At 30.6% G+C, this 115,407-nt stretch overlaps 2 protein-coding genes across 2 annotated transcripts; one reads left to right on the forward strand and one right to left on the reverse strand.

Annotated features, from left to right (window-relative positions):
* Nucleotides 1-11,223: 11,223 nt before the first annotated feature.
* LOC131841776 (corticotropin-releasing factor-binding protein) lies at nt 11,224-33,293 on the forward strand. The gene is made up of 7 exons (XM_059190101.1): nt 11,224-11,380; nt 21,845-21,950; nt 22,968-23,128; nt 28,592-28,787; nt 29,261-29,439; nt 31,161-31,269; nt 33,121-33,293. Exons 1-7 carry the CDS (start codon nt 11,312-11,314, stop codon nt 33,270-33,272), a joined length of 972 nt encoding a protein of 323 aa, XP_059046084.1. The 5' UTR covers nt 11,224-11,311; the 3' UTR covers nt 33,273-33,293.
* A 9,418-nt stretch (nt 33,294-42,711) lies between these two features.
* LOC131841795 (acetylcholinesterase-like) lies at nt 42,712-104,893 on the reverse strand. The gene is made up of 5 exons (XM_059190122.1): nt 104,711-104,893; nt 61,812-63,123; nt 55,396-55,538; nt 53,793-53,945; nt 42,712-42,879 (listed from the first exon to the last, which is right to left on the reverse strand). Exons 2-5 carry the CDS (start codon nt 63,019-63,021, stop codon nt 42,712-42,714), a joined length of 1,674 nt encoding a protein of 557 aa, XP_059046105.1. The 5' UTR covers nt 63,022-63,123; nt 104,711-104,893.
* Nucleotides 104,894-115,407: the final 10,514 nt, after the last annotated feature.

The following is a 115,407-nucleotide window of genomic DNA, read 5'->3' on the forward strand; positions in this document are numbered from 1 at the left end:
AACTCATTATGTCACTGCTTTCCCGCCAGCATAATATTACCGGAATATATGTATATATATAGGCAATCATCTTTACTGACATGCACTTTTTGTAGTGAAAAAAGCATTATTTTGTAATGTTACAATTTCATTAAAAAAATATTCATAGGATTTCTCTATACGATGTTTCTATTTAATTAAATATATATAAAGTTAGAACTATTTTTACGATCGTAAATATCTCATTAACTACAACAATAAAGTTGTAAGTAAGCCGCAAGTACTACTCCTCATATTGGTTATCACTATACCTGATTAATGTCCTGCAGAGTATTTTATGATGTTATGTCATTCTATACCTATGGTACAGTCAGAACTAATCACGGTATATTTATAAGTTTCAACATAAACAAAAGGCAAGAATTTAGTCAAACCGTGAATTTATTTAATAAGTAAAAGAAAATCCCGTGACTACGCGACGGACCGCGTTGTTTCCCGTTTCTTTAGGTATTTCAAATGAAAATAAATTTCCAAAACATATTACGACCGTAGGTTCACCCGTTAGGCGTATTTACTTGGTTGCTTGAGTTGTATTCAAATAATAGAATAGAATAGAATAGACGAGATCAGTTATTCAAATAAACTTAATTTAAGCACTTTTGAATAGTCATAACAATTTGTTTTTTATCTACCACTCGTTCGGAAAGCTGTCTCATCACAAGAAGTATATATAGCAGGAAACTTGTGTGTTGCTCTTTTAAATAATTATAAGTTTACATTCTTAAGTCGGAACATGTGAATACAAACTACCAACAAGCACTAATTTTTTGGGTCAAATATATCATGCAATAAGATTAAATCAGTCGTAGTGATAAGAGCAGACCAGTCCCTACAAGCAGCACTCGTTCACGAGTATGACGGATGAGCCAGCCATCACTGCGCTCGACCATATTTTAGGGAGCCCATTGACTCGGCCCACCACGCCGCCACATGTCTGGACATTTTAGTGAGCATGACTACTCATTCCACACGACCACGTCACAGCTACAAAAATTACTATATGGTAGTTACAGTATTCGCACTTTACATAAGGATGCATGCGGCAATCAATACAAAAGCCGCTACGCTATCATATATCAAGAAAGTAGTATGAAAAATAAATTACAACGTTGTCCGCGAATAAACTTATTCTTGCTATATATTGCTATCATCTATAAATTCATCTTATAATAGGCTTTTTTAATTTTTAATATATTATTAACTAAGAATAATACTTAATCATTTAATGTAACATAACTTAACTGAATGTACAATTACTTCTTTATTTATTTATGCTGAATATAAGAGCTGATGTCACGTCATTACCATTACTGCCTGATAATTTTATCAGGAAATTTTTAAATTATCAATATATTTTATTTTGCTAAATTTAATTATATTTATCATGTCGATGTGTTATTTCCCCATATTATGAAATTATAGAGAAATATTAGTTCTCAAAACGCAATAGCTTGGAATGTGAATATGTCAATGAAAACGCAGGTAAATATAAATTCTAAACAAAATTGGTTGATCACCATTAAAATGACCAATGTTCATCGCCATCCTAGCTAATTCGTATGTGTTAAATATCGTGAAAATCTTTTACATTTCAATATATTAACAATAATTTCTATTGTATTCTATAATGATTTTAAAGTAATTATATAACCTTTAGTACACGTTTATTTACAAGTTCTCTGATATATTTTGGAAGGAAATGAATTGTTAAAGTAAATACAAGTGTCCTCTAAAAATGTAGGCCAACGGAATAATTCGCCAAGGCACATCTGCTAACGTCAAGATAAGTCGGATGTTTTTCTCAGCTACACATTGCACACACAGTTCATACATTCATCTGCATGTATGTATATGATCAGGATATTATAAGAGTTAACTGGGAGGCAAATCTTGAGATTTGTACTTCAGTCCATGAAAAGGAGAACTTAAAAAATTGGTGCATTTATTTAATAATATATAAACTAGTTACCAATATGGGATAAACAAATGTTGTTATTTTTAATGTAAATGGAATAAACAAGTCTAAAACTGATAATCGTCACCTATATACATGAACAGCTCATGATGATATGGTACGACTACTCTGTCGTTTTCAATTAAACGGAATGTTGTAAATGAATATGTAGCAATATGCCTACGGACGTTTTATATAATGATAGAATAACACGTGGACCAACTACGTAGTACAATACGTAGTATTATATCTAAACTACAAAAATAATTATAGTTCTATACTGAACTTCTGTATAGTTTTACTGGAGAGAATAATGTAGTCAAATAAGTATAATATATAGGCAAAACAAGTAAATATTATTTGTACAATAGTATACAAGTATATGCTTATAAGGTTTCTAAAACTTAAGTCTTTATTAATTCGCTTTATATTTTATGTGTTTGTACTTATATTTTACTTTAAATACATGAGTAAATCTAAATGGATTTTCATAATCTTTTTTTTCGGTACACAGTGCTTAGTCTTCTTGCACTTGGTCTTATCACAAAACTTAAATGAATAGAAAATATAATAATATTAAGATTATTTCAAATGTAATGGAATATATTATATATATATATATTATTATATTTTATACAAAACTTATAGTATTTATTTATTGTCACTAAATAACAAATAATTCTTATTCCGACGGTGTCATACACTGTAATTCTCTGGACGCCACTCTGTTGAATATTGGTTCCTGCCCTTATTCGAGTGCCATATTCAATTTCGTTTTGTTTATATGAGTTCAGAATAGTTATTTATAAGTTTCGTGTTTCTGAAGGTGTAAAATAACAAAAAGATTTTGCTTGAATTTCGAAACGAAGACTGGAATTTAGGAAGGTTGTAAATTTACCTATGAGGTTAACAATACAAGTACGATTCTGACGACGTTGAAAATTGAGCACATTTGTTCTATTATAGCATTACATTAATCGAGCTTGATTAACTTGTATAGCCTTCATTAGAGTGTATTCCGTATAAATAGACGAATAAGTTACACGACTTACAAGCATATAATATAATAATATATTTATTCATTTTTACAACATATCATTAATTTATAGGCCGTAACTTTTGTACTAGGGAATCCCTGTAAATCATTAGAAATATCTTGTTATCATCTCTATACGTTTGTATTGACAATTCATAAATGATAATAAAATTAAAGATCATCATTATTAGTACGATATCTTTTCACTCGATGTAGCACTTCCAAGACCTGCTATAAAACTTGATTTCCAGCTTCAGTATCTTAAACAGGATTGATAGCGGGGAGCATTTCTATTAAAGTCGTGAAATATATTTAGTATATGTACCCGTTTGAGTAGCAAAAACGATTATATACAATACAGTTCATATTTTATTTAATTATTAACTTATATTACATTTAAGTTTTATTATAAAATGTCATAAAAGAAATCAGGTGCAAAATAACAACAATATAAATATGCCTACTGCTGGAAACTATTTTATAGACCTTTCTTATTGTCTATATTTTTATAGTGTTATATTGTTTTACATAGGACCTAAGTCATTAAAATATTCTACGACCATACCGGTGCCGTTTTCTTTTGCTCGTCGTCTTGGTCTCAATCCTTTACACCAATAATAATTTTAGAAAAGAGACAAATAATTTTATCGGCAAATAAAGTTAAATAATTTATTACTATTTATTCTCTTGTGAATTAGATATTGCAAATTGCAATGAGTATTGAAATTGATTATTGGATATGAAAATGAAAAATGATTTCATTAGAGGTTAAAAGATATTTTATAGAGACTCATATTAATTTTGCGTAGGTTTTGCTTATAAATATTAAAAATGTTGACGTAGTAATAGTGATATGCAGAAATGTTCATTTTATTGCACAACTTTATTAAATATTTTATTCGCGTTGACATTCTTGGTAACATAGCGATTTATAAAATGACATTAAAAATATACGACAGTATTATTATAATACATAAAATTTTGTATTCAATCATTAAAATAATAGATTTTATATAAAGTTTCCTGTGGACATAAATTTCAAGATCGTGCTGAATACATTTTATTGTCAGTTTGAATCATTTGTAATAAATTCAGGAAGTTTAAAATTAAATATTCAGTGGAATACTTAAATAATTTATTTTAGTTAATTATTTATATATTACTAGCTGTTCCCGCGACTTCGTACGCGTGGAATATAACTTTATTTTTCTAAAATTAATGTACCCAAAGTTATTCCTTATTACATCAGCTACCTGCCAAAAAAAGTGCAGTCAAAATCGGTCCAGCCATTTCAGAGATTAGCTGGAACAAAAAGACAGAAAGACACAGACAAAAATCGTATAAAATGTTATTTTGGTCTATATACAGTATTTATATTCATATGCACGTAGTAAAAAACGGTTATTTCAATATTACAAGCAGACACTCCAATTTTATTTATATGTATAGATTTAAAAGGTCCACTTCAATACTAAATGCCGAAGCACAGGAATATTTTGTTTGTACGTAATATTTTTGGATATTTATATTACCTATCTTCTTATGCTCTATATTCTGATTAAATCTTTTGACGAATATTTTTAATAATATAAATTTACACTTAGACGTATAAACTTATACTTTTAGCTATAAATATTCGAAACATCGTTTATCCCTAGAGACTTCAGACTGTCTTGTAACTTGTACCGATAGATAGGATGTTATATGCTGACGTACGAATCCCTCGCCTCAAATATAATTTTCCAATATGTATATGTGACAACATGTGTCACGTAATAATGTCTACACATTGTTGTAAATTGGTGGCTATTTTACTTTTTTGTCTATAAAGTAAAAAAGCTACCAATATCCAAATGGGTGCAAAAGCAAAAATAAGGAGGGAGGGATTATCAGTAATGGAAATTAGTGTACTCATTACTAGCAAGATCAACACATTGTAACAAGAAAGTTAGGTCGACTTCCACGCTGTTCTTCCGAGTAACAAATACCATAAAGGTTGATTCTTCATCTCACTGGTGCCCCAAGAGTGTATAGTCGTCTTGTTATCACAGGCGAGTGCACCATTCAATCATCAATTCATCCATACAAAAAATGCCAAAATCAAGTTTATCAATATTGTCAAATCTTTGTACAACAAACGATGAAAATTCGAAAACAACGAAGAGAGTACAGAGTTTAATACAGAAACAAAATCTATATTTAATTGATAAATTAACGGATCACAAGTTTTGGATCCTAAAAGCTTTTTGTTGATCTTGTTTGATTAGCGTACAAACTTTCCGTACTAGACATGCTTAAAGCACCGCAACCCGAGTATAGTGTATGTATTAACAAAATTATCGATTCCTACACTTGTTATTATACGTATATACATATTTAATATTCTGAATAGTTACATATGAGTAGCATAGTTATATAGGTAGATAAAATATGCTTTACATGCAATGTACACCAAAGAAAAGACACAAATAGAGACACATGTCTAAATAATATAAGGTGACCTTATTGCTGAAAGCAATCTTTTCTAGGCAAACTTAGAGGTCGGAAGAAAATTATAGAAGAGAAAAAAAAATCATATAGCAATGAAGTAAAACAATAAATTCAATGTATGTAAATAATCAGCTATCCCTATATTTGAACTCTAGATACATATACCTAAACAACATATGTATTATATTACTTATTAAAATTAATTATTATGTTTAGTATGTAGATACAATATTCACTTAGTTATCTATGCTTGTGGTCGTGTCATGAAATACGAAAGAAATTATATTTTAAAATAGATATAATATACCTTTCATTAATATAATACGTAAAATCGCACGAATAATCGAGCAACACGCAAACATCAACTGTTCTCCTATACTAAATGTCGTACTAATTCTGGTAAGCGCATACCACTTAATCGAATATCTAACAGCTATAATTGTGACTTTAGTGTTTATCATCATCATCATCATCATCATCAGCCCATTGCAGTCCACTGCTGGACATAGGCCTCTCCCAAGGCACGCCACTGGGCACGATCTTCAGCCCTTCTCTTCCATTTTTTACCCGCAACCCTACGTATGTCGTCGCTCCACCTAGCTGCGGGGCGTCCTACACTACGTTTGCCAATTCGCGGTCTCCACTCTAGAACACGCCTACTCCAGCGAGCATCGGTTCTACGACAGATATGACCAGCCCACTGCCACTTCAACTTGCAAATACGAAGAGCTATGTCGGTGACCCTAGTTCTCTGGCGAATTACTTCGTTACGGATTTGATCCCTCAGAGAAACTCCAAGCATAGCCCTTTCCATAGCTCGTTGAGCGACTTTAAGTTGGTGGACCAGTCGTATCGTCAGTGTCCACGTTTCGGCACCGTATGTCATAACGGGTAGGACGCACTGGTTATAAACCTTGGTCTTAAGGCTTTGTGGTAGCGACGACGAGAAGACTTGACGAAGTTTCCCAAAAGCCGCCCAGCCTAGCTGTATTCGCCTCTTGGCCTCCCTCTCAAAGTTGTTTTTACCTAGTTGGAGCGTTTGCCCTAGATAAATATACTCCTGAACAACTTCGAGAGGAACTCCATTAATGGCAACCGGTTCCGGACGAATGCGATCATTGAACATGATCTTGGTTTTGTCCAAATTCATCCGAAGACCGATGCGTTGAGACGACTCAGCCAGGCCATTCAGCATCTGCTGTAAGTCCTGCAGCGATTCAGCTATGATGACTATGTCGTCAGCAAATCGTAAGTGAGAGATGTTCTCGCCGTTAACATTAATGCCGTAATTTTTCCAGTCCAGCATTCTAAACATATCCTCCAACGCAGTTGTAAACAACTTCGGGGATATAACATCCCCCTGTCTTACACCACGTTTCAGGTGGATATGCTTAGTCTGCTGGTTTTGTACTTGGACGGTCATTGTTGCAGCGTTATAGAGACATCTCAGCACTTCGATGTATCGCCAGTCGACTTGGCATCGCTGCAGAGACTCCAGAACAGACCAGGTCTCGATAGAGTCAAAGGCCTTCTCATAGTCAACAAAGGCTAGACACAGAGGTTGATTATACTCTTCGGTTTTCTGTATAATCTGCCTAACTGTGTGAATGTGATCTATGGTGCCATAACCACTTCGAAACCCGGCCTGTTCCGGGGGTTGAAACTCGTCAAGCCTTCGCGCAAGTCGATTCGTGATGACTCTTGAAAACAGCTTGTATATATGGCTTAGCAATGAGATGGGCCGATAGTTCTTGAGTAGGGTTTTGTCTCCCTTTTTGAAGAACAAAATAACAGTGGCCCTACTCCATGCCTGTGGAGTTCTCCCAGTGAAGAGAACCGAGTTGAAGAGTTCCTGAAGTACTGCAAGTACAGGAGTACCTCCAGCCTTCAGGAGCTCAGTGGTTATTCCATCTTCACCTGGGGCTTTTCCATTTTTGAGCTGTTTAAGAGCCATCACGATCTCGTCACGACTAATATCGGGCATCTCCTCAGTGTAATGGCGAGTCAGAGGAGCCCTGGGATCTCCTGCAAGTGATTCAGGCCGACATACGTGTGAGGCGTACAGTTCGCCGAAGAAGTCCTCGACTTCCGAGAGAATCTCTGGCTTAGAAGCGGTAACAGTACCTGTCGATGTGGTTACCTTTGACAAGTGGCGTCTTTCTACTTGTTGGACGAACACTTTTGATCCCCGATTCTGCTCAATAGCTTTTTCAATGAAAAGTGTATTCGAGGATCGGAGATCGCGTCGTACCAACTTCGAAATTTTCTTATTTAGTGCCCGGTGCTCTGGCGAAGTAAGCGATAACGACTTATCGCGTCGGTCTTGAATAAGCTGCAGAGTCTCTCTCGAAAGTCCAGTCCTTTTGCATGTACGCCTCTTCTCGCAATATTTCGTGCCTTCATCCTTGAGGACATCTATTATAGTGTCGAGTTTTTGGTCAATAGCGTCTGTGGTTTCCAAAACAGCAAACCGATTTTCCAGTTGTAATTGGAATGCTTCAGAACCAACGATGGTTTGGAGCATATTCGGCCGGAGTGTCGACTTCATCAGACGTAGTCTTTCCAGCTTCAAATTGATATTCAGAGAGCCTCGTACTAATCTGTGATCGCTTCCGGTTTTAAACCTACTGATCACAGAGACATCTCTGAATATGCGCTTCTTGTCCGTCATAATGAAGTCTATCTCATTTTTTGTCATAGAATCGGGGCTCTGCCAAGTCCACTTTCGTTGAGACTGTTTCTTGAAGAAAGTATTCATCAAGTACAACCCCTCTTTCTCCAGAAAGTTGACGAGCATTTGCCCCCTATGATTTCTGCTACCAAAACCATGTGGTCCTACAGCTAACGATTCGCTGGTTCGAATTCCCACTTTAGCATTAAAATCCCCCATGACAACATTGTAGAATGCCTTTGAGGTGTTATGTAGGGCCTTAGATATGTCTTCATACATACTCTCTACTTCCTCGTCCGAGTGTGCCGATGTCGGTGCGTAAACTTGCACAACTTTAAGGCTATACCTCTCAGTTAGCTTTAATACAAGATACGCAACCCTATTCGACACACTGGAGATTTCTACAACATTGCCTACTAGGGTCTTATGGACCAAGAACCCGACACCGCCTTGGGAAGGTTGTTCTCCCTCTCTAAAATACATAAGATGGCCGGATTCCAGAGTCATGGTGTCCTCCCCCTCTCTTCGGACTTCGCAAAGACCTAGGATATGCCATCTTATGTATTTCAGTTCTTCTTCCAGTTGCGCAAGGTGTTCGTTCAGTCGCAGTGTGCGTCCATTATACGTAGCCAGGGTCAGTGGGTGTTGGCGGCCTACCGTAGCCCGGGGATTCTTAGCACCCCTTGCTCTGCCGTTACCATGACCGCCGCCTTGGCCAGGAATAGCAGAGCGGCCGGGAACTAGGGGCCATGGTTGTGTTGGACTTGTCATGGGAGGAATATGCCCATAATCGCCACGCTGGGCATGCGGGTTGGCGATCGCAGTACACAGTTTCTCGAACCGATGACGCTGCTGCCCATCATCAGTCTATGGAATTTGAAAACTGTGTGTGGATAGAATGGTTATACCGCCATTTATCGGTCGTCAGAGCCTCGTCCGTTGTTTAGCAGGATGTACCGCGAGCAGGTGAGGTTGACTTAGAGCACTGGGTTGGTGTTTGGGCTCCCTTACATCCCTTCCTTAAATTTTATATTGGATTTATATTTGTATAGGAAGCGAGCGGAATTTCACTAATATGCATTTATTATGGTTATTTTTGACAGTCAGTAAGACAAATGATATAAAAGACAAACAATATTAGTCTATTCTCAATTTGATCACAGGCTTTAAATAATAAACAAAAGAGTATATAGATATATGTATTTCATACATATACTATATACTCTTTTTGTGTGTGTGTAATGTATTTTTATAGATTTAATATATTTTTAGTATATAATTAAATTTATATGATTATAATAAGTTTTGCTTTGTATAAACTGCTAAGTTTAATAACCTCATGCCCAATATATGATATTAGGAGACTAATACATTTTTACCGACGGCTTAATTTCTCTTTACGAACAAATTCTATTACTGTTCATGTATGTCGGGGGTTTTTAACCCCTGATACTACATATAATTATTTAGGAATTTCTATTGGGGTAACTGAGTAACTACTAATTTAAATATAGGTGACAGGCGGATTTATTATCTCAAGACTTAGTATAGCTTTGCCCATCAATTTGACCGTTATTGTCTTACTCTTGATAAATTTATTGTGAAAAATATAGTCCTATAATTGTTATATTTATTAAAAAATACCAAAACTTTTTCATTGTATGTACATATATCTTTTATTTAAGTATTATAAGTAAGTTCATTGATCCCTTATACTACATATCGAAGCATATCGTGACTTACGCAGCAACAGTTGTTTTAGAAACCAATTTACGCAAAACGAAATATTTGATATTTTAGTGGTCCTTTTATTATACGAACATTAGTGACATTACGGACATGGACATTTAATAGAGAGAAGAGAACAGAATTAATTTGGTAACAGAGTACAATATTATTTTAGAATGACATTCGAGTACTTACTTAATATTAATGTTTCTGCATTTGCATGTTCAAAAATGTTATGATATAGATAGATATATTATGTACCTACATCACTACAGATATTATAGAAGTAACTAAATATTGATATTCTACCTAAAATATATCTACTTAAAGTCGCATAGTATTTATATCATAATCGTTACGTTACGTTAGTCACAATTTTCTTAATATTAAAATTAATAACAACGTTATGTACTTTACTGTACTTCTCTCTGTAAACTATGTAACAATTATTTCAATATGATAATAATGGATGTACTATTAATGACAATTTAGTACCTACTCAATTTCATGTATCTTTATTAATTAAATTTATATTACATATGATGTTGTGCTGTATAAAGGTATAGCAATATATACAACTGTGTTTTCATAAAATATAATGGGTATCATCTATTGGTTAATGTTACAAGAATTATCTTTACAAAAATGACAAATTTAACAATAGCATAGCACATTAGTTGCAGCACGTTTCTCAACCTTACACCATAATTTCCTTAATGGCAAGCAAATCGCCCACCACTTAGCTGCGAATAGCCATTAGCGGATATAAATACGATCGTATTTTATCCCCTATTAGAGATCAATATAAGTCGAACTACTTCTGTATACAATAGTACCATGATTGTTTTCGTATAAGAAATCTCACCGCTGACGGTATAAATATTTACTGAGCAAATAAAATAGATGCTGATAACACTGCGCTCGTGCTACAAATACTTGATAACATTTTACTCTCGAAATTGTTGTGGCACTGTGTTTTACGAGCGTTAAAATATACATTAATTTTATGTAGAGAATGCCATTTATATCAATTTTGGCTTCTGTAAAAAGAGATATAAATGTCACATCGAAATATTTTTTTATTTTCAATGGTGACCATAGCGGTTAAATGAAGTAGTACAACTTGAGAATTTCCCATGGGTTATGTGACTAATGGAATGATAATGAACTGGTTCCGAAAGTGTCAGAAGTGCGTAGGAATAAAGTAGGCGAGTGAGCGCAGTTGAGGGTGCGCAGTAACATTTTGTGGCCCTATAAAGGGATGGGCATTGGTACTCGCCCCATTCACAAGTTCCCAGACGTCAACTTCGCAGCTCCGGTCAAGTAATTGTACCAAACTTTAGTTTCGATTTTGTGAAGTGTATTTGAACTTTTTACGTTATATCTAATCATTATGAGAGCTTTTCTCTACGTAGTTCTGGTGGTTATATCTTGCGACGGCATCTGTAGCTTGCTATTGCCGGTAAGTATAGAAACTATAAACTTTGATCATATTACTTTGTACATTACAATATTTCCACGTCAAAAGTTTGTACTAGAAGCAGAGATTGTAATATTTCGATATGTGGTTTTTAAATTGGAAATTTTATTATGATATAATTTATAATAATAAAGTTTTTTATTTACGTACATAGCCAAGTTAACCAACATTAAACAAGTTTATATTATGTGTACATAATGTTCAGTACGGTTGAACGACAATGTAATATGAAAGTATAAAGATATTTACACTATTCATTTAGCTCTGTTTGGTTATTCCAAATGACTGTACTTTAGATAAGATATAATTTTAGACTATATAATATTATATTTAGATGAAGCGAAACGATCACAGCTCATAGTAAATAGATAAATGTAAACTTTATACAATAAATAATTTCCATGTAAAGTTAACACTTAAAATTTTGAGTCGTTACGTCGAGTCATTTATAAAATTTATATGTGCAGAATAACTACAAGCATATTGTTGATTTATAAAAAAAACTATGCAATGTAAAATTAAATAATTATTAGTACCTACACTATATATTAACTTGGATTTTTTCCACAAAAGAACTATGTAAATAGACATAAAAAATCGACTGAAATTTAACAATAAAAAGATATCGCAGTCAAATTGACAACGTTCGTTTTTTAAATTCAAACAGGTATGCTTAATATAAGTTTATAATTGAATTTCCTTGCAAAGCTTAAAGACCCTGCACTTTACTCTTTGTTCTTCTAGTCGCCTCATTCTTTTTACTCTGGCTGAACTGGTGACATATTGTTTCTGGACCCGATAGACACAGAATTAACAATTTTTCATAACAATTCATAAACATAAGATCATACCTCCTCAGTACCGTCCTATTTGACCAACTTCAAAATAATCTATTGTTTTTATTCTTTTCTGTCTTTATTTATATTTTCGCCAATTTTTTGGTTGGGTTGGATTACTGGATCTTTAATTGATATTAATTGTTTATTTTCAATGACAGAACTGCTGAATAAGAATACAATAAAAAAAACTAGTTAAAATTACAATTTATATATTTCTTAAATATTCTAGCCTAACTCAAAATCCAATATATGTATGTAATAATTTGATAGGAGTATAACATAATTATGAATATTTATCCAATAGTAATCTAAAATAATTGTAGTATAAATAAATAAAAAAAAAACACTTATCGGCCATTCTCTCTTCTAACTCTACATGAAACAAATTTAACAAGATTAATAAAAATCAAAGTTTAAGGGCTATAGAACCAACAAGAAAATGTAATAGGCAATTTCAGAGCAATTTTGATGCTTTGATGTCAATTTATAGCGAATTTATTAGTTTCAATTGTTGAATAAACTAGTTTGAGTACTTATTGCTTTAAAACTACAAGTAATAACATAGACTATTTTATTAGTGGGAATGGCAATTTAACACACTTACTAACTTAACTTATTAAGAGAAACAATTGTTGCAAAATAGGACTACATTAATTCATAATTTTAAAATATTATATCATGTGTATATTAAACATTAATATAATAATGTTCCCTTCAAATTACATTTTAGAGTTATTGTGTACCAAAAAGATCGTGCTGGTTGTCTAAAAATATTATGTTAATGTTGGTTTATTGTATTATTGTTCGTAAATATATATAAATATATAGATAGTAGTAGTATAAGTTATTTATTGACCATCGTCTTTATATAAAGACATAAAAGTTAAACTAAAATGTCACTTGTATACTACAACGGAGAAATGTAATCCATTTCGCATAACATTTCTTATATTACCTATGTATTTTTTGTACCCAATTCCTACATATTTTTTGTCAGAAGACTATATTTCAACAGTATTTTAATTTTCTATTATTTAAAGTATTTCCAATTCCAATTTAATTTAAGAAATTTTCGTTGTTGTCTATTTCTTATGGGAAATATAATTGATAATAATATAATTTTATTTTTAATAACCCTGCAGATTTTGTAAAAAAGGGAACCTACCAAACATCGTTTTATAATTAAAATAATCTCTTAAAAACCTTCAAAATTGTGAAAGATATCGGGTAACATACAGAAAGAATTTCAGTTCAGGATATTCTCAATTCTCCTTTTGAGCAGGTTAAATATATCTACGCTTTATAAATAGGTAATTGTAACAAAAATTTGCTTTTAGTAAACTGTGTAAACAAGATGTCAATAAGTATTATGAATTTCTTGCACGTTTTTATAGTGTCTAATACAATTCTTAGTAGTTGTTCACGTCCTAATTTAATGGACGTTGGGTCAAAAAACGGCGGAATTAATCGTTCTTTTTGCAGTGTTAATTTTCTATGTTGTGTTAATATATAATATAGTAAGCTGCATGCATATTAGTGTCTATACCAATATATTTATAAAGTAATGATTATACAATGTACCAGAGAATAAGAGAATTAATTCACCAATTAGGAATATTTTTTTTTGATCTATTTTTATGTTTCGCTGAGACATACGCACGGTATTGGGTACTAAATAGGTGTATAATATCTTAGTCCTCAGAAATGATGATAGAGATATCTGTAAAAATATACCTTTTTTCCATGTTAGTCTTATTTGTCATTCCAGTCTTATAAGCGATATGACAATAATTTTTTTATGGTACTAAAATATTGTTATTGATAGTTTCGTGCAAGCAGATATATTACGTATACTGTGAAGAACCATTACGGAAGACTGGAATTTATAGCAAAATTTAGCAAACCACTAAGCAATTAAGCTGTTTATTGTTACAAATTTTTCCCAAAATCATATTCGAAAATTTACTTCTACAGTGACTAGAAGGCATGTTTATAGTAAAAATCTTGACTGTGCCAATATATTTTATTGTTTAGATGTAATTTCTTTTTCTAAATAACTATACATCTCAAAATATGAGTACAAAAATAGAGTTATCTGTGGTAATCTTATAATGGAGTTGAAAAGTGGTCACACGTATGTGAAGATAAAATAATAATATCTTCCCTATGATCTCAGCTTCTTAACTTTCATGTGGAGTTGTTACTTATGGAATTGTACGCAGTCACTGGGTAGGATAGGTACTTTTACTTCGGTAAAAGCTTTTATTTATTATTTTATGAGGAGAATGGCAGGGCGACAAATCCTTGAAAATATTTCGGTACTATATTATCTACTTTAAGAATATGCCTAATTAATCTTATAATTTAACTTTAACGTATATGTGACAGCTTTAAATATGGTATAAACAGATTTATAGTATGCTTGTCTAATTCTAACGCCATCAACCTTTTCATTGGGTCTGGTAAGCATATATCTATTAACAATGGAAGACAAATCGAAGTTTTGTATGATCAAAGCTTTTCCGAAGATAGCTTTTCCGATCTATATTCCTGATCAATTCACTCATAAGTATACCATAGTATGGAAGAGAACTCTGGCTTCTGAAACACAGGTATTTTCTTTACCTACTTCAGGGACATCATAAACTATTTCTAAAAGTACGTGATCTAAATAAAATATATTATTATAGAAGCTACTATACTAATATATATACTAATACTAGCCTAACCTCGGAATCATTTCGATGCGATAATTGCAATGACGCTAATAGAATTTCCTATTACGGTTTCATGTCTAATGATTGTGGATCATTCTTTAAAATTAATAGCTTATCCATTTCCGATCATCTTTGTACGTACGTACGTAGTATACCCATTTCCACTTTTGACGTCTGACTTCTGTTTCCTGTTTGATCCAGTAAGTTCTTTTCTGGGCGCCGAGTGATAGGCATTATTGTGCCGCTCAAATCTCGTAAGGATATTCCATTCTGTTCTATTTCGGGAAATAAAATTGCGTTTTAAGTAATTCTTAACTTAATCATCAATGTATGAACATGGCTTTTTTATTGAACTTCAAGTAGTCGAAACCTGAATAATAAAGCTTCAAATAGTCTACAGGGATATCCGTTTCTATATAAATACCTACTATAAATTTAGAAGAGTTACTATTACTAATTTGAGTTTATATTACTAATTTCTTATTTGTAAATAATTACATTTAAGTAAATATCATCATGACGCGTGTCATAGACAATTGTGCGTCATATTCTGGTGCTGACAGTCATAATTAATTTAATGTGTTTATATAAAATTTATTAGGACGTTAAGCACACGTGACATGTCTCTAGTATTGTAGTGATGATTTATCGCATACATTAAATTTTGTCTATAACATGTTACTCATTGCTATAATACCTCATAAACCTAAAAGTGTTTCTTATAGACATGTCGACGACATATCGATAGAAATAGATATATATTTATATTCGTAATGTTACCGTTTTCATTATTTACGTCTCTCACTGTCCTGCCAGTCATTAACTCTCAAGAACATTTTTGAGATAGGTATCTGTAATAATAACTGTGTAATAAATATCCATAAAAAATAGAACGTTGAATTACTTAATATTATAATGTTCTTGACTTACATGTTGATTTACTTTTATACTTCAAGCTGTCGAGCTCTTCAAACTTGACATTCAATAACAAATTGAAAATAAATTAAAGTCTATATTTAGATCATAGGTATTACTATACATATAACATCATATTTATATCTTTAGTACTTTACAAGTAATATTTTTTTGTAGAAACTTAACTAAACGTATACAATATATACATTGCATTGTATACGAAATATAGTACGTGATATTTTGTATAGTCTAGAACATTTTATTGCATAATATAAGATCTGAAAATATTATAGTTAATTGTTAATAATTGTTATCTATTATTTATACCCCTTTGTGATAAGTGGCCTACCCCAAAAAAAGTATTATTTTTTTATAATTCGGCTTTAAAAATACATACAACTCTAAATTTTCACCTTCCATCATCAACTCCAATTTTTAATAGCGATATTGGTAGTTTGTAGTATAAAAACAACCTATAATTAACTATTGTATAATCAATATAACCATGGCCAGAACAAACAGTACAGTTCGATAATGTTTTGAAAGAAAAGTCATTCATCAGATCGAAAAACGAAAATATATTTTGCGTAAGGAAACTTCTGTGACGTGATTTTATTTTCGTTCTTGTGAAACTTTATAGATTATCTAGTTATATTTCATAGAATTAAATTTTGATAGATGAGATTTAATTTGACTCATGTTACATTATATCATTAACTAGGTAGTTTAAACTATATAAAATATATCGCTATAGTATATACTCTTTGAAAATCAAGGAAACAATTTATTTCCTTTGAAAATAAATTCAATTTCCATTATCCAAACCACTTACTTCAAAACGATTAACGAAATAAACTCTCGTTTGTGAGTCCAGTCAATCGCTTAAATCACTTAAATATTTTCTATCAAAAGAACAGAGCCAATTTTGTTAGACGAGGGTAAGAGAATGCCAAAACTGATGTTTTTCGAAGTGTGAAAAATGTGGTATTCTCATATTATCGAGTTATCTGAGCTTAAAATAGGGTTTATGTAGCAGTAAACTTTTGTTTAATAGCTCGAACATAAAATGTTAACATTCTGATCAGCCGTTACATTATGAATGAATATTAGTGCGTGCAAATATTTACTACATTTGCTACTATATTGTCATTGATCCGAAAAAAGGTGACGGTGTAACGCTTCAGTGCTCAAAAGCCGCGTGTATCATGGCGTGTAAACATAGCTTTGACCTGGGTTGGGTTAGGTATTCGGTCGACATCACTCTATCGTTACTCTGCAATTCATAATGATTGGGAATTTATTCATTTTCAGTTAAATATTACCAACTGGATGTTTCTGTATTTATTTGTAATTTTTGTTTTATGAAACTTTGTACGATATTCATTATTGTATACCTTATTTGAAAATTTTCATAATTAATGAAATAATTTATTTTTACTGAAAGTTTTCATCATAATTAGTAAGCAGCATAAGTTATAAAATTTATGGAATGTGATTGTATGTATGTATGTGAATGTATGTTTTCTATTTTTACAACTATTTTCAAATCTTATATCTTTTTAAACAGTTAGTAAAAAAATGCCTGCGCTAGTCTTGTACCTATAGAAGTATATATTTTTATACTGAATACATTATATTACATATTGTGGCCTAGTTCTTTATTACTTGATCATTTAAGATCATACTTTCACTGTGAAAAAGCCTGTAGGCTATCAACCTCCTTACATAAACTAGCCATATAACACAGACACATTTTAATAAAAAGTATATTGTCAAAATGTCAAATTAATTCGCTTGCAAATTACTGATTTAAATAAGTTGTTAAATTAATTATTATTTGTTATTTTTAATTCTGATATTATATACACCGTCATATATTCAATCTTTTATTAATATCACTCCTTCTGTATATCAACACGCCAACCATAACCACACTGGTGACCCCGACGTGATTGGTAGTGGCTAAATCCTTGAAAATAAATATTTTGTCACTTCTGTGACGTGAAGCAGCAACAGGTTTAATTTTATCTGCAAATGTACGTAAACGTGCTAGAAAATCTGTTACATCGGTCGATCCTTCTGAAGAACGATCGAAAAATTCACCAGGCAGTCTTATCGGCTCTCCATAAATAAGATCTGCCGGAGAAGCTTGTAAGTCTTCCTTAAAAGAACTTCGAATACCTAATAGTACCCACGGAAGTGATTCCGTCCAAGAACTATTTGCATGGCACATGATTGAAGTTTTAAGTTGCCTGTGAAATCGTTCAACAAGACCATTACAAGCTGGATGATAGGCTGTAGTTCGTTTGTGTTGAAACCCGGTCATCTTAGACAAATGTTCGAACATTGCCGACTCAAATTGACGACCACGGTCTGTAACAATTTCTTCAGGACAACCAAATCTAGAAATCCAGCCAGAAAGTAACGCCTTAACGACAGATTCTGCTGTAATATCCATTATAGGTATTGCTTCCGGCCATCTTGTAAATCGGTCAACAGCAGTGAGACAGTACCGATAACCTTGAGATGAAGGCATAGGACCAATAATGTCAATGTGCACTATTTTAAATCGTGCTCGAGGTAAGTCGTAAGTGCCTAATGAAGTGGATACGTGACGACTTACTTTAGCACGTTGGCAAGCTATACATGACTTAGCCCACAATCTGCAGTCCTTTCTGATGCCAGGCCAAACAAAGCGCTGAGCTATTAATTTAGCTGACGCGTTAGGACCAGGATGGCTCAGAGAATGCAGACTGTTAAAGATTCTCTTCGAAATGTCTTGGGTACGAACGGCCTAGGAGTTGCTGTACTGATGTCACAATACAAGGAAACGCAACTTCCAGGTAATTCTCGTTTTTCAAGACGCAAAGAATTTGGATTAACTAAAAAATGAAATAATTCGGAATCAGTATCCTGTGCTTGTGCTATAGCCACTAAACTGCTTGGTGATTGTAGCTCTTCAACACGAGATAATGTATCAGCTACCACATTATTCTTGCCGGATATGTGACGGATATCAGTGGTAAACTGAGAAATATAATCTAAATGCCTATACTGCCTAGGCGAGCAGTTAACTTTCCGTTCATGAAAAGCAAAACTGATCGGTTTATGGTCAGTATAAATTATAAAATGTCTAGCTTCGAGCATATGACGAAAGTATTTTATTGCTTCATAAAGGGTAAAGAAGTCACTGTGTCTATCGATAGGCTTAAACCCGCTTTTATTCTCAGTGACCAACACGAGTCTACCAATCAGGATTGCAATATTACCACAAATCGTACTACTCGTTTTGGACGTCGTGTACATTTTCCAGACTTTTATCGCCCTTAGCCAGGTCTCAAGGGGGGAGTAATGTAGGCTATCAACCTCCTTACATAAACTAGCCATATAACACAGACACATTTTAATAAAAAGTATATTGTCAAAATGTCAAATTAATTCGCTTGCAAATTACTGATTTAAATAAGTTGTTAAATTAATTATTATTTGTTATTTTTAATTCTGATATTATATACACCGTCATATATTCAATCTTTTATTAATATCACTCCTTCTGTATATCAACACGCCAACCATAACCACAAGCCTATAAAAACTCCCCATTAATGTATAAGATGGCGGTGCGATAGCCCAGTGCACAATGAATTTTATTCTGCTCGGCAAAGTCCTGACTAATCCAGCGTTACTTTCACTATAATAATTACATTCAACTCACAATTAATGCCCTTAACTAATTGTTTTTATATACATAAATGTAATTATTATTCAATAATTTTATTAATTCAGTGTCAATATATACAGACATATCTATGTATATGTCTATAAAATAATAACTACTCACGGTATTTTTTTGTCATTGACAGTAGTATTTTCTTAATCATGTTATTAAGTTAAATGTATAAATACATATCCTTTATTTATTAGTTAGCTAATATTGATGTTCGATATATAAGGATAATTAAACTAATAATGATATGTAAATTATATTTTGGATAAGCCTACAGCCACGAATTTACCAATTTACAGAAATATATATCTATGTCATAGTATTATAGATACAACGAAACTTACATGAGAAACTTTGCCATAGAAACATCACTAATAAATTCAATAATACGGGTGTATTAGTTTATAATTTATTATCTTTATTTTATCGACTTTGTTTTATACTATGTAATAGTAATAATGATGATTAGTAGAAAATGTTTTTTCATATTACTAGATAAACAATGAAATTGACATAATGCTTCGCTAGTTCTATTTCCTGATTTTAACTGGTGTTAACTACTGCTCCAAATTTAACCACAAACTGAACGTTTCCAAATTTATGCTAAACGTCACAGCTGTTGAGGTTTGCAATTAGTGTCATCAAGATGTTAGACGGTTCAATAAATAAATAATATATTATGTTAATTTCTGACTAGATGGGTATAAACAATAATTGTAATGATGTTGTTCGTAAACTTACAACTCATTGCACCATTTATACTAAAAATTATAAATTAAAAAATCAAAAATAAAGCGACATTGTTTTTAATGTTTAATTCCACATTTAAACTACTTCTCGGACAAACCTCTAATTTTGTAATGTATGAGCTTTATGAATTCAATAACAATGTTGTACCTCATGCAAATTTTAAGTAAAATTACTGTCATGTTATTTCATCGCCAAAAATTGGTGGAAAAAACTATGATTTAAAAACAAACTAACTTTTTGAATTATTTACTATGTATTTGTCATACAAATGAAAAAATAAACTTTGTTTACTTCTTAACTGTTGTAGCTGAAAAATTCTGGGTTTATGTAAATTCATCAACCATTTTTAGTCTTCATTTTACATTATGATGTCTCTTTTTCTAGAAATAGATTGAAGATTGCAGCAGGTGAGCGGTACGAGGAGCCGCATAAACAGAGTCGCTATTATTAAAAAGAAAATATTGTATATATTTTACAGTAACACTTAGTTTTAAACTTAGAGGAAATTTATATTAAGCCCTTGTACAAGCATGAATAATAATAGTAGACAATAAAATTACAAGAATAATTACCCTTACTTAGTGTAGCACTGTCTCTTGACTTTAAAGCTAATTTTAAGGTAGCCCTTTTTAAGCCCTATCATTTAAAGTTACCTAAAGTAATGTGGGTATTACTTGAATTACTTCAAAATAATGGTTTCGGCAGTCTAGCATTCTAGCACACCGCTTTACTTCCGATGGTCGCAGGTATGATTCCTCGCTCAGTACAAACATTTGTATTCGTGAGTATGATAGTTTATATCGTTCTGGATAAAATATATATTAGTTGTTTACTATCCATAACCTAAGCTCTATTCACCGTGGGACTAGTGACGCTGTGTTAATTGTCTAGGGTTATTTATTTACTTTAAACTAAGGCCTTAGTTAGAATCTGACTTACTACAAAACTTTTGGATGAATTCTCAACTGAAAAAATAAGATTTTTCAATTTATATATTAATCAACTGACTATTATTTGTTACTTATTTTGTAATATTTTTCATTGCACCTAAATTTGTTTGATTTTCACGTACAGAAAGAGTGAATGTGGGTGTAGAAGTACATTTAAAGTTACTCAGTAGTAAATGTTTTTCTCGGATTATGGGACATTAGCCGGACGGCTACATTCGTAAATTTAGATCCCACACAAAGGATATAAGGGTGTAATAAGCCCATTTTCTATGTTACAAATTCAATTTGGTACATAGCTTATATTTTAAGGTTCGCTTGTTTGTTGCTCAACTAAACGATATTCGCTCATGTCAACAAATTAATGAATACTAAATGTATAGCAATATATTGAAAAGTAAAGTTAATTAAAATAATTCTAAATTCCTTTTCAATAAATTACTAATTTATTTGACTGCTATTGCGCCTCTTAGTGAAATACAGTCAAATATACGATTACTATGAAATATTTTTGTTGACACAATATCTTTAACAGATTGTTTTGTTTGCAGGGCAAAGAACATGGTCCTTTGAGAAATTCTGCGGCTCAACTCTCTTGGTTTTCCAGAGTTCGGCGTCTGCCTCGGCCATCTCATCGTGTTATAGACCCTAACGAAGGTAGAATCTCTGTATGCTTTATACGACTACAATAAAATTCATTCAGTTAAAAACATGATTTGAACTTTGTATATTTGATTGACTCTTAGTGGTAACATGGATATAAGTCTATTATGTTGTCAAGAGGATTAAAAAAAAACTTTGCATAGTTTCAATGTATGCTAGATACTAATGTCATATCAATATCATTTCATCATACCTTTCATCAACATCGTGATTTCAGTTAGTAGAGATGGATTGAATTAGAGAAAATTTATTACAATCTATCGAGTGGCACCTACACATTAAAAGCAATGGATTGAAAAAAACTTTATAAAGTCATTCGATGAACATTGAAATCGTCAAATAACAAATTTATTCGGTATTAGTTTGAATATCAGAATTATCTGGGTGCACAGTCGTTTATATGCTGACATACAAGAATTATACTGTAATAAGGACTAGCGACACCGTGGGCGCTATATTACAATCAGCTTGAAATTACTCATATTATACTCGTCATTATATATATTCGGTACTTGAAGCCTTACCTTTAGTCAACACAGAAGTAGGTATACCCCAGAGACTGATAACTATAAAAGATTTTGGCTGATTTTATGTTATCTATATTATCCATTTCTGCTGTAAAAATATCAAGTACATTATCTGTATGGTACTGGTGATATTTTTATTATATAAAAGGGTAATACAACTAGTTTAATTTCAAAAGAAATAAACTTATGCATTGAAAGGATCTTTATTACATTTGTAGTATAATTATCCTTGCCTTTATAAGCATTAGTTACCATTTTCTACTAGTTAGACCATCAGCTTGTTTACCACTCTCAACGCTTTTAAGGAAATGAAATCTAACTTGAGATCTCAGTTTTCAAACGATTGGCAAGCACAGGCGATAGCGTAATTTTCATAAAAGTCCTTTTTATAGAACAAAATACACTGCCCTCATTTATATTTCAGAGAACTAATGCTTGATGTTATAAGTTAATAACGTAAACTAAACTTATATAATTTTTACAGATTGTTTTCTCGTGACGTCAGAGGAAGGAAAATTGTATTTTAAGTCACCATCGGATGAACCAAATGTCTGCGGTATATACATGATAGCCGAACCTGATACTAGAATCCAGGTCACTTTCAACTATCTAGACGTACCCTGTGACAATGGAGGCCTGGTCGCGGTAAATAATTATTCCTTTCTGTTATTGTTTATGTTTTTTCCGCCCAATATTATAAACGTAGAAGTTCGTGAGGATGTATGAATAATTGGATAGATATCTGAGACAGAATTTTTACACAAAAATCTTTGTATGGATTCTAATGAAATTTGGTATATACATATATTAAACCCTAGATGACACAAATAATATCTATTTTTTTAACCGCTCGGTTGGCGGTAAAAAACTTCAACGAGATCGTAAATATAATATTGAATGACTTTTATTCAATTCAGAATACATGAAATACAAAAATTCATTCAACCAAAGATTGGAAAATGGGACTTATATTTTTGTAGTTTCAAAAATAATAAATATATTTGGTTTTAATTACAATGATAATTCTTTCAAACATATCTGTGTGCCGTTAACTGTACCTATTTCAATTTTAGTCGAATTGACTCCATTTAAACTTATATACAAAGAACATTCAAATAATAAAATTATGTATATTAATTACCACTTAAAATATATTTTACATGAATATTTTTACCAACTTTAATTAATTATAATTTTTTAATTAATTAATTACCAAGTATTTAATAAAGCCGGTCTTAATATTATTATGACCGGGTTCATTACCCGTCTGTTATTACTTATAGTAGACCTCAAGGTATGACTATAAGTAATGACAGATCGGTCAGGTGAGCAAGCATCTGCATATTAAGCATATTCTTTTACATACTGAAACTATCACAACATAGGTAAGTAAAATCCTTTCTCAGTTTTAGACCGGCAGCAAAAAGTAATTTGTTTTGCCACTGCTACATTTACGAACACAATCTGTCAACCTTACTACGCGGTTTGTTCGCAATTCTCGCATTTCGACTAGGTACATTTACTATAATTGTATTTTTACGTGCCTTTCTCTAGCTACCACGTGTTTCATATGTACTTGTACTTGTGTACAATGTGAGTTGTATTTGTTCAGTTTTCTTATCTTAAAATAAAGTAACGTTAAAAATAATTTTATAATATACTTTATGTATTTACACTAGACATTACATATTTCCTTAAATCTCAGATCTCTTGGCTGTCTCTGTTCTTGCTGTATATATGCTGAACATTATGTCTCATAAGACGCCGACTATGTTTACGGACGTACCTAAACAAAGAATGACTGTATATTCGACAGTTTTATTAAATACAACTTTGTTGAATTTTATGATTTACTTCTTCATAGAGAAGTCTTTTGTAACTATAATACATCTAATATGCACAACAATACAATCTGTCTATTGTCCTTTTGTTATAGTATTAGGAAAACGAAAATTATCTAAAAGGGGCTTTTATTTTTTTATTATGTCAAAGAAGCTTTTATGTTAAATAACTTATATGAATACATTGATAAATGTGAATGTAGTGCTAGAGTACAATTTCAACTGAATCTTGACCGTTCTAATGTATATACTTAGGTAGATACATAAAAATAATTCACTTAGTTTATAGATTACATTTGATAAGATACATAAATTGCAACATTTTAAATTTTCATCGTTATCAGCTACTGTAGCATATTGTGAATTACAAATTAATTGTTGTTCCTGATTTCTGCCATTATTATTAATACATTATATTATTATGTGCTGCTTTTAACTATAATTGTACCCCTATATATTTATTGCAATTATGAGTATGTATGTACATATATTGTATATTTATCTATCATGCAAATCCCGACAGACGTTATTAGATGAAAAATAAAAATTCTATTAATCTTTATTAAATTACACTGATTGTGGTGACAAGAAATAACTGTCCGCACTTCATACTGATTGTGGTGTCGTTAATCGATTAATACGTAATTTGTCTAGACGTATCGATATTAATTGATTTCATTTAATCAACCTAATAGTTTAAGTTTATAGTTGATGATTCAGTTCATGTTCCAATCTAGGCTAATTATTCCTTATTTGAATTTATAAAAATATTAGATACTCTTAATTGTCCGAGTGCTTTTGTCACTCAAATCAAAATAAGAATGAGGATTCCAAATACTATTAGTGTTATGTCTATTTATTAATTACTAGCGACCCGCCCCGTATGCAATGTTGATACTAAATATACCTAATTACCTAAATTTATCAGTGTTACTGTATAATATTATGCACGTAATATACATATAAACCTTCCTATTGAATTACTCTATCTATTAAAAAACCGCTTCAGAACCCGTTGTGAAGTTTAAAAGATTTAAGCATACATAGGGACAGACAGCGTCAGCGACTTTATTTTATACTATGTAAAGATTAGTACAATATTGTTGTATACACACATCCAACAAATATTTGCTGCATGTTGGTTTTATAACTATACAATCTAGTTACATAAAATAATGCTACTTACATAGAAATAAACGAGTACTAAAATGCTATTCCAAAAAATACGCACCGACGATTCCTATTAGACTGAAAGCCAAATTAGTAAAAAGGGTGAACTCGGGTCAGTCTATTATCACACGCATTCGGCTATTGTCACATAGTCTACTAAAAAGTTAGCTGAGTTTCGATATTTATGTGACATATCATTGATATATTACTTTTATATGATTTAATATAAAATATAACCAAATGGAGCCAGAAATCTAACCTTGTTTCAACAAAAATGCGTTTGGGATAGGTCTTGCGAAATATATTTTACTGAAAATACTGTAATACATAAATTAATTGTCCCTTCCTAAAATCAGTACATAGTATATAAAAGTATATAAAATTTTATACTTTGTAAAATATCTAATATCAAATGAATATATCGTCGAGTTACTGAGACAGATAAATATGGAGAAATTATAATAATTTAATACAATAACAAACGCAAAGAAGTATATGAACTAATCTTAGGATTCCAAAGGAGGACGTGAGACTCGGGAGTTGTACCATAGTAATACAACAATATCGGTAACGCTGTAAACGTGATAACAAATAGTGTATTATTAAAAGATAAATTATTATTATTAGTGGAATGTATACCCACATGTACCCAAATAGGAGTACTACTAATGTGTATACCAAGCCGAAATAAATTGATAATAATTACGAAGCTGTCCAGCTTCCCCAAGAAAATAAGGAAAATTTTGTATTAGTACTAGTAACAGTTGTTTGGACTTTTAGTATTAAATCGCATGACCGCACTGTTTATATGTAAATAATTTTAGTAATTTGACTATGCTTCTAAGCACAATTTATTTAATTGCACGCTTTTAAATTAATTTAAGCTGAAATGAAATATAAAAATAATGTAAATGTTTGTATTCATTTGTTTCTAGTTCTAAGTAGGGGTATAGGTCTGTATTTTTAAAATGTATGCAATAATAAGAAAAAATCCTTATTAGTTAGCAATCTTTGCAACGTAGTGACTCAATATATAAAGTCTCGAAAACCAAATAAAACAAGTGAAATAACACTATCGTTTTAAATATTTTTAATAAGCAAATTTTGATATCTTTCGAATAAATATTATGTTCATTCATTGACAATGCCGTATCAATTATGAAAAATTATGTTATTGGGTAATCTAATGGAGAGAACAATATTTTATAATTTAACTAGCTACTCACTCCGGCTTCACATGGGTGTACATGTATAATATATATAAGCCTTCCTCAAGAATCACTCTATCTAATAAAAAAATCCGCCTCTAAATCCGTTGCGTAGTTTTAAAGATTTAAGCGTACATAGGGACGGACAGACAGCGACAGTGACTTTGTTCTATACAATGTAGTGATTTAGACAAATTGACAAGAGGACTAGTAGCCGATAATGTATACAGATCCATGAGAAAAAAGTAGGTCGAGAGCTAGTTAATCGTGGCTCTCCTCATTGAACGGAGCAAATTGGCAATATTCTCAAAAGGCCAATTTACGAGTACTCGACACCAATGAGCGTACATGGAGAGTTGTATACTGAATTGAGAAGAAAAAAATAAGTAACATATTTAGAAAAAGTTGTTTACGTTTATTTATATTACTGCTTGTAGAAGTATTCGTAAATGGTTCTATGCAATATCTGAATTCTCGTAATTAATCTGGGACAAAAGTTATACCAATGTAAAGTTATTTTACTTACTTTTTTAATACTGTGTACAATTTACACAGTCTCAACAGTTGATTGTTAATTTTACTAATGCTGCATACATTTAGTATTTTTACTGTAGGTAGGTACATTTTTAAGTATACCCTTTTTTCGTATACATATCTATTACCTACTAACTAGATATATGATAATATGTTTAAAAATAAGATACAGAGGTATTAGCAACATATATAATAGTTACTGCTATTATCTATTACAATGAACCAGAGATTAGCTTCCAAAATTACTTGCTATTATTGGTTTGTTCCTAATATTATATTGAATATGTTTCCATTTATGTTCGCTTTGTAAGTAATAATGCTATCTGGCTATACAGGGGCGTGTTTAAATAGAATGAGAGCTTGATATTTGTCACAAGATGAGCTTGTGGTTATATCTAAATTAACATATGTACATATTTTGGCTATATTCAAATTCTGCTGAATATTAATGCACTATTTCTTTTGTTGAAAACAATTCCTATTAACTTAGATAGCATTTCAGATTGCAGTATAAAGTTGTAATCTAAAACTAACATTTAATTGTATCGTTAGAGTATGGACATAAAGGAAGAAAAATGGAAATTATATGAAAATACTTAATACAAAGACAACATCCAGATCATTACGCCCAGAACGTGTATGAAAAATCGAATCAGAAGATAAAGATGTCTATGTAACCAATACTATCATAATGTTTTTAGACTAATATATTGGCTTCTCTGTTATGTGGTACCATTGTGCGTACTTGTCGCCACTCCTAAGAAATATGGTAAAATTAATCTAAGTATAATAACGGCCACGTTCCTGCTTTATTTTTATTTAGGAATATAATACCAGGTACAGTCTGCAACAATAGTTGATGAGCGTATTCTGTTTTCTGACTTCCCTATACAATACTATATAAGTTATTGGCTTAGGAAATTAAATAGTGCCAATTTAATCTTAAGATAATATGCTATATACGTAACTATGCACCAGATTAAAACAAATTGTTAACAATGAACTAGGTTTAATGTTGTGCCTCCAGAAAATCGTGATTAATCATCCCTGGTAGAGCAACTATAGGTTATATAACCTTTTATGTTTCAATAGCACATTTTGCATTAGTTGACTAGTTGTTAATTGCATTAGTGACGACGAAATTAATATTCCATTATCGATCAATAGAAAAGTTTTGGCTCTAAATAGTTTCAAGTGCTTTTATGTGATGAAGTTTTCAAAAATCTTGATATGGTTATATTTTTTATGCTGACCTTACTTCTAGGTTTGAAACTTGTACTAATATCGTACAAATTTAATTAATTAGATGAATATCGAGTATCCGCAAAAAAAAAATGAAACTTTTCTTTTCATAGTGGGTGGATGGATGGGAACTAAATGGCCAGGTGTGGCCAGCGGACGCTTGGGATGACGATAGAGTTGTGGAATCATGTGACACTCGACCCCAGAGAAAACTAATCTCCCGTCAAAACGCAGCACTCGTACAGTATCGGGTACCAGCTCAAGGGAAAGGTTTTGCTGTCACCATACGGCACTTGCGAAACCCTAGACGTAAGAATATCACTATTTTATGTACTTAATTGGAATGATAAATTAGCTGACGGCCCACCTGATGGTAAGTGGCAACCATCAACTACATATATACATGAGCAGCACTACAGATACCACGTATACAGATGATAACTGCGATACCATATGCAGACTAAGATTTCATTGTCTAATCTGTATCCTAAAACTAAAACACAGTGTACAAACCAAACTGCTTAGTGGCTGGAATAGGTGAGACAGAGGTGGAGGGATTGAGATGTAGGTGACACGAAGTCTACCTGTGTTATTTTATTATATTATATTATAGTTGATCTTTAATATGTAAGGTAATGGTATATAATGTGTTAAGACACATTGAAATAGGTAATTCAATGTGTCTAAATATTATTGGATGTATTGATAGTTCGTTCTAATTCATAATTAAATTTTGCATTACATATCTCAATTAAAATAATAGCCACTGCATTTATTTTCAGCATGCAACGTTATGTTATTCGGCGCTGAAGGCGTGTATACGCTACGTAACCATGGTGAAACAGGGAACTGTTCGATAATTGCGGTATCACCTGCCACAGTAAAGATATTGGATCTTAATGTGGGCCAAGCACTGAAGAGAGGCAGCCTTCTGGATATTGAAACTGGAACTATACATCATGTAAGACAAATTTCTTGTTTTATTTGAAAGTAACTATTATTTTTCGTTAAGTATTTTTCAGTTCTCGTTACCTATATAAGGAACGTCTGAATGATATTTAGTCGTTCTATATTCAGAATCTTGAACATTCTATCAACTACATAATTTTAAATTTATCTTGGTTAAATTAATTGATTATCTTAACAAAATTGTTATTATTTATACTAATATTCTATACTAATGTTTTAATATTTTATACTAATGTTCTTATCCAGTAGCAGCAGATCTATTATATAAAGTAGTAACTTAAAACTTTAACTAACTTTTTGCTTTTTATGTGATACTATGAAGATGTCTACCAAAAATAAAGTCAGTAATTTAATTATCCAACATTAAATATTATTATTTACCTTCTCACTTCTCATAGGTACCTACATAAAAATATGTTGTATACCATATATACCGTATATTAACGATATAAAATTCAGTAATAAAATAATTGTACTTACGTTATTGACAATTTAAGAAATAAAATATGTATAATTTGATAATTTCCTCAAGTTACAAGCATCGGAGTCGTAGTTCATTTTGAATAAAACAAAATGTTAATTAGGTAATATGCATTCATTGAATTCTAAAGACAAAAAATATCATAGATATAATCAATATTGACTGGAATAAGAAAATGTAATGAAAAATCTAATATCGTGTCATATAAAAAAACAATATATTATCCAATATTGAATGATTATATGAATGAATGTATTGAATATAAATTATAACATTCGTAAAAATATCTTAAATAATAAGATTTTATTTTTAGAACTTTATTATATTGGCTTAACTTAGCTTCGCTTCAAATTCTTCCGGAAACAGTCAACATTTCACATTGATGGGTATACGATTATCAGAATCTTTCATTAGATCGTCGTAAATCTAGTTATAAATCGAATTACTTAACGAGGCCACGATTATTTTTACACACACTTACCCAAATTAGAATTATTTCACTGTAATTCTACACTAGACACAATTTATAAATGCTACACTGACTTTCTTGTTAAATAAGTAGATATAAAAATAAACACACCATTATTAGGTAAAATTAAAACAGAGAAAATTTTCAGCAATGATTTTTCTTATCTCTTAAAATATACCTCTAAATCCTTTTTTATAGTTTGAATATCGTAAATAATTTTGCTACCTGCTTATCGTAGTAAAATATAAAAAATACAACGTACATCATTGTATTTTTAGTTTATGAATAACACTATGTTTATTTAATATATTGATAACTGAACTAAAATAGCAGTAGATGCAATTTCATTTCTTTATTTTGTTACTAGCTGTACTCGCGACTTCGTCCTTGTGGAATTTAACTTTATTTTTTTTTATTTTTTTTTTTCTAAAATAAAGGTAGCCTAAGTTACTTCTTATTACATCAGCTACCTCCCAAAAAAAAGTTCCCGTTACAATCGGTCCAGCCATTTTAGAGATTAGGCGGTACAAACAAACAGACTGACCAAAATAGTAAGAATGTTATTTTATTTATTACAATATTACAAATATTGTGATAACCGTTTTTTTATACATGCATATGAATATAAATATAATAAATAACATACACCAAACACAGACACTCTAATTTTATTTATATGTATTGTTAACCTTTAAGACACCGAGATGAGAAACAACTCAATCACGACCAAAATGAATAATATGCCATTTATTTGTTTGTACAGTGTACAAAGCGGGGTTTGCCCGATTACGTGGAAATCGGTGGAGCTAGCGGTCTGGACCACACCAAAATGGAGGTGCTCGACAGTGTTTGCGGACTCGACTCTAATGAAGGTACCTAATACTCGTTCGATGTTTCATTACGAATGCTTGATTTCTTTTTCGATTATTATTCTTTGCTATCACTGTTTATCTGTATTTCTTTTCTTGAATATACAATAATGTCTAACTTCCATTTCTTATTAATAGCGTGTTAAACCTTAAAGTAGTAGTAGTAAACCTTAACCTAGTAAACCCCTACTAGGTCTACTGGCTAAGTTTATTATCGATAAAACCGTCAGTGGAGGTGGAGTTCTCTATTGATAAGCTCAACTATCTATTTTGATTAGGTAGAGAAGGAGAAAGAACTAATTCGCATGGTAATTTGAAGTATATGAAAAGTGTAGTATATAAAAATATAATAATTGGATTTAATTTTAGAAATGAACTACGTACATAGTCATAATTGCATTTCTCTGTAATTCAACTTCAATCACTTAAAGATATCATCGTGATCCAATCTCTGAAATTGATTAAATGATCCTCCTCATAAATCTACTATCAATGTCAATCTGTTTGTCTATTTAAAAACTTTATTTTATATTAAATAGAATTATTGTGACTTCTATTCCTGCGTACACCTGGTTCTAATTATATAATTAAAAAGCTATGTATCAAATAGATACATAGTATTGGATTTATATTGAATTACTGTATATAATTTATAGAAATCAAAACCGTAGATAACAACCGCAGTCAAATATTTCGTTGCAAAATAAACAGATCAAACTTTTACTTTTAACTTATTTACGACACACACAAGAATCTAAGGTTGTTTCTCGTTAGTTAAGCAAACAACCCTGCTCAAAGTGAAACAAGCTAAATATTAATAACCTTTACTCATACACGTACCAGGAGAGTTCTGTTGAAGTATAATTTGAACTAGCTCTAAGTCATTTTTTGTTTTAATTCTATAAAGCATGCTTTAATATTCATTTATAAGAGTGAAATGTGTTCAATTAAATAATCGATTAAAATGCAATGTCTGTCAAAAACACTAACCAGACTATTTTAATTTGGTGGTGATTTAATGTATAGCAAAGATTCGCAATATCTTCTAATAATATTTGTGATATAATGTGGCTATATATTAAACAAGTATACCAAAAATTACCCTTCACTTTTTTAATTTATCCTTCAAAATAAGTTAACTAATATTTGTTGGAAAATTAAGATCCACGGCGATTTTCACATAAAAGATTCTACCTAAATCTCTAACAAACTGTTGATGAAACAATCCCAAACCAGTTAACGTTGTTTAAATCCCTTATTGCTAAGTAATATAATAATAATGAACTCCGTAATACGGCGGTAATGGATGTTTCTTTGTGTAGAGAATTTGAGAATTTAGATAACATTTTTTTTTCTGTACAGTGTAAGTTAATTTAAATCAAAGTCAACAAGTAGTCGTTCCTTTCCAAGGTACTCTTATTCTCGCCTCCTTCATTTATTTAGTTTACTTATGTAAATGTTCTTAAATATTTTAAGCACATTCAAGATAATATTTATTTTGTTTAACCGCAATTTTATATGTTGTTTTTGCGTTGTTCTTTTAATTTATTACAGAATCAAGTTATTTACCAGAAACTACATATATATTGTATATATTACTGTAAATAGAATATTATGCACCTTTTAAGGAATAGTGTAGTTCTACACTATTTGATTTATAGTATAATTTCAACTTCAGGAAGTTAGATATTATGACTTAATGGAATGAACTTAACTTGTTTTGACGGTTGTCTCACAGTTTTCCTAATAGGCTTGATAGGAACGTTAGGAAACATTAGGTTCAATTCATCTAATTTGACTGTATTATTAATAATTAGAGTATTAATTAAGACATTTAATTTTAAATATGTACAGGTCGTCGTCCTGCATATGTGGCTTGTGAAGATACTGTTGTGAGACTGGTTTCTAAAGGAAAATTCTACAACTCCGTAACCTTGGCTTTTGCACCCCTTCCTCTTGAAGAATTAGAACACGCTGACTTAATTTGTGGAATGAACGACTTGTAAATTTATAATCGAAACTACTACTGCGGCACAATTGTTGTAACTTATTTTTAGTTACTTAAGTTTTATTATTTCTTTTATTAATATATATATATGTATACTCATCGTTTATTATTAATTTGCTGTATACTTTTAAAACTACTATAAGTAATATATTGCATAATACATTATTATGTTCATATTTTCACAAATACAAAAAGTAATAATCGTGGCTCACTGTAAGGCTGTCAGAGAGCCGGGTAAATATTAGTAATTTAAGTACTTTTTATGCAAGCCAAAGCAATCGTATAATATTTATGCAAATGTTACACATCTTTCTAGGCTTTGTTACGATTACATACATTTTCATTATAATGTAAAGGTACGAATAAGCGTAATGTTCCGTAATTGGGTATTCCGCATTTATCTTATTTTATTCATGTTAACTAACTGACTTTGTACCTACTCTCCGTTTTTTGTCAATAATATATTTTAATATGAGTGTGCTGTGTCATGTTTATAACTATTCGCGCGAAGAAGATATGATTCTCTAACATATTATATAGATATATAGAGATAGAGGTATTAAGTAATAAACATTCCATTTTAGATATTTAATTTTCAGTAGGCAATTCTAAAATGTGACTATAATATCAAATAGATTGATATTTTTAGGTGTGTTAAATATAATTTATCCATAAATGATACTGAATACCGTATAGTTAAGATTAATGTATTTAGGTAACTAGATTTTGGAATTGTTAATAACTTTATCTAGTCATTATGCAAAGTTAGATTAAACTCAATACCAACACCTTAATGCCCCAAATACTTGTCAATAAATGAACATTATCTGTTTGATTGTTTTATTTCATTTATATAAGTACTCATCCCTGAAACGATGATTTATTAAAAAAAATACTACATAAAGTGCCTAGTTCTGGAAGAATAGTTTAATATCTACCGTCTTATTACTAACTCTACTTATAAAAACAGTTTATTATAAGGGGTCAAAGCTATTCGATAGAATAACTTACAGATCTACGAGTAAAACTAAACAGAAACGGAAAATTTTTACTCGTGTAGTGCACATATTGAAAAAAATAGATTTCAAAGTTGAAAAGTAAATACATTTCTCACGACTAATGCATCCTATATATCACGTGTTCAATATGAGAACGTCTGGATTATAATATTTTATTAAATTAAAGTATTTATAACAAAATAGCTGATACTACTTAACACGCCATCTGTATATGAGGTTGAATATTACTTTCGTCCAAGCAAGCGAGTCAATGTACCCCTTTAAAAAGTGCTGAGAAAACAGAATTACTTATTTGCATACATCCATATTTCACTACTGAAATGGTTACCTTTTCGTCTATTCATTGAAACACAGATAGCAGTACTTGCATTTTTTGTAAGCAGGTATTGTATTACATAGTCTCACCTAATTAGTGGCGAAGTATCGAATTTATTAAAAATTTATTACTTTTATGCTTGTATCAAATGGAATTCACAAACAATATATATCTTTTTTCTATTTTATAATTAATAGTACCTAATTGATTCATAGTATAATCAAAAGTAGACTTTAGAGATTAAAATCAACATACATTTTTAGTATGAACTCAGAGATGGTGATGGTGTCATACAACACGGTGATGGACAACATGGTGACATATTTGTCATATGGTTCGTAGAATATTAAATAATAGAAATCCTGACCAATCGAGTGGAACATGCTCTTTTATGCATTTTGGCAGTAAGTTGTAAATAATGAAACAACTTATTGTTTGTGTATTACTATATAGAGTGTTGCCATTCTTGCTCAATATTGCTCATTCTTGCTCTTTGTATCCTATAATTTCACATTTTAATTTAACTGTCAGAATTAAATTATTGATCTATGTCGAGTCCTATAAATCCTTGGAACACAACAGAAGTGACTTTTCATAAAGACTCTATGTTAATTTATTAAAACTACTTCGCAAACAGCAAATAAAAGTCCAGTTTTAATTAAACTTTATTGAGTAATTTCCTGATAAGATAAGATAATAATTAAATATGTAAAGCAAAACATTATAACTATTGTCTAACATATTCAGATAAAAATATTGATTGTTCTCACTACAGTGAAATAAATCTTCGTGCAACTGTACAAACGAATTTACACAATGTCAAAATCCTAATAAACATCTAATTAACTGACATAATACATTCAAATTCTATGAGTTAATGATTAATATATTTTTCTAGTTATTTGAAAATTATGCGTACACATATTTTTTATAATAAAAGAGTTATGCGAGAATTAAACTTAGGGAAAATGAAGAATCGCCTACCACAAAGCTTTACAACAGCACGCAGTGAGTTAGGTACGTTCTATTCACACTGGCCCTATATCACATTATATTGTATACTAATCAATGACTCTTTTTATCATATACGGCCTTCTCTGTAATTCATACATACACATTGTCCTTCAACTTATTAGAATATATTCATATGGTACAAGTATGAACAATACGTATCTAACAATTTAAAACATTGTTATACAGATATTGTCAACGTCATTCGCATTTCAGTTGTATTTAGTACAAAATCAATAAGTGTACACTCATATTTGTATACATAATATATTAAAATTAGCACCTAATTTGTAAAGCAGTAACTACTACAATGTTTGCATAATGGATGAAGCTTCGTTACGTAATTAACATTGAACATTTATTTTATCTAACAAACAATACCATTCTCTTTCTAATTTCCTACACATAAAAGAGTATGACATAAAATATACGTTGAAAATCTTCCTTTAATAGCCTGCTATTCCGTGGTAATTATATATTCTTTTATTTAATACGTGCATTTGACAAATCGTTATACTCTCTTAATAATACTGCATTATATGATCAATACCCATCTTTGAGAAATCCAGTAATATGTTACATGAATTTACTATATGGCAATCACATTCAATCTATTAACTAATATTAAATACATATATTCTAAGCTACATCTAATGAGTAACTTATTCATAGAAGTTCTATTATGTAACATTTAAACATTTTTATTAGTCAAAATATTGGAATGTTATAGGTATGTAAGAAGTTTAGGCCTTAACTTAATGTAAAATATTTATGAAAAAAAGGGAACAGGAAACATTACATAATGTAAAAAAAATTAATGAAGACCTAAACTTGATCAGGTAAATAACTTATAATCAGCATAATCTGATAAAACTATAGATAGATAGAACTTAATATTTCTATACGTTTTAAAATTATAAGACCAAAATTTTTCAGTTTTCAATAGAATTAATTAAATTTTAGAAGATTTTTTTTTAACTATTATTTTAGAAGAAAACATCTATTACATGAATTTTAAAAACATAATATATTAACATCAGTATGTTTTTATATAATAATGTAGCAGACAAAAAGAACATTGACTACTATCTTAAAGATTACATTCATTAATTACATCAGTTTACATCTTAAATTTATCTAATTAAAGCTATCCCATACAACTTCTTAAATTGTGCTTACATAATTCGACAAGAAAGCGTGTGACGTACTTTTGCTATGTCCGATAATATTATTATGGCCTCTGTCGTTAAGCAACAACTGTTTCTATGGGTACACATCCGTATTTCTCAGCTAATTCCCTGAGTTTCCTGGCACAACTACAATGCGTTTAGTTGCATAACATTATATATACGCGTTACATTTATTAAGTGTATAATAAACATATCTCTCTCCCTATTGAAGGTATGTATCTATTTTATGCGAATGCCACCTAAAAGTAAGTGTATGTAAAACTCAGAACTAATTCTGCCTTACATTTAGGTACATTATGGTGTACTAATGATATATCACTCAAGCCAAACAATGTCCACCATTTAACGTAGCATTGACAAGAAGTAGTACCTAGATATATCATTGTGGATTATATATTGTTATATTGTGGTACAGGATAAAAAGAACTTTAACTAGGTAATCTTTAATCAATGTAGATACATGTTCAATATAGTATTGTAGTCCTGAAAAGACTTGGAAGTGATTACTTTTTTCTAACCTTCACATTATTTTTCACTCTACATGCATATATATTAATTTTAATATTTAAAGTCAATCATATAATTATTGATTGGTGACATCATTAGTATTTCTTACAGACTCCAATGAAAACTGGACGCGTACCACAAAGATAAACGTTACATGAAGTAAGATACGACACAAGACTACTTTGTGCTAATATTTTTATGCACTAAACATTGATCTATATTTTTATGTAATGTGAGTTCAAATTAATATAATCATCTACATGCTAATGGCGTTTCATACTTCAATGCAAAATATTTGACATTTACTTATAGAGTAGACTAACCTTTTCCATCATGATCCCAATACATTCCAAGACACGCCCAAGGATAGTAATTGACAATCGCATATAAATATTTAACGCTAAGTGTTTCTTTAGTATAAATTTTATTTTAAAGTATAAAACATTCTATTTAGGTAATTCATAAGATACTTTTCACTTAAAGCATTATTAAGCTACAGATTAGGTAGGACCAGAATAGAGATAGACTCAAATCAAACTCAATAAATAATTTACTCAGTGTAAAATTGAGATAAATATACTAATATTTGTATATATAGGATACCTCTTTTAAATTGTAAGATTTTGTAAAAGTATTAAGGTAGATAAGTGAAAAACTATTTCATTTATAAATATGCTTCAGCCTTGGCGAAGTAATCTGCCTTTAATTTTTACGGCTAGAAAATACTTAAGTCTACGACGCGCATGAGGAATAACAAGATGTTTCATTGGCATCAACGCGAACGGCAGACTTATAATGTTTTCTAACTACAACTGTACACTAATATAGATCATTTTTCTTGGCAATTACATTGTAAAAGTTTGCTGCTTTTCAAGCTCTTTGGTAAATAGTAACAATGCAATACACTTTCAGCATACATCGAACAAGTAGCTATACGAGACAAACATTACGTTCATTAGTGTTTCTTTGTTAAAAAATATGTATGCCATTATTACATTATATACGTACACGAGTAAGTCTATATAGTGTTTAATATATTGCGACTTATTCATAAGAAGGGATTTATTTACAAAATATAGGTACTATTATCTGTTCAAAGTCATAAGAATTTGGAGTTCATAAGATCCTCAAGTGGTACGAATTAATAGCTTCCTAAGTAGTAGTAAATGTACCTAAATATATTGATAAAAATTCGTCTCACAGTATACGCTCGACTTATATTCGCTTTATCAATATAAAATTCTAAAATTTTGCTACAATAAAGATATGTAATTTTTGCTATTTAAGCAGAGGCACATGTTGATATGTGAAGTGATATCCCACGTTGTGTGTGAAAGCATGGCTTCAACAATCAAAGCTGACATATAATTTTCTAATGTTAATACAATAGATTACACACACATACTAAGGATATTAACCTGTCATATTTTCTTATTTTTATTAAACATTACAACATGAAACGAAATATTATAATATTTTTGTTACAATTAGATCAAACAATTAAATGAACTACTACAGGAACCTTTTAAAAAAACAACTTCTATTAACACAAGTAACATCTTTCTACATTATAAATATATTATTATATAATTTCAAATCAACATATCTGTATAATAGTTTGAAACAATGCAGGTATTGTATGTATACATTAATAATTAATTTACGTTCTTTCAAGCAATATCATTAAACATTGGATACATTCAGAATAATAATAACCATACATTACAAATCTTGTATACAATTACCACCAGTTCATATTTCTTTCCACCTCCATTTCCCGTTCACGATCAATAATTCGATTTTTCTTATTAAAGTTCAGTATCCAAACATAGTTTCTTCTCTTCTTTATAATCCTAATAAATTCTATACCCACGAAACACTTCCTAAAACTGTAAATAAATTTTACTATAAAATAAATCCCCTAAAATTCCATATAACTACATTGTACTAAGCACATTTTATATTCACTGTCTTCAAAAATATACTTAATAACGTTTGAGCTAGAATATAAATTACAATGTGACGGTTGTAGCGAGAGTCGTAAGCAGCGCTATAGGCAGCGTAGTTCCGGCTACACTACTGTAAGGACCTGTGACTGCACCGTCGCATGGAACGTGCTCCAATTCTGAAACGGACATAAATGTTATTTAGAAATAGAAATAATCTTTATTCAAATAAACGCAGTACAAGCTCTTTTGAATACAATTTTTTTTTCTGCCATTCATTCGGAACGAAGTTTTATCATAAGAAACTTTTTGCTTTATGAATAGACTAGCTGTACCCGCGACTTCGTCCGCGTAAATAATGAAAAAATATTTAACACAATATAAGTCAAATAAATAAGTTTCATCGTTTTAGCTTTAAACACCCTTTCAATCCTCTTGCAACCATTTTTCTATCTCAGGATCAAAATGTCTGTTTCAAATATTTAAATGTTATATTTAAACACACTTTCACATTTACAATATAAGTAAGGTACTTAATAAACTAACTCTAAAAAGACAAAGAAAAAAGTTTAATCGTTTAAGCTTCCACAACCACACAAACAGCAAATTTCCACAATAACTTTCATTCCCTATTTTATTTTACTACCCCCCCCAAAATTTTACAAACATTGAATGACATATTTATTCTAAAAATAAAGTTTTAAAAAATATTAGTATTATAATAAATATGTATTTTCATTTAAATTTTTGTTTTGTTTTGGAGCGTAAGACTGACAGAATGACAAAGAGTTACTTTCACAGTTATAATTTTTCTACAAAAGACCAATGAAAATAGTTTCATCGTTCTAGTTTAAAAAATACGAATTTAAAATAAATACGTAAGTAAATTTTTTACAAACAATGAATGTCTTTTGTATCTAAAAAGATTTGTATTTTGATATACCATAAAACGCCATGAATTTTTTACAAACAATGAATGATCAATCAAATCAGAACAATATTAAAAATTGCACCTATTTTACTTTAATCAAACAATGATGCAATCCGATGTGCACTTCAAAAAGCGGTTTATCTATTTTACGTACAAACTCGAATGTCATATTATTTATCAATATCTTTTATTGATTCATAATATTTTTTTGGGGTAATATACAAACAATGAAATATTTTATATTCAACAGCCTCACAACTAAGTTTCAAGCCTCTAGCTTAAAAAATGGTGTAATAAAATGACTAACCATTAAGGGTAATTTTTTACATACATTGTTTATTCAAAATATTTCATTCCAGCATTAAAAAAAGTCCGTTCTCAGGTCTGATGTATACCAAATTTTATTCAAATCGGTTGTAGTTGTGGCGTGAAAGCGAGACAGACAGACGAGACAAATAGAGCGCAGCAGGGATTTTTGTCGCAGCACAAAAATATATTTTTGTGGGTACAAACCAACCATCTAAATAATTTAAATAGTTTCATAATATATGACACAATGTAATTTATTTTATAAAAAAGACAGTTAGTTTTTATTTTAGTGAAAAATAAGAAAATGCTATTTTGATACAACAACCATATATTTATTAATACCTATACTTTATTAATTTTGTGTTAATGCTTTTTAAATAAACACCCACACATTATTTCTGAATAACCTACAAAAATGGGTAACTAATTTAATTTCGGATAGTGCCACACCACAACATTATTTAAAAAATATAAATAATAAAATGTGAAGAAATTGTGATTGTTATTAAGTTTTTTTTTAATAAGTTCGTCAGAACAGAGAAACAACATTTGACATTGGACATTGACTTTAATTTTTGTAATTTATATTGTAAAACTTTAAGTTGGGCTAAAATTTCCTAAAAAGTTTAAAGAAAAACACATACATATATACGATTTTACATATAAATGTCAAAAAACAATATTTTCTAAAATGATGATTTTTAGTAAACACGCGATGTGTTGTAATATAGTGGTGTGAACTGTATATCCATTTTGATCCCCTTTCAACCCTTTTTTCGCATTAAAAAAAGGTTTTCTGATATAGTGAATTTGATACTAATTTAATTTTTATTTTTTATATTGGCGACATCTTTAAGTTAACATTACTTTTGTATCTAGATTTGTATTTTGATATACCATAAAACGCCATGAAGCGATACAAATCAGAACAATATTATTACCTACTTTACTGGCAACGTTGAAGTTATTTATCGTTTATCGTCTATCTTTTACTATTACATTAAGTAGTAAGACATCCAGTGTATGTGTTTAACTAAGACAACTTTTATTATAAAAATATATATACACTTGTAAAATAATGTTCTTATTACGAATGTTACTTATAATTTTAAACTTATTTAAAAAATATTATACTTATCACATTTATATGAATTTGTAATATTTCGCATGTTATAAGCTATTAAACTTAAATCTATCATTAGATATTACGTGCATGTAATAGTCATATTTGCATAATGCATAAATTAAGACGAGCTATATATTAAAAATATAAACCACATCGTAATAACAACCTGGTCATTAATTATAATAACAATACATTATATTTATACTTAATCAATTTGTGGATATTTTAGGAGTCAATAAACAGTTAATGTCTCCGTGTAGGTATATGTATAAGTATTTCTTATTTGATATCGTTTCTTTATATATTTGTAACGAAACAAGATTACTTCGGAGAAATTCCTCCTATCGCCTTGTATGAAAAGGCAGAATCGATAACTTCATTATCCGGTATTGGGTTCGTTAGGACACCTTGCTTGCCTTCAGCTAAGCTTATTATTATTTTATGTACACAGGTAGGTATCACATCGAATTAAATATTTCCAACAAAAACGTTTCATGTTGACAAATAACAACAAGTTATGAAGTAATATTACCGCATTATCACACAAAGAAGATACCTATATATAACATAAACAAAAACAGACCAAAAATTATACATAAGGAATAATGAAGAAATTTATGAAAAATACCTACACACGTACATTTGTATTTTGATAGATTCTATGCTGGCCAGACTACGGAACTTTTTCTTTGAAGATATACTTTTTCAAACTATTATAATTACTATTGACCGTAGCTGGCCAGTACAGCTTCACTGAATAATACAATACAAGCGCAAATCACACTCCAAAATCGCGCCCTCGCGCCGCGCCAAGGACTGAAGCCCAACTTCTGTCTGACGAATACGACTATGATCTGGGGGCCCCGGATTGCACCCCGGCTTAGGCCGTCGCAATTTCGATTGGACGGGGAAGTTACATATTGATACGTAACAAGAATCAAGGATATGGATTTCTAAGAAGATAACATTAATAGAAAAAAATAATCGCTGGAATTAAAAAACGACAAATAGTAATAATACATAGTTACAACAAAACACTACGAAGTTAATAAAATATTAGTTAATATTAGGTATCTATTTACTCACCCAGTAAGAGCAAATCTGGTGAAGGACTGCATGATGTGAGCAGCCAAATCTCGTTCTCTTGTGTGATACTGTAAGGACATATTCAATGGATGTCCAAAGACATATTCCATTTCATCTCCATGCATAACTCCCATCCATTCGCCCCAAAGGCTGGTACTAGTGCGCTAAACAAATAAACATTGAGTGTAAATTAAAAATGGAAATTAGAATATTTTATTAGTAATAATTGAAGTGTAAATATAATACAATAGACGACGAAATCATGCGCACACGGCATTTAAGTCATAATTAATTTAGATATATTAAGTTGAATATCTACTCAAAATTCACGAACCTACATTAAGAAATATCTGAGTTATGTGCTCAAGAACCTATCGACATATTTACGTTACTTCAATAAAACAATTTTGCATACTTTTATTAATTCAGAATAACTTCCTATATTCCTATTCCTAATATTCCTCTTTGCATGAAACTATCACACTGCCTATAAGGAAATCATGGTGAATACACTCGGTTAACTATTTTTTCCAATTATCTATATTCTCGCACATCTTTTATATTCACGACGTAGACCCATTTATTTATCCAAGGCTATCAAAGCTGAAAGTTCTATTTGATGTAGAACGCCAAGTTGCGCATTGTCCAAATGGCTTGCGTGGCTATATCGTAAAATATCTTGACTTTTGTCAAGGACTCAAAACCGACCGACTTTAATCGTAGGTACTTTAATGCAAAATGAAGCACTATAGTGGCCTTGTTATATTGATTATTCTATTATAGCAATTGTAATAGCCCTATAAACACAGCAGTTATTGTACAAAAGTACAGTTGACAATAATAACAAAGCAGAAAGAAGTCATAAAATATTACAATAGATCATTACTTATCAGTATATCAGTCATGTAAAATATATATATTATAACCGGAGACAAAAAGCCAAATAAAGCCGCGAATGGATTTTCGCCATTAATTTTAAATACATATTAAATTAATGTAAACGCTATACTAGATAATTAATGACTGTAAAATATAAAAAATAATATCAAGATGATAAGTAACTAGGTATATTTCTTTCCTAATTTTGTGAGTGAGTGAAGTGTTTGTGAAGTGAGGACATACACAGGTAAACAACCTGATTTCCTACGCCCTTCCCTTTTTCCTTGACGCGTATTTATCTTCAAACTTCTATTGAATTAGGACTGGATGTTTTTGATGACTAAAATGTGATTTATTATTAAATATATTTTATTAATAAAAAAATATATTATAGTAATATTTTTATGAACTTTATTATTTATTATAAAAAAATAGCTGAAATTGGTGGATCTTATTTTTATTTAGGTATATAAAGGTTTCAGAAGAAGATTTAGAGTTGATTTAAATGATTTGTTTAAAGTCTTTATATACAGCAATAAAATAGTATTTTATTATTATCTTACTACTACTTAAATATAAATACCTCATACTCTTTACGTATACTTTTCATTACAATATAAAGACAGTACTCACTCGGTAATAAGTAATATTTCCTTCTAATAACAAAGTACCGAACGGGAAGTAGTAGTAACTTTGGTTGGAATTGATATGACATTATTATACCCATGGTCGCGACCTTTACGTGTTATTTAAGAATCTATTATAAACTTGTAAGCGTTAACATAGTAATTTTTGTTATAGGAAAAATACTACTATATACTTATATAGGTTTTACTGCTACATAATTCGACTCGAGCGTGAAGTAGATAATAAAAACCTTTTATTAAGAAAGTCCACCATTGTAATCATTAATATCTTAAGAGCTTTTATCTTTTACCTTTCTTTATGTACAATGGACTAGTATAAATAATTCTTGTATAATACGGAATATATTTTATAATGATAGTTCTCTACTCACTCCACTGTTGAAAATATTACGCCTTTTGTTTTATAGACTAAAATCTATATGATACATAATAGCAATACGATATATTTAGCAAGATAAGCGAGCGAGAAATACAATAGTTTTTCATTAAAGGACTACAAATAACGTAATATAGAAATAGAAATAAATTTTATTAGAATAAACATAATATAAGCACTTTTGAATATTTTTATTTTTATAATTCTACCTCTTGTTCGGAAAACAGTGTCATCATAAATTATAAGAAACTTACATGTTACTTTTTTAAATGAATTTTATTCAGCATTAAATGTTTAAGATTTTGCGTATTATATTTAATGTATTGTTCCTGATTACCACATATACATTTTGTTTAATGAAAATTAAAAGAATTCCTCCTGTGCTAACGGTATACACAGGGTTAGCAGTATTAGTTAAGCAAGAAGTCAGATTTGGCCGATCGTATCGAATTTATTAGGTAATTACGATGGTCTCTGGAAGGACCTGATATGGTACATTGCTGGCAGTAGGAACTCTAGTCTTTATTACTAAGATTCCCAACACACTGTCTATACTTATTATTGAATTAAATCATACAACTTTATACAAAATAAGGGGTGAGATAAAACAGCATTCATACGACTAAAAGCATAATGATCAATGAAAACGATTCTGGCTTGTTCTGTTACTTGAAAGAAATTAAAAACGTCTCATTTAAAAAAGTCTTAAATTAGTACTCAGTCCACTTAGTAAGGTTTTTGAGTTGGGCATTAAATTAAAAGTTCATTTGGTCCGCTTAATAATGCAAGCTGCTCGGGCGAGCCAACTTTATGCGTCGTCATGTACCTCTAATATATGTATGTACACACTCGTAGTACAACCTCGTAAAAGGTCAGCTCGCATAAAATGTATAACATTTTGTATAATTTTATTACGATGCACTGTTTCGTGTAGTTTTTATAACTTTACAAACGCTTTTATTCGTTCATTGCAAAAATATTAAATTTATGGTGTATTTTAACTAAAACCTATACATTTAAATAAATTTAAGGGAGTATATAGTAGTACATAATATATATTTTAGATAGCTAGTTAGATTTTAATGACAAACTTTACTGAACAGAAATACACAAAAAAAAATACACAGAAAAAAGGAGAATTTATAACAAAAAACCAGAACTTAACTAATATTCTGTAAAATTGTTTAAAATAGGTTGAGCACCGTTATGTAATAGAAATAGAAATAGAAATAGAAATAATCTTTATTCAAATAAACTTAATATAAGCACTTTTGAATAGTCAAGTTTTTTTATTTTACCGCTTATTCGGAATGCAGATTCATCACAAGAAGAATAAGCAAGAAACTTGTGTGTTGCTCTTTTAAATAAATATTGATTTACTTATATTTAATTAACAACAAGGATTAGGCATGCGACAATCAACATAGAAACCGCACCGCAACGCACTTAATCTCTGTTCAATCAGATAACATTGTAAAATTTTAAGTTAGATATTTTCTACAAAAACATTATTATCATTTATAAATTAGAAAGAAACCTGTTTAAATTACGATAAAATTGTAATGAAAAGTGATCTTTGCTATACGATATTTTTAACATATGATAGCTAAATTATGATTAGATGTTATTGCAACTGCATATGTCATACATGAATAACTAGGTATGTGAAGTAATTAATTGATTGTTTTACTTTTAATTAACATACCTCTTGGCTTGAGTACGTCGACCAATTTTTATATAAACTTACTGAATATTACACCATTCATAGAAATTAAAAAAAATAAAAATCCGTTTTGTTTTTTTAGGATAATCCGTTTATGGTCCGACGAAGTAAATTAACATCCACATTAAATTGCGTATTAACGAAGAGAATTGGTATCAAAGTAAGTATATTACTTACTTTGATACCTTACTTTTCTTTCTGTATTTTGATGTTTTATTTACATTAAAATACAGAGAGAAAATTTATAAACGATAAAAATTGAGGTTTTAATATCTCTTATTAAGTTTAAATATTTATTGATAGCTTCTAAACGTTTACAATATTAACAAGGGAAGTGATTCAATCCCGAGTCACGTTAGCTGAAGACTTTCGTTTTCGCCCTAATCGTACTTTTGGAAGAAACACGAAAACAGGTCAAGGTTAAACAAGTTAAGGACGTTAAATAGCTAGCCTAAATTAGATAAATGTCTTTGGAATTAAAAGGTAGTTAAAAAAACAATTTATGGGGTCTTACAGTCATTATGATCAAATAGAAGAAAAAAGAATGTAATACAATATACGTGATTTGATGGACGATTCCTACACTTAAACTTTTGTAAATATCAAATGATTAATTATTATAATTAAGACCTACAGATATAGGACTTACTTTCGAATATACGAAGAACGTTCCTATAGATGAAGATAAAGGTGATTTCCATACTTTTATATCCACTCATATTTACTTGAGACGTTTACAAATTTAATAACTAAGATCGATTGGGTTTGCTATTTTCTTTCGAAAAATTATACAACAACAACACAACACTTACAACTTATATAATTTTTCAGTTCCCAACAGCCAAATATTGGAATGTAAATGCAACTAAAGTCTTACCTGATAATAAGAGATAACCGTCCCCTATATATGTATATATGAACGACACTACCGATATCACGCTATAAAATGACGCTCAATGCGATCACCAAATCATTGAAATTCCGTATAACTAAGATGTCATGACTCTTAACCTGTAATTTTAAAACTGTAACATAGCGTATCTACAAAGTAAGCTGTTTAACAGCTGAAATAGGTAAGACTAACATGGGTACGCAGGCAACCGTTTACAGCCTGCGAAGAATGCGTTTATTTCAAAACTATAATACATTTATCAGTAAAATATAATACATCGGTTTGGACTTGTTACTGTAGTTGTTATTTTAATACTTATTTTGATATAAACTATTCCTTTCCCATTACATTTTAACAACTTAAGGTATATGAATCGTATTCTAAACCTCCTGAATTATATGAAACCTTAACACACAAACAGGGTTTCGCCTCGCTATAATATTAGGATTTTATTATATGTAAAGATGTACTTGTATGTGGACCATCGCTAGCAAATGATTACTTGTCTATATAGATACATATACACTCTGTTTAGATGCCCACGTTTTCCAAATATGTACTATTTGTATATGTGGTCTCGGGCACTTATCAACTTTCTTGTTCACAAAGGTATGACTTAACCTTCGACCTTTGAATTGTAAGCGTAACTACGGACAAAGTCTAAATTCTGGGAGCTTTTTGTCAGTAACATTATTAGATCTGGAGAGCTTACAACCTTTAGACGTATGCGAATTTTTTTATTTTTAGAATATTATATTCTTATTTATCGATATACTAGTATTGTTAGTATTCTCAGGGGTGATAGTATTGTCTTTTCAAAAAGCACCTAACAAAGATAGGTAGATATAGGATAAAAGAAATAGTGATTATTTTTAAGTGGAAGACAAAAAATTGCTAAGATAAGTATAACAGCGTTTTGGTGAAGTATATAAGGTAAGTGGATGAAGTTATAATATTTTAAGGAAAGCGTGTAAGGATGGAATGGCACCTGTAGACGAAATAACAATTGGTAGAGTTTCTTTTTCTATCTGCCTTTGTATTTTAGTTCATAGTCAGATCAGTACATTATTATTTTTATTTTCGTTCTTCGATATATTATTGCATGAAAATATACTAGTGCTGTCGATATAAAAATTAAATACTGTTAGGCTAAGTATAAAGGGAAAGAAATTAAAAAAAATAGAAATAAAACTCGATAAAACAATTTTACGACTTATAGTGAAAATTAATGACAATATTTTTTTATCCTACCTTAAACTCTGATTTTGTTTTTTAATAAAATTAGATTTACTAAAAACATAGCATGTATAAATTGTATAAAAAATGTTATTATTGTCGTTTATGCCCTGAATTACTCCAAAGAGAATGCAAGTTAAAATCTGGACAAAACTTTGTATGTCAATTTATATTTCTCACTGATTCTCTGGTGTTAGAAATACTGATACGAAACCAAAATGTACCGAGCGAAAAGTTGTCAATGTCTGATTACTTCATCTGATTTTTCTAATGGATTTTAATATTCTTTATGTTATTGGCAAACAAGCTGTCTATTCGCCTGATGATAAGTGGTAATCGTCGACTAATTCCGGAGATTCCGGAGATTTTGAAATAGTTCATATCAACTGAAACACTTGATGTAACCGACCCACTGGTAGAGACTGTCATAAAAAATATGACATAAGAGGTCTAAGGTATCATATATGATAAATAATATTTGACTTTGAATCATTTTTATGAATTTTGCTATAAATATAGATTCCATATTAAACCGCATTAGGAAAGGCTCAATCAGCTGTGGATAAGTATTGGACTAATGGTAATATTAAACCGTTACTAATTACGTCATACATAAAAGAAGAAAATCAGTATTTTGTAGAATTAATCTTAGTTGTAGTCATCAATGTCTATAGAAGAAATACGAACACAATGATAAAGTAGAAGCAGTGTCGAGAGCAGAAATGGAACGGCGACGGGTCACAACCCAAAATAGCCCGTTGTTAATCTGTGACCTTTGGCTTTGCCAGTCTGGTCTGACCCATGGCTAATTTATTAAAGCTGGCCATAGCCGTTTGTCGTCTGTGGTCCACTTTAATTCCTATAATCTATTTTATACCTACATCAAATATACACGGTAATAATTTTAATGACATTAAGAAACCAACATTTTAATTGTTAAATCAAAATGTTGATACATTTTATTGTAAATACATACATAACTAGTTGTCTCAGCAAACGTTGTTCCTATATAAATTAAAATCGCTATTAAAAATATAGGAGTTGGTAATAGAAGAATGAAAATTTAGGGTTGTCTGTGTAATTTAATTAATTAATATGGGCTATGAAACTAACACACTTAGGGCTATAAAAAATAAATAGTAGACGATTCTCAGACCTACTGAATATACATATAAAATTTTATAAAAATAAGTCAAGCCGTTTCGGAGGAGTATGGTAAGTAACAAGTAACAGGAGAATTTTATATATAAGAAGATATACATAGAAAACACCCAGAGCGATACAGAGATCATGAATTTAAATCTTCGTACCGTATGAGGAATCGAATCCGGACCGGATGTAATTTTTGTTAAACATAATATGAAATAAACAAAAATAATCTATGTATTTATTTTATTTCACTCAATTGTTTTCTGTACAGTATTTATTACATTAACTTATTTTATAACAAATAGTAGTGAAATTATTCTAATATCCATTAGTACCTTTATAATTATTTAAATTGCAAAAAATAATTAGGCAAGATTAGTTAAATGCAATATTTATTATAATTTATTATGGTCTATGTCGTTAACCATTGTGTCAAAATATTTCTTCTATAATTGTTATCTGTATTTCAGCGTAAATTGTGTATTTTGATTGAAATGAAAAGTTAGTCTTATCGAATAATAGCCTAGATTATAAGATAGATATTTCTGTATAAATAATGATACTAAAATCTAATTCATAAACGTCATTTTTTTATACTTTACGTCATTTTTATTGTAAGTACTTGTACACATTACACGAAAGGAATATTCACCATGGTAAAATAAAGCAGTATTTTTATTTATTATATTATTATTTTACAGATTTCAATCTACTATGAGCTATGAGTATTTTAGCTATAAATTGATGGCCAGACGTTCTCGCAATGTTAGCGTGATAATAAATTCAAAACTTAACAATATACTTAATTATTCATTTCGTGAAAAGACAGATAGTACCCGACCAATGCCGGGCTTGTTTTCGTTGCTCGCGGCCCATAAAATGTCTCCGGCCGGCGTGGCAGCTCGTCAGTCAAAACGTTTCCCGCCGACAAATCGCCAGCTACGCCGCCCATGTTAACTTCCTGATTTATTGTCCGCCATTTATCTCATTTTTTTTCATATGGAGACCAACGACGGTGCTTTTTTTCACATTATCAGAAATTTACCTCGCTACTTTAGTACTTGTTACTTGGTCTGTGTGAGACTTTGTGAAAAATGGAATAGCTATTAGGATTACTGATATCATTGCACTCTGTTCCACGTAGAATAATGTAAAAATCTCAATACAATGTATTTAGCAAGCATTTATTTTAACTAAAATGAAAGTTTTTTATTGTTGGAAAATCTGGGAGAGACGTGGCAATTAAACTTTTGTTCGTATCAGTCTGTCTGTTCGAGTAAACTTCTTCTATACTAAAATCGACGAGGTATGTGATGTATTTTCTCTTAATATTGTGATTAATCAATAAATATATAAAAAAACAATCGCATTCATTTCGCTGGAAATTACCTAGCATGATCGATAAAATCACAATGGGACTAGCCATAAAATCATAAATAATTCGCCTTAGGTATGTGACACTTGCAGGTCCATACCCACAAATTAATAATATATAATATATATAACCAATATGAATTGTTTCTTGTTGAAGTTGATTGAAAAGTACTTACATACGGCTATGTTTGTTGCTCTTTTGTTTTCTAGATTTGACTATGATGACCTCGTATTTTATGTCCTTGATATTGAATACAAATGTAACAGTAATATTAATTTAATAGTAAATCAACCTGGTTTAATAATATCGTGACATTAACTCGGTGGCAGTTTATTCCAAATTAATATCTCTCAAAGCTTTCTGTCTGACATCGATTAATTTAGGTTTGAATATTTAATGAAGATATTGCTGTTTCAATGTTATTTCGATTTCTTTTGTGGGTCACTGTAGTCATTATATATTATATAACAACTACGGTATAGTACTTGTTTGAGTCATGATTGTTAATTAAGGTAATTAGTACGCGGAAGGAGAAGTTATTGAACCTTTATAGGATCAGTAGTTTATTAAAAACTGTTGTAGCACAATAATTAGAAAGGAAGCGAAGCGGAATATCAAGTGACAGTTCCACGATCAAAATATTTCTTTCATTTAGAAACTGTTATTTATAATATACTTTATATGCAGTATTTATAGGTATGTAAATAAGCAAATCTAGCATTTATAAATCATCCTACAGAAGAAATAAAAATTCATTTGGGATTAGGCGTTACATACTAAATACATACTGACGCTGAATAATATTTTTTTTAATTATATTATCTGAGTTAAATACATAATTGCCTATAAAACAATTTGATAAAATAATATTTATTTGATTTTAATTAATACATAATTATTAATTAACTAGCGGCTTAACTGTGATGCTAACCATACTCGTAATTTCGATGGTCGTAGGTTCGATTCCTCCCGCGGTACAAACATTTGCAGTCATGAGTATGATTGTTTGTATCGGGTTTGGTGTTTTGTTTGTATCTTATATATGTATTTACAAAAAAAATATCTATGTATTATTATCTTAACAGTTGTTTAATACCCATTAAGTAATTTAATGTATTAAGTAATAATTCAAAATCCAAAATATAAATAAAAATATTGGTAGTATTTTGTTCTATAAAGCAAACATTTCATATTAATACGTGATATATGAAAATTGCGTGTTCAAATCAACGATATTTACTTAGTCAACAGTTCAATCCCAGGAGAAGTACATTCAATGAAAGACAAACATTATAATCGAGTTTCAGGTACAATACAGCAAGCTCAAGTGACTATTGTCAAGAATTGAATCACAAAAGAATAAAAATGCTCTACGGATGAAGATTTATACAATAGCCATGTAGTCTTGCATTGAAAAGATGAATAGATTTGGAACTGGAAACTGCATAATAGTTCTATGAGTTATATGTCGAGTGAGTTTATTTGGACTAAGAAATTTCTATGTTAGTGCAATTTTATCAAAATAAAAATATGATAATAATAATATCCTAAGACAATTCCTACAGCGCCATCTAGTCCCACACAAAGCAGAGCTTGTGCTATGGCTACTAGACTACTGATATAACATAGAATGGAAAGATAAAATACATAGAAAACACACAGACCGATATTAACAATCATACTCATGAATACCCATGATTTCGAGGAATCGAGCCCACGACCATCAGATGTAAGGTGGTGTGCTTAACCACTAGACTACCGAGGCCTTCAATAATAAAATGCATTTTTATTTACACTCTTACAACAGAAATGTAAATAAAAGGCACAATGCATTTGTTTGTGTGAGACTGGTGTCTGAGCTAGGTATGTTCTGTGTGTTATTATAAATAAAAATATAAAATTATTAAATTACTAAATGGGTCACGTAAGCGTATTTATCTCATATATCTTCATTATAGAGGTATGTACGTGAGAGACAGATTTTCCGACACACCATCCTCGAACGTAAATTTCCTTTGAGCCCACATGCAGCAGCAGGTAAAAAGCGAATGTCGCTCTCAGGTTCTACATAAGAGCACTCGAGTCTGGTTCGTTAGCTAAATTAACACGATAGCAAAAGTTTTCATTTCAATCCTCCGAGCATAACTTTTAGAAATTCCTTTGAAATAAATGAAAATATAATTGAATAATTTGCAACTTATTGTGTATAAAATTGTTGTTTACAATTTTACATAGTATAAAAACGGGATATTGTAGAAGTTTAATCCGGAGTGAACATAAATATAGTAAAATGTGTAGGTATATAATTAGTAAAAGGTAAAAGGTTCACAACATGTCAACCGCAATACAAAACGAACAATAGAAGACAAAAATTACACTATTTCTAAGTATAAAATTCTGGTTTTAATGTCTTCTATTAACAACGGCCATTAACAAATTTAATAATAAAGTATCAATATGCCCCCAAAATAAGCCGGTTAAGTCATATACCAACATATATTTACTATGATAATATATTATATATATATTATTACAAGCTGTGCCCGTGGTTTCACCCGCGTGTAATATATAGCTTATGAGTTATACTGATGTATAATTATTATTGTAAAGTTACTCTGAAATTCATTCAGTAGTTTTTGCATGATAAAGCAACAAATATCCATCCATCTACAATCTCAAAATTCCGCGTTTATAATAATAAGACATATAATATAATATTAGTAAAATAATAAGACTGGCTTACGATATTTGGACGTTCCAAATTTCCAATAAAATAGATAATAGCTAAAAAAATACTTACATGAGTAAAATAATAGTAATAAACGTCGACTCCGGAGTCAGCTAGTACTTCTGCGAAATAGTTGGCAGGGCACACGAAAAAGTAATCACTAACGACATCAGCAATCATTTTCTGGTTCAAATAGCCATCAGTGATTTCTTCCCAGTCGGTATACTAGAAAAGAAGATACAAAAAGTATATTTTTAATATCTACTCTAATTCTACAATAAGTGCATGAAGAAACGGCAATAAAAATTATGACCATCGATCGATACAAAATCAACATAACGATATAATTTATTAAAGTTTCAAATATATTATACATTAATAGTAGTTCTAATTAAAATCTGTTTATAATTAGATGTATACATAAAAACTAATTAAAGAGACTGATAACATAAGAATGGTGTAAACTTGGTTCTACTATCTATTTATATATTTTTTATTAAATCTTGAGAAAAACATAGCAAAAGCAATATACTTTTTAACGTCATAATAGGCAAAGTAATTAAATACACGGCATTCATTCTGTAACGCCCATTGATTGTAGTATCTGCATATGATTATGCACAAATAAATATATCATCATTTTTAGTACACTGTGTGAAATTTGCAGATCATCATACCTTCATGCTTTGTTACTCCTGGTAAGATAATCGACTTATTTATTACACGTATGTATGTCTATTAAAATAATATACTGATTCCTTCTTCGGTGTAGAAATATAAGACGATATTTATAAATCTATCTATACATATTTTTATGTGCCTATCGAGAGGAGTCATACAATATTCTCGGTCTTTATTTATTATTGACGCTTATTTCAAATAGGATATCCTTTTTAGTGGTTTCTTGAAGAGTGGTTGTTTCTCCAGTTAGTGCATATCAGTTTTGAACCATACGTACTTCAACTGTAGGTTGATGTTAGATAACATGCTTAAAACAATGGTCTTATTTTTCATAAAATGTTATTACACAAAGAGGATTATTATGCGGATGACGTAAAGTCTTATCTATTTCCGTTTAAATAAACTAATATTTTGTTCTTGTCCAGCGGCTGCTGTATATAAGATAAGAATAAAATTATATTGTGTATACTATACCTAGATGCAGAAATATCAGTGTCCCTATGTCATCTTCTTTACTTATTTTACTAAATACTATTTTCAAAAAGCCAAAAAATTTTCTTTATACTAAAAATTCCTGATAATGCATTTTCATGACTATTCGTTGAGTGTTCAAAGTAGCAAGTAGTAAGAAATGAAAAACAAACAAACGTACTTTATACTAAAAAGATAAATTAATAACTCCAAAATGTACTTGTGGGAATCTAAAGTTTACTCTAAATAATTTATTCAAATTTTTTAAGTATATTAATTTAGACATTTGAATTATTACTATATCTTAACAACCCCACCCATGATTTCCCAGGTGAGATATACAGAAATATTATGGATATATACGATTCTGCAACATCATTTTCTAAATCTAGGCTTATATAATACTGTGGAAATTTGAGATCAATAGATCTCACAATACCACTCCAAAATACTAACTTTTTAAATTTATATATTACATCCTTGAACAAAATTTCAAATTAAAATACATAAAATTAATACTCACTTGAAATACAATTGCCTCTCTCTTAATTTTAGAGAAATCCTTGAAAATTGTATCGACGATTTCCAAAAACTTTTCTCGTTGCAAGAAACTTGGGCCATCCTTTTCGAAATAGTCAAGGAAATCATAGAGTAAGAAATAAGTTCCTGAAAAAAAAAATTTTTTACATTAAGGACGTATGGAATTTCTGATACCTACTACCTCTGAAAATGACAGATATTATTACACAGCATAGGCCTACCCTTATCCTTTATTACTTGTGTGTTTAATTTGTCATCACCAAACACACTACCTTGAATTATGTACAAGAAGCGTCAGTTACAGTCCTTTCAGACTAATAGAATTCTTACATTTATATTAACAATATGAAACACAATTTATTTTATATATCTATAATAAAAATATATCTCTTTATTTTAAATATATATCGTCTATCTATTTCTTTTAATTTATATATCGACATACTCGTGAACGGGTGCTGCTTGTGGGGACTGGTCTGTTCAGGTTGCGAACACTGATTAAATTTTTTGTTCTTTGCGATAGCATATGCTGGTGGTCACTCTATTCTCCTAAATTTGAATTTTAATGACTGTGTATTATTGTAAAAAACATGTACAACATTTATTTGAAAAAAATACGAGCTGAGTTTCTTATCAGTTCTTCTCATCTCGAAATCATTTCGAACTGACGGTAGATTTCACATATCCTAAGAGTCTGTAATAGATCTACATGAATAAAGATATTTTGAATAGAATAGAATAGAATAGAAAATCATTTATTCAAATAAACTTACATTGAAGCACTTTTGAATAGTCATAACATTTTTTTTTAATCTTGCTCATTCAGAAAAATCACAAGAAGAACAAGCAAGAAACTTGTGTGTTGCTCTTTTAAATAATTTATTCTTACTTACAATTTAAGTTTAAGTGTGTGAATACAAACCACCGATTAGCACTAATTCAATTAAATACTCAAAAAGAAAAAAATATTGAATACATAACCAACTGGTTAAACAATTAATAAGAGGAAATCAGTCATAGTGATTAGAGCAGACCAGTCCCTACAAGCAGCACCCGTTCACGAGTATGACGGATGAGCCAGCCATCACTGCGCTCGACCATATTTTAGGGAGCCCAATGACCCGGCCCACCACGCCGCCACAAGTCTGGACATTTTAGTGAGCATGACTACTCAAAACACCAGACCACGTAGATCACAATTGCCATCTGATGTTTATAGTATTCACATTTCACATAAGAATGCATGCGGCAATTAATACAAAAGCCGCTTTCATATTTCTAAAATAATTGAATCAAGAAAGCAATGAGATAAACAAATTATAACGTTGTATGCTAATAAACTAATTATTTACTTGAATTTGAATCTTATATCGTATGGAGATAAGAAACTCGAATGGGTAACCTTTTTTTTTTGTTAAAAGTGTCCTTTTACATAATGTCATGTATTGCACAAATATTCCAGTTATTAAATTGTTATTTACTTATAAGTGAAGATAGTAAAGAACTTTTTATGCCACGACCCTATTTATGACGACCGACCTACGACAAATATTTAACCATATTATGAAATAACTCTATACTTCATTATTTATAGAATAGAATAGAAAGAATAGAAAATCATTTATTCAAATAAACTTAATTTAAGCACTTTTGAATAGTCATAACAATTTGTTTTTTATCTACATTTATCATAAAACGATCTCCATTAATTTATTCGGACAAGCTATATCGTGATTAAAATTTGTTCAAAAAACATTGTGGTATTTTTAAAATGCAATAACTTTTTAATTTAGTGATATAATCAATGCTATGGGTTAGTCACGTCATATACAAATAAGTTTTTATAACAAATAGTTAATATATATTCAAATACAAAATGTAAATCCTTGTGAAATTCGTACCTTGGACACGACAGCGACAAAATTATTGGTTTTAATATGTCCAGTAAAACTGCATTCGTTTTTTACTTCTAAATATCATTTAATATATACTTTATTAGATTAAACTTTGGCTAAACTCATGTAATATCGAAGGTAACTCTCGGGATCTACATAAAACTAAAACTGTACACAATGGTCCTTACGATTCTAGAAAATAAGAGCGTAAATATCAGCAATGATAAATGATCAGTTTATTACAAAATACGTCCATGTACATAATAATATTTTACTTTAACAAGACTACTTCCGTGTTTCATAACGTCTAATAAATTACGTAACGTCCTCCGCCACGGAGCGCCTTTACAGGGTCCAACCCCCATCTTCACCTTGACCTCGTCTACACGAGTTGCAAATTACATATGCCTACCTCAGCTCACAATTAGTAAATATTATGTGTATAGCATAGTAAAAAAGTTTTTATTTATTGTATTTTATGTCAAACAATCTTTAAAATGTTGAAAGAAGATAACTTAGTGAGATAAGTATGCCATTATACCAGTATAATAACTTCCTCGATAATAGAGATTTTAATTTTAATAAAATTTAAAATACGCGAGTTTCTTGCTCGTTCTTCTTCTTCTTCTTCTTGATGAGACAGCTTTCCGAATGAGCGGTAGATTAAAAAAATATGAGGACTATTCAAAAGTGCTTCAATGTAAGTTTATTTGAATAAATGATTTTGTATTCTATTCACTACTATTCTTAATTAAAGTGTGTGTGTCAAAATGAAATTTCAATTGTCACTTCAATACTAACAATGTTGACAAAGTGGGTCACATAATATTTTATTGTATGTATTGTACTTCTTCTTGTCGCTTTATCATTATTGTATGTATTGCATCTACCAGGACTTTTTTGTGTCAGACGCACACAGGGAAATACAGTTAAAATGAACTTCTCTCTTTTTTAAGTCGGTTGAAAAAGTAATTCTCGCAGAATAACTCTTAAATTTATAACTGAGTGCTATGTCAGAACGGTACTGTAATGAATGTCGACCTTTCTACGCCTTGAAGTCTCAGATAAAATTTTGTAAACATCAATATTCAAAGCAGAACATTTCTGCATACAAATAAAAAATATGTAAATTGCGTTCACTTAAGTTCACTTTGATTTTTAAGCAAAATAATATTTGTGGTATATATTTGTAAGGATTTTATGTATAAGTTTAGGGTGGGATTTAGAAAGTTTAATATGAAAGTCGCGATTCACGATGTTTGAATAGAATGAAAATAAAAAAAATAGCACACTGTGTGTAATTCAGTCCCACTTAAAGAAACAAGACCGGTATGTTTCTATGATTTATCTTAACATTAATGTAAAAACTGAGCCACAAGAACTCGTAGCCTGGACAGCTAATAATAATAATCTCAGAACAATTCACACAGCGCTATCTGGAGCCAAGTTAAGCTAGCTAAAGCTTGTGTCATATGTATTACATAACTGACACAAATACATCGATTTTGTTTTTGTAAATACATACATATTATACATAGAAAATACCCAGACCGATATAAACAATCATACTCATGAATACAAATGTTTATGCCAGACAAGGAATCGAACCCGCGATCATCGGACATAAAGCAGTGGGTTAGATCACAGAAGTCGTCATAAATTAAGACATTTTAAAAATCAATACATATTAGATGTCGTAATATAAATATTATATATTGTTTTTCATTATAATAACAAACGTTCTAGTATTATCGTCAGGATGCCGATTATTTAATATATTGTAGGTAGTATAAAATAAACTAATCCAATTTAGTATATATACAAATAACATGAGAGTGTTAAATAAAATTCCAATTTGTTTCAGATAATTACAGATAAGTGAACAAATTATAAAATTACTAAATATATATAAACATATGTAAATTACTGCCCAGATTGGTTTATAGAACGCAGTAAATTATAATATATGCAAATTTGATTAAAATGTTGATAAAACTGTCAAAGTCTTCTCACGTGAAGTTGAACCATGAGGGAGATGACTAATATAATTTGAGTATCTAAAGCAAGCAACTAAATACATATTCAGCAAATTGTATTATATTACGATTGTTTTTATATTCTAAGAAACATTTAGTTGCTCTGATTAAATTCTTGGTAAATATAATGAATTATATCTAATACTCTGCTTGCAAACATTTTTAAATTATATTATGTGTAAGAAAATATGATTATATTTCTTAGTATTATTACGTCTAGCTGTATATATCTGAAATAAATTAATATTTGAATTATCAAACGTCTTCATTTTGATTAGTTTAAAATAACTATTTCAGTTTTACTTATGAATTATACGAAGAAAACGTGAAAATTATTAATTTCAATGTACTACTAAAATATTATTTTTCATATTATACACATATTTTGCTAACTTTACTTTATTATGTATTTTCAGTGTATATATAGATATATGTATAATAATAATAATATGCGTGGATAATTCACATAGCGCTATTTAGTTCCAAGCTAAATAGAAGGGTATGTTATGTTATGGGTAGGGCCTAGACAATATATAAAACCTTATTTATTAAAATAATAACAAAATAAATATGATAAGATAAACAAAGATTATTACAATTTGTTTCGTTTATCCATATCAACATGTACTCTGTGGCGTATAACATTACATTTCGCAAATACATGTATTAATTAAGTTCACTGATCCAGAAAATAACAGAGTTTCAGTGGTAAAAAAATCATATGGAAGCAACACGAGAATCAATCATAAGTAATAACAAAATTATTTTAAAATTTATATAATATCATTTGGTTAAAATTATTATGAAGTTAGTTAGAATCTTATTTATATAAAAGAATTTATTTATTTTCATTAATAAAAGAATATCCCTAAACATTTAACCTTCTGACTGATTTAAAAAATAAATGGTAAATCAATTTTACACAACTTTATAGTTTGAACACTATAAATGCTAATTATATACCTACTACGCTATATTATCTAATTATCTGTGGACACGTATAATAATTAATTTGAAATTTATAATTTATAATTCTGATAATAACACTCCATTACAGTCTCAACTTTATTATAATGAATTTTTAACAGAGCTACGAAGGCTCTAGTTATTTCTGGAGGGGGGCTAGGGGTGCGTGGCAACAGCACAGCGGGGTTGAGACCAACAGGCAAGGGGAAGCGGGGGTGTAAGCTACGTGGGCGAGTCTGTAGTACATGGTAGTACGACTAAAAATCTACGACGTGGTATTATTGTGTCTACATAGATTTGCGCAGGCGTGCGCTCCCCGCCGCCGCTCCGCATCGTCGCCGCCGGTTGTTGAGCGCTCCTAGACTCAAATGGCCTCGAACTCTACGAGCAATATTGATAAACCATAGGAAAGCCTTTACAAGTCAAATAAGTTTTAGAGATGGGACATTTTGAAACGAGTATGGGATATATTTTCCATTATGCTATTTCCCAATTTTTCTACGAATTTGCTTTATTAGTTTTCAAAGTTATTAATTCAATTATATTAATATGGTTTGATAATAAGAAATATGTTAATGTATTTTTAATAATAGTGTCAACACGAAGCCAATTAAATTCATGATCGTTCTGTTTCTAATAGTCTTTCCAAAAACTCTCACTAAATGTTTAATGACGTACGCCTAGGTTACAATATTTGGAACCAATATGTCTATATTTCATATTATATAAAATAAAATTTAATTAATATATATATATATATATTATATTATTTGATAAATAAAATCTTTATTTATCAAATAAAATATTTTATTTTATATTATATATATTGAAACAAGTATGCGATTTTTTTAATAATATTATATTTATTATTTTATATAACGATTAAATCAATTATACGCCACAAAACCTTTCAAAAACTTTGTTAAATAAGGGTTGCGTCTACAGGAAGTTAACTTTTATAAGTTGTCTGATTAGACGTGCACGAAAAATTAACTTGTTGATTGGACAAACGTTTAGAAGAACAAATCTATTAATTTAAAATGGTGTATATCAATAAAAAAACATTTAATACGGTCATTAATAGGAACGGTCTTGTTACGTAGTAGTGACTAACAATTAGACCTTACCTATAATTAGAAAATAGTTTAATTAATCTATGTATAAGTTGATTAATAATACAAATGTATATCGTAATATTCTAATTTATCTGTTTGCAAGTCTTCTTATTAGTTCTTTAGCGATCCAGGTATTGTTTATTCAATGTAATAAGATCTTTTGTGCTAGTACATTAGATAATAAATGTCAGAGTCTTGTGTTTAATAAACTGAATAGAAGTTTCTCTTATTGTAATACTCTACTAGACACAACAATAGTCTATGTTATTAAATCGATTAAAGTATAATACTTATTGTATTTATAAAAGAAAATATGACAGACAAACAATAATTACATTATTAATAATTTTATTGAATCTAATAAGTATGAAAGAAACATAAACTGACCTTCATCCTGATTGCTTCCAAGTAGTACTTCGGTATTATGAAAATTACCCTCTTTCATTAATGTATCAGGATCTTTCGGCAAAAATACGCCATCTATAGTTGGAGCGGACGGAAATCCTAATATGCCGGTGTACGAATTCCACTGTTGTACGGAAATTGTTTTAGCATCAACACCACGCATGCAGTCCATAACTAAACTTGGATCAGTAGATAAAAGGCTACTATTACAATTGCAATCATCCACTAAAACTTTTCCTATGTCTTGTGCTCTCTCTCCTGTCATCCAACTCCAAGGTACATTTAAAGTTCCAGACTGTAATATGCCTCTTTTAAATAACCCTTTCATTTCTGGTGAAAGCATATGCAAACTGATACTTCCCCCACCTGCCGATTCACCAAACAAAGTAATTAAATCTGGATCACCACCAAATGCACGAGCATTATCTTTAATCCATCGTATTGCTAACTGTTGATCCCATAAACCCATATTTCCTGGCGCTTCTTCGCTTCCAGGAGAAAAATATTTATTTAAATATAAAAATCCAAATGCACCAACTCTATATTGCATGGAAGCCACTATAACGTCACTGGAAGAAGCCATTATGTCTGCTTTATACAGGTCAAGTGTAGCTGTGCCACTCATGTAACCTCCGCCATATATCCATATTAGAATCGGCACCTTTGGCCTTTCTGTTAGAGGCTTCTCTTGGTGATGCCGAACTCGTAAGTGCTGTGGCACCCAAATATTTAAATATAAACAGTCTTCTGATATGTTCGTGTTAGGATTCCACATCTCTTCTCCCTCGAAACCAGGAAAATATTCATACCTTTCTTGGTAACAACTATTAGGCATAGCTGTAGCTTCAAGAACACCATGCCAGGGTTCAATTGGTACAGGTTTACGGAATCTTAAAGGTCCTAACGGAGGTTTAGCAAATGGAATACCAGTAAAGATGTGTACTTCTCGGCCCATTACCGTCTTGGCATAGCCTTTGACCAGACCACTCTTAGTCTCAACAATGAGTGGGTCATTGTGAAAATTTTTTGGTAGTGGACTAGTGGTTGGTGTGGTTTGTGTTGTTGAAGTGGTCGTGTCATGATGGTTAGCCCATGATCTGCTCCACACACCAGACACGAAAATGCATAACAATAGTTTGGTGAACACTATTTTTCTGTAGCAAATCATTTTTACTATTTTGTTGTCCGTCATTAATGAGATATGTCAGATAACAACCGGAAATAATCCGCTAATTTGATTAATTTTTTATTGTAACACATTTCTACATTGACACGTTCTACTTATGTTGTGTACCTGAAACAAACAAAAATCATATTATAAAACATTACATATTTCATTTCTTTATCATTATAACTTTATATTAAAAAAAATAGGTATATATACACTATATGAAAAGTGATGCACGGATATAGTAAGAAAAAGACTGACGAATATTTGTCTTATATACTAATTTATTTTGTGTTGTTATACACAGTAATATTCTGTATTTTTGCACTTCTAATCAACACGCGTTACATTTCTATTACATAATATTATTGCTACATACAGCATCGATAGCACGTCGTAAAAAAATATAACACTGTGTAATTTAATATCAGCAGACTATTAATTCGTTGGTTGCAACCACTAATTACAAAACCTATTAGACGATCGAAGGAAATTTTTATTATCGCATTAATTAATGGGAAAAATCGTCTGTAGCTTACGAACTCAGCCGATTTTTCCCATTCTGTAGCTCATTCAACAAACAGTGATTCTACTACTCTTTGTGACTCGCCTGGTCACCTCAAACACTAATTATGAAAGGAAAATATTGCTAGTTACATATATCTCTTAATCCTCTTAATTAAATTTATAGAAGAAAAATATAAAAAAACTAAGTTCGCGTAAATAACAATAAACTTTTTAAATAATATACACGTTAACGCATTGAAATTGATTTCATTACTAACCACAGGTATTGAATTGCAAACAAGTCAAAAACCGAGATTGATAGAGAAGTAACATTTCTCAACCAATTTATATAATTAAATTGATAAAGTACAAGAATAAAGAAAATAAGCCAAATAATAATCTAAAAACGAATACTATTTTATAATTCTCTTTATCCTATGAAACTAATCTTAATTAGCCGGAACAAACAGACAGACAGACAATAGTATTTATATTCATCTGCATGTAGTAAAAAACGGTTATTACAATATTACAAACAGACACTCCAATTTTATTTATATATACAGATATGTATATATATTGTTACAGTCTCGCGGTTTACAGACGTGACATCGGTAAACGGTAATGTGCAACGTGCTTAAAGAATGGGTTTAAAGAATTTTGTGACGAAATCTAATTCAAGTTTCCTATTAAATTGCTAAATTTTATATTACATAAGGTTATAATATAGAATCATCAGATTCTTACTTTACTAGCAAAATAGCAGCAATTTCTCCATAAATGAATTACATTTTTAATGAATGAAAATGAGAAATGAATTATAGATTAGTACGGAACAGAATGTGTATCATGTATGCGGTTGTGCGAGGAAGTGTATGTCTTTAGCTATGAATAGGTAAAGTGCTATATACATATATATATATGTTAAGTATTATCCGTTATTTTTATTCTACATCTATATTTGGTAATTGGACAATATATAATAAGATTTTCAGTCCTTTAAATATACTTATAAGATAGTTGTATGATGATAATCGTCGTGATAAAAATGTCTATTTAAAATTTTTCATGGAAATATTTTATATTCAATTAATTAATATGATAAATACACATATTAATTAATTATGAAATTTCATAGATTATAAAATGTCTATGGTATAGATTTACATACAAACCATATATGTAGCCATACATAGCACTTATATATAATCAAATATAATAAACTCAAAATCGAACCTAATACTCTTGTCGAGTGCCGTATTAATTTTTTTTTGTTAATATTCTTATTTAGCAGAAACCAATATAATAACAAAATATAACCTAACCTGCTCATTTAATATTAAGTTGTAATATGCTACTTTAATTTGTCTTGACATTTGCACATGAAAGGAATAAATCCCTTATATCCTCATAAGCCCTCGGGTAATAAGAGATTCGCAGGAAATATGTACTTATCAGGTACATACACGTTTGTTTTATGAAACAAACCAGAGATACAAAATGAAAGAGGTTACAAATGGTGCTGTATGAATGTAACATTTCATCGCTGTTGTAACTGTATCATTCTTTACACATTAAAATAGAAATACATGAAAAATGAACCTGTAGAATATTTTAGTATTTTTTAGGAGCAAGTACCTCTTTATGTCTTTGTTTTACTTATATTTTCAAGAAAATACAGATTATATATTTTTAAAGATATCATACCTTTTATTAGTACTACTATTTAAATGAAAACCTATTGTGATTTCCCTTTTTAAGTGGGTAGCTTAGAATTGATATAATTATACTTTTACTGCTCATGCAATGTAAGTATGATTTAATATTTAATTTGTTATTGTTACGACATAATAACGAACACGATATATATGTTACTAGTTAATGGTACTACGTGGTCACACATAATAACTGCTAGTCAACAGTCCTGAGCCCGTAGTTTATTACTGGCCTTACGCACGTGTCAAGGACAAAAATAAACGCTTACATATCTATTCACAATTGCCTTCCAAATATCTGATTGTTGTCAGTAATGGGAACTAGTGATCCAAATTCTGGCAACTGTTCTGATAGGACAACTCGAAACCATTCCAGTTGAATTCGCCAGCCACGTCAAGTTCACGAAGTGGCTTAGGCCAATGGCCTAACTAACATGACTTGGTGAATGAGTGAATTAGTTATAGACTATAACTAATGTTCCGCGAGCGTATGTGGGGGACCATTTCATAATAGAAATATGTCTGTCAATAATAATATCAGGTTCTATATAATTTTATGACTATGAGAAGTACGCTCTAAAGAAGAATAGACGTTCCATGCAATAAGAAAATTACATTACTGATAAACAGGAAATAAATAACTAGTGAAATACTGCAGATTTTCATTGGTAGAATGTGTCTTGACTAATATTTTCATGCATAATATATAAATACGGAATCGATAAAACCGATAGAAAATGGGGAGAATGAGAATTATTTAGTGCTGACGCCGACCTTGTGTGACAAAAATGTTAGATAGTGCTAATAATGATAATAAGATATAGGCAATTCGATTTAAAAACTAGCTGTATCTTATAGTTTTTTATATGTGGTCATATTTTTAATTAAATTTTACCGGTGATCAAAAAATACAAAAAATATTGTGTGGAGCCTTTTAACTTTATTATTAATTTCTTGGAAGTATATATATTTATATTTTATATATATTTTGTAAGCTAATTTATTATTGCATCTGTTACAAACTGTTTATACATCTTTTGTTTAGATATTATCTGTTTTTTATAATAAATTTATTGTTTTATATTCGACATTAGTCACTAAAATATTTGCGTCTATAACGTTGCCTTTTTTTCTCTCTTTTCATCATACTCGTCCTTCATCTCTCTCCTTTACAATATCTGCCTTAATATTTATACCAAATAAATAATATAATGTTACTTTGGATATTAAACAATATTAAAATTTGTGTTTTTTCGTGATTGTCAGTCAGTTGTTTTTTATTATTTCTAATGAATGTTATCAATTAATCATATCCTTTAGACATTATCAGTAATGTATGATCAAAGCATACGAGCAGTAGCAATACATATTCACGTCCATTACCTGAATTTAAGGAGAAAGGGTATTGCTGTCGTGGAAATTGTAAATCAATCACAATCAGACTGTTGGCCTGTGAGTGGATTGGTTGGGTACGTAATGACACTATCCAATAGGTACACTAAAATATAGAGTTAGCTATCCCTTAAATTCTTCTATAATATAAAATGGAAAATATGTTAAATGTATTTTAGGTAGTCTTTCTGACCACATTTTTTTTGTATATAACATGACGACTTTCAATTTTCACTTTGATTTCACAACATATTTTAATTAATCTCTAAGTGATGAACACAGTATGTTGTCTAAATCTTGATGTTATTTACGTACCTACATTAGATACAAACCTTGGAATAAATATAAAAAAAAAATTATTTAGTCCAAGAAAACCAAATTAAAATAACCCCTATAAATAAAATATAATAATCATAATATATTAGTTGATACGGTAAATGCAAAATTTAACATCCATATCACAAAAGGCAATTAGGAAGTATATTTGAATGTACATAAGGAGTGGTCCTCAATGACTTAGACAATTAAACCAACATGATCGCTTAGTAAATATCGTCTAAGTTTTATTTAATTAACTTCATTAGGACAAAAATAATCTAATACTTATTTACGTCATTTGTAAAGTTAGCTAATATATACATATATGTATACATATATACTATACTAAATATATACTAGATAACCTACCCACAAATTAATAAGAAAAAATATAAATATTTTTCTTTAATTTTTTTATTGGTGATAGTTGTATATAAGCTGGGGCTAACCAATAGAGAGTGATACGACGAGCATAGTCAGTCAGTCCAGTTACCCTCTAGTGGCAAATTCATCATAATTTACCACGATAGTTTCCAGTAATATTGCCACTTGTCCTCATTACTGACAATCAGTTATTAATGTTATAAATATATTATAAGTTTTAAAATGATCAATCTTAATACATCATTAGCTTTCATTCAGAAAATATGTAAAATATAAAATGTATTTAATATTCTTTTATATATGCCATAGAGATTTATTACATAACTAATATTTGTAAGGGACACAAAATTTCGAAATCATTGAGAAGTAGGTAACAGAGTAAGAATACAATTTGTAACTATTCCTTTTCATCTCGAGTGTGTCAAGAGGTGACTATGGTAACAAGGGAACTTTCGTCAGCACAAAAGCAGGAAAACTAAAAATAAATCCTATACCTGGGGTTTGGCCAGCACAGTACTAATGAGCATAATCTTCTCTTACGAGGATAGATTGTTGTTTTTATGATAATATGATTCTACATTCGATTATATTCCTATAAACGTATGCTTATATCTTGATTAATTCGGAATAACTTTAACGATTCAGAATTTAAGTACATTTTATGATTGTCATTATTTAACAAAATAAGGTATAGGAAATCTAATGAATATTATCACCCAAAAGAAATAGGTATTTAAAGACATAGGTATCATTCTAACGTAAGTTATTAGTAAGTTATAAGTTATTGACATTTTAACAAAGTAAAATTTCATTGTTGACAATTCAGCATTCATGATACCGCAATGTTTACATATATACATATGTATAGTACTGAAAGGCACTAATAAAAACTAAAAACATTAATTTATATCTCCTCAGATTACTCGTTAATTTAAAAAAGAACATAAAAAAGTAATCAAATCTAAGTGATTAATTTAAGAACATTATGAAACTCTACATTGTATTTTATTCGAGACAAGAAAAAGTTCCGCCATTTTTCTAACATATAGTGAACGTAACAATGTACAACAAAAATACGAGGATATACAAATCCGGGGCAATGAATTTTACCCTACATTCAACAGATTGTCGATCGAGGCTTATCATCAATTCACGTTTCAGGCTGCGGTACCGAACTCGGTTCCGAGCGTGTGATCATTATTTTCATCGGGCACTGGGATCGTTCGCGTGGGACATATAACGGTCGACTTCGGGTTTTATATACAGTGACGTCCAATGAAAAAGTATTGGATCGCCTTTCAATGTTATTCGTTACTGACGGTTCATGTAATCGTTACAGTGACAATTCGTACAAACTTCTAAGTACATTTGTGCAAGAGGTTTCTTTCTTTTGTATATTTAATTTTGTAAATACGCTCCTTCGTATACTGATCTGTAACTATCTACCTGTTTTAAAATGTAAATGTTTATAAATTAATAATTCGGTACTCATATTACTTGCAATAAAAAATAGTTTAAGCTACAGTTAAGGCTTAATCATAACGTGTATTGAAATGTCTTATTAAATGTTTACATTGTATAATTATTTCTTCTTTTTCAATCCAGTAAATACAACTAGCATATAGCATATCGTCATTGCGTCGTCATAAATACGCACTAATATATATAATTACTGGATACCTAGATATGATATTACCAAGCCGTGAATTGCATAACTTGCTCCAAAAGACACGCCGCAAACACATCCCTTTTCTGCGAAGTAACGACCTATTCGTGGGTTGAATGTAGGCGACACTATAACAAAATTATGGTACTACGCTTGTGAGGGAACATTTTTGTTTTATTTACAATAGGTACGAGTTTTGACTTATACTGCATATCACCCACCTTCCATTTGTACTTTCAATCGAAGGAAATAAAATTGTATTTAACTTGAAAACTATAATTTACTTCACATGAAAAATAACATATGTTATATGTTACTTTTCATATCAAGTAAATTATGTGATCTAAACATATACCACGTAAATATATATTTACGTAGTATATGGTATATATATTTGAGTCCTTAAGTTATCATAGAAACGTTAAGTAGGTATGGATTTTATATTATGAAATTTCCACATTATATAATCTCAAAAAACTCGATAGTACTTTGAACTCGTACTTTCTCCTTGTCAAAGCAGTGCTCACATCCATTAAGGTAATAGGCACGTTTTAGACACTTTTCTGTTATCTGGGCGACAAATACAACCAGACGTTCTGAGATAATGCTTTTTTTATTTCTCTACATAAAACATATACGTACAGTAGAGCTCTAAAATTGAAGGCGATATCGAATTGTGAGGAGCGGGGATGTAATTACAAGAACAATACAATGAGGTATCTGCACATGAGGTAAGCTAAGAAGTAGTTCAGGACACTCTGTACCACTAGTCTTATATTACATCAATTATAAAGTCGAGTAAAAAATGGTTCAATCAGGATATTTATACTTACATACTTTTTTATTAAAGTTTTGTATCACTGTACCTAGCTACTTGTTTAAAATATTTTTTTGTATATTACAAATATAATAAAAAATATATTGCAAATAAATATATTAGTAATTATAATTATTTATAAATCAAGCATACACACTTATACACTACCAACAGCCTTGCATAGATTACAAATATCCAATTGCTTTCGGAAAAGTTTTGGAGGCAGTGTAAATACATCTGTCTGAGTAAACTCCGCCCCAGCATCTGTTGTTGATTGACCTTTCAAAAAAAGTATTAACCATTGTTTTAACTAATTGCTCATTTATATTAAAATTACTAATCAACATAATTAGTTTACAAAAATCAGCAGGGTGAAAAACAATGGATATAAATTGTATGAATGATTTCCAGCATTAAAAATTGTATTATTTATTTCATTACATGTGACCATCCTCATTCACCCGGGTGCATGAAATTTTGCGAGTTGTACACATTAACATTATACTCTGAAATATGTTTCAAACGATAAAAGACTTTCTCTATTAGTTGCAGTACTTCCGGAATTTACTTTGCTCATAATAAAATCCACATTAATCCAATATAATATACAACCATTCATAAACAGTAAAGAAAAAATTATACTATATATATATATAATCAAATAGATGTAGATTTTTGTGTTCTATATACTCTGATATTAAGGCATCACAAGAACCGTTTTCATACATATTTCCCGAGGAATAATATGAATAGTACAGCAATTATAATTATTTTCTCATATTGTACATATGAGTACTAACTGGCAGCAAATGCACACTAGTAGTAGTAGACACAGTCTTCAAATTTATTGTTTATACTCTCACTACAGTCACAAAATCATTCTTGTTTACTTAATTATTATTACTACTTAAGTGACAAGTAATTTTAATAACGTCTGTGTAAACCTATGTTGACAGTTATAATAACGACATAAATTCTAGTCATGAATAGTAGAGAGTGTATCAGGACGGAGCGAAGTACTCGGTCGGTTTGTCGGGATCAGCAGCCACGTCTCCCGAGAGCTGTCTCCTTCGTAAATTAACTTAAGGTTACTCTGTATGCAGACTGGCGCGCCCCCTAACGAGGTCCGAGACCCCACGGACTTTTGCTTATATACAACTTCGTGGAACAGTCTTGTTCCGAACTTTTATTACACTATGTTTGATACGCAAGTTTATTTACATTTTAGTAGGTATACAAGTATAATAAGTACATATTACTTACAGTACAAACTGTTATTAATATTATATACGAAGAAATAAAAGTAAACGATGGCCATACAGTACGACCACGTAATGAAACGACATTCCGAAAATATTATTTATTTTTCTTAATATGAGATAGAGATATAGTTATTTATACCTTCGGAATGTTATTACGATTTCACTAACACTCATAAAAATAAAAGCGTGGAGAGACAACTCTGGAGTAGACATTTTAAATTATGTAGGTCAGTCTACATATGTTCGTCTATATTTAATACTGACCTTTTTTATTTATAATAAAATCGTAAAATCGTGGTGAGGTGAAAACTGTCTATTTGTGTATATATAATAACTAAATTAGTATTTTTTTCTAATTCAGTTTCAAAACAACATTAAATATATTCATTATTTTATTAATAAAATAATAAATGGTGTTGTATATATCGTTCTTTATTTTACCATATGACCATAGTCAATAGATAGCGTCTATAAACATCCACGCGGACGAAGTCGCGGGCACTACTAGTTCACAAATATAAACCTACACGTTTATTTTTTATTAAAGCCACATCTGGATGATGCAAAAGACCGATCAAATGCGTATCGAGCTTAGAATACTAAAACCTTCTTATCCTTACAATTTTTCCTACCCCAACATTCCTATATTTACAAAATAGGTACCTATATACCTAAGTATACCTGAGTATTCCTTTCGATATACGATCAAGATACAAATTTTTCGGATTCACTTTGTATTATCCTTGACAAATTTTCTTTTTTTATCAAGTATTACTTGATAAAAAAGAATATAGTTTTCATTTCTATTAATAAATATATGTACATTGAATTTAAAATATAAAAATAAAATCAAATAAACAGATAGAGTAAATGACATAAATTACTCGAGATTCATCATTATTAAAATTGTAGCAATGTGTACAGTATTTGTGAAATTAGCAAGTGATATAAATACAAAGTATCGTTCCAATTAAGAAACTCAAAAATAGATATGTTACTATCTAGAGATATAGACCTAACAACTAGCATAATTGGCCTCCGCATGTGTAACTCTAGAAGGGCACTCATGACCGCGATGTAGTCCAGCTCTATGTTTTTGCATTGAAATATGAGATACAATCCTATAGAAATGTATGCTGTATGTATTTATTATTTATCATTTAATGCATGCATGCACAGTTATTTAATTTGCTTCTTCTGAATTAATATGATATAAAAAAAAACTTTCTATAGACTCTTAAATTTTTATCTGAGATTAAAAAAAGTGACATCCTTTAATGTTACTTTTTTACTTTCCAGATCAGTCAGTTTTAAGAATTGTATACATTTAGGCGCCAACATATAACAAATGCATAATTTCCATTGTTATCGTAGTTGTGATTTTTTTATCTATAGCTAATTGACACTCATATCAAAATTTTTCAAATTTTTTCACTTTCTAAGAATTAATAATAATAATTAACATTATATATATTAAAACATAAAATCTTTAATAGTTGTGTTAACACGGCACATTAGATTTTTATTCTGCAACTTCTAAATTAACTGCTTGAGAGTTTTGGTAAATAAAACTTTAATTTCCTAAATATTAAGATAGACATGACATCGTTGATTCCACCGAACTGTCCTACTTATCTTTAACTTTGACAGGTATTCCTTTTGATAACTTTTAACAATTAACGTCAATCTTATGTCAAGCGTTAGAAAAATGGCAGATAAAGTCACAGAAGGCGACTTAGGGTTGGAAAAGAGACTGTGTGGCGCGGGGGGCGTAAGGCGGCGCGCGCCGCTCGATAAATCGATGTGAGTAACACAATGTTATGCGGTGTGTCGACCTTGGACACTTGCAACTTGCAAGACACTCCCGCTTCTTTTCCAAGTTCATTGCCAACATGTCTGTAAGTCCTAACATAATTAAAACGTCGACCTAAATTGACGGCACGCACGACACATCCGACCGTAATTTATTGACTGAAGCGCACACGCATTGACTAACCAATCCTATGTCCTATTCTATTTGTACCGTTACTTTGCGACCGTGCCTTTATATACATATTTTCAATATGATATCTAAGGAACATACAACGAATTCTACCTCAATATGAACAAAAGCAACCTCATGCGTAGGCGCTTCTGTCACAGGGATCAAAGTAACCTTTTTATATAGAATATAATCATTTATGTACTATTACATTTTTTTTATTTAGCATACAAAGATTGCAAATACAAAATTTTAATGAAATTCGAATAAAGTAATAATATGACTCTAAAAGTCCAGCCAGCCCATGGTAACCAGGTATACCAACAGTAGGAGTAGTAGTTTGGGAGGGATTTTGTGATCCTTTGGTCACAGAAAGGATATCTATCAAAATACAATGATGTACAATGTAGTACATTCGGTGTAGTTCGGAGAGTCACATTGAGCTAATATTCAATATTTTATCAGTTTTTTATTTATTTCTACGAGGCTAAATGTTGGCAAAAGGTTGGCAACCCTACCCGGCATGCATATTTTATTCCAATATATAACTACATTGTACATACTGTGGAAAAAATTTAATATTAATGAATTATCTAAAATTGTTGACAGTTTATTTCTTATGTTTTGTATTAAATTCATTATAAAAATGTATTCGACTGAAGGACTTGTATCCATGGTCATGAATAAAGCATTATTAAAAAAAATCGAAACAAATCAATTGACATTACTATGCCCTAAATCAAAATAATTGAGCCGTAAAGGATAATTAAGACATGTGACATTTACGACGAGGTGAGTAAACGATTAAATACTGCGTAGGTATTAATGCTTAGGAAGTTCAAGGATATTTTGTTACAAAACCAAATTATTCTAGATATGGCCAATATAATTAAATATTTGTTATATTGGTACAGAACATGACAATATTTTGCTATATAAACACAACAAAATGTTGTTTGTAAAATAGTATTAATATTTGCGGAGGTAGAGTTTGGAAAAAGTTATATACGTGATCTCAGTCACACCATGTTTAACCTATGTCATCCGGTTAACAGTTGGCTCTGAAGGCTGTGTTTCAGTTTGAAATAAGACAGTGAAAATACTGAATTTGGAGCCATAACATAAGTGTTCTGGTATAACATTGCGTAAGTGGTATCATGAGCGTCGTCGTTATGTCCATGCTGTCTTGTAGCTAGCCAACGGTTACTATTTATATATTATTTATTGCACTTAAATACTTTTTAAGTATACTAATTAGAAATATGTTAACAAAGGAGGACTTATCTCTAAAAGAGATCTCTTCCAGTCAACTCATTAAAGCATGGCAAAGGAAGTGTTGATTGGATCAAATTGTGCAAATAATAATTTAATAAAACCAAACTTACCTACTTACAATCAGTTGAGCCATCAGCTTGTTTACCATTCCTATTACATAAGAAAAGTATTCATGTTGTTCATACACTTAAATGTAATACTTTCTATATGCTATAATGTACCGTAATGATTGTCACGGCAAAGTATAAAGTAACCTGGAAAGTTTAGTCAAGTTGAGATTAGTTTGATGTACTTTTGAAAGCATAGACAGAACATGTTGGCAAACTTAGAGATACTATGTTTGTTACGAACGTTTTACGTTCTTTTATATAAAAAAAATAGTGCTTTACTTTCAAAGTCCAATAATATAATAGCTATTACTCAGAGCCCTTTACTTACTCTGACCTGTGATGTCTTCTTAAGACTTTTATTTTACAAATAAAAAATTAACTGATTTTTTTTTCTAAATTGTAGTTTATGTTTATTAGTAAGTAGCATATACTAAATTACAAATAATGGAGTTTTATTGAAATTTAGTAGTTAAAAATAGCAGTAGTTACTGAGTAAAAACACTAATACTCCAACAGAATTTATATTTATTTTTATACTCACTTTTCACTCTTCATTTTTATCTCAAGTACGATATTAATATAATTACAAACTCATAGCTTCAGTAATAATAAAAAATTTATTACCATTCAGGCTATATATATAATTACTTTACAAAATATCAATCGCGGAATTAAAAAAATCAACAAGTAATAGTAATCAACTGCATGACTGTACCAATGAAGCTCTTATATATGTAAATTGAACTGGATTAAAATATAATGTTGTAATCCGTTTTATGTAAATTCTTTCATGTAATTATACGAATAAAGTTTAATTTAATTTCTTCATATTAAGACAACTTACATTTGTATACTCTTCATGTGTTACCTTACTTATTTAATTATGCCTAGTACGTAAAGAACAGAGAAAGTTAATAAATTAGTTTTCCCCTGAGGATTCCGGGAATTAAATGGTTTATCTCCCATTCGTACCTATTACATTATTGTTTGAATAAATGTTTACATAACTATTACAATATTACAATTACACTATACCAAAGGAGTCTATGTACATGGATATCTACTAATTCCACTCCCAATTAACTTATATTAGCATATAAGTTCATGGGTAGTAGGTTTTATATACAATTATGGTATTTAGGCATATAAGTAGCTATACTTATAAACCTACAATAAATTGCTAAGTACAGAAATTACGAATATGTAGAAATGTCAAATCAAGAGATGTGTTGAACTAGTATAATGTAAATACTCATAAGAGTATCATACTAGTTCAACAAATTAAATAATAAACTCATGTTAATACTAAGAAAACTCTATAGAAATCACTAAATATAATGTTGAAAGATGTATACAATTAATAAAATCATGTAACATTTATGGCTACGTGTTGTATCGTTAATGAAGATAAAGTGGGCAAGCATTTGTGCCGCGTAAACCTTTTCATTCCCACAAAGTGCTCGACGACATTATTACTTTGGGGTTATGTATCAAGAAAGTTCCTACCGTAATAGGAATAATGTGCTTTTTATGTGTCAATAATATATATTTATCGTAATGTGTGTTTATTATAATTCAACCTTTCACAATCACGTCACGAAAACAATTTGTTTCAAAGAGAATTGTAAATTTATCTAGACTTACAGAATATAGCTGTTTACGTCCCACTGTGAGAGATTATTTTACATGTTACGATGTCAAATAAAATTAATTAATACGGAATGTATTATATTATATATTTGATAGAGACTATGAATACCATCTTTAAAGTAATTTCAATTCCTTTTCCTTCAACAAGCAATCACATAATCGAACTTCAACTGCCTATAATTAGTATAGGGTATGTTGTATTAAATATACTGTAACTTACAATTAAACTAAATAAAATCAACTCTCAGAATATAAGATAAAGTCACGAGTATCTTATAGAGTACTACATACTTGAGAAAGTAATAAGAAACAACTTAGATGAGAACAAAAATGGATTTATATCGAGTTCCTGCAGAGGAAACAGGGTACAGTTTTGGTAATTAAATAATAAGTTTTGTTGTGGGTGCCTATACTCACTACAACAGCTTACTGCAAACCTCAACATATAAATTAATATACTCGTGAATGAGATATGTTTATATTTACTGTATAAGATCTAGAATATAATGATATGTAGGTAGGACTGCTAATGAATTACCTGGAAGAATGAAGTGGCGACTAATTCTTTTTCCTTTGGACTTTATAGATAACTAGCGACCCGGCTTCACACGGATGCATCCCCTATTTCACCCCCTCCAAATTATAGTATTTATGAGATATATTTTATTTCTTATTTATAATATAAATAGTATAATTAGTATGGTACACTAATAAAAGCTTACGTAATATTAACAAACTAGTTTGACTTAAGTGCCGTTTGACGAAAGTTAGTAATTCGTTTCATGGAAATTGCGTAAGGTTTTACAACAAACTGCCAGTATCTGTACTCAATTTGCCAGATAAAAGATTCAAATACCTTATAAAATATTTTCTTTGTAAAAAAGCTTATTATAAAATTGAAGAATTTATAAATGATAAATATGTTTTGTAGAAAATAAAACTTAAAATACATAGCGCTGTCAATGTTATCGGATTGAACAGAGATAAGTGCGTAGCGGTTTCTATGATGATTGTCGCATGCCTAATCCTTGTTAATGTAAATCTAATTAAAACAATACTTATTTAAAGGATCAATACACAAGATTCTTGCTCATTCTTCTTGTCAGCATTTTTGAATAGTCACATTTTTTTATTCTACCACTTATTCGTAATGCAGACTCATTCCAAATAAGCGGTAGAATAAAAAAATGAGACTATACAAAATGCTTATATTAAGTTTATTCGAGTAAAGATTATGTCTATTTCTATTTCTATGGAAATACGGATTATATGGGAGATCGGGGATATTATTCGTTTCTCCAAAGTACTGTCATTCAAAAACACGTAGTGGATGTTATAAATATATATTAAAAATGATAAACTTTTAAGAATATATACAAAATAAATTTACAATCTTTTTAGTATATAATTCATTAAAAAAATATTTAATTCAAATATTAGTTACGTATATTTATAATATAAATAATATGTAACTATTTGTTTTATGATGACGGATTCTAAATACTTAGTATTTAGAATCCGTCATCATTAACAAAACATTGAAGAATATGATCATGACGAGTAACTTTAGCAGTGAGTGGGTAAAATCATCAGTTAAAATATTCATTCATTGCCGTTCTTTGACGTGAACACGTAACATATTAGTACCTACGGAATTGATAGCGGATTTTATTTTAAAATTGATGTTGAAAAGCCTTTTTAATTTGAGATAGGTTCGCTTCATTGAAATTCAATTGATTCTCTGTAACAAGGGTTTGACAGCAATATGATTATTTCTTTTCATTAATTAATTTTTTATATCAATAGTGTAAATATAATGGAGAACCAAAGTGCGGGTCGTAATTTTCTGGATCAATAATTACAACTAGGTTTATTATATTACATTATCTGAATACAAATTTGTATGTGATCTTATATTGTAATATCAACCATTTTGATATTATCAAGTTTATGTACAATACAGTTTATATATATAACCAAAGTTTTAAACCTGTTTCATATATACGATATACATCTAACCGACAAAACATTTTTATCGTTTCACTCGTAATTTAAAATTATAATATAAATCCTACATATCTGTTTGATTTGCTTTCCATGAATCACGAATCTTGATTATTGACTTATCAGAATATTAAGTAATATATACACATGCTTTCATTTAGCCTACTAGAAGTAGTCAGATTTAGTTCTTGCATCACTAAACAGTAACCCCCTATAACTAAACCAATTTGATAAACTGAATTGTATTGTTTACACACTACAATGACACAGAAAATGTTTGAAACTTAAAACATCCCTTTTTTGTGTCAGATAAACTAGGCTGTTCTAGAAATTTATTATTAACGTGTTACGAATTAATGCCTAGCGATAATTATAGTATTATTCTCAGAAAATTAGTTTTATAAAAAGCCTGTTTGACGTATTAATTACGAGCGCTACATGTTAATGATATACAAAACATTTCAAAATGAACTAACTTTATCTATGTACTCGTGCCTACATGATTAGTATTGATTAAAATTGATATGCATTGATGCACTGGAATCATGAATTATTTATGGCTGAAACATCGGATTTCAGCCGTCTACTATTTCCATATAGGGGTATTTGGATAAAGCTTCTCTCTAAACCAATGCTGCATGCATGCAGGGCAGTCGATATCCAAACAATTGCATCATATGTTCTAAATAAATACATTAGGTATGCATTTGATTTAAAAATAAATGTTACGTTGCATTCTTTTGCTTTAATTTTACTTTTAGTTATTACCAGGTTACAATGTAATTATGTATATAATATGAAGCGCATAACAACTATTATTATAGCTTGTTTTTATTGTTTTTATACGTTATACCTCATTATAATACATATTTTCTAATTATTCTGTACGTGTGTTTGTAAACGGCCGATTTGAAAATATAATTAAGACTGGTGCGTGGTGCTACTTTTTTGGATAGGATGATATCTGCCGGATCTGCTAGTTATAATATAAGATCAGAGTAATTAGGTAGCTCATTTAACTTCTCTAATAATTCTCATAAAACACCGATAATGTAGGTGGTGACACTTACATTATCGGTCTTTCTAAACCGGCTATTTCGTTACTGCTCTGCATATTCAGGTGTTTAGGAGTTGGGAAATTATGTATGCATTAGCCACTAAAGTAAGGCATGCAAACTGGTGCATGCTGGTAAAATAAACTTCTTAAATCGTTAGATTTAAAATTTTATTTTAATATCAAAATAAGGCTTAGCTATCTAAAACGAGAGTTTATTTTTACGTAAATAACTCCAACATTGAGCTGAAATTGGTATCTTTCTTTATTTATTGAATATTTATATTTATTATGAAATATTGCTCGGACGAGAGCCCACAAGGCAAGATATGCACATTGTGGAAATAACCTGATTTGCATTTAGATCAGATATTTTAAGCTAAAAATGTCCTTCGAGGCCTACCCCGGATGAAAATAGCAACAAGGCCGGCCGACTGGGCGCGAGGTCGCAATGTCATTTATACTTCAGCCGATAATAGCATCTAAGGTAACCCTATAAAGGCTTACAAGTAATATAAATTTATAGTCAGCTAACATAAGAATTTTTAATTATGTAACTTGATAGTTTAACAGCGTAACGACTAATAGCGTAATAGTTTAAATTTTATTTACGGTTTGTTGTTCACGATGTACAAACACGATTCGTTTTAAGTCGAGAATAATCTGAAATTAGTATATATATATATATACATAAAACCATCACGTTTTTAAAATCATTCTTTAGATCTCTTAAACATCATCAATAGTAATGATGGACACAAAATAACAATTCTGATAATTCAATGGTTTAAAAATAAATAATACTGTGTATAATGTTCTCTTGTAAATGTTCACTAGTTGACAGAAATAATATATTGTATTTTTTTATTTTTAAACGTAAAGAGTTTTTCTTAATTTATTGCATAAAACAAAAAGATTAAAACACACATATAATGATAATAATATTATTAAATAATAGAACTACAAACTAGAAAAATATTTGAGTATAAATATACTCAAATATTAAAAAAAACAACAATCATTTTTGTTTACTTATTCTTCACTTCTACTGTCTTTTATGTATTACACATATGAATTATTCTATGTGATTGACATTAACAACCTTTTATAAGAAAATAGTAGGTTGGTAGTTCACGTAATGAACTCTTTAAAAACATAAATATACATTTGTACATAAATATATCTATTAATATATATAATGGACAAAAATATTAAAAACAAATTAAATATAGAAAACATATACAATTAATAATGTAATATACAAAAATATTCAGACAGTTTTATTGTCTTTTTTAATAATTCGGGTAAAAAATATTTTCATTGTAATAGAAACGAAATTTGGCATCAATATGAAATTTAAATTCTGATTTTAATGTACAATTTGAAACTTAGCCTTTCCATAACTTTATAGAGTTAAATTTAATAATTCAATTATTGTGCTAATGTAACTGAATGCTAACATTTTCTTAGTAATGTTTTTTTAAAATGATGCAAATATTTAACTGTTTATATTTGTACATTTATCTAACTAAATAGATCACGGACTGACTCGCCAACGTCTGGACAGAATTAAGGATTTAGAATAGAAGGAAGTGGAATCGCTTGTGTGAGAGGGATATCTGAGAAGGAGGTTGTTAACATTACGCGACGTGATAGCTGAATTTTACTGTTCTCACTGAGAAATGTGAAACTGTCTTTTAGATAATCAGTATATGTGGGGGTTAAAGAGAATTTCATTAAATGCATATACATATATAAGGTAAGATAAATGACATTAAAAAAATAAACTTCTTTAAACAACTAAATCTTTGAAACAGCGACGAAGACGGATAGGGAGATATTTTATTTATTTTAACAAAAACACTATGGACAAAGTCATGGTAATAACGATAATAAAATATGATCTTTTAATTATAACTACCAATAAAAGACAAATAATGTACCTATAATTTATATAAAAACAAATAATTACATAAATTATAAATGATTTCTTAGTTCCACAACTAAACAACATGGGTTTGTCTAGCAGCTAGACCTTCATTTAGTTCTCTTCAGTGAGATCTAAATAGCAGGAGTCTGCGTAATCGAGGATAGGAAGCATTTGAGATGGGAGTATACTTGAGCAAGTGCAATTTTGGTTTAAAAAACAAAAACAACATATTATATAATAATATTAAAGTTACAAAAATCTCATTAAAAACACAGCACAATAACTGTTGTTGCTGATAAATAACATGTTTCTTTTGCTGACTTAGATGAGATTTGAGTTTGAGACCAAGACAAATTTATTACTTAAGTCAAAAACTGCTTTGCCAAATGATTTCAGTTCCAGATTTCTTCTATTCAATACTAGGACCTAAATTTTTTTCCAGATTAATTCATAGAAAGATTACTACATAAGAGAATAACTAATGGATAAATATTATTTGAAACATATGAGATTAATTACATGGATACAGATTATTTGAAACATTGTCTAAGTGTTATGGTCAATATATTTAAGTAAACAATTTATTGTTAGTATATAAGTAGCTTCAGAGATGTATAATCATTAACATATTTTGCATGTCTAAAATCTTGTTTATTGTTAATTTATATAATTATATAAAAAACTCTATTAAAATGCTTATATTATTAAAAAGTCTTTTAATTTATATCATCATTATATATTTAATGAATGGTATTGAGTAATATCTCTTCTTAATTTACAATCTACAGTCAAGCCCAATACACCCAGCATTCCAAATTAGATTATAAAACCTAAAATATAATTAATTTAATTTAATTAAGATGGTAGGAGAGATCATCAGACTGTTGGATAGATAGTGATAGAACATTTTACCATATATATTATCACTATATCATATGGTATTTAACATAGATTATATTCATTGCTTTATTTTAGAAATAGATACCTTTGAATATTTATTATCTTTTTACTCAGATGTCCTTGGAATTTTATATATGTATTTACTTTTGGATCGATAAATCAATAAATCGGTTATTTGCCATTGGCTGTGCTAAAGAAAACAGCAATATCACATGATAAATATGCCTGTATAAATTTTACTTTCTATGAGTGATTTTAACATTATACCAGTTTTGGAATATAATCAAATAATGCACGCATATTATTAAATAATTATAACGTTTTCTAAATTGTTCATTTTTATTGGATTGGTCGCGTAAAATTTTTCGTAGGGTGCACATTTCCAAAAACTCCAATACTTCGAGTTCATCACACATAATTATTAAAAAAACAAAAACAATCGAAATGCACAAACATGTTTTAAACATAATTGACATAGAAATAGAAATAATCAAATTACAATAATCTATAAATTAGAAAACAATTTATAAATGTATATACACGTAAATGAATGTTTTTAAACGGTCTTTTTGACATTGTGTCCGCTTGATTGACATGAAACGCTCATAATACGAAATAGCCGGTTTTACAGAAGACGTTCTGTCGTGACCGCTGAGCTAAAAAACGAAAAAGAAATGTACGAATGGGAATGGTTCATAATACGGCCCCTGTTCTGTGATACAGTTGCTGAAATGTCAGTCAATTTACAACAATTGAAATTGGAATCTTGATTTAGGCAATTTCCTTCTACACTAACATGAAACCTCCATTAGTATAACGCTACGCGGTTAAATTTAGATATGCCTATGATTATTTGATTTAACAAAATCCTTAAGTAGATATCTTAAATTATACATAGAAACGAATGTATTAATATTGACTGATTTACAATATATATTGTGAAAAATAAGTCCCAGTAATATGTATCTAATTACATTAGTATTGTATTATTAAAAAGTCGTCAGAAATAGATCCCTACATAAAATTGACATTTTTTGACATTGATTTATTTATTTATATTTTATATTATAGTTTTAAAAATATTATTAAAAGTAAATTATTGCAGGTATAAGTATGTTCTATTCATTTATATTCTATACTTGCATGCATTTTTTTTAATTATCTTTAGTGTGATACATCTGTACATAACCAATTACTATTAAAATTTATAAAAATCAATCGCTCGTAGTCTACTATCAATAGCCGTAAGTAGTAGATAGACAATGTTACTACACTGTTTTTGCTAGAAGAGACATCTAGTAATATTATTAAACATATGACATTGTATAAATATTACTGCTGTATTTCTTAACAGTAAGTTTAAATATTCAAATACCATAAATAACTTTCTATGTGGATGCAATTTACAAAGCGTAAATGCATTCGTACGTTTTAGATGTTTTAGAGGTGGCGTCAATTCGCTCTATTTAATATTTCTAGCTCGTTGTCGGCACAACATGACATTCCTATCACGAACTCTAAGAACCCCACTCACTGCTTAACTTAATAGTATAACAGCCTCATGAAAGAAAATGTTGACTGAATACGTGAATAAAATGAATTCTGAGGACAAAAAAGACAAGGATAATTAATAATTTAGTTTTACATATTGTTAATTAATTATAAAAATTGCAAATAGTTTCAGCAAATGTGCTGTTAATGTACTAAATTCCAAGTAAAATACCATAATAAAACTGGCCATTAAAGCTGATAAAAACAATATATTACATTTTAATTCAGCAAAAAAATATTCCATCAACGCTGCAATTAATTTTTCATATAAAATCAAATTTGTATAAACAAATTAAATTAAACTTATACAATTCCCTACTTCTTTTATTTAGCCAGTAACAATTAAATTTGAAAGTAGTTAATAATAATAAGTAAATTTTAAGAAATTATCTTAATAAATACAAATAAATAAGTCAAATGAATACACCGGACGTGGAAACCATCGATATTTTCATTAATCCCTTATATACTTAACGTGTAATTAAGTAACACAATACCTACCTGAAAACGTATTGTTCAACATTAACCACTAAAGGTGACAATTAAAAATACTTCTTTGTAATCTTATTTATGACCAAAATTAGGTACGACATTAATAGACACGTACAATCAAAACTTACAAGCAATAGGACGATACATTTTTCGTGATATACATATATTTTTACTTATGTACCTATAGTTATAATTCCGTAACAATATACCTACGAATATATATTAAAAGGCCCTACGTCAAAATTACCTACACTAAAGTCCGAAAAGTATTGAGAAAGCCTTTGATTTTGTTGAGCGTGGGTGGTACTATACAGACCCTCCATTGGAGCTATATTGACTATCGTATATCGAAATACTAGGATATACTCTCATGTATATAAGATCTACAGAATCCATTTAAACAGGGGATAAGTTACTGTGTTGTCGACAATAATATAATAAAAAAATTGAATTGTGTATTCGTAAAAATTCGTCAATACTTTAAATAATAAGTCATTTCATACCTGAGTATTTACCTACTTTAAATAAATATATCTACGCTAATAACAGAAGTCGTTTAACATTGATAAAGCTTTAATATAATATATTAAAAACTTTTCTGAGTCCCCTGCAGAAAGAAAACAAAGTTCAAAATTAGATTTAATATTTCGTAAAGAGAATTTCTTCAACTTAATTTTTGTTTCATACTTTTCATATCGATCCAGTGTAGCCCAAAGTTATAATTTTTATTTTGCTGGCCTCTTTATTATTAGACCCATAATACAGTAGCCGAAGTACCTATATACCTATATTTGTAAAACGAGAATTTCAGATACAACTTCAAATTTCAGAGTGTCGAACTTATAGCAATTACTTAATTGATATCTAAGTGATTTACCGTATCTACTGATGTCTTATCAGTGAACTGTGACTCTATATATAACATAAAACAGAGTTAACGCAAAACATGAAAGTAGTTTGTCTGTACTAAACTACATTACTATTAAACAGATATTAACTATTGATTTATTTTTAGTATATTTTAATATTTGGAAAATATATATTTGGATCAGCTGTACCTATTCTATAATAAAGTTATATAATAAGAAAAATAAAGGTAGGGGAGGGTGGGGCAAGACGGGGTAGCGAGGTAAGACGGGGTACCCCCCTTACAGAGAAAACCAAATGAACCTCAGTCAAAACAATAATACCAGTAATTAGCTATTACTTGATCCCCTCGGTCGCCTGAGAACCACCGCAGTGAGACGTCGCGTTTAGATGTTTGAACGAAAAAACTAGTTTTGACCAGTTTACTTATTATTTTCAATTGTTGTTAACTACATGAAAAAAATATTAAATTGATGAGTGGTTGCTGTTATTGCTATTTTTTTGGAAGAGTAAAAAAGCATAAAGTAAGGTGAGAATATTTCGACCGCTTAAATTTATTATTTCTATTTTTTATTATTTTTTTATAAAATGAATACCCGAAGGGGCAAGATGGTATATAGGATACCCCATCTTGCCCTGTCCGAGTCTAATTTTGTATTTTTGAAGAATGGGTCCATCCCATTCTTCAAAAATACAACACAACTACGTGCGGAAAAGCAAAAGGGTGAGTTGGTCAGAGCAGGCAAATGGCACTCCGAAATTTCAATTAGAAAACCGGAAAATACTTCAGCGGCAAGAGCTGCAGGACTTAATAAAATAGCTGTAGATAGATGTTTAATTTGTTAGGCTGAACCCTCGACCTCAAGAAAATTTCTCCTGACAGAATATATAACACAGATGAGACTAAGGTATCCATCGTTCCTAAAAGTAAATATAAAATTATCGCCAGAACAGGGAATAAGCAAGTTGGATCTTTATCTTCAGCTAAAAGGGGAGCTACTATCATTGTAGTGTTTAGTTTCAGTGCATTTGGGTACTACATGCTACCAATGATGCTATTTCCTCATAAAACGATGAAGCCAGAACTGATGATAAATGCTCCCCAAGGTACGTGGGGTGTTTGCAGTGAGGTAGGCTGGATTACAACAGAGCTATCCTTGCAGTTCGTCCCCGTAGTAGTTTAGTCCATTACTTATAATCGTATTAAACTTGAGACTGTTTTGTTATATTTTAAAACCATTTGTTTTTAGTTTCTAACTGTATTTACCGTAGCAGCTATTGTTATTTTACGTACATCGTCGTGCCCTATAGGGTACCCCGTCTTACCTCAGGTATGGGGCAATATGAAGGGGCAAAGTGACCTTTTCGCTTTAACTATTGATTGTGAGAAAAATAATAAGCTAATTTGAGTCTATTGTTATTTAAACAATAAACCGATTACCAAAGTTTGTATAACTAAAGAAAATATAGTTCATCATCATCATCATCGCAGCCCGGAAGACGTCCACTGCTGGACATAGGCCTCCCCCAAAGATCTCCAAGACGATCGGTCCTGCGCTGCTCGCATCCAATGCCTTCCAGCGATCTTGACCAGATCGTCGGTCCACCTTGCTGGAGGCCTTCCCACGCTGCGTCTTCCGGTCCGTGGTCGCCACTTGAGGACTTTACTGCCCCAACGGCCATCTGTCCTGCGAGCTATGTGTCCTGGCCATTGCCACTTCAGAGTCGCAATTCTTCGGGCTATGTCGGTCACTCTGGTTCTTCTGCGGATCTCCTCATTTCTGATTCGATCACGCAGAGTAACTCCGAGCATAGCCCTCTCCATTGCCCTCTGAGTGACTCTGAGCTTGTTGATGGGGCCCATAGTTAGCGACCACGTCTCTGTTCCGTAAGTCATCACTGGCAACACACATTGGTCGTAAACCTTCGTCTTGAGACACTGCGGAAATTTGGACGAAAGATATATCGGAGCTTCCCGAACGCTGCCCATCCGAGTTGGATTCGACGATTGACCTCTTTCTCGAAATTGGATCTACCTAGCTGGATAGTTTGCCCTAAGTATACGTAGTGATCGAAAATTTCGAGTGTAGAATCTCTGATTTTTACGGGAGCAGGTACGACATGGACGTTTGACATAATTTTCGTCTTGTCCATGTTCATTTTAAGACCTACTCCTTGTGAGACTCTACTGAGGTCTTCGAGCATTTTGCTAAGGTCTTCCAGGGTCTCAGCCATGACCACGATATCGTCGGCAAATCGAAGGTGATTGATGTTCGCCGTTAATGTTGATGCCTAGCCCGCTCCAGTCCAGAAGCTTGAAGACATCTTCCAACGCAGCGGTAAACAGCTTTGGCGATATGACATCGCCTTGTCTGACACCTCGCTGCAGTTGGATAGGCTTCGAATTCTGGTCGTGGAGGCGAACTGACATAGTGGCGTGTTCATACAAACATTTCAACGCTTCGATATATCGATAGTCAATTTGGCACCGCTGGAGAGACTGTAACACAGCCCACGTCTCGATCGAATCAAAGGCTTTTTCATAGTCCACAAACGCCAAGCAAAGTGGCAGGTTGTATTCTTCGGTCTTCTGAATTACCTGCCGCAGCGTATGAATGTGGTCTATGGTACTGAAGCCTTTTCGGAACCCGGCTTGTTCGGGAGGCTGGAAGTCGTCAAACGCGCTAGACGATTCGTGATGACTCTCGAAAACAACTTATAAACATGGCTCAGCAGTGTTACGGGTCTGAAATTCTTTAGAAGCGATTTGTCTCCCTTCTTGAAGAACAGAACCACCATACCCCTTTGCCATGCTTGAGGCGTTCTGCCCTCGAGGATGACGGAGTTGAATAGCTTCTGGAGGATTCGTAAAACAGGTCTACCTCCAGCCCTCAGAAGCTCAGCAGTAACTCCATCATCGCCCGGCGCCTTATTGTTTTTAAGTTGTTTAAGAGCCATACCAATCTCGTACAGGCTGACGTCCGGGATATCTTCGGTATAGTGTCGGGTTAATTTGGCTCTAGGGTCTTTCGCCGTGTTGTTAACAGGTGCCCGTGTTGTCGTATATAACTGTCCATAGAACTTCTCAATTTCCCTCAAAAGTTTGGGTTTAGACGATACGATCCTGCCGTCATCTGTCTTAAGTCGCGTCAGCTGGCTCTGTCCGGCAGCCAGATCCCTGTTGAAGACTTTTGAGCCCTTCTTTCTCTCAATAGCCTCCTTTACACAATTTGTGTTAAAGTGGCGTAAGTCACGAGACAAGGACTTAGAGATCTGCCTGCTAAGTTGCCGATACTGGGAAGCGTCAGTCGGAGACTGCAGGACCATACTTCGCCTTTTATCCATCAGTTTGAGGGTAGAGATAGATATTTTTCCGGTTCTTTCTGCGCGGCGGGGTTTGAAGTACTTAGACCCAGCCGCACGGACAGTTTTTACGAACCTGTTGTTGTAATCGTCCACGTCAACGCAGTCACCAAGGCATTCGAAACGGTTTTGCAAATCTAGCTGAAAGCTTTCGGGGTTTTGGATCTGTATAGGTGTAGGGCGGAGCATAGATTTCATCAGTCGGGATCGTTCGAGTTTCAGATTCAGATTCAATGTGCCTCTTACAATCCGGTGATTACTTCCAATTTTGACGGCATTGATCACAGAGACATCATTGAAAATCTGTCTTTTCGTTGACAAGATGAAATCTATCTCGTTTTTTGTGGCACCATCGGGACTAATCCACGTCCATTTCCGGTGTTCCGGCTTCCAGAAGAAGGAGTTTATCATAAAGAGGCTCTCCTTCTCCATGAAGTCGGCCAGCATTTGACCTCGGAAGTTCCGATCACCTCTACCAAATTGCCCCACTCTCAGCTCATCACCGCTTCGTTTGCCCAATTTTGCGTTAAAGTCCCCCATGATAACGTTATAATGAGTCTTTGTACTATGTATGGCTCTGGAGATATCCTCATACATAGCCTCAACCTCATCGTCGGAGTGCGTCGAAGTTGGAGCGTACACTTGGATGACCTTCAACGAATACCGTTTGGTAATTTTGAGTATCAGGTACGCTACCCTAGTCGACATGCTCTCGACCTTGATAACATTATTCACAAGGGACTTGTGGACGAGGAACCCGACACCGCGTTGGGACAGTTGATCGCCCTCCCGGAAGTAAAGCAGATTGCCGGATTTCAGGACTCCCCTTTTCTTCGGACTTCAGATAATCCCACGACATGCCAGTGCAATCTGCTCAACTCTTTCTCCAGTTCAGTTAACTTTTCGCCGGTCCGCAGTGTTTGAACGTTGTATGTTGCCAGGGCCAGTGGTCGTCGTTTGTGGTAGCCTGGTCTTACCCGGAGATTCTTCGCACCCCCTGCCCCGCCGTTTCCATGACCGTTACCATAGTCAAGACTAGCGGGGCCGCCGGGGACTGGGGGCCGGGGCCTTGGGTGTAAATCCATTTGGGGGGATATTGCCATAATCGCCACGCTTGGCATGCGGGTTGGCGATCGCAGTATGATGGTAGCTACTCAGTAGGACGCTGCTGCCCGTCCACTGGTCGATGAATCCCTTAGTCGCCTTTTACGACACCCACGGGAAGAGAGGGGGTGGTGCTATTCTTACAGCGACACCACACGCTGAAAATATGGTTGTCCCTATTTAAATGTGAGTTTTATTCAGTGTCAAACCTTAACTACCCCGTCTTGCCCCACCCTCCCCTAAATGTATTTCTTTCATAGTTATAGGTACCTACATACCGAATATATAATCTAATTTTGAGATCGATATTTACTTGATTTTGTATTATGTTTAAAAAATATGCGTGTTAAGTAAAGAAATCGTTTTCGGGACAATATGTTGTACTTAATATTCCTCCACCTATAGCACTTATTACAAAATATCGCTATGGATATCTACTAATTAATAGTGACATGATCACGCTATGACACAGTAATGTAATTAATATTAATCAGTATAAGAATAACCCAGGACAATTGCAAAAAGAATCATTGGAACCTATTCATTTTCTACATATTTAATCATTTATGTGAGACTACTCATAAAGAAATTACTGCGAATGGTCTGTATTCGCAGTAATTTCTTTATGAGTAGTTGAAGAAAAGGAAGAAAAGTTATATGCATTGTTACCTTAAATATATTCTTGTCGTATAAAATATAGTTGAATGTCCGAATTAAATAAATAAATAAAACTTTAAAGTAATTGTCATTTAAATACGTAATTAATAATAAACGTATTTAATAATAAACAATACTCATATTTCAGAGACACAGTAATAATAAGAGAGAGTAGCATTACAAATTCGCCATCTCATGAAAGTTAGGAGCCTTGTTACTTCCTTCATTTGACTTGGCAGATGAATTGAGTCGTGTGTTACAAGTCATTCGCGTGCTATCTGTAAAATATGTATTAAATTCAAATAATATTAAGCAAGATATTTATAAGATGTTTTATGTATAAATGTATCAATGTCATGTCCTGAATCAATGTATATATATAGATTCAGGACGATATATATACATCGGGATAAATTATATCTATATTCATACTTTAGAAAATAAACACGCTTGTTTCGTTACTACCTAATAGGTACTAATTTAGTTTTAATTTAGAGAAATTCTCTGCTAGAATTTAGCATGTATAAGTATTGGGTAAAGATTAGTAAATATGTAATTTTCGAAATATATCAGGCAGACGAAATCGCGGTTACCGTGTTATGCGATCCGACCTTAAGCAGACCACTGTGGGTACAAATAGACATATTTATTCATATTTACTTGGAAATACTTAGGTACACAATAAAACAATCATCTGAACCTGCGATTATCGGAAAATAGGGCAGTGTGATAAACCGCTATACCACCGAGGTATTTAAGTAAATGTTTATCCGAAATCCACAGAACCCTAATAAGGACGGGTAAAATACGGGAATCAGCAAAGCAATAATCCTACACGAATATTACGATTACGTTGAGTGAATTTTTATGTAAAATATCTGCGAATAAAGTTAAAATATATTTTAGGGATCTTTATTCGCGATGTATGATGTTTTTTCACACCGCTTCCCAAAAATGTTTCAATGCGATTTTTATATACCTACGTTACGCGGCGTTTTCACAAAACCAACCTCGAAAAATATTTCGTGATTTCAAAATATAAATTTAAATAAGGTAACTTTTATTTTGCAATGAAATAATTAAAATGTGTTCGTTCGAATGAATACTGAATAAATAAAAAAAGAATTAATTAATTAGTCTTACAAAAAATATCGAGTATATATGAAGGAAAATACTTTTGAAACAATATTATTATAAAAATAGCATTAAATATTTATTACTTGTATGACCTGACAAATGTACAGTTACTGATATAAATGGATGACGGTTAAAGATTGACAAAATCGTAAGGACAGACGGTGAATGTCGTAGCTTCATCCTTCAACTGACGTTAATTTGTTGGTTCGCGTGCCTGTTATTATTACGTCGTAAACCGTAGTCCGATCGTTGTCGAGATCCATGATAAATAACGTAGCGTTCCCCAGTGGAGAACGATAATTTTCACTTTGCAATTACAAGGTTTTGGTATTACGTGCCCTCCGTGCCAAGTGCGCGTGTTTAATTTTAAATTATGATCCATTGAAATATTGATATCAAAGGCTTGTATTTTATTAATAAATATTCATAACAATAAACCTTTTTATGTATTAGACATGCAAATTATGTTGGGAGCGCCGGAGCCTAGAGTTTCAGTGGTGGTGGTAATGATCGATCTACCTAGACAAAATCTTCAAACTACCTAACGTAACGTATCTGTAGATTTGAAACTGTAGATTTCATCTATTAACAGATTTATATTTAATAAAATAACTTTAACCAATTAAACACACACAATATATAATTATATTATGTGTGTTTAATTCGTTAAAGTTTCGTGTAAATTGCAATACCAGTTTGATGCCGTATCTCTTATACATATGACCTAAAACTCATGACTTCTTTTTAGAACTTCATTTTATTCCTATTTAAGTAATCGTTCTAAATGTACTTAACATTATATTTCATATATTAATTAAGTACAGTAAATGTGTACATTTAAAAATATTATAGTATCTTTGTATTGAAGTAATTACATTTATAAATGACATCCGTAATTTTTCTTTCTCCTCTAGCTAGCTGGTCTCTGTATGACGTGCCGTCTATTAGTGTTTTAATATCTGAGACTGACCTGACGCGACACTTAATTTAGGCTATTTATCGTGTTAAACATTTAAAATTTCCGTTTTGTTTCGTACCTCTACTTGTATAAATAATTAAGTACCTAAAGTAAATTATTATTATTAACAGACTGTCTTAAGTAGTCTGTAATATTTTTGTACTAACTTTAACAACTTGCGTAAGTATAAAAAGATACTTAAGCAATATTTCTGCAAATATCTATTACTTTTATTTTAAAAATGCATAGCAATGGTAAATGAAATAGTGTTTGAAGTATGTGAAGTCCTCATAATCCATTCGGCATACACTCGTTGGTATTGCCAACCGAGCGTATACCGAATTTCCTTAATTTATGCTATGAATACGGATGTATAATTCTATAGATCGTAAGCTTAACACTGTAATAATCCGCATTAACAAAATATAGGATTTCAACTTGAACGAATTTAAGGTTGTCTACCTTAAATTCGTAATTATTATTTCTAATGTACAATTAGTATTTGACTCCCTTCTCACGGCACTGTTAGTAATTTATTCTGTACTGCTACAATATATTTGCAACATAAATTAAACTTCTATTTAAATGAATGCTAGCTGACCTGTAATATAAATGGTCGCATAACTTACGCAAATCACTATCTAAAATGTATCAGTCATCATAAAGAGAACTAGGCAACATATAAGTGGAGCATTGCCTCACGCAAACGCGATTCGAAGCTGTGGAGTGCTCCATAAAACTCATAAATCTCACTTAATTCTAGCCCGAGTCTCACTCATCGCTACCCCTCGGCCGTGAACTGAATGTATATTTACCTACTTTGCATATAAGATATGGCTTCTTTTTCATATAGCTTTTTTTTTTAAACAACCTTTAACGTCAAAAATCTATCTATCAATCTACCGTGTACAGTGCTCGTTCTTAATTTTTTTTAACAATTGGCTAACGAAAGATCTAAATTCGACGTTATTTTATTTTATAACTATATATAATGATAATCTTTGTTACAGCTGGATTAATTTTAACGATTTATTTATACAATCAATACAATTAAACGTGCGTTGTCGCCTAAAACTAACAATATCTTTTATTTCTGCAATAAATTTGACATTAGTTTCAGATTACCAAAATATAAAAGCATTCATATTCATTCATTATAGTTGGGTAGCGAGGTATAAACTTAATTGCACTGGTATACTATCATATTGTAATTTTTTTACTTTCCAATACAAACAACAAAAATCAATATTAAATAAATCAATAGTATTTTTCATCAAATTAATTAAATGAAATCTTAGTTCATACATGTTCCAAAGAATATACCTACAACTAGGATAAATTAATTTGTAAACGGAAGTAAAGCGGTATCGCAGTTCAACGCCTATTTGTAAATCTTATCTAAAGTAGTAATTCAGTTTTATGGAGTTGCACCCCATAGGCCCATTACTAAATAAACCCTATCTAAGTAGGTCATACATTAATTGTCGGTGGCCCAAAGTAACCCTGAACTGCGAGGTTCGTGGCCCTAATGAACGCAATAAAAATTAATGTGATGGTAGGTATAGTTTAATCTTCAGTGACTTCTAGTTGCTATCACGCTACATTAGACTGCAAATTATAATTAAAGAGAATGGAGATTTGATAGGATTTATTTGAAAGATTTTGCTTTCATAGAAAGTAAAAGTTAAAAATTTGTTACTATTTTAGTACATTATTATATCTATTATAGAGTATACATTTATCAATAACTTATCATAGTCATTAATCGTATTCATCATTCCCTATTATATTAACAATTAAAAGTACCCCGTCAAGTTATGTGAAGGGTTATATTTGATATTTCGTGACACAATAAATACGCAACAATACATTTATAGAATATTTCGCTAAACTATGTTTCATCGAAGATATTATATTTTTTACTTAAAATATAGGAATAAAATTGCGTAGAGAACAAGCGCATGACCTACGATGTAACATGGTCATATTAATTATTCTCATCGATTTCTTTGAATATACCTACTAAAAAATTTAAAACATAATTCAGGCTTAAAAGATACCCATTTAAATAATAATAGCTACAATTAAACAAACCATTATACCCGAAGAGTCCCGCTGGTACTTGAAATTGATGTGACAACACTGACAACAGACAAAGTAGTATCTAAATTACCGTTATTAAACATCAGGAACGATTCTTCACTAAAATTGGATTATATTGTTATGTCAATTATATTACTCAATCATACAATAGATACATTTATTCAGTTCTAAAGACTAACACTAGCTGTTATGTGAGACTTCGTCTACTACTACTTTTTTTGAGATAAAAGATATCCTCTTCTCGTGATACATAATCTATCATAGTATCAAATTTCGTAAAGATCAGATCAGCTATTCGGTTCTGAAAAGCTACGAAATATACAGACGGATTGGTAAACAGACAGACATACATACATACTTTCGCATTCAGGTCTATTAATTTACCGTTTACAATTACTCAGGTGAGTGAAGTGAAACGTAAGTGAGGATTTGTGTTAAGACAACCCATCTTAAATCTATCCCGACCAGACTTAAATCCCAACCGAATTCACATTGTTATAGCATCCGCTGTAGGTACTCTTATACAGATATAAATGATATTGCGGAGTTTCTGCTATAAATAGGAACACATTCATTCTGTATTAAACATTTATAACAGGCTCACAATTATAATCTTGTACATATAGAATATTCAGAGGAATTTTGTTGATTGTTTCCAATATGGTGAATGCAACGCTCGTATATGTTTCGCTATTCATGGGATTAATTAGATTTAATAATGATTTGGTTTACAAGTTTATTTATTCACGTGTATGATAGTTGTGAACTAACTGCTAGAATAGCTACTAGTCTACGTGCAAATATGTAGAAATTTCGAAGACACGTGACAATGACTTCACAGGTCACATTTTACCAAAACAACATCATGTGCTCATTTATTACTTCATGGTAAAAATTGAGTCATTACTGAAATGATGTAATATGATGTTTAAAATTATATCCATTATATAAACAGAATATTTATCAAAATAATAATACGTGTATTTAAAAGCTCCTGACATTCCTCTTATTAAAATATTTTTTGTATAGGTACTATTCTGTTTTACCATCGATTATAAAATTGATGGTAAAACATAATAATATACAAAAATTATTTTAATAACAAACGAGTAGCGACTAAAACTCTCATTGACTACACAATAATTAAAAATTATATATTAATATCCATAACATTCAGGTCAATAACGGTTACAAAAAAATATTAGAATTCGGTTAAAAAACTACGATACCAATAAATGTATGTATAAAAACATAAATTTAGAGCAATGGATTTAGATAACAATCAGTCGTATGGAACCATCATAAAGAATAACATCAATCAGATGTCTGTTACAATAACAGTACTTTCCGGTACGGGAGATAGTCATAGTCCTCATTATATCGAGTTCCGCATGGGGCCCGAGTTTAGTACACACACGCAGCCTACTTCACACATCCCATACGTTTCATGTTCAACTAAAAATGTCATACTAAACATATTATTGGGTTAATATAGTAATTTTGTTTTAATAGATCGAAAATTTGAGGGATAAATTTAATATATGAAGAACGTTTATTGAGCCGGGAGGATCGCATGGAGGTGAACGTTCATTATATGCTTAAATTTCCTATAGTAACCATTACTTAATTCCCCTTCTCCTCCACCAAAATAGTTGAAGAGCCAAATATTTTGATTAGTACAAAATAATATATAATAAATCATTTATTTATATCAGTAAGTATTACTACAATATTAACAAAATATCTAACAAAGTTAGAGAACAACGCAATTGAATACTTGATCATTACAACTAGAAATAATTATTTCCTAAAGCCGATGTGAGCTAAGAATTATCAGAAATTTCGATACAAAAATTATATTAATAGGTAAATTATATATTTTACTTCTTTTGATATTGAGTTCACTTTCTTCCTTTCTTAAATGTTACTTTGATTAGATCCAATGTTTTTCATGCAATGGAAATGGCAAACACGCCAACGGCAACGATGCCCGTGATACCAGCCATGCGTTGCCATTCCGTCCAGAGGACTAAGATGCTATAGGTGCATATTCTATAATTTAATTGATTTGTCTAATCCTTTAACTGAAACGCATCTTACAAAGCAATGCTTGCCAGCTAAAATAGGTAAGAATGATGTATCTTCGGCACGATTTTCAACTAATGCTCGTATGTAAAAATATATTTTATTTAAGATGAAGTAAATATAATTAAATTTTCTGACCATTAAATATCATAAATATTACACTCGGATGAGTAAATGCTACCTACTGAATATTATTACAACCTTTTACATGACTGAAGTACAAATATTTAGACGCAACGCCGGCTTAAAAGCTTTACATACTCTTTTCCCATTTTGCGTAGAGGTTTCCGTCGTCGCTTAAGTTGGATGTCTACAAAAAGGTCCTTAATAGGATAAAAGCACTTGAACAAAATATGAGGTACCTACCAACTAAAAGGTACGGCTTTAATAAGGAACCGTTTGCAGTTGTAGCAGTGATCGAAAGCTAAACAGACAATTGCTATATATATAAACATCATATTGTGGATACAATATATAGTGACACCTTTAAAAATTTACGCTACTTTGTATCTTAACCTAATTAAGTAAGTTGCTTATATTTTTTTTCTTTAATTCGTAGCAAGTAGATTAGCAGGGATTGACATCGTAATGCTTTTTTAAATAGACTCAATTATTAATTTCAAGGTTATCAAAATAACTCGATTTATATTGGACTACCTGCTCGCCCCGGCTTCGCACGCGTGTACATGTATTATATATATAAACCTTCCCCTTGAATCACTCTATCTATTAAAATACGCTTCAAAATCCGTTTCGTAGTTTTAAAGATTTAAGCATACATAGGGACTGATAGATAGCGATAGCGACTTTGTTTTGTACTATGTACCAAATGATAATATACATAATTTAAGGAAAGTTGTCATTCAATATTAGTACGTACACTATTTCTATTCAAATTTGTAATTTATATTTATTCTAATAAAGTAGCTCTCTTTACTGTTTAATATACCTATTAAAAATATTAAGAACTACATTATTTTACAAAGATGTCATTTAATAGATATGTTTTCACTTTACGATTAAGGATATGTTAAATATAAATTTAACATATATTACTAATAACAATATATAATTATTGGTATTTCCTTTAGGAATCAATTTTGTTTAGAGGTTTACTAACCAGATTTTACCTAAATGTTTTAGTTTGAATCTGATCACCAAAAACTTTGTTTTTGTTATAACACTTTATTGTAAAAACGTTTAAATTAACTAGGGATACAGTAATTAAAAAAAAAGTGCATGTAATATACATATATTAGAAACTGAATGACATCATGGCAGCATGATGGAAAGACTGATATCGTACGAATATTATTCGAGAGTCTACGATAGCGTTTACTACGTTAACTATTACCAGCCAAATCTAAGTATGTCAACTGTTGCTTTAATAGTCTTCTTAGGCTTCTGACTACGTGAAAATGTCTGAAATAACAGTCATGTAAGTACATTATTTTTATTATAAAACTATACAGATATCATTCAAGGTATACTTCTTTAATGTATTTCAGTACCTGAAGTATCCAATATCAAAGTTCATTTTTTGCTTCATGTTTTTCCTCTAATTTGAATATTGATTCAGAAAATAGACATTTGACGCTATTCAACGAAATAGGTATCTCATATTACCGACCTTTATTTACGCGATTTTCCCGATTTACTAGATAAAAACATTGATTAAACATCAAAAAAATTATATAATAATATAATAAAACTGACACCGCTAAAATACGTAACTCACATTAGAAACTAAATATTAAAGTTTTTAATATAGACTAGGTTTATCTTCATTTTAAAGCAAATACGAGAACGGATTAGAGTATAGTTTAACATATTCTCATATGCATTACAAATATGTAGATAAGTTAATGAACAAGAACCATCCATATGGAACCAGGAAATTTTGGTATATTATATTAAGCATATTATATTAAATTATAATAGCTAAAAATAATATGAAACATATAATTGCAATCTTGGAAACCTAATTAATAAATTTCACGAAATTTAGTTAAAATTGCCAAGGCGCTAAAACTTAATTATCTTTTTTATTGAACATTATAAAATATAACTTTAGGTTATCAAACTGTTAAATTTCATTAGTGAATTAAATGTAATGTGCCATTAACTTTTGATAAGTAAATAGAAATACCTATATATAATATTGATTAAGTGTTAATGGTAATGTTCGTATCTTACTAGTTTAAATAGTTACTACGTTATTTATAAAAAAAAAGCCTATGATTGGCAATACTGAGAGTACTGTTTAACACAAATCTACTGTGTGTCACTTAATTAACCTAAATAAACATATACTTTGCAACGCTATTACCGTTAATATACATATATATATTATTATATCTCTACTTCAAAAATAAATAGATAAATTCTGTAACTTCCAAAAAATGATTGCAATATTATTATAGGTCCATAGATTAGTGCGTAAGTTTTAGTTTAGAAATTCATGTTTAGAGGCCCGAGTTTAGAAGTTCATGTGCAAATAAAACTACTTTGTCGACTAGATTAAAATACCAGTGTTCTTAATTAATGAAGCAATTAATATATATTTTATCTTTAATATTTATGCCTCAGAAACATAAATCCTGCTACTGAGTTATCTTGTTACTATAAAATTAAATTTAACGAACAAAAAACACAATAATTCTTTTAACTTAATACCTCCTACCCTTCCGCGTAAGTTCAAGAGAAAATTTTTCATAGTCTGTTAATTAGTAGCAGCTTAAAGAGCTTATCTTGCTGTTAATTAAAACTCAAAGCTCAGAGATAATGAAGCGTCTCATTTAAACACTTTTGCAGCTGAAAATCGTGACTGAAATAAGCAGAACAAGGAATCTCAACTTTTTCTTCGCAGAACTTTTTGCATGATTGATGATTAAGTGTTTAGAAAATCCTATCATTTAACAAGGAAACTTTCTATAATAGATAATTAACAATATTAATTAATGCTACCGAAGGTCAGTAATTCTGTAATTCTACAAAATAAATACTTAATCTACATATATATCTACATCTCTTCACGGTCTACTAGTTTTCATAATCGTGATTTACTTAAATCTCCCATGATCTTTGATGATCGTCTCTTTTGAGTATTTTAAGTTGTAGACCTGCATTAACAAATCACTCCAGCTTAAACTCCTATAGGAAAATTTGAACAAACCTAAATTTTCAATAACGGTAAGTCATAATATTACTGAATTTCATTAGATTGTAACTTTCTTGTTTGTTAACAGCTTAAAAAAAACAAACACAAGAGTGTGTTTAGTTCAGTTCAGATTACCACAATATATTAGTGAAAACCGCTTCGAATTCGTTTAAGCAGTTTTTGAGATTAGCTAGCGAGCTAAAACTCAAACACTAACGAAAGATCAAACCAATTAACAATGTTCTAATATTACGTTTATAAAGTTACCCAAATAGCAGTTTTTCTCATATCTTCCATGTAAAGACAGCGACCAGTTACATTTTTATTTAATTTACAGATACATACAAATCCCATTTCATAAATAGGTATGTACTTTAGTTATGTTTGACTATAGTTGAGTGAGGCGTTCAAATAGAACGGAACAAACGAGTGTTGATGCATTTGCACACGAGTCAGCGAACGAGACCCGCATTGAACTGCAAGCAACACTAGGGTTGCCCTTAAATTTTTATCGATATATCTATTTATATTGTTATTGTCAATTTCCGTTCTATAGTCATCAATAACAATATATATATATATATATATATATATAACATGTAACCACTGTTATAATAAATGCTACTACCTACAGTCATTGTGGGAAAATGTATACTACAATAGTAGAATAGACATTACTGGGTATTGATAAACAAACTTTGTATCCGACTGATATAAAATGACCACTTAATTCTTTAATGCACTATATTCTACTTAGGTATTGCTTCATTACATTATTACTATTACCTATATATTAGATAGTATAAAACAAAGTCACTTTCACTTTCTGTCCCTATATATGCTTAAATCTCGAAAACTACGCAACAGATTTTGAAGCTGTTTGTTCAATAGATAGAGTGATTCAAGTGGAAGGTTTATATGTATAATACATGTACACACGTGCGTAGCCGGGGTGGGTAGCTAATTAAATATATGTAATCACTGCCTATGATATTTTTTAAGTTAACAGGGTATTATTACTTGGACTAGAGATACAATCATTAGATGAAAATTCATTTAATATAGGCTTTCTTATCTATTTTACTGCAAGAACGGATACTTAAAGACAATCTACCTTTGATATAATTATATACTGTCATACTTAGACATAGACACATATAAAAGTAAGTAATCATTGAACCTCCTTTTATTGCGCTTTAAATAATTACATATTATATAATACTAAAGTATGTAACTATGCATACACTTTTTACAAGTAACAATATATCAAAATGTTTAGTTGAATTAAATTAAAATAACACACACCTTATTCTACTATCAAGTCCTAGGAATCTAAACATGATACAGTAAGTAGATACGTTTCATAAAGTCCATAGTGGCTAACCAGTCCATTAGGAAATTGTCTCTTCAGTTAGCTAAAGAGGTATTGGGATCGGTTGTTGTACTGTATCTTTCCTGATTACATTGATATATTATACAATAGTAAAAACTATTTAACTTTAGGAACTATTCTATTAACAATATCCACAACCTGTGATAATAAATTGTTATATGTTCATGTTACGCCAATTTATGACATATTTCATCATTCATACATCATCATCATCATCATCGCAGCCCGGAAGACGTCCACTGCTGGACATAGGCCTCCCCCAAAGATCTCCACGACGATCGGTCCTGCGCTGCTCGCATCCAATGCCTTCCAGCGATCTTGACCAGATCGTCGGTCCACCTTGCTGGAGGCCTTCCCACGCTGTGTCGTCCGGTCCGTGGTCACCACTCGAGGACTTTACTGCCCCAACGGCCATCTGTCCTACGAGCTATGTGCCCTGCCCATTGCCACTTCAAAGTCGCAATTCTTCGGGCTATGTCGGTCACTCTGGTTCTTCTGCGGATCTCCTCATTTTTGATTCGATCACTCAGAGTAACTCCGAGCATAGCCCTCTCCATTGCCCTCTGAGTGACTCTGAGCTTGTTGATGGGGCCCATAGTTAGCGACCACGTCTCTGTTCCGTAAGTCATCACTGGCAACACACATTGGTCGTAAACCTTCGTCTTGAGACACTGCGGAAATTTGGACGAAAAGATATATCGGAGCTTCCCGAACGCTGCCCATACATCATTCATACATCGCTTGTTAAATACTAAAGAAGTGTAACTCAGACATGGAACAAAAGGAAAACCAAGCAAGTACAACATTGTAACGCCTACGCTACTATAATAAACCCAGGACAATTCATACAACGCCTAGTCCCAAACAAAACAGTCCTTGTACTATGGAGAAATTTATTATATCGTTAAATAAAAAACATATATCGTATTATATACGCTAACTGGAGGGGCTCCAGTGGAGGATAATAGAATGAAAATGAAATTAGCTTGATCAGCCATGCATGGCGAAATCAGAAAAACAGAAATTAACTATGATGGTATCGATACAACATGGAGATTTGCCTGACATTGTATATTACTAGCAATGGAGCTCCATAACTAATAATGCGTACTCCATGCACTAACCTACTGATTGAAGCAAATATATTTTTTAAAATACATAAACTACTCATAGAGAACATTCATTGTATAGTGGGAGAATTGAACCTGCCACCAACCGAAGTAGCTATGTACTCGTACTAAACCACTAGACCACCATGATAGAGTAACAAACAATAATGTAAACGATAAATTTCTGTAGTTTCCCGGGATCTCGAAAGACGTTGAAATTATTATGAGCATCCCTATTCTGCTGTACAGCTGTGAGCCGACTGAACTTGCTCAATATGATTTAATTGAATTATTCGAATGAGCCCGTCGCGTCGCTTCCGTTCCGTAGCCAAGCAGGAAATAGCAATTGAAAAATATTAATTTGTATTATATAATTTTATGTCTCACTTCAATATTGTAAACTTTAATAAAAAATATACAAATGTTTGTTTATCGAACATTATACTTATAAACCGCACGAATTTAATACAATTCGTTAAGTAAATATACTGAATAGAATTTCTATACAAGTTTATATAGAAATGTTTAGAAGATTATCTTTAAATATGGTGAAAAAGGGATAATAAATTAATTTATATGATATACAATTATTTAATTGTGTACAAATATATAATGAAATTGTATAAGTTCTTGTTATACATATGTATGTATAACTTAGGTATACCTAATACTCTTGAGAATATAGGTAAGACGTATTTGTAATAACGTATACCTATGATTTATAACAACTTAGACTCCACTTTGTTCCTATCTGATTTGGCCCTCGGGCACTGTTTTACAAACCGAATCTAGAAGATCAAAAGGCGTTGGAAACGTCGAGTCCTTACTTTTAATAATTTTCCGTTAGGCAACACGCCTAACTTTATTGATTTTGTAGCCCAAGAATGCGAGAAGCCTATGTAGTTATATTTTATTATTTAACCATTTTCAATAAAAAATTCTGCGAAGACTTGTAACTTAGTAATTATACAATATATAACATAATTAGAGTATATATAAATCTCTAAGTGAGTTAGTGGTTTGTTATGCCGAAGTATATTTCGATCTAGGTTTTGAGTTCGAATCTGGTGAACACTTAGAACTTGTGTGTTCATTTTTATGTCGAACTGTCTCTTCGGTGATAGAAACAAATTAAAATATATTCGTACCTACTTAATTTGGTGTCAGAGATTACTTTTTTTGCTTAAAAGAATAATACTTGTCACTGACCTATTTTCATATTATTTGTAATTTGTTAATCACATATATATATATATGATTAAGTATAACAATATAAAAAGAGAGATACTAATACAGGTAATTAACAAAACTGAATATCTAAAAGGAGAGACTTTTAGAGACACGTATAAGAAATTCCATTACAGTCTCTATGGTTAGATTACACGCGTATTCTACGCCTGTACATATACTAAACTGAGCTTTAGGTAACGGAAAAAGAAGTCACGTAACCATTAGCGTTGGAAAACTCAATGGCGTGTCTACACTGACCCCCATAATCGAATCAATTGTTCCACATGGCGGATCAAGTAATACAGGCCAGAAGACAGAGACTGTTATCATACGACCCCTGACAAATAATATAATAGCATTATTAAAGAACGTTATAGTTATAATAATAATGCCAATATAAACCTTCAAAAGGTTGATGAAGGTAGGGCAACATAATAAATTATTTCTACGTATAAGTACTAACATAAAGAACATAAAAAAGATATTGGATAAATAGATATAGCACATGGACATAAGTATAAGTAATATATAAAACATTAATGTCAGTCTAGTAGATGCTACAGAGATACACGGTGGAAATAATAAAAATTATAGAAAAATTATGTTTAAGTAATTGTTTAGATTGTAGTAGCTTTACTTAACAAGAAAGTTTTAATATAATTGCCTAGAATTATTGATTGTAATATTAAAAATTTATGTCATATGCCCTAGCGTTATTTTGTTTATTGATTATGTGTATCTTACAACACAAGAATATCTTTGTGATAATATATATGTTGACCAGCGTGGTCATGGCAGATGGAATAGTCTGAAGTACATACTCGCACTGTCGGGTGAATTCGATTTTACGTTTTTTTTTTTTTATTTAATAAATCACGAACTATAGTATAGTATCACGGGGTCCCAAAATCGGGCGAATAAAATCAGTTCACTCATCCTGCAGAGTAGCTCTAGAATTTTGAATTTGAAATTCTAATTTTAATAATTCTTGCTATAATTATAATAATAACAGCATAATTTTGTTTTCTTATGTGGGAACCATAGAAACGTTAAGATTGCTATATATTTAAGATACTCAGATGCATTTTATTGTTGGTCTTGCAACTACCTGGGGTAGATTCATGAGTTCCGTAAGTACAACACTTAAAATACAAAACGTTTTAAAATAGCAACATTTAAGCGCATACATATAATGGTAGTAGGTAGGTAGGTGTATACATATGTACGTTTCAGAGAAATTATTATAAGCACAATGGCTCACAACTTTTGGATATTACTACATAAATAAGTAAACTAAATAAAAAAACATGACATACCCATTTGTACATTTTTCACTTACGTCTACATATATTTAAGAGAATGTCCTATACGATTAGGCGCCAATATCATTCTAAAATTGCATATAAACATAATACCTAATAAACCTAAGAGAAAATATAATAACACCTAATACAATTATTTACGTACATAGAACTAGAAGACATATAGAACTACTATGCATTTAGTATTATACATATAGAGATACAATTAAATACATACAGTGTATAAACACAACAGGTGTCAAATAGGCGAATGATGACCTTGACTGGACTATATAGTTCGCGGGGAGGGGTGTAACCGACACTTAAGTTGGTATGGTTCACACACACTCACTCGCGTATTACACAGTGGGCATTATATTAATTGAATGATAGGATACGACGAAACGATGCTACCTAGTCAAGCCCCCAGAGTAGACTGAGCAGGAATGTCGGTCGCCGGTCGGTGGCTCACAGGGTTGCTAGCTTTGAAATAAAACCACCCCAGTAAGAATCTTCTCTCTACTGTTGGAGTAGATTAAACATATCCTTCAACTCGTCTACTAAAACAATGCCAATTCATTACAGGTAGATGATTTTACTACAATTGTTTAATTATGACCAATTCTTGTAAAATAAAAAATATCAACAACGGCTAAAGAGCCGTTGTTGATATTTTTTATTCGTAAATTATTCTGATATTACTGATATATAACTGATATCTATTAAATTCATGTCAAAAACTTTATAAAATACTAGCTACTCGCCCCAGCTTCGCACGGGTGTACATATATTTTATTACCTTCCTCTAGAATCACTCTATATATTTAAAAAAAAACACACTTAGAAATCCGTTACGTAGTTTTAAAGATTTAAGCATACAGAGGGACAGACTTTTACGGTTTCTTAAGGGTCGGCAACGCGCATGTGACACTTTGCATTTCAGGCGTCAACCATTTACCATCAGATGGGCCGTATGCTTGTTTGCCACCATATAATGATATAAAATAACAGACAGCAATAGCGACTTTATTTTATACAATGTAATGATTAACCATTAATAATTAATAATTCAAATAAACAAAAACATATATTCAGTACAATCACATGTAAATCCATACTTAATAATATTGTTCTAAAAAATAGTAATATTAAACATATTGCATTGAATTATGTAAATTGCGATTACGACAGTTTACAAGAATACGAGATTTATTTTAATTTCAAAATCACCCGTTGCAAATGTAAAATTTCCAGACTGGTATCCCTAGCTGTGGATGATCACTCTTCCCGACCGGTATCGCGCCCGGGGCACCCCATACGATGACCTTTTACCACGTACTACTCCACCGGCGACACTATCGTTGTATTCTATATCTATTAACCGCTTAGTTGCCTAACTTATGATTAATTTCTGTATAGAAACAGCAGTAAATATCGAAGTAATTTAGTGTGACATTAAAGTTTTTTGATATTGTTATGAATCCAGTTTCCGTGAAGCAACACCTCGAAGACGATTAAATAATTGCAGATTCGCGGTTGCTGTGGGGTTCGTTCGTGAATTTTCGACGAAATTGGGGCATTCAGTGGGAACTTTCTTGATTACATAGAACCTAATGAATAAATAATGGCCGCTTTGTGCAAGGGTTGTTATTGTGGCCTGTGGCCGATGCCTTGATTCTGAAATTTGTTTTAAATAAAGTGTTTCGAATATTTAATTTTACGGCAACTATGTGATATCAGATATGCTTATACAAAGATTAGATGATCATTAACGGTAAAGTATAAAGCTTGACTTCGTTTCATTAGTAACATGAATGTAACATAAAAAAAAATATATAATAAGTTATGATAAAAAAATTGTTATTAAAAGCTAGTTTAGTTTAGTAGGTTATGCTTAATACCAAAATATGAACCTTATTATACTATATATAAATACAAACAAAAAAATTTCAAAAAATATATCTGAACTAAAAAATACTTTGTAATAAATAATATGTATTAAACAATATTTTTTAATTCTGCATCGCTTGAAACTTAATAGCTTAGAACTAATTAAGAGGAGGTATAACTTTTGTGAATAAAGATTTCGTGACCTTTAAACTCCATTATGGACCCTGATCATGATCTGTCAGCCAATTATTAATCAAGTTCGAACTCGGTGGGTCTACATTAACTACAACGGATGTCCTGTGCCTTACCTTGTTCCTTTAGACATCACAATATTGCATTATCATCATTTAGGAAATTGGGATAACAAGAACTAGTTGAAAGGTCACTTTAATATTTAATCTTAGCTACGTATAAAATATTATCTAAGTAACAAATAACATAGTGTGGAAATGTGGATTGGAACTGTTTTAGGATTCCATACCAGAGAAACTGTTATTACACCGCTCATCCAGTAATTACACCGCTGATCTTACCCTTCAAACAAAATAAACCTTCCTCCGGCTGCATGGCGGCTGAAATAGGTGTGAACAGAAATAGAAATAGAAATAATCTTTATTCAAATAAACTGAATATAAGCACTTTTGAATAGTCAAGTTTTTTATTCTACCGCTTATTCGGAATGCAGATTCATCACAAGAAGAATAAGCAAGAAACTTGTGTGTTGCTCTTTTAAATAAATATTGATTTACTTATATTTAATTAACAACAAGGATTAGGCATGCGACAATCAACATAGAAACCGCACCGCAACGCACTTAATCTCTGTTCAATCAGATAACATTGTCAGCGCTATGAATTTTAAGTTAGATATTTTCTACAAAAACATTATTATCATTTATAAATTCTTTAATTTTATAATAAGCTTTTTACAAAGAAAATATTTTATGACACATTTGAATTTTTTTCTGGCCAATTGACTACAAACTCTGGGAGTTTGTTGTAAAACCTTACGCAATTTCCATAAAACGAATTACTGACTTTCGTCAAACGGCACTTAGGTAAAACTAGTTTGTTGACATTACGTAAGCTTTTATTAGTGTAAACCTATTTTTTTTAAACTGTTAATGTTTTTCCTGGCATACATAATATTTTCGTAGATGTATTGAGAAGCAACGGTGAGGATATTTGATTCTTTAAAACATTCACGCAAAGACTCCCTGGAACCCATACCGTAAATGGAGCGAAAAAGAGGGCCTCTTTTGCAAAATAAATACTGTATTTATATCAGCTTCTTTGCCCCATAATAAAGTACCGTATGACATGCTATGAAAATAGCTAAAATACATGAGTTTAGCCGTTGCCACGTCTGTTAATTGTCTAATTCTTCTTACTAAATATAGTTCAGTTTAATGCTACCAATTTGAAATTGAAAACAAATATGTCAAGGACTGATTCATTATGTTTTTTAATTCTAAGTTATCTACCTCTAATGAACTAGCTTTATTTCACATATATTAGATAGAGTGGTTATAAAATCTTATATAAATAGATCTATCAAAGCTATTTATTTCAAATTTATGTAAGTACCTGTAACCTACTGTGCTCAGGATGTAAATTAGCACTATCATTATTAAAAGTTTTGAAGATACAAAATAGAATTCGTTTTACAAATAAAAATAAATATTAGATATATTTCATTAAACGTTGACACCCTGGCGCCTAGCGTGGATATGCGTCAGTATGCCGTCCAGATTGCCGTTGACATCGATTTAATTAATTTAGGAAGAATTAATAGGAAAAAACCACAGTATTTTATTCTACTGTTGCTCCATTAATATTACAAGAATTCATGCTTAGTAAATATCTAAATCTGACCACATAAGTACAAACTTGACATTAAACAACACCTACTAACAAATTATTATTTGTTTGTTTTTAAGTTCATTTTTTTGTTTCGACTTTTTTGAGTTCTTTTTATTAATAAGTTCGTTAAAACAGAGAAGCAACATTTGATATTTATTATTATTTGACATTGGACATTGACTTTCTTTTTGTAATTCATATTGTAAAACTTTAAGTTAGACTGAAAAGGACTTTTATCTAGAGCCGTAAAACATATTAATAAGAAATAATGGATAACAATAATTAAAAAAATATTATAATTCATAACGTTTCACATTCAGGTATTTTTCAGACTTTTCAAAGAAATAACGAAAAGGTTAGTCGACATCACAGAAGACCGAAGAGCTGGCAGCTACCTTGGACAAAGAATTATTCTAGCTATTCAAAGAGGGAACGCTGCCAGTATCTTCGGAACGTTGCCTAAAGGGACCTCTTTTAATAGTATACTTTAGTCATCATATTATATATATTTTTTTAAGCTTTTTAATTTTAGGTTTTTAGTTGTACAATTAGGTTATGTAAATAAAAGCAAACTATGTTGTTGGGTATTTTATATAGGTACAAGTAATTTAATAGTCTACTTTTATCAGTTTGACTAGTCAGCTTACCATAGGTTAATTTTACATTTCCTGTCTCTTGCATTGACGTATTACACTCTCTTCTCTTATTCTCCGAAAATAAAAAACAAAATTATGAATCTTTAGTTTACGCTACGCAAATAGGGTCACCTGGAACACAATCTACGTGCACAACGAGCCGCTGACATGCATGTAGGTACGTAAGATACGTAAGATTGTATGTTTTTTATAAAATGGTAGCATACATTGTCACTCCATAAAACTGTCTGATACTATTTATATTAGTTGTTTTTACATTGTCTTTTATTGCATCTAAATTGTATACCATGTATTAAATCAAACCCAACCCCGACAACAGTTTTGCAGGTAGATAAGTAATTTTAAACATTGTAAAATTAAAAAAATAAAACGTTTTTTTATATCTATGAAATAACAGTCATGGAAAGCTTGAATATGTAAATTCTGTGAAGTAGATCACGATAGACAGCTTTGTGTTTTTGACAATGTTCGGTATAACGTTCGGTTTATAACTGTAACTATTAAATATCTGATAGCTAAACTACAAATACAATCTGTTTTAAATTAAAATTAGTATAAAGTACAATAAGGCTGCAGTTTCAGTATTACCGTACAAGCACAACGAGGGTCAGGAGATTAAATGAAAGAAAAAGAAATTACATATTTCTTAGTGCAGGTATAAATATTTTAATATTGAACCGTTAGCTTTTAAAAGGATAAATTTTAATTACGTTTTCGTAAAGGACGAGATTAAAATAATGCCTGCTGGATTTGCGGTTCAATTGGTGATTTCATTCGCTTGCCTCCCTATTAATTATTCTTAATCCAACAGGCAACAAAACTAGCAGCTCAGACTAAATATTTTATTCTAAAATGGAATAAGTAGCTCATGTAGACTGACATTTTATCTAAGTACATGGAAAAATAAATGTTCCTAACATCATCGAATACCGAAAATTAAAATATCATGAGTTCGAGTTGGGTTGGAAGAATAACAAAAACAAGGTTTGTACCTTGTTTTTGTTATCCCATCATTAGATACGAGTATAGTTTTTATTTCCAAAACCGGGAATAGGTAGAAGAGCTTTACTCTCTTGTGATGGACATAAGCAAGTAACCAAATACTGTTGTAGACTCATCTTTTATCACCATAGATTGAGTTAAATGTGCTAGCAAAATATAAATATGTTAGGTCACCGCAGACTGATAAAAAAACCTGTAAACTGTAAACCTGTAATAAAAAAACCTGACTGTATCAAGAATGTAGGTAGGCGCAACTTTAAAGTTGTTAGCATATTTTTTTATCAACTTGATCTCTAGTATGTATGTATCTATATGTTTGGATAGCAATAAATCCGTAATTATTTATTTAAACGATAGAGAACTATTCATGATAAATTGGTATTTTTAATTACCTTTAACTAAACAGAACACATATTGCTGTTCATCTACTAGGTACATTGATTTGAATAAAATTGGTAGGTATATATCAACTCATTTTTTACGCCACGTTTTATCTAATTATAATATAATTCTAGTAATTATATAGGTTCCTACAGACATGTCACTAAATATCAATGATTGACTCTTATGATATCTATACAAGCAGGACCTGTAGATAATATTGTTATAATTACACGTACACGTGTAACGGTGAATAATACATTTATATTATTAGTGGTCGATATTGTTCCTCAGGGCACGGAGATACCAATGATATTCCAGTGGTATTCCAGATCGTCACTTAGTATTCATAACTGTGGATCACCGAGTATCACGTTCTAGAGACGAGCTGACAAGAAACAGGTACCTACCCAGTTAGTAATAAAATCGTAACATTCATAACACCGTTCAATGTTTTGTAACGTTAATATTATTATAAGTATTATAGAAGAATATTATATCAAGCCGTAACAGCTGAATGTATGTAAGTAGGATATTTATACTTCACACTTTATAATGTGCGGCATATAAAGTGGCCGCTTTAGATGCACAGATTGCGCTTTAGATAGACAGTAGCGAGAAACAGTTAACTATTAATATTTTCAAAATAGATTTTGTAGACAATCAGCTGCCATTGGCATTGCGTATTCCGGTTGAAAAGGAGTGAAAATGCTATCTGGGTAGGTAGGAATACTATCTAATTATTGTCACTTAGATATTGTAGCTGTTGTATCCTAAGTTGTTAGAAAAAGATTTTTCTCCAATTTTCATACAATCTCGTTGGTATGCGTTATCAGATATAATAATAATAATAATAATAATAATTATAATAATAATTGGGTGTATGTTGCCATCTCCTCTCCTTCAGAGGGGAGATGAGAATTTTTGGATAAAAATAATAATAATAATTAATTAACACTTTTGCAACAATATCAATACGTAATATTTCCTTTCAAGTTGATTTAAGTCTTTTCTTTCTATTTTTCTTACAATTTGACAGATAAAATAAAAAAATATATTTATTAGCTCGTGACTTCCTTGGTACACACGCGAGTACTTACCTTTTTTTGTAAAATTGCCATCTATTGATGATGGTCGAGCGACTACAATGAATAAATCATGTATACGCCCTTCGCTATCTATCGGTTTCATAATGAAAATTGTAGGTGGCGTCATATATTATAAATATTTACAAAATTACTCCCTTAAGCGGTTATTGTTATTCTGCTTTTTAACCTATTTGTTGAACTATAAGTATTTAAAATATATTTTGTGTATAATATAAAATTTAATATTTCAATGTCACGCAAAAACGCTAGCTGAAACTCAAACACACAAATAAATAAATAGCCAGTTCTACCTCGTCATGATTTCATTGTTGGTACTTGGTACCTATCTAAATAAGGACTATTATTATGTATGTATATATTAGTGTAGGTACGAATAGATAATCTTTGGAACCAATAGACAAGCTCTTTGTACCTACCTGTAGGTCTAAAATCTACCATTTAAAAATGTACACAAGCTGTACTAGACTTTGTAAGTACCCTACTAAATAATCCGCGTGGGTGTGTGTCTTTTTCTCTCATCTAATTCAGATCCCAAAGAGCTGACTCTATGTTTCATCTGAAGGGTCAAATATGGTAGTGAAATTACAGAGTTCCCTTCCGAAGGGCAATAGATAAGAGGTACCTACTATGGAATGAATACCACATGATACTACCTTATTTTGGTGTTCCAAAGAATCCTCCATCCCCAGATGAAAGAGCTATAAAGTTAAACAATTTTCCCGTCGCCGTCCTGACTTATTACAATTTTTATTATGAATACGACTAAGATGTCCAGCCCAGCGTTTCTTACAAACTGATGTAAGTGGATATATATATGACTGTAAGTTACCACTTACCATCAGGTATCATATATAACGACCAAAATTTATAGAGTATTTTTTTACAGGGGACGGGATAATACAAATTTTTATACCGTTGCAGGAATCGAACCCGTGACCAACTGAAGTGAAGCGATGTGCTAAACTGCAAGACCACCGAGGCCGTTGATAAGTATTGTTAAGAACTACGTTATATTATAGGTATCACATACTATAAATAATAAATACAAATAAATATTTTAATTGTATTTAATATACCTACGAACTTACACTTTAATTAAATCAAAACTTGAAAATTAAATTTACAAAATTGAAATAAAATAAATGTAGTAAAGTACTTAATTCTATCAGTACACAAGCTCACTTTAGTTTGGTACTTTTTTTATCTATGCGCTTATGCGATGACAGGAGATCAAGATACCCAGAACCATAACTTTAGATCAGGTCACCATGGCAAATTATCGCAATGGTTTCCAGGAGCATAACATTACTAACAATCCTGGTCACCCCTAGATTGGGGCTAGATGGCGCTGTGTGAATTGTCCAGGCTTATAATATAATTTATATACTAGCTTTTTCGCGACTTTGTCGGCGTGGAATTTAACTTTATTTTTCTAAAATAAAAGTAATCTAAGTTACCTACTCCTTATGCTACCTGCCATTAAAAGTCCCGTCAAAACCGGTCCAGCCATTTCAGAGATTAGCCGAAATAAACATACAGACAGATATACAAACAAAAATTGTAAGTAATGTTATTCTGGTGTATGTAAGTACCGTATTTATATTCATATGCATAAAGTATAAAACGGTTATTTCAATATTACAAAGAAACACTCCAATTTTATTTATGACTAGCTCACCCCCGCGAATTCGCCCGCGTGGAATTTAACTTTATTTTTCTAAAATAAAAGTAGCCTAAGTTACTCCTTATTACATCAGCCACCTGCCAAAAAAAGTACCGTCACAATTCGGTCCAGCCATTTCAGAGATTAGCGGGAACAAACAGACCAACAGACAGAAAAAAATATAAAAAATGTTATTTTGTATATGTACCATATATATATTCACATGCATGTAGTAAAAAACGGTTATTTCAATATTACAAATAGACACTCCAATTTTATTTATATGTATAGATTGTTATAGGTAAATTACATAGAAAACTGTATCTGTCTTCGCTGTCTTGAAGGAGGAACGCATAGGTGAAAAACTATATCACAAAAATATATCATATTACCCATATAATATATTTTTGTGATATAGTTTTTCATTCATGACAACATTATTTCATCTCCGCCACTCAACATATGTAGGTATAAGGAATAAAAGAAGTTCAATTAATAAAACAAATATATTTCATTATGAAATTAATTACCAACAAATCCATTTTCAACACGTTTTCAAACCATTTTTCAATTATAATAGGGAAAATGTGCCTTTTTTAAAGTGCCAAATATTTAATATACTAAAAAAATATAGTTACCGTTAACGGTGAGATCATTGTGATATTTAAAAAACACATTACTTACATAATTAAATTGAGAACAACAACCGAATTGTTCTACAATAATTCGGTAACTATATTTTTATAGATGAAAATTTTACGCCTAATGGTAATACTACAACACACATATTTATTGCACATTTAGAAATTTCGTAAAGTATTTTTGTCTTTTTTTTTCTTATTTTTAGAGATCCAAGACATTTACTATAATTTTGCACATCGACAATGAAATAATATACACAATAGCTTTAAATTTAGATTGTGGTATAATACACATCCAAAATATGAAACTATGCCTAAGTTAGTTTGGACAATGGACAAGACATTAAAAAATAAATGGACTGTTTGTAAAATTACTGTCAAATAAAAATCATGAAATAGTTAAAAGTTAATCCATCACTAAAAATATAAAACAGGACAATATTTTCAACAATAATAATCATCTGAAATATACAAGTAAAAAAAATATATTAAGTTTGCATAATAACTATTAACTTTGTGTACCTACTATCAACATTCATTCTGGATAAATGACTTGAACTATTTTACAAATGAATACATATTTTAACAGAATAATATATGAAAATGTTACATATACATAATTATAAACAATACAGTTTAGTGCCTATTTTTATAGTTCGGTACAATGTCAATAGAAAACTCATAAAAATATTGCCTTAACGGACTTATATTGTAACATTGTAAGAAAGTTATACCATAATATTACAATATTATAAATACAATTTACTCCAAGACAATTTTATTATTAATAAGGCCATAAAATAACTTTATTCAATACATACACATTTATATATTGAATTCCTAACAACCTCAATGACGAGTTGAAACCTAACGAATTTCACTATCTAGCTGTGTCACTTCGTCGTGATTACGATAATATAAATCATTTGCCTTATTAATAAAATTGCAATAAAACTTGGACGAGTAATAAAGTAACATTTAAAACTTCTAAATTTATAGAACTCTCACCACCGTGTTGATGGTATTTGGTCGACTTTAATCTCATAGAAGTAAATAATACCTATTTCAGATTCACATTTTAAAAATTCAGATAAATAATACCGAATATCATCGAAACATTTACCTTAATTATTAGTAGCTTTGGTTTCTACGAGATACGTTCGACCAACCATGAACTTTTAAAATACTGGATAAAATAAATCCTTACATAATTACCTAAACCAAATTATTGCTGTATGTGTAGGTAGATATATAAATGTAATGTGACTATATTTATTAACTATGGAAGCTTCAATAAATAAAATGTCTCTGAAGAACAGTTTCTATCACATATCATTACACTTTGTAGCACCACGCTGTTAATAGACCCATCTACAATCTACACTTACCACTATTCTTGTATATGGAGATGTATAAAAATCAATACATCTGAAAATAATAATTTGAAGTTGATATAAGTATAAAACATTCTGTATAAGTTAAGTTTAAAAATTAAATAAACTCTCTTATTGTTTTATGAGGATAACTATTGAATCTGTTTGGCTTAAAACATTTTTAAAATAACATCTTATAATATATAATAATTACATAATATTTTATGACTGCGAAACTTCTGGTCAACTTTACTTCTACCCGAAAATCAGTCTATCTACGTTCAAACATCGTTGGCTTGCATGGGTGTGGAGAGACTTCGTACTATCAGACCTTCGTCATTATTCCAACTTATAATA

This window comes from Achroia grisella, unplaced genomic scaffold (assembly GCF_030625045.1).
Source record: "Achroia grisella isolate CSIRO2021 unplaced genomic scaffold, CSIRO_AGI_Agris_v1 utg1920, whole genome shotgun sequence".
NCBI classification, from domain to species: domain Eukaryota; kingdom Metazoa; phylum Arthropoda; class Insecta; order Lepidoptera; family Pyralidae; genus Achroia; species Achroia grisella.

Excerpts from the sequence above, each read along its gene's own strand:
- LOC131841776 (XM_059190101.1), top strand. The coding sequence starts at position 11,312 with ATGAGAGCTTTTCTCTACGTAGTTCTGGTGGTTATATCTTGCGACGGC. Across the intron at positions 23,129-28,591 it reads ACAATGGAGGCCTGGTCGCG|TGGGTGGATGGATGGGAACT; the intron begins GTAAATAATTAT and ends TTCTTTTCATAG. Across the intron at positions 31,270-33,120 it reads CGGACTCGACTCTAATGAAG|GTCGTCGTCCTGCATATGTG; the intron begins GTACCTAATACT and ends AAATATGTACAG.
- LOC131841795 (XM_059190122.1), bottom strand. The coding sequence starts at position 63,021 with ATGACGGACAACAAAATAGTAAAAATGATTTGCTACAGAAAAATAGTG. Across the intron at positions 55,539-61,811 it reads TGGAAGCAATCAGGATGAAG|GAACTTATTTCTTACTCTAT; the intron begins GTCAGTTTATGT and ends TTTTTTTTTCAG. Across the intron at positions 42,880-53,792 it reads ATTACTATTATTTTACTCAT|CGCACTAGTACCAGCCTTTG; the intron begins GTAAGTATTTTT and ends TTATTTGTTTAG.